The 144,179-nt window shown below is 41.2% G+C and overlaps 2 protein-coding genes across 4 annotated transcripts; one reads left to right on the top strand and one right to left on the bottom strand.

Moving 5' to 3' along the window:
• The first annotated feature begins 32,153 nt into the window (after positions 1-32,153).
• Positions 32,154-52,429, top strand: SIAH1 (siah E3 ubiquitin protein ligase 1). Of its 3 annotated transcripts, none has more exons than XM_063167740.1 (2): positions 32,154-32,257; positions 48,842-52,429. In XM_063167740.1, the coding sequence occupies exon 2, from the start codon at positions 48,844-48,846 to the stop codon at positions 49,690-49,692; it is 849 nt and encodes a 282-aa protein (XP_063023810.1). In that variant the 5' UTR covers positions 32,154-32,257; positions 48,842-48,843; the 3' UTR covers positions 49,693-52,429. The 3 variants fall into 3 exon arrangements, with proteins under 3 accessions (XP_063023810.1, XP_063023811.1, XP_063023809.1); XM_063167741.1 differs by lacking the exon at positions 32,154-32,257 and adding an exon at positions 32,826-32,956; XM_063167739.1 differs by lacking the exon at positions 32,154-32,257 and adding an exon at positions 45,662-45,801.
• Positions 52,430-53,361: 932 nt separating this feature from the next.
• Positions 53,362-90,330, bottom strand: LONP2 (lon peptidase 2, peroxisomal). Its single transcript, XM_063167738.1, has 15 exons — positions 90,083-90,330; positions 88,994-89,228; positions 88,180-88,311; positions 86,754-86,876; positions 85,874-86,034; positions 85,577-85,671; positions 84,125-84,383; positions 78,431-78,572; positions 72,524-72,674; positions 71,834-71,960; positions 70,683-70,816; positions 62,675-62,817; positions 57,724-57,931; positions 56,489-56,679; positions 53,362-54,849 (listed from the first exon to the last, which is right to left on the bottom strand). Exons 1-15 carry the CDS (start codon positions 90,313-90,315, stop codon positions 54,628-54,630), a joined length of 2,556 nt encoding a protein of 851 aa, XP_063023808.1. The 5' UTR covers positions 90,316-90,330; the 3' UTR covers positions 53,362-54,627.
• Between the last annotated feature and the right edge of the window lie 53,849 nt (positions 90,331-144,179).

The raw sequence follows: 144,179 nt of genomic DNA, 5'->3' as shown, positions 1-144,179 counted from the left end.
TGGTCTTGCTGAAAATAACTTTGGGGATGAAGATGTGGTACTGCTATTTCAGACAACAGCAATCAGAATGACTTACATGACATCCCATGAAATCTGTTATTAAGATGTCTGTAGCAGTCATTACTGGCTTTCCTTCCATGAAAGCAGATATGAAAGATGAAACTAAGAAAGGTGTTTATTTAAATATTACTAGTTTAAGTTCTTTGATGAAATCACTGAGAATTCTAAATCTGGTTGCTGAAGTCCTTATTGACCATAGAAGCAGTATGGACAGCAGAACTGGAGGCTTTATAACTATTGCACAAATATGAGTTGTCATGCATTTATGCATTTTTAACCCACTGTCCTCAGGAGCTGGACTCTGCCAGCAAGATTAGCAGGAAAAGGTTTTTACTGGAAAGCATTCACTGCAGGAAAATTGTTTCTCAACTCTCCATTGTTCCTCTGCTGCCACTACCGTTGTCACCATTATTCTGCTGTTTCATCACACAAACGAATTTCCTTTCCCAATATCTGGATTGTCCTCAGCGAGGTGGTAATCAGAGGGGCTGCTGGTTTTTGTCTAGTGGATTCTCTGACACCCAAGGAGATGATTGTTAGATCAATCACAGTACCAGGATATTTTCATTTATGTCTCTTGGATTCACTAAGCATGGTCAGTTTGGATGTGAATGGCAGGAAAATTATCCTTCAGTGCCCACTTCTTTCAACTCCCTAAGGGGCTGACAAAAATAACACTAAATCTCCAGCAGGAATTGTTCAGATACATATTTTGAAAAGTCATTTTAGTTGTAGCAAAAGAAATCCTCTGAGATGAGGCATGGGCAAGTTGAAGTAGATTCTGAAGTAGATTATTTTGGATTTTATTATTGAAATACATTTGTAATATCAGCTGCATATAAATCAGGAAGTATGTTTAGAGGTTATTCATGACAGTTAAATCTTTTATGAGGAACTGCACATTTATAATTTGGGGCTACCTAAAAGACAAAATATGAGTCCCTGCATGCAACCTGGCTGCTCTCCACTTATCAGTCCTAGAGTTTCATCTGTGAGAAACTGGAATCAAACATTCTGTTTATGCAATCTATGTTATTTAATTAGCTACTCACTCTGGAGTTATTTGATCTTTGGCAGTTTAGGGGTGGGGATGGGAGTAAAGTTGCATTCTCACTGGAAAAATCTGTATTAATTTCAGAGTTTTTAACTGAGAGAAATGTGAGGTCTACACTGTTGTATACCAACACATTCACTAAATTGTATATGATTGCTAGTCCAGTTCTTACAGTAAAAACAAGTAAAGTTATATGAATTAAATATATATTCAATTCAATTTTTATGTTCTGAAGGAGTCTGGAAAAGCTAATCATGAAACCAAAACCTATATCTGAAACTGTGAAATATCAAATAAGTTTCCATGGACAAGACTTACTGAACAAGGGAACTTTCAGTTTTTCTCCTTCAGCTCAGTTTGTCTGGCTTTTTAGGCACAAAATGAAAAAATTTCCACTCATCTCTCCTTGAAATTGTTCCATTGAGCTCAGGAGCCAAGCCAGAGGGGAAGAGAGAGTGTGCAGCTCTAGAATTACAGCTGTGAATTAAACTAGAATCATGTGATTGATATTACAATATTTATACTCTATGCCAGCATTTTTTATGGACACCAATATTAATAACTGCAAAAGAGGATTTTTTTTTTTCTTTAGCTATGGGGTAAAACCCTTTCTGTAGACTCAGTAAATATATCTGTGAGGGCAGTGTTAATCTAGAACAGCTCCAGCCTTACAAGGAGCTCACATCACGTCCCTGAGTGTTCAGCTGCCCAGCTGTCAGTGTGCCCTGTCTGTAGATTTGTCAGTGCAGCCCCCTGAGCACAAACACCTCCTCCTTTGCTACCTAAGATGTATTGCTGCTGCATAAAGCAGTCAAAAGCATAAACTATGTTTATTAAAAAAAATCACTTTATATTTGTCATGGTATGTAGTGGATGCTTTGAATGAAGGTTCCATGAAACAAACAAAATTTGTCTTATCAGGTTATCTAGTTATGTAGCAATCTGGGATAATTCATTGCAAGCAGAAAAGCAACATAATGGGGAAAGTTTTCTGTTTATTGGAAAAAAATCAAATTAGCAGCTTCAGAAATAGCCCTGAGTCAGACAGCTAGCTCTATTATTATGTTACTTAGAAGCTAATGTATTATGAACAAGTGCCAAATATTTCTGTGTAATGCAGAAGAGATTAAATGGAAGCTTCTATTTTTGAGATCTGCTTTGTAGCATACATGTAATCAACAGAAAGTCCTAGATAACAAGTAGTACACAGATAGCCCTGCTAATTATGAATAATTATGTAAATGGTTATAATCTCAGAATAGTACTTATCTGAGAGATTAACACATACCAATCAACAGAAAAGTTTTGAAAATTAGTTTGCCAAAAGTCAGTTATAAGTTTATTTTTAAATGGTGATGGGGGAGCACAACTCAGCTATGTAGTTTTGTTTAAAGTCACATTCCTAGCCTGAGGAAGGAGAAAACTCCGTGAGGGGGCTGGACTGCACAAGCACATCAGGTTCTGAGTCTGCTCAGTAACTTGCACAGTGTTGGTTGTCAGAGGTGACAGAAGTTGTGAGTTTCTGAATACACTTCTGTGCAACTTTGGTCACTCTGGTTTTCTGCTTTCTGTATTATTTCTCTGCTAGAAAGGTCACTGTGAAGGGTTGCAGAGTTGGACATGGTAAGAGCAGTTTCTCCAGTTAATACATTGCAGAGGCAACTCCAAAACAATTGTTCATGCAAATATTCTCATTTGTGAGACAAATGCCAAAAGTGATTTCAAAGATCTCTCTGTTCTAGGAAAGTTCAGATCTCACTGACACTGTGCACAGCATTGTCAGTTCAGGGGGTCAAACTGATCTGCTTCATTTTGAAACAGGATTTAGGATGCAGTTCTTACTGTTTAGAAATGTTTAGGACTCAACACAAGTGTCTAGAGTTGCACAGGAATGGGTTTATTTTTAAAATTCTCATCCAGAGCAAGTAGATGGCCTAGTTATGAATGAGAAAAAGCTGCAGCAGGAGTTGGCTCACTCAAAACTGACCCCCTGTCTTTCTAATTCTGGGCTTGTGGAGCCAGGGCAGAGAAAACATCAGGGAATTTTAGCAAGGACTTACAGGCTCTGAATATGTTTGTGTTCTCTGAATAGTTAGTGATGGTTTAGCTGTGGGTGTGTGGAACTGTTGCTGAATTTGCAGTGATGGTTTAAGCTTTTGTGCCAGCAGCAGTCACTGTCCTGCACAGCTCCGAGGGCCCAGGGAAGGCTCCCAAGCCCTCCCCAGCACAGCCAGGCACTCCAGGGGCTGTGTGCGGAGCAGGACCCGCCCTGCAGGGCTCCAGCGCAGATCACAGGGGCTGTGCCCACCCGAGGAAGCAATAATGAGAGAGGGAGGGATGCACTTCACAGCTTCCCGGCAGAGCAGCGAGCGTGGCAGCATACTGCTGATGTGCAGGGAGCCCCGAAGGCAATTACTGCTGCCTCATTAAAAGGATTAAAACCACCTTCTCTTCAGACTTAGAACCTTCTCCGTGTTGGCTCTGCAGGCTTTCTGAAAGTGGTTGAACAAGAAATCAAGTTGTGGTTTGGTTTAGCTTTTGTAAGAGTACTATTTAAAAAGGACCTACTTCTAAATCAGAAAAAAAACCTGTCTTTTCAATAGGTATTGTTGTTAATTGTGAAGTAAAATGTACAGAGACACCTTGTTCCTCTTGGCTTTCAAGTGTTTCCATGCTATTAAAAAAATACTTGTAAGCTGAAGCCAGTTCAATTAGGAAGCCTTTGAAAGAATCTTTCTCCAAGATGTATTAAATTTACTCAGATTTTTTTCCCCTTATGCAATCAAACACGTTATCCTTCATGGGTTAAATTCTAAAACTTACTTCTACCTGGGCAAATTCAGTTTTAGTTTTAATGATGAAGTAGCTGCAGTTCAGCTCCAAGTTTTGAAATTCAAAATACAACCTATTAAATGATGTGGTAGTAGCAAATACACATTGATAATTATGCTATTGCTAAACATTTTGATTTGGATAGATGAAAGTTCTGGAGTTTTTGCTTCTACCACACAATCTTGGTGTTAGGTATTAGTTTCCCCTCAATATGCATTTACACCATTTCCTCATTTGAGTAATCACTACCTCATTTGAATGAAACTTTAAAATTGCATAATTCTGTCTCTGAAATTCTGTAAAAGACAATATTCATTTGAATTTGACTCTCAAATTCTTACCAGATGGTTGGATAAAGTTTCTATTTATGAACAGTCTGTTCATGAGTAGGAAATCCTCATGTGATCACTATGGGGATGAGATTTTTGGGGTGTTTCAGGAGTGTGCCAGCACTGATCCACAGCAGCCCACTGGGAGCTAAACAGTGTGTGATAGGGACAGACCATGCCTTCAGGGAGCCTGACACAAAATTAACACTTGGAGAAGTGGTAACAGGCAGAAGAGGAGGTTCTGAGGAAAGTCTGAGGTCTTTCCTCACTAAAAAATGATACTCATAAAACTTTTATAGCCATTTCAAGTGCTTAGTTTAGGGAAACAGGGTGTTATTTATTGGCCCAGGTTTAGGGGGATTTTTTGTTTCCTCTCTGAAAAGAGAGGATGTAGAGTGTATGTTTTACTTGAGCTCTCACACTGATTGAGTCTCTGGTTTTGTTCATAAGGCTTTATATAAAGGACCACAAATAAGGATGCACACTGTGAAAATAATGTTTTTTCTGTATCTACCTGCTTCCTCTTTGTTTGTGGCACCAGGAGGAGTTCCAGTGCCTGTGTCTCCAGGAAGGCCCTGTCCTTATCCCAGCACATCTGCAAGAGGGTGAGCTGGTCCTTTCTGCACACTGATGGTATCTGACATGGAACTGGCCCAGGGAAATCCTCCAGGGGATTCCCACCATGCTGCCTTAGCTGCCCAGTGATCTGAACACCATGGCTGAGCCTTATCAGTGCTGTCACTGAGCAGCCACTGCCTGCCAGGCCGGGAGGGAGCATCTGGGAGAGCTGTGCAGGTGCCTCCAGTGCTTGGGTTAGGGACTGGGAGGAGCCTGCAGCGATGCTCTTTGTTCAGCACTCACTGGGCAGGGATAATTGCATCCGAGCTCATTTCCTCCTCTTTTTAACACACTCTGTTATTTGAAGTTCAAACTGGCTGTGACATTGATTCCTCCCTGGTGGCAGCTCTGCTCTTCACCAACAGGAAGTTTGCCTCTTGTGTGGTTGTTACCCACCAGCAGGATTTCCTTCTCAAGAGGGCTGTGCACACTAAAAATCTTCTCTGGATGTGTCTTCTGTCATCAGTCCTGTGCTTGAATTGTTCTTTATCGTGTCTCATGTAACTGATGGGGCTTTCAGAGTGTGTCTGAGCCAAGTCCAGAGCTCCATGTGTTGTGGGAGCCATGCTCAGTGAAATACAGCTTTCTCCTCTGGTAATGCTTGGCTAAATGGTCTTGCTGTTCCATGGATTAAATTTACATAACATCTTGTCTTCCGAGGTTTTTTCATTCATTTGGTGACAAGGCACAGTAGTTAATAGATCAAACCACAGCTACACTGAGGATGGAATTTCAGTCTCTGAAATGCTAAGACAACAGCTGTGCTCCCATGGGACAATGTAGATCACAAAGTCCTGGATAAAGTTTTTTTCATTTAAGTGGTTCTGGCTTAGAAACATGCTTCCAGGGCTGATTAAACCCAGACACTGAACATCTTTGGGAACTTCTGCAAATTATCTTTATGGAAAAACTCTTCTTACTGTTGGAATTACATCTGGATACCAGCTTTGTCCCAAGGAAACCCAGACAGCACCAAATAACTATTTTAAGGGAAAAAAATATGTATCTTTTTAAAGTAAAGGTGCCTCAAATATTTGATTTCTCAAGAAAGACACATGGCCAAGATTTTTATGGAATATGCTTTGGGCTTTACTAATTCTGACATAGAAAATATTCAGACAGTGCCATGGTAGATGAAATCAGGGCAAATACACTCAGAGGTCCTAAGAAAATCACAGCTGGTTGGTTGTTTCAGGATCTGACCCAGCAAAGATTGCAAACCATTCTGGAAATCAGAACTTTGGGTTTTACAGCCAAATCAATCTGATATTCTTTATTTTTTATCTAAGCCTAAGGGTCCTAGTGTTAAAGCTGATTTTCTGGTGGTATCAGCATTTTCATATTTAATTTGCCTGCAAGTGTGTGCCCAAATCTGCCATCTTTTTTTTTTTTTTTTTTTTTTTTTTTTTTTTTTTTTTTTTTTTTTTTAACATAAATGCTTTGCTTTCCCCCCCTAGTTTCTGTGTGGTAATGAGAACACTGCTAGATGGTCTAACCTCCAGATATTTTTCCTTAGTGACAGCTGGAAAATGTGCTCTCCAAGAAGTACTAGGCATAACAATAACCCAAAAGAGCTCCAGCTAAAAGGAATGTAGAAGCTTACAGCTACAAGCATGTTTTCAAGTGCAATCTAAGTAGGAGGCTACCAACTGTTGCTTTTTTTGTGAAGTAAATTTCCATGGCAGAAGGGAGGTGTCTGAGTGGACTGAAAATGTCCTAAAATATGTAAAAGAAAATATAGGCTACAGGAGGAAAGAAAATAGACTGGGTTTTAGTCTGCCCAAGCAAACTAAGGCAGAGCAGGCCCAGATTCAGGGGCTGGCCCTTGGTCACCCTTGCTGGTTAATTGTTGTGGCCTGAGCACAGAGTGAAGGGATGGCTGGGAATTCCTTTTTTCCTACTTGCACAGATCAAGAACCTCTGAAATGGCCAGGATTTTTGTTTAATGTCTGTTCCTTTAAAATTAATTTAAAATTACTGGGGCATTTACTGTTCTTGATCTGTCTACAGGCTGCAAGTGCTTATCTAGACTGAAAAGCTAAAATAAGCTCTCTTCTGTTGTCTCCCTCAGTATAAAAGGTACCAAGAATTAATGGTCAGGATAAGATATTTTGGTCTAAAAAGATTAAGCTCTTTTTCCTACTAAAGCACCTGCATAAATACAGCCAAATCCAGACTCAACAGATGATATAAATGTTACATGGTGTGACTCAGCAAAAGCACAGATGTCAGATCATAGGTGAATACTTTAATTCTAACTACTTTTGTCTGTCATATAGAAAAGTGTCATTACTAGCAAAGTCAGAAATTGTCAGTTTTGTCTTTTTTTACTATTTATTACATATTTTCAGTTCAGTTGTGAGTAGCTGTAAAAACTTCTCATGTGTGAAAGTGTGGGAATGTGTGTGCTACAATTCTGTTACTTTTATTCCGTACCACTTGCAGACTTTAAGTATAGTCAAGACCTTGTTTCTCTGCAATTCTCAGTCCATTATCTAAGTTCCAAAGTGAAACATTTCAAAGATGCTGTAAATTATTCTCTGGAACTAAATATGAATGAAAATTATCTAAACACCAAGGTTTGGCATGGCTACCTCGAGCTTTAAGCATCCTTTCTTTGATTGCTTTACAATGTGAAGCTATTGGGGAAAAAATGATAGGAAAGATCCTGTTGCTTTATTTAAGTGATAAGGCATTTGAAACCAGATTTGATAATTTGGAAGCAAGCAATAGCTGCAATTTAAAGGGAGTGGTATTATCTATTACTACAGTTTTGCAACAGATCTAAAATAACTAGAAGCTTCCATGGAAATACATTGGGAACCTGAGTGCATAACCCCCTTAAACTAATGGGCTAGGGTCCTCAGGGGAGGAGAGGGGCCTGGAGGGGGTGAACTGTAATCCAGTTTTTATAGATCTGTTACTGCAGTTCTCTCTGTAGTGTCAGAATACCCTCCTGCAAGCTGCTGCTTTTCTGTCAGCAGGGAGTGGCACAAGTCTGCCTTCAAAATAAAATGTGGGCCTAAATCTTGTTCTCCAAATGCAATAAAGGTGGAATATTTTGAGTGACTCCATCCATCAGTGGAGGGCAGGAAAGAATCCTCTGTGTGCCATCTCTTCCATGTGTTAGTCCAGCTCTGGACGTTTTTGTACTGACATGCTCAGGATCTCGTTTCAGTAACTGATATGAAATTCAAGGAGAAGGGAAGGGAGCAGCCATGTGTGTGTCTATGGGCCAGCAGGTCTGTCAGCCTCTTTCCCAGGGGAGTTCTGAGGAAAGTCCCTGGTAGCAAACCCAAAAGCAAGACTAGAAACTCTCCCTCTTTCATCAGTGCCTGTTTTAGAGTCAAGTGCTGCTGCAAAGGAGATCGAGGAATTTGGATTCCTCACGTACTTTCAGGCTGCAAAATTAATTTGATACCTTCTGCTGCCTTTGACACCAGATAGGGTCTGAAAAGGGCTTCACCATCTGTGTTTGTGTTGGCTTGGTCTTTGCATGTCTGGTGGGTTAGTCCCACAAGTATTTCTCTGTGGATTTTGCTTAAGAGCCTTAGCTGATGCATTTTTGCATGTTCCATTGTCTCTTCACATAGCAAATGCACTGAAAGCCTTTAACAAGTCCCAGACATTTCCATCTCTTGCTGTAGGGAGGTCTAAAACAGGATGGATGGTAAAACTCTCCAGTCTATCTGATGTTGCTGAGCATTCTTTGAACTTAGTAGTAACTCCACACTGCATTCATGGACAGACAAAATGCTCCAGAACCCTCTCTGCCTTATGTAGAATTTCAGCTTTTCTGTCTATATATTGCATTTTAACAGATATGTAGCATAAACAGCTTTCCTGGTCACAAAACTGTACAAAACCAGGTGTCCTGGTTACAAACTTGTCTTGAAGAAATCTCTTCAAGACTTCTCTTGAAGTCTTGGGACATGCTTCTATTCTATTATAAAGCCATATTTAACCATTTTTTATTTGGTAAGTATGCCTGGTAAATCAAGAGGCAGGAGATTCATTGCATGCAAAATGGTTGCAACAACTGAGACAGAGAAGGGACATGAGTTTTGTCAGAGAGAAGTTTTGAGGAAGAAAGAAATTTGTGCATGGAATCTTAGTAATGAAGCAGTTTTCCTCACTAAACACCCAGTGGCACTTCAGGATAAGACTTCTACCTAGGAGAGGAATGGGCATTCTCAGCCTTCAAAAACAGGAACCAGGCTGTATTTGGACCAGGGCAGATACAAGCTGGTAAGTGCATTTAAGAAATAGAAATAAAAAAGAATAAATATTTAACATACATTTTAAATCACCAAAATACTTTCTAATGCTGAAATGGACAATAAGTTTACTTTCTGCATGTGGCAAGTTCCTAATAAAGTAAATCAAGAAGGAAGCTGAAACCCAGGTGGGAATCTCACACTACCTTGTATGCTTGAATTTATTGAAAATTAATAGAGTTTCTTGACCTGCTGTTGAGTTCTCACAGGTCAACTTCACACTGATTTCTATGAAATCTAGAATTTAGATTTGGATGTGTACAAGCTGCAGACACAAGTAAACTCTGTTTAGACAGAGTCAGGTAATTTTCCCAAGAAATGTAAAGAAGAAATGCCTTTCCAGGAATTTCCTGTTAAATAGTAGCCTCTCTATGAATTTAAACTTCAAGAGCTGGTACCCTGTTGAATAGGGCTGTATTGTTATGGGGACAAAATGGTGGGCAACTGAAGCAGCTTTAAAATGTAAATGTAGCTTTTCTTTTATGTCCAGATATCTCTCTCAAAGATATCAGATTTATGTGTTGCAAAAATAAAACTACAACAACTAAGTTACATTTATGGGGGGACAAAGAGAAACAAAATTGGAACCATATGTTCAGAACTAAGTTATTACTCCTTTCACAAATGGTTTGTTGTACAGCTTTTTTCAGAATTATCCCAGATAAGTATTCTGTTGATGACAAGTTGGAATTAAATTAGGATAATACACCCTGCATTATTAAAAAAAAAAAAAAGTAAAATAAACAAAAGTATCTTTCTGGCTAAAGGTTAGTTGTCACCTTAAAGAATTTTTGGTTTAGGTTATTAAAGCACTCAATAATGATTGGCTGCCCCTGGGAGACATTTGTAATATTTTATTCCATGTAAACATATGGATTCAATTTAGTCAAAGGACATTGTGAGTGAAAGCTGGCCTCTCTCCAGTGCACTGCAATAGGTGTCTGGAGGTTTGAATACTTCGTTTGCATTACTCTTATGAGATAAAAATTACCATCAATCCAACTAATTGAGATCCAGTAAGTGCCCTTTAATACTAAGAGTCATAAGAAAAAATTGAAAATTAAATTCAAGTTCACATGCAGAATGCTGCTGCAGTGTAATAATCATAGGATTTACAGGAGAGGTGTACGAAACCTTTTCAGGAATCACTTTGCACAGATATGGCAATAAAATAATTTCTAATTCAGACTAGCGGAAGTTTTCACTCAGAATTGATTTTTGAGTTTTGCCATTTGATATCATAACAGAAATACTGTTAAGCTGCTTTGTTACCCTTTCACAAATGGCTGATTTATTTTCTTCAAGAGTAAATGAATTTGGGCCTTTATGACCAAGCCAAGGCAGTACCAAGCATCTCCTTTTGAGGTACCAAATACCGCATCAACACTGTCATGGATCCATGAAGAAAAACATCTCTTGATAACCATAATATTGATGGTTTTGGCTCTGAGCACCAGGCACCATGAAAGACATCAATATTGTTGATTAGTTAGTGAACAAATTTAATTCCTGAGCTATAGCTGTAACTTCAAAGTGATGGGCCTTCTTGATTGAATTTAAGTTTCATGGTCAAGTCACATTTATTTTGCAATTTATAACAACCTGGGAGGCTGTTCCCAGATGCAGTGAAAGCCTTTGGGGGAACAAGGAGCTGGGTGGGGAGAGCTTGAACTGAGCACATGCACTCCAGCCTGCATTCACATTCTCTGGCTTTCAGCAGAAATTTTCTGTCCTGGATTCCATGCAATTTTGCAGTACTTGGTATTAAGGAAATGAAATAATTGCATTTCAATTTGTAAAATTACCACATGCCAATATCTTACAGGTTATAAAGATTAACTCAGTAAATTTCCCACTTGTGGAAGGTGTTGCCTCAGGTTTGATTAAGCACTGTCACATCCTTGTAAGGTGTGCAGTTCCTACTGTGCAGCTGCTTTGGCTTGGGGCACCAATCCTGCATGCTCTCACCTACTTCCCCTGGGTTTTGGAACTGCATTTTTGGCATTAATCAGTTGTCAAAACATAACTGTCCACTACCATTGTGATGATTCAAGATTTCACTTCTGCTTTGGCTTCCCATTCATCACGCGCAGATATTCTCACAGATGTTCTCTGTTAGTTCGAAATAAATTTTTAAAATAATTTGAATCAGTATATGATCCACAATCTTGCTAAACACTAAATGCTGTAGGTGTGGTCCTAAGGCCAGGGAGATCCTTCAGAGCCAGCTGGTGGATCAGGCCAACCTCTGACACATTGGCTCAGATGTGCTCTCTGACTTTCACTTCAAAATTCCAACATTAGGGGGAATTGTAGAATATTTGCTAACTGGCAAGAAAGGGAAAATATAAAAATGCTCGGAAATCAAACAGTATATATGAATGCAAAGGACTCCATATTGGGGTTTTTTGCAATATCTTCTTAAATTTTATGGTATAGCAATTGGGATGTGCAGAACACGGATACAATATTCATTCCATGTGCATCAACTGTCTGAATATCCCTTGCCATGGACCTTATGAGGGGTTTTCCTTGAGATTCTGTTTACAAAAATGATCAGTCCAGAGTTTTGAAGCATAGAAATACACTCACTTTTTGACTGTCCCTCTGCAATTTTCCATGGCTTGATAGAAAACACAGCCATCAAAGCAAGTGAAAGGTTGTTCTTGGCCTCCTTCCCAGTTTGCAGTAGGTGAAGGTCCATGGAACTTTGGTATCCAGGTCCTTGGGGGGGATGTGGGTGCATACCTGGACTATATAAACCATAATAAATCACTTATTTTAAACATAGTTGGTCCTTTTTCTTGGCATCTAAATGACTGAGATTGTGCTGTATTTATTTTGTCTCTTCCTAAATGTTGTATTGAAAAGGAACAGATTCTTCCCTGCCCATTTCCTCCTATGAATTCATTTCAGTATTTTTATTTCTAAGCTTTTTTTCAGGTTATTCAGAGGTATAATGGGCTAAGTTTCCAAAGTAGTATAACCATTTTTTCACTGATTTTCCAATTATATGGTATAGAAGCTCCACCAATCATATTTATCAGCATCCATAGCAAAAGTGTGGAGTATTACATGTGCCACTAACATTTTATTCCCCAAAAGTTATGGGCAGAAAATAAGAATGCAAACAAGCACTAAATCTAAGCTAAAGGAAACAAGGCCAACTGCTATAATAGTGAGATTTGAATGTGACAGCTGCCTGGCAATACCATGGCAGAAAACTCTACAACATTACTGGTGACAAAGAAAATCAGGAGTGCTGGTTGTTCTTGAACCACTGCACAAAATGGTGGAAATTAAAACCTTTCTGATGTTTCCTTAAGTACAAATGGAAAAAGAACAAACAGTCAGAGATTCTTTGCAAGTCAAGTCATTTCCAGCTATAGTCTTGCTTCCCTGTATTTTGTAAAGGTACTTGAATTCCTCAGTTCAGGGGATTGCCCGAGTCATGCAAGTACTTGTTATGGAAAGACAACACTTGTGTTTACACTGCTTTGACTTTCAGCAAAGGTCAGCTGCTCCCACCAAGCTGTACCTTTTCATGCAAGGAGTTTGCAGGAGTTCTGTGAGCCTTGTCACTGTGAACTTGTAGCCTTGGTGCTCTGCCAGGGGCTGGGACTCTCATGTGTGAGCTTAAACCCTGTGCAGAACCTTGCAAAAATCAAACAAAGCATTTTGTTGCCTGCAGACATACCGAGGAGCTCAGTGGATTAGTTCTCACTTCCTTCTCACTCCACAAGCCACTGTCATTTTCAGGCCCTATGGAACTTCCTGATTGCAGCACTCCCTCCCTGACAGTGAATAAAACAGTATTTAGCACACCATGTCTGAATAGCTCAGTGTCTAATTTTAAATATGTTTTTCAATGCCATTTTTGTGTCTCTGTTTTTTTCAGTAGCTTAAATGAGGTCAAAGTCTTTGTGCCTTTTGTACAATGCAGGCTAATATATCTCAGTAATCCAGGCATCAATTTGATAAGGGATTTAGGAGAGGTCTTCAGTCCCCATTTTGCCTCCAGGTGTCCACTGGGTAAAGAAAAAAACAAAAAAACAGCAAAACAAAGAAAGCCACAAAACTGTTTGAAAGCTCTATTTCTGGCTGAGTGCACATTTTAGCAGGCTCCTGATTTATTTATTGTGTTTGACCTGGCTGGCTGCTGGAGCTATGGAGATACTCTGAGTGCTGCAGGAAATCAGCTGCAGAAAATGTCAGGCATTCTGCTGGTCTCAGACAGATGCAGGTGCAGGATTACACAGGGGTCTGTGCACTGTTTTCCTGGGATGGAGCAGTGCTTGCTCCAGCCACTGGCTCACCCCTCTGTTGGCACGTGCCTCTTTGGAACTGTGCTTTTCCAGGTTTGCTGGGAGCAGGGGAAAGTTTGGTTCATACGTCTTCTGTCAATATTAACCCAGAGAAGGCTGATCTTTGCACCAACTTTCTTTTTCAAGCACAGGATCCTCATTTATCCTCTATCCTCTGATGTATTTTTGGGGTGACGTAATCCCTATGCTGTTATTTTTCTATAAATGAACAGCACTTTGAAAGAATCATTGTTTCTAAAAGTGGGTTAAGGTATCACTTTAAGATCTTTGCAAGATCTCTCTGTTTGGAGGTTTAAATTTAGAAACCTGTGCTGTCATTAAAAAAAAAAAAAAAAAAGTTGCTTTTCATCTGCTTTCCCCCTGGCTCCCAGGAGCCAGTCTCGATGTAGCAGACACTTCACTGCTATTTCCTTTTCAAATCTAGGACAGTGAAGCTGTGACACTTTTCAAAGTCCCAATGTCCTTGTTAATATTTCTTTGTGCTGTGAGTGAAGGTAAAGCTTATGCAGGAAGTGTCCTAGTTTCCAGTTCCTAATTCCAGCAGAAAAACTTCAGAAAAACAGAAGTTTGACAGCTTCTGGTATTGCTGTATATTAAATCATATATATTGTGGTGTGTAAAAGCCTTGTGCAATATGGAGCAGATGAAATGCAAAACCATGATAGTTTATGATCACTTGTAAAATATTTTATGGCTACTTTTGTGAGAGTTTCAAACCTTCACAATAATTTAACTGAGATGCAACTGTCTGGTATGTGAGCACTTCTGAATGGCTCTCTAGCACCAGAAAGACATTTTCATACTGGAGTTAATTCAGCAAAAGACCACTAAGATAACCAGGGAATTGAAGTACATGGTACACAAAGAGAGGCTGAGAAAATCTGGTTATTTGAGCCTGAAGGAGAGAAAGTGAAGGGGAAACCTTATTGTTCTCTTCTTCTGTTTAATAGGAAAGTGCAGAGGGTGACTCCTCCCAGGGGTGCAGAGCTGTAGGATGAGAGACAAAGCATGTAAACTGGATCACAGTAAATTTCAGTCACACAGGAAATGTTCTCATTGTGAGGGTGCTCAAACACTGGAACAGGTGACCAGACAAGTCATGGGATCTTTGTCCGTGGAGAGCTGGATGGGATAAAACCCAGTTCCACCAGATCTAATTGCACCTGCTTTGAAAAGGGGGTTGGACCCAAGTTGTTTTCTTTCTGTGACTGAGCAAAGCATTTGGTGCTGGTTTTGTCACAAGAATAAGGCACCATGTCTTTCGAATAAAAGCTTAAACATTTTTAGAGTTGCTGGAAAATGGGGAGCTCCAGATGCACCAGCTCTGGTCACACTTTCTTGTGCTCTCCCTTCTCTGTACTCATGCAGCATTAACAGAGATTGGACAAATAATACAGGAACAATCAACAGGCTAATGCCACAATGCCTTTGCACAGGGTTTGACCTGGCCAGCAGAGCGTGTTAAAACCCTATTTGTGTGTGACTTTTGGTCCATGCTGAGGAACAGTGGGGTCATGAGTGACAGTGTTTTGAATTCAGCAGAGGAAAGCTCCAATGAGATTTGAGTTTTTAACCACCAATGATAGGAATGTGTGCCTCACACAGAAATTCCTACTTTCAGCTGTTTTATATTACCCTGTAAAAATTGCTCAGAAATATAAATACGCACATACACACTTATTTTGCTAAGTTTAATCTCAACAATGTTTTAAATTGTTGCTGGAGCAGAGACTTAATTCAAAAAATGAAAGTGAATACAAAGGAAATGAAATTCAACATTCTGATCCCTGTGCTCCTAGTTTTATCCACTCACCAGTCAAAATCAGTTATTTCCTCCTGTGAGAAGCAAAGCTGGGATACTGATGGTCCTCCCCACTGACTGCATTATGTTTTCAACTCATGCTAGAGGGAAAAAATTCTTCAAGTCTAAACCATTATAGCTTTTGCTTTCTGAAATGAAAGATTAATGGCTCCTACTTCCTTGCTATAAAGCACTCCTTTTAATTCTTCTCTGGTATAAGAATTTTCTTCACTTTTTCTACCACTTGGCAGGAGGCAAAGTTTTGTACAGTATCTGTAAGACTTCTGGACAATCAGCAAATCCTACTAAAGTTTATTTGAAGAAAACTGAGTGGCTTTTGTAAGAATAATTGATTATACATAGTGGGGACATTTCTGCTACGGGACAAATACTGTTTTCCTACATGTTCACTGACCTTGGTGGGACTGCCAGTGTGCTACTGAGCTCCTCAGGATAAGATATGACTGAATATTGGTGTTATCCAGAAGTGCTGAATATATAAAAGGCTGGATTCTAACACTTGTACTGTAATTATTCTCTGTCCTTATCTATGTAACTTAGGAAGTCAGTATGGGGTAGAAACAGAAGGAGGAGGAAAGGGTCATCACTTCTGAATAAGGCAGGTATTTAGAAGATGGCAGTAGTATTAAAAATGAGGGTACAAGAAATACATCCCTTTGAAGTGGTAGCATCTACATGGCATGCTGCAGGTTTTTGGTTTTAAAACTAACATCTCTGAGTACTGGGAGTGGGGAAAAAAGGAAACAAATCAAGTCTTGGGGGGTTTGTCTTTCTTCTGTACAATTTCAAAATAGAGATGAACACATCACTGAGTTCCATAAACCAAATACCCCTCTATGCAATCCCAGTAAATCAGCAGAATTGCATCATGATCTAGTTACCTCTGCAATTTGGACTACATGACATTGAGTTCAAGGTGCTCATATATCAGGGGAATAGATATGTCACCCTTGGAAGATATTGGCATGTCAACTAGTTTGCTTCAGGGTCATAAGTTGATGTGGAACACTATTTGGAAAGCCTTCCTTTGGGAAACTCCCTCCTGAGTATGTGAGTTCAAAAGGAAATATTAATAAATGTGAATACTGAGAGGGGAGGACATATTCTTTGCAGTTCTGCAAAATGAAAAGTAAAGGGAGATCTATCAGTTCCTGAGAAAGAATGTATTGGGAATAATGTTATAAGTCATTTATTAGGCATCCTATAAATGCCTCTTCTTTGAAGCAAACTGTACTGATATTCCCTGCCACAAATGCTGAGGAGAAGGAATGTGGCTGAAATAAACAATTTTTAAGTTCTGAAGGTATAATGTACAGAGCAGGATGTACTCAGACAAGATGGTAAGTGGGATGGACAGAGCTTTTGCTGCGATTTGGGACAATTTAGCTTAAAGCAGGAGGCAGCTGACACACAAGTGATCCCCATGCCCAGGGTCTCTCTGTTCCAGCACTGTGTTGCTCTTGAAAGCAAAGTGGAGGAAGAAAGCAGGTGTGGTTCCACCACCTTTAAACCAGTCCACTTCTTAGGGTCAGCCAAACCAATGGGAGGGACTTGTGCTGTGTGTGACCTTTCCCTGATACACAAACTGCAATTGCATCTTCATGTGCACAGTTCCATCCCCATGCATGGCACACCATTTCTGTGTCAGTGGGCTTTGACCCACCCACACTCTGCATCCTGACCTTTGCACGAGCTGGATGTAAAGAAATTAAACCAGGCTGTGTATTGAGCTTTTCTGGCCCTGGAATGGGTCAAGATCAGTTCAATGGCTGCAGCAGGCTAAGCTCAGGTTCTCTGAGGGGAGTGAAAGGCCAGCAGGGGAAGAATGGTGGAACATTTAAGCACAATTGGCATATACTTTTCAAGAGAAATTAAAGGTGCTCTGGCAACACCTGGAAGTCCTAAAATCTCTGAAAAATAAATCTAAGTAAACTCTAGGCTTTAAGCTCCCTCTGCAGTGGCCTGTAGAAGCACAGTGTGTTAAAGATAGCAGGCATTCTCATTTTTATCCTGTATCACATTATACAGCTGTCTGTAGTTGGTGATATGAGCAGAACATATTGAATACATTTATTTATGAAGCATTTAATGTTAAAATCTTCGATATTATCACTAACTTTTAGCTTATATTGTCTTCATACTTGCTAGAAGCATTTAATATCCAGATTGATACATATTGCTCTTCTTAAATCCTGATTCACAATACAAAATCTTGATGGCATAATAACTTACATTAGGACCTGATATTTATTTTGCTTCCCTTTACAGTTAAAGGGGTTTGATGAGATCCTGCCCTCTTTCACCAGCTGCTCAAATTGTCAGCTTTCTCACCACTGTCCAGTTTCTAGCAAAGTGGTGAGGGTAGGATGTTTTCTTATTGTATTTGTGGCATAAGTAATCAGATGGCACAAGTGCTTAAATTCCAATCCAGTCCAGAGGCTGGACCTGATTGGTTTCACTGCACACAGAGTTCATGTTTGTTGGTAATCGTGTTTTCTTGTCATACCACTGAAATAGCCAATCTTACTGCACTAAGTGTGGAAGTACAGCTAATATAAGTAGCTAATTACTATATGGTGTTACAGCTCAGCCTCTCTTTCTTAATGGACTTAGCCTTGCCAGGGCTAAATCTTCACTAATGATGTAATCTTTGCTCATGTGGCTTCAAAAATACCTAGCCAAATAGTGCAAGATCTTACATAAATAATAGTGAATAATCTGAGGTAGCTAGCAGTTCATTATGGTGTGGCAGGAGCTTGATGGAGTGCTGACAAATGGGTTGCAAAAATGACAGGCAGTGTTTCCAGAAAATGTGAAGTGGTGACATTGTTTTCCATTGTGGATTTGACTCAGAAGATTGGAACTTGACTTCTGGCCTTCATATCCAACAATTTTTGGCAGCATATCACTGTATAAATAAACCTGCTTAGTTCTTTTATTATGGTTAGTTTCCCAGATCATGTCAAAGTACATGAAATACATTTTAAAATTATATTACCTTTTATCTCGAACATTTTGATTGTTATTATTTCAATATTCTTCATTCTGACATGAAAAATATAGAAATATGTTTTTGATATTGTTATATTTGGGTTAATCAAGCCCTTGTACTTTCTGTGGGAAACAATGGGAAAGGTTATCTGTATCATAACACAGCTGAATATTTCTGCTTTGTCCAATGCTGTGAGATTAGGTGTTCCTGCATGGCAGACTTGAATCTATCCTGGCTCACAGTTTGAACCCTTGACACCCCCTGCCCCATTAGAAATGAATGCTGGAAAAATACAGGATATGTACAAGTTGTATTTTGGGGGGAAATCAGAACTATGAGAAGTGATCCAGAGATTCTGATGAGAGATGGGCACAGCAAGTTCACTTGTAGGCATTTTTGTACTCTGGATTGTAATACAAGCATGGGCAATCTTATAAATTTCTACTATGCAGCAGTTATATTAATTACAGGACATAAGATGTTCACATATCACTCAACTACTGAGAGAGAGAGAAGAATGTTGATTGTAACAAATCAATACAGACAGATAAATAAAGAGGACAGCAAGGAACATAGTGCTCACATAGTCTTTGTCAGGATAGATGCTGCCCCCATGTTCCCTTGAAGGCTTAAGAGAGGATTTCATTCTTGTACAGGAAAACTCTGACTTACATTTAAAGATTCATCTTATGGTCATTGTGTGTGGGATGAATTTGTTGGTATGACAGACATGTTCTTTGAAACATCACTGAGCTGCTACCCAAGAAGTTCCTCACTTGTATTGTGAGCTGTTCCATTGTTCCACAATGGAATCAGAAAGCTCTGGATCTGTTAAAATGGAGAATCTATTCACTAGAGTGGGAAGTTATTACATTTACCATAATCTCATCTTCCTGTGTGAGCTATATAAAAACATTCCCTCCATTCCCCATGATTAATTTGCAGATGTGCAGTGTATTTTATGTCTCTAATAATGAAATTATTTCAGATCTTACTGTGGATGAAATTAGATTGTGGTCACTGGAAAGAAGACCCCATTCTGGTCATATGAAGTCCAAAAGCTTATTATTTAATCATTTGCAAGTGTTTCAGTTGTGTTTTTAAGGGTATTACTTTCCTGTTTAAGTTATCCCCTAGGCAAGAGGTGCAGATGCTTTCACTGTTCTCTGTTCCTCAAGAGATCAACCTAATGCAGATTTGCATCACCTTGAACAGAGGCCTCAGACCAGGCACTCTCTCTGTTATGTTCTGTTCCATGTCTTGCTTCAGTTTAGAAAGTCCCTTCTGATTGTGTAGACTCTCATACACAATTCTCCAAACTGGAACTTGTCATATTAAGGTTAGTCAGGTAAAGTGAATAGCCGGATGTTGATGATGAATTCCAGTTCCTGCTGTGATATCCAGATATATGTGTTAATGGTCCTTTCTATTTCTTCACAAGTTCTCTTTGTTTGCCTTTTATTTAGTCAGGCTCTTCAGTAAAATGCTGAGGGAAAGAAAAGAAAAATATGATGGATTATGCAGTAACTGAGCGAGTTAATTCATAGCCACTTAAATGCATAGCTTTAAATTATATTATACCCTTTCTTATCCTTTACTTCATTCCTGTAGAGAATTAAGAGTATGTGCACAGTGAATCAATTAAATTACAGGTAGCAATCTCTTTCCAGCTGAGAAATTCGAAGGCTTGAGCAATTAGTCTGCCTGTTAGGCTCAAATCACTCAAGCTAGGGAGACACTAACACAGGCTTTGCTAGAAATTCTCCTGCAAATGGAAAAGGTTTGACGCAGTCACCTTGCCCATGTTTCTGAAGGAATACAATACAATTCAATTTTTCCTGAAGACTGTCAACAAGTACCAGGGGAGTTCCTTGAAGATCTGAGGCCTGGCAAATTGTACCTGTGTTGATGGAGGACAAACAGTGCCCAAAACTACTGAGGAAAATTGTAAAATAGCTTCACACTTTCAGCCCTCCTCTAGCAACTATTGAAACCTATGGGAGATTTTTCATGAATTATAGCTCAGAATGCTGGCAGATATGTGCAAATTAATTATGGCAGCATTTTCCACTCCCTCCATGAAACTATAAATAGGATGCAGAATATCCATGCAGTTTTTTCTCTACCAATGTACTACCATGAGAGGGACAAAACTATTAACTTTAAATGCATTGTATGCATTAGCCTGGGAGATCCAGCTAGCTATAGCTCAGCTCTTCATGCTCAGTCCCCAAATCTTTCTGCTTATGTGGTGTGTAGACAGTAAAGAGCTGTGCTCCCCCAGCACAAACAGGGTACAAATCTTTCCTGCCATTCACATAATTCTGATAGCATGGGGATTTGGGGCCTGTTATAAGTTTTATAAGCTTTTATAAGTTATATACATTCTTCATGCATTTAACTCTGTTTATAGAGAAGCATGAGGCACATGAAGTTCTGCTTCTTTGGAAGATGGAACTTGGCATAAGACACTCAGGGAATGGACAGGGCCTCACAGTTTCTCCATGAGACCAGAGATACACCAGAAGAAATGTCCTAATCTTTTCCCAAACCAGACAGAGATCTTCCTGATAAAACAGGCCTTTCTTAAGGAAGGTCTTTCAGACATCAAGCATGAAAATTACTCCTTTTCAGCAAAGGAATACAGCAAAGGCAGCAGATACTCTTCTGTGCCTATGGATAGAAAGTAACAGAGAGGAAGTGGTAGAACCCAGAGGAAACAGAAGCCTTATCTTAGTAAAAAACAGTGAATAAGATCCAGTAGGGTTTCTCTGTAAGAGATGTAATATGGCTGATGTGGGCACCTCATGAAAAATGGAGAGTTTGTAAGTGAATCTGTGTGTAAGCCGGTGGTGATGCCAAGGGATTCTTCTGTTTGAACTTGTAGCTGTCAAATGTGAAATGGTTTCCAAAACCACACTGAGGATTGACTCTTAGTACTGTAATTAGTGCAGACTTCTCAACAAATACACAAAGGAAGAGAAAGAGAAAAAAATAAAAGCTGTATTTCTAAGATTCTATATCTGTGCTTGATAGTAAATGAACATGTATGCACAGAGTAAATGTTCATATATATAAACATTCTGATACTTCCCTCTGCTGATGCCTGTCTTGCTAAAATTGGGATTTTCTCCCTAGACAGTGACTTGGAGAACATGATCCCTTTCTGAGATCATCTGCTTCTGTTCTGCACAATAAACCATGCTCCTTCTCAGATCCATTCACAGCCCCTCTGCCAATGTCTGTCAACTCTCAATGTTCCTGAATGGTTAAATCTTTTACCCAATAACCTCACCACAGTATGATCAATGCCTTTTAGTTACTTAATTCAAATGTTCATGTTTTTCTTATGCCTCTCCTCATGCTTTGAATAAGTTTTTGCAAATCCAAAAATCTGTTATTTTCATTCAAACACCAGCAAACATTTTGTCCCTCGTAATTTTTAGTCATACCTACAAACAAAAGATAAACATCAGGATGTCACATACTGTGCTACTTCCTATATTGCTTGCTTTTGTGGTCCTGCCACTTTCTTTTGTCTGTATTCTCTTTTCACTCTCCCATTTTATACAAAAGTGTGTGTGGGATAGGAGTGTCCTCCTAACTTTATATTCATTGAACAACTGGCACTGAAGCCCTGGCTTGTGATTAGGATTCATAGGCATGGTACATGTAAAAAAAAAAACAAAAAACAAAATAAATTAAAAAATATAAAAACCTATATAATTTAGGCTGGTGTGAAACTGGAATTGATACTGTTAAGGCTCTGTAAAGAGATCTATGACTAAAGACATCTGAATATCCAATTGCATATTTTACCTAATACATTTTTGTGTCTTGTAATTTGAAGAAGTGTCCAGTTGTAGTCTGGATAGTTGAAAGAATAAAATTGAGTCTTTCATCACAAAAACTGAAGGTGGTGTGGGCTTAGCATGTACGTCTTAGTCAGGGGGTTTGCTTGTAAGGAACGTCTGTGACATCAGAAGGGTAAGTGTCCATCAGCATTCTAATGTCCTGGTTGTTCAAAAGGGTTACTCCATAAATTATGGTCATGAGGACTTGGATTTTTCATAGGCCTTTTGTAGGAAATGCAAGGAGTGCACATCAAACAAACCAGTCTCTTTTTCTTATGCACACATGAAGGCAAAAATTGCAATTGGGAAGTGCAGTGGCTGTTCCAACATCCCCCAGGCCAACACAGAATCTGCTGATGGAAACAGAGACACAGGATTTCATGTCCTATTTTGCTTTTCTTGTTAACTGTCTGAATTTGGGCTATCCTAGAATATGGAAGACTGGTAATGTTTTATTAAATATGTGCAAAAGTAGATGTATCAGAGCATTCACAGATTATGTTTGTCTAGGTGAAACTTGGTTTATCAGACTGCTAAAACAGTGTAATGCATACATTACTCATAGTTTATGTTGTAGATAACATAATCCTTTTGATGTAGGAAATAACATCTGTCAGATCTCCAAAACAGCAAATGATATTTTTTTAGCTAAGCCTTGTAACTTGTCTGTATGAGTAATAATGTGTATTTCAGCACTTGGTCTAAGCTGGTCTCTGCTGGTGAACCAAAAAAACCCCATCACTCAGGAACTCATTTCAAAGGCACAGAAACAGCATTTCTTTGCCTACTGGCTGAAATTAGTTAGTTGTTTAGTGTTTTAACTGTGTTAAGACAGAACACATCTTTACATCTTGATGTCACTGCAATGGCAGTTCAGAACTCAAGGCAAAAACGTGAAAAACTGGGAATGGCTTAGCAAAGGGTCTCAGACCAAGAATTGGTTACTTTTTTCTCCATCAGCACAAGAGATGCAATTGATAACCTCTGTCCTTAATTTGTATTCATAACGTGCAGACATTTATCTCCTTCCTAGGATCAGTCCTGCCACCATCCTCTTTGGGGTAAGTGGCTTTTGGGGCAGTATTTTAAATATGGTTATGGGCTTGACACACAAGCTTAGGCTGCTGGGACCATGTATTTAGTGTTACTGACATAAAAAGGTACCTTCCTACCACCCTGTCCCTATTTGTGCTGGTTTTAGTTTATATTGTATAAAATCATGTTGGAAAAGGTTTTGCATAGTAAGAAGGGTTTTGTTATGGTTTCATTAAGCACCATGTTATAACAAAGTTACAGAACTAGAAAGCTCCAGAGATAAATGAAATTTAAAATACTTTGTGAGGATTTATGTGAGCATGTACACAGTTCAGAAGGCCTCTGGCACTAATAAACCCCAGTGTCTATCCTGTAACTAGATTAAATTCATTTCCATTAGAATTCAGCAGATGCAGCAGCCAGGGGTTGTTTTTCATTCCCAGGGGGTACCTTCTCCTTGATGGAAACTCCAGAGACCCTTTTGCTTTTCAGTGTCTAATTGGTAGACAGCAATCAGGGAGGTGACAATAAAACTGAGCTTATAGTAAACACCAGTTAAAAAAGGAGGAAAGAGTTGAAGTGGACACGGCTTAAAGTAGTTTCTTAATGGACTGCACAACTAAAATGAAAAAGGAAGATTTGAAACTGTGAAAAACACAATGCCCAATTCAAAAATTTGAACCTGGATAGTGGAATAAAACAATTGCAGAGAGAGCAGCCATTGTAAAAGATACTAAATTGTCAAAATGAAATCAGAAAGGAGAGGTGGCAGATTAAGGAGTTGGAATCAAGAAGTTCATTCCTGTTTTCCAGGAATATGCTGAAATTTATCTCTGCATCAAAAAAAAATTCACAACAAAACCCCAAAACTTTGAATGCAGCTCTGTAGGAACTCTACAGTCAACAATGACAAGAAATTTGATAGGTAAAATAGTTGGATTTTCTGAATGAACTCTAACTCCTTGCTAAAAGCAGTTTTACAGCTGCTTTGATGTGCAGCTGGAGAAGATTCTGCTGTGGTTAGTTACCAGGATAGGTCACATTCCAGACCTTCCCATTGTAATACTCTTCTAAGGACCATTTATTGGAAGCCCATGGATGAAATTTATTGATTGTGAAAATTATTGTCTGTAATGTGATGACTGAAGGGACATGTTTGCTGAAACTATTGGAGTCACTTTGTTTGAGATTTGTCCCTGAATAGTGTAGTTTAGAATACATACAGAGAGAATTATTTTATTGCCATTTATTTTATGGCAGTAGATTTCCCCACCACACATCCAAACTTTCTGAATGTGTAGGATGGCTAACAGTAAGAACAGCTCTGCAGCAAGAAATTCCCATGTCCTGGAGCTTAAGCTCTTCTAAACAAATCAGGGATTTTTGCATTAGCACTCTATTCAGAATTTTTAAGGTAGCATGTGTTACAATAATAAATTAAGAAATGGGAAGATTGAGACTGTGCAAACCTCTGCTTGATATGATACAGCTCCAGTGGCATATTATTCAAAATAAGGAGATGGTGTTACTGCAGGTTCCCAGGTGCTGTGCATCAGGCTGAGCAGGCAGCCAGGGCTGTAGTATTTTATCACGTCTCCAAGTGCCTCCCTGGGGTGGGCCTGCTGGAATGCAATCCTGTCTGCAGGATCCCTGTGGTAACAAATGCACTGAGCAATGCTTCTCCTTATCCCCACTGGGCCAGCCAGCACAGAGTTTGCTCCATAATTATGAAAAAGGATGTGTGTTTCACTGTGCAGATGTTCAAATGATGTACTTGCTTTCTTCCATTTAGAGAGAAAGAAACTTTTTAGCAGTATCACAGTGAACACAGGCACAGCTTGCAAAGGATTTCTGTTTAATATCTTATTGAATGTTGTTACCATGTCACCCAAAAATACTTTGGAAGATGATATCTTTCTGCAGCTGACAAGCTATAAATTTTCTCTCAGGCAGCTCTGCAAATGTGTGATCTTCCCAAGAGCTTTTCATTTTAAGCAAATGTGCAAAATAATCAAAAGAAGTATGGATTTATTTATAACTACCTAAGAGATTTTACATTCAATTTTGGGCTTACTTTGGTGTAAATGCCTAATTTTAAATGAATCAAGTCTAATAATTTTACAAAAGCCTTTCACTTCGGCCAGGGAGCTGTCCTCTCCATAGAACTGAGAGAAGAAAAAAACCCACCCTCAAAATCCAAACCAAAAAGCAGTAACAGGAATTAAAAACCCAACATTTAGTAGGGAAGACATTATTGATGGTTAATGTCACCATTCTAATTAGGATGGTGAACCTTTTCTTGTCATATGACATTTTTTTAATCATTCTGTTGCAAACCAGACTGTTTTAATTATTTTTCCCTTTTTCTTACAACACTGTTAAAATAGCCCTGTTGTATAAAAAGAAGCCTGTGCCTCAAAATCTTTCATGTGCAGCACCAGCAATCCATGGGGAGGCTGGAAACAGAGGTGCCACAATGGTAAATGATATGACAGTAGGCAGGAAAAAAGATGTGTGCAGTATGAATTAGGCATTTATATCAAAGAACATTATAATGCCTCGAGCTTCCTCTGTACTCAGGTGTGAAAAACAGAATGTTATCTCTTGTAATTTTCCCCCTTCTCTGGTAAATCAGAAGTGTCAGGGATAATGCATGTAATCAGATTTCTTTGAGGCTGACAGCTTCCTCAGTGCTTCACCCACACTGATTTTATAATCCTCATTACACTCTGTGGTGTCTGCTTGGACTATCTCCCAGTAAAATTAACAGGAATGTTGAATGACAAAGGATACCTGGCAATAAATATCCTTACCTTGCACTGTTCCCAAATCACCTCATGTAAAGTGTTATATTTATAACACTTATAAACTATAATTTGCTGGTGTATTTCTGGTGATAAGTCTTCATTGACATTGATAATGTTTTTAAAACCTATTTTAAACAGAAATGGGAATGGGAATAAAGTTGACCCTTACTGCACTGTATAATCTTGCTGCATTTGCACCTTGGTGACCATGAGAACTCTGCTGAAAAATTACTAACAAGAGGAAAATTCAGAACTCTCCAGTCACCCATCAATGAAAGCTGAAAGCAAACCTTTCTTCTTTGTCCAGGCTTCCCATGGTAGTGCTCCCATTCTTACTGATTCATGCAGAAAATGAAAACCAGGAGACTTTTTGTCCCTGTCTGTATGGACAGAGGAAGAAAAGAGGGAAAAAGAGTGGAAGCATGACCATTTTCTTTGGAGGTGTTCTGAAAATGCTCCTTTTCTGGCAAATGTTTGTGCCTGTGCTCAGTCACAGGCCTGAGTGCAGTCAATGAGTAAAGGCAGAACAGGAGAACAATGAAACATTTATGTGCACTGAGGGAGCTGGAACCAGCAGGAGCTGGTAGACGTGGCAGGATCTCAGCAAGGTGTTAATCATGTGCCTTGGGAGACTCCTTGCAAGTACAGAAATGGGGATTAGTGCCTGTTTTCTCATCAGCAGACTTGAAGAGAAGCCATTGGCCTCTGTCAGAGGCATTTCACAAAAGCAAAAATGGGATTTGCAAGCAAGGAAAGTGATGCCACTTTCTTTTTCTCTCTAACATGTTCATTGCATATTTCATAAATAGGCTTATGACAAAGACATACCTAAATCCTATACAGGTCTCTCATTTTGGGAAGGCTCAAAATGTTTGCTCTTTGCCTGAGCAACGAGCAACAGTATAATGAAACAACCTTTATGAATTTAGAGAAAAAGTACCTTTAATGTGCTTGGTATGGGACTATACCTCAGCAAATTAACTTATTTATGCCAGCTACAACTGTTTGTTGTTTGCTTCTGTATTAAAGTAAAGATTTGTTGAGTCTGGTGGAGGACTTTTTAAAATATAATGTTCAGCTTTAGCTGGCACCTGATTATTTGCATATAGAGATCATCTGTCAAAGTAATTTACATCTGGTAATAGTCCCAGATTTAAAACAAAACAACAAAAAATATCCACCAAAAAACCAACCTGTTTAATGGATGACTTATTACTTTCTATTGTTTCTAATTACATATGACTAGCCACTATTGTTGTTCTTCATGTCATGGTGCAATACTAATTTCTTCCATCCAGCCATAACCTCCTAAGAAGCTTACCAAAAGAAAATCCTCAAAAAACCCTTGTTCAGTCTTACAGACATGGAAATTTCAAAAGTGGAAAAGTTATGATATATGTTTTTCATTATTTTAAAATAAATTTTTTATCCTGTAGTTGGCTTAATGAATTGGCCTGTAGTTATGAACCAATTTCTACATTGGATCATGTGACCACAATTTCTCCAATACTATTTAATGCTTTATAATTACACATCTCATTTTTCACTCAGAAGAATTTAAATGAAGCCTGCATATTTACATAGTACGACCTGCATGACTCAGGAGATTTTGATTGGTTTTAAAGGCTTTTAAATTTAATTATTTGGAATGTAAAATAGGTCAGGGCTGATTGGAATTTTATTTTTTCTAATGACTAGTTATAGATTTTTGCAAAATAACTTGATGGTCCTCAGCCTCTCCTTGGATTCATACTGATCCTCAGGAGGGCTGGCTCTTTGTGTGGCTGAGAGTGTACTCCTGCTGCCTTGAAAATCAGAGCTTGTTTTAAAACATTATTTAGATTAATTATACAGGCACTCAGTCACTTGCTTCCCTCCTAAAACTGGAAGGTAATAATTGCCTAGAAATGAGCTGATCACAGATATTTCTGTGGAGCTCGATGACCTCAGCTGGTACATGAGGACCATCAAATCCAACAGTCTAACATAACATGAGCTTCCAAATGAAACATTTAAGATACTAAGAGTGGGATTCGATTTGCCTTCTGAAACTTTAGGTCTTCTCAAAGTTTTGTTTGTTCCCTTATTTTAGGGGAATCCAAATTTGAGGGAATTGCTTGCATACTGCAGATATTAGAGGCAGCCTTGCAGGAAAAAATCCCCAAGACTTCTGTCACATGAGTATTTACCAATAAAATTAATGCATGCCCAAGGCTGTGCAGGTCAAGAGTGGGATATCACTACCTTCTGACAAACTAGGTATTCAATGTATACAACATTGCTTTTTTGTAGAGTTCTTCTTAGCTCAGAATTTTATTGCTATGCAAAATGTGCAGTTCAAGGACACATATGAAAGAGCTATCAATGTCTCTCTGTAAAAATAAGTTTCTTTTTTAATTAGCTGCTTTAAGTAGTCATACCATTCTTTCACTTTCTTGCTGCCAGAAGGTCCTTAAATAAAGTGTTTGGGAATACTGATGTTTAGCAGGCAGGGCAGTGAAGAAAATAAATTAACACTCCCAAACTCATCCCACTGCAGAATGAAGAGATCAGTAGAGATCTTAGATGTCCTTTTGTAATATGTGTAAGCACTAATTTTTAATTAGTGTACTGTTGCCTTTGGGTACTTCAATTAGGCAAGCCTCAAAAATAAGGGTGTTTTGTTGGACACTCTGTACTCAGTTTTCTTAATGGCCCAATATTCTCATTTTGATATATAATAAAAAAATACTTAGGATAGGACACTGGGTAAAAATGAATTCATTACTTTTAGAGACTTTGATAAGCTGTCAGTAGAAAATCACTTAAGCATGTGTATATTTCCTCGCTTCAGTGTTGTTACAGACAGGCTTAGAAATGAGTTTATGTTTGGGTGCTTTGTTTAGGGTGGAGGCATTTAGCTCCCAGAACTGTGTTACTCTGACTGATCAGAAACAGTCTTTCTGCCTAAGAAATCAAATCCAGACAAGCATTTGAGTAGCCAATTTATCCTCTGATAATCATGTTTCATCTCAAGAGAAAGATGCTATATGTTGCTCTTACTTTCTTCATTTGTGAAGCAAAAATGGGTTTTAAAGAAACATAAAGTAATCACCAATCACTTTTCACATAAAAATTCATATATCCTATAATAATTTGTGAACTTAGTAAAATGGTACAGTAACTCATATTAGCAGTGTGAACAAGTTTATCCCTTTTACTCAATGGATGTGAAGTAACAGGGCTTTTCAGAATGAGGACACTGTCCAAAGTTTAAAGGAGAGAAAGTGTATTTTATTATATAAAATGAAATTAAGAATTACAGACATTTATTGTGAAATAAGAAGACACAGTAAGGCCATTCAACTATGGGACAGCATACCCCTAGAACTTCAAGGACAGTGGTATTATACACTTCCACACTGACAGCAGGTACATTTCTAGTAAACAATGCACACAAAAGTAATGTCAATACATTAGTAAAATTTGATGTTAAAACTACTGACTTCAGTTTGAAATTATTGTACTAACAGAAATTATTATATTAACTGCTAATTTAATGGCTTCCCCATAGAATCAGCCTTTATTACTCAGCATTTAGAAGGGCCTCAGATGGAGTGCTGTGCCCAGTTGCCAGAACTAAGGTCAAAAATAATGAAGGAAGCAGCTACAGAGTATGCAGAGAGCAAAACCAAGAATGATCAGAGGCCTTGCAGTGGTCATCTACAGATGGAAAGGAATTGATGTAATGTACTGGAGAGGAAAGTATTCAAAAACAGGAAAGTGAAAAAAAAGCTTCAGTGTTCACTGAAGTGTTTCAAGAATGAGCTGAAATTATAATGGGAGATTTAGATTATATATCACAGGGAGAACCAAGTAATGGTAAGGACAGGCAAACATCAGAAGAGGTTTAAACATTTCTGCTGTGGGAGGACTTTTATGAGCTGCTTAAACAAACACCTGGTAGGAACAACAAAGGCATGGCTGATCCTACCTGGCAGCAGCAGCATGGAGTGGATGATGCATCTTTGAGCCCTCATTTCCTACAGTGATGAAGGCTGTGCCACCTCGCCATGGGGTCTGTTCCAGCCTTCCCTCACTACTCACTCTGACCCTGTGGGCAACGACGGCCCAGTTCCAGGGAGGAATGAGTCCCAAACACTCTGAAGTTCCTGTAGCTTCCTTGCTAAATGTGGAGGGAAAGCTGAACTAACTGGTGGTGTTGCTGCTGCCTCTGGTGTGCTGGAAGGGCTGGGAGTGAGGGCTGGGTGAGGGAGCAGTGCTGGGACACAGCAGCTGCCTTGGCTGTCCCTCTGAGGCACCTGCAGCCACAGGCACCTGAGCCCTGCTGCCACCTGGGTTAGGGCAGGGGGGCAAGCTGGTGGCACTGCAGGAACATGGGAATGAATTGGGCAAGAAAAGAGAAGAAAATCCCATTAGAAACGGGGTTTAATTACTTTCACTGCTCAAGAAACGAGTTTCACTCAGGGAAAAGCAAGTGTTTGTTTGGATGCTGTTGTTTCATGGTGACCAACCAGCAACGCATCGATCTGGTACAGGACTTGTCTTTTTTTAGCAAAAGTGTGTGTTTCCAGGATCAGAGTGTTACCCACAGAGATACTTTGTACAAACCACACAGATTACCGGAACTGATAAGCATTGTGGTTGTCATCTCTAAAAATACCAATTGCTACTATAATAGCTGCTTTTTACCTTGCTCTCTATAGGATGGTACCTTTTTTAGAAGCTTCCACTGGTGAATAGACCTCCATATGTTTAAAAATACATCAAATGATTAGCCCTACTCTGTACTAAAATTGAAGGTGGGGAAAAAAACTTTGATATTGAAAATATGTTGCTTCAGGATTGTATCCTTTCTATTCAGGACAAAAATAATATTTTACTTCATCATATCTCTTTAAGTATTCAATAAGTCAGCCCAACTATGAGTTGGCAGTCATTGCCATGTGTATCACCCCTCATGAATACCTAAAGCAAAAGGCTTAATAACGACTGCATAGCTACAAGGTGTGCAGGGAGAAATTATGTGCAAAGAAGTTAAACTCTTGTAGTTGGCCATCCTTTGACAATAAATAATTGATATTATCTATACTTGTGAGGATTCTTAAATAGTGCATCTGGTACATACTGCACTGCATCGCTACAGTGATGTATTTCTGAGAATCTGCCTTAAAATTAATCACAAAATTCTCTGAATAGGAGCAGACTTGGCAGATTCAACACGGGAATGTTATACAAAAAGAAGTGCTTTACTGGTCATCAAAAGGAATGAGGATGATAGTGAGAACCATCTGGATAATCAAATAAACTGGCCAAGAAAATGCTTCAGTCATTCAGAAAATGGAAATAAGACAGCAAATACATATTTTTAAATATTTTACTGAAAATAAAACAAACAGTGGCTCTCCTCTGGCAAACCTCTGAATAGCTTCAGTAAATGAGCATGGTCCTAATCCAACAAAGCATATGCAAGCACAATGGTAACTACATTTACTTCATCCAGCTAACGTGTTGAAAGTTACATTTGTATTTAGGGCACTGCTGGATGGGGACCTAACCTGAATTATGCAGTCTTTGAACAGAGACTGAAGGAGGGGTTTGTTTTTAGCAGCGCATTAAAAGCACCAGAATGCCCCCGTGCCGGACGTTCCCGGCCTCTCTGCGAGAGGCCCCTCTGCGGGCTCTTTCATTTTCTACCACACAATCCCGAGCCCTTGTGACAGTCCCCGCGTGGTCCCGGCGGCGCGGAGCCCGCGGTGCCCGACCCTCGCTGCCCGGGCACGGCGGGGCCGCCACGACCGCGGGGCCGCGGCAGCGCCCGGGGCCCGTGGGGGCTGCGGGGGGCCCGAGCGGCCCCGGGGCGGCGCAGGTGAGGGGCGGCGGTGCCGGGCCGGGGCGGGCGGCGGTGCCGGGGGCGCGGAGGGCAGCGCGGCCTTTGTTCCCGGCCGGGCGCGGGGCAGAGCGCGGCCCGCGCGTGCGCGGGAGGGGGGGGGGCGCCGGCGGGAGCGCGCCCGTGGTGCGCGCGCGCGCGCGGAGGCGGCGGCGGCAGGATCGCTCGGGCGCAGCCGGCGCGTGCCCGCGGCGCAGGGAGCGAGCGAGCGAGGCAGGGAGGGAGGCGGGGAGCGCGCGGTGGGCTCGGGCCGCGCACGGAGCGTCTCGGCCGGAGCGGCGCAGCGCAGTCGGCCCGCACGGAGCCGCCATCGGGGGAGCCAAGGCCGCCTCAGCGGGTCCCGCCCTGCCCGGCGCCCACAGGTGAGCGGCGTGGGGAGAGCGAGGGGCAGCGGGAGCGGCCGGCCCCGCGCGGCCCTCAGCCCCCGCCCGGGCCCCGCCGCCGCCCGCGGGAGGCCCCGGCGCGGCCGCGGGGCTGCCTCGGGACGAGGCCCCTGCGCGGCCTAAGCGCGGCCCGGGCGGGCGGTGCTGTGTGGCGGCCGCGGCTCGGGGGAGCGGGGCGCGGCGAGGCCTGCCGGAGCGGCGGCCCCGAGCCCTTCCGCCGGGCCATTGTGTGCAGGCGGAGGCGGCGGGCCGGGCCGGGCCTGCGCCGCCCGGGCCGGGGCTGCCCCTTTGTGGGCTCGGCCTCGGCCCCGCCGCGCTTTGTGCTCGGGGAGCGCCGCGGGCTCGGCGCGGCCCGGGGAGGCGGCCTGGCCCCTGCGAGCTCCCGGCGGGCCCGGCCGCCGCAGGAACGGGCTGGCGGCCGGGGTAAATGTGCCGCTGGATGCCCCTCGCCGGCATCACCGACAGGGCTGCTCGCTCTTACCTAATCCCGTGAGGGCAACGAGGGAGGGAGATTTTTGCCCATCCTGCGGCTTCCCCTTAAAAGATGAAAAGGCCGAGGACCTTCGTGCCTTCCCCTTCTCCACGGTTTTAAAAGGACGGGAGAAAACAGCGTTTGTAGGGAAAGGCAAAGCATCTCACGTATTTCTTCAGGAGGAGAACCAAGTTTATTTTCCTGTGGTGAGCTGGTGGCACTTTTATTTTATGCTTACATTAATACAGTATTTCTCCAGTATTCTCCTTGCGCCCTCCTTTTCAGCCAGTCTGGGTGAATATTGCCTTGTCTTTATAATGAGCAGCCTACTCATAGTCTAAATAAATAGTTAAAATGATTTGATTTTTTTAAGGTGGCACATAGCTGTCTGTTAGGAAGCTCATGGCTAATTGGACTAGGTCGTGAAGGACACGGGATATTCCACGCTCGGGACATAGTTTCAGTTGTCTGTTTATCTCCCTTCTAAACTAAGACTAGCACGGTACATTCCAGAGGGGGAGGGAAATGGAAGGGACTCATCTCAACCCTGATTTAATCAAGCTGGTCTGCAAGAAGATTTGAGTTATTGGAGTGCAGGTACACTAATACAGAGGTTTTTAGGGTAAAGCTTGGATCTCTGGACTGTTCGTTGCACGAAATTACTTTGAGGAGTATACCTGAAGTAAAAATCGAGTGCTAGAAATTAGGTTCTTTTCAATGGAGACTAATGTTCTTAAGTAACCTTTGCTCTCTTCACAGCAGTGAAAAACATAGAGGAAAGCACAAGAATAAGACCTATCCGTCAGTGATACAGTTTTAGAAATCTGTTGTCACCTAAGAATTCTGAACCTGATGAAATGGTGGCGTTTTTGACCTGAAAGTGCATGTCCAGATGAAGTGGCTGAACTGTTACTGTGCCATTTCTATTGATAAGGTTTTAATGCCATAGTCCAGTTAGACTGTAGTAGAGGAGTTAGCTCAGAAATTCAGCAGCTCCAGCTAAGTAGGTGTGAACTAAGGAAAGTGAATACTTTAAATAACAAGAGTACTTTTCATACTTAGGCTTGAGTAGAGTTGCTGCTCTTTGCTTTGTGTGAATTGAGAAAGAAATCCTGCTCAAATGTCAGACACCTGCCTCTAATGTGGAAAAGGGGAGCATGTGCCCATATTCATGTGAGAAGCAAATCTTTGGTCAGAAAATTCAGAGAAATCCAATAGGACAGTTTTATGAACTGTGGTCTTCAGATGAAACATTCTGGAGGGCTGTGCATGCAGCTGCTATCAGAAATAGGATGTTCCTAATTTTAATTTAGAATCACTTTGCTTTATTTTTCATATGTAGTCGTGCTTTTAGTCTTGTAACTGTCAGCTCTAAAAGCTGGACTGAGTTTTGCCAAATGGATTTTTAGTGTCTTTTTTGCTTTAATACTTGTCTTATTTTCAGGAGCTAAACTGAAGCAGAATAGTCAAGGTAAATGAGTGATATTTGAAATTGTTGCCACATAAAGAACTCAGTTCTGCCGTTGTGGTGCATGTAGGCAGTGTGCAGCAGGCAGGGTGTGCTGTGTTTGCAGCTGCTGCCTGTGGTCACCTGAATTGCTGCTCAGGGCTGTCGGTGCTACCTGCTGCAGAAAGCACCGCGCCGGAGCGGGGATGTTGGCAGGCTCGAGTTCATCTCAGCCATCACGTGGTGCCCGAAGCTCAGGATCTCAGCTCCAGAGTTTGCAGTCTTAAATGTCATGAGCATTGTACATGCAGATTTCTTTTCTTTTCTGTTGCTTTGGTTTTTGAGTGGAAATCAGCATTTTAAAAAGGGAAAGGTAGTTGTGATTTAAAAAAAAATAGTAAGAGGTTTTGGGGGGTTTTTGTGGTTTTTTTTTTTTTTTTTTTTTTGGTTTACTTTGACAAAATACACAACAGAGACAAATTGTTGCCTTAATAAAATGCTTTCATTAATAAGAATTTTTCATTAGTAAGAAAGATTTGTTGTAAGCAGGTTACTCTTTTTGAAAGTGTACATACTCTTCCTTTCCTAAATGTTCAATGGCATGGTAAAAATGTAATTTTGATGTGTGTTTTCTGTGTACATTATCACATTGTGGGCTAGAAATTGGAAGATATGCATAAGTGCTGAGTTGTTATCATGAGGTGTTACTTCAGGTGTACCTGAGATTTTGCTGTTAGCACTTTATTGCATCTAAGCAAAAATCTTCCTGTGTCAGTGACCTGGGGGTGTTTGACATGCCAGGGTACATTCAGCTGTTAACTTTACAGTGGAGTTAGGGAACACAGAAGCCAGCATTAATGCCCCATTTAATTGAATTTAAGTTCTGTACCACTACAGAGAGAGATATTCTAATTCTGATCAAACTGCATGCCATGTTTCTGTGATGGCCAGCACAACTGTTATACATACATGCCTGTTTGAGTGACTGTATAAAATGATGATTCTTTGTGTTATCATAGGAATAATGAGAGATTTGGTTACTAATTCCACAATACTTTAATCAGATAAAGTGCTAGATAATTACAGCTAACCAAATGGTCCACTTCTGATTTTTACTTGTTCTTCTTTATAGAAGCTGAATATGAAAAGTGAGGTTGTCTGTGTGTTCAGGGAGGAAGTAAAATGCTACTTAAATTATAAAATCTGTATTTGTCCTCTTGCACCTGGAAAAAATAATTATAAAATTAGCATGGATATATTCCAGGACAATTGATGTAAGAAGAGCAGTAAATTGCTCTATAGACAGTTGATGACCTTTTCCCCTTTTTGGTCTGCCTTATCCAGAAACACATTTTTATCTCTTCTCGTACCAATAGATGACCTTGCTGGACGTGAAGAAAAACAAGGAGAGTGTAGTGATAACTTGGCTGCTTAAAAAATTACTCATCCACTCCTTAAAAGTGAAAGAGAAGTTCTTTGAAGTGTGGTTTGTGTGGCTGGGGTGGTTTAACCCCAGCTGGCAGCTCAGTACCACACTGCCTCTCTCTTCACTTCCCCACCTGCGGGATCAAGGAGAGAATTGCAAGAGTAAGAGCACAAAAACCTCCTGGATTGAGATAAAGACAGTATAATAGGTGAAGGAGGAGCTGCACACCCAAACAAAGCAAATCAAGGAGTTCCTTCAGCACTTCCCATGAGCAAGGCAGGTGTTCAGCCATCCCCAGCAGAGCAGGGATCCATCGTGCTGGTGGTTACCTGGGGGGACAAATGCCATCACTGCAGACATCCCCCCTTCCTCTCCTTCCCTCCAGCTTTATCTGCTGGCTGTGATGCAGATGGTGTGGAACATCCCTCTGCTCAGCTGGTCACCTGTCCTGCCTGTGTCCCCTCCCAGGGTGTTGTGCTCAGCCTCCCCACTGCTGGGCTGGTGTGAGAAGCAGGAAAGGCCTTGACTGTGTGCAGGAGCTGCTCAGCAATAGCAAACCCATCTCTATTTATCAGCTCTGCTTCCAGCACAAACCCAAAGCAGCCCTGTCCCAGCCACTGCAAAGAAAGTGAACTCTACCCAAAGCAAAAGTAGCACAGTGGCATGAAGTCCTTAAATATTCTAAAGTTCTTTCTGAAATTCTTGCGCATAGTATTGAACAGAGCAAAAAGTAATTTAGTCTTTGAAGAAAGACAACAGTCACTTTTCAAGATTTTTTTAATGCTGTCAAGGAGGAGCATTAGAATGCCACTGCTTGTAAGAGTTACTTTCAAATACATGTTCAGATGAAGTATGTTGAAGGAAAATTATTCTTAAAATTTTGCTAATGTATGGATTGTGTGAAGGTTTTAACTGGAGTAGGGGTATTTTAAAGCAATTTGGTGTTAAACTGCAAGAAGGAAAGCTTGAAAATAAATTGCATAAAAATTTCTAGAATTGGTGTCTAGCTTAGAAATGTGCATGTGTTAAAAGGCTTATCTTTGTTGTTTGCTCTGTGTTACAGATCTTTCATGAGGGAAAGTTACATGTCTTATATATTTTACAAGGGGATGACAACTGCAATACAAGGCATCAGTTTTGTAAATCTTGGTACAGGTTGCTTTATGCTGAAGTGTGATGCAGGTATTAGTTTGAAGTGGGGTTTAAAAGATTTTTTTTCCCTATGATTTTTTTCAAAAGTCTGTTAGTCCTAAAAACTGTGGTTAGTTGTTGTGAGGAGGAGAAATCACGGCAGGTGTAGCACCCACAGGCTGTGGCACAGCCAGGACAGTTCTGTTCTGCTGGGCTGCCAGCGGTGCCTTGCAGTGTGGCTGCTCCCATGGCAATGTGAAATGGAGCAGTTTCAGTGCCAAGTTCAGCTGAAAAGTGAACCTGTGAGGAGAGGGTGATGTTCCCAGTGCCCTTCCCAGGGCAGCTGGCACCGTGGGGCCTGAGTTTGTCCCTGCAGGAGGTGCCACCCTCTGTCACCGCGGCTGCGCTGCCAGGGCAGGCTCAGAGCTGGGCAAGGATGGCTGGGCCTCCATTGCCTCATGCTTTGGTGCTTCCTGGGCTGCCAGGGAACTGCTCAGGTGCTTGTGCAAGACTGGTCTTGTTCAACACATTACCTTAAAGAGAAAGAAAATCAGGGGGTAAAAAGCAGGCAGCACAACCACTCTGTTTGGTGGCAGCCTGCTTTTGTTTGTTGTGGAAATGGTGGAATTGCACTCCAGCATCCCCTGTGTGTGTGCCTGGTGTCATGGAGCCTGCATCTGGTGGGTCATTCTTCATGCTATAGATAAACCATTTTCTTGTAGTGCTGTGTGAAAGCTCTTAAGAAATGTTGTAACTGAGCAGTTATCTTAGAAGTGCTATTAAAATATTTAAGACCTTAAAATATGGCATGTTGCTACTTTGAAAGGTAGTGACTGTAACTCCTTTCTGTAAAAATGGACTCTTGATTTTTTTTTTGAAACCTCATTACCTTCTGTCTTTTTTTATTTACCAACAGGGGTCTGCTACAGTTTTTATATTTAATCTTCATTTAATGTTAAATTAATTAGCATTAATTAATGCTAATTAATTTAACATTAATTACCTAATGTTGTTTTGAAAATCATGTGGTAAACATGCTTTGATTGCATTTTGTGTGATACCTGTATGACCCCAGTTTAAGGTGTAAAAGAGAAACTTCTCAGTTTAAAGCTGATCACTTTTGCCTCTATTTGAGCCTTAAGTCTTGCTTCTTTCTGTCTCACAAGGTGCATGTGCAATTGTCTTCTTGTAAATGTTGTAAAAATGCTCTGCTCAACGAACATTTTGGTTTCTGAATGACTGTTTATTTTGAAATATATATGCACATGTATTTATATAGAAGTCTTTAGAGTCATAAAACTGCTTTCATTCACAGGAACTTTCCCCCTTTTTGTGCATGAAGGCATCAGCACAGTTGGGAGTTAATTTGTATAGGGTTCATCTCTCCATGGTCGATATCTGTGTGATTGCACAAGTGCCCTAAGGATGTAATTTGGAGACTGGTTGCACAGGTGTGACTAGGGAATCATTTGGCTGGCAGATGTTGATGGTGTACTATGAAATTTTAGTGTGGCTTTGTGCTGGGTCAAGTCAAATTATTTAGAAAGGAAATTTTACAGGTAAAAAAATATGCATTCTGTAATAGAAGCTAAGATGGACATTCTTCCAAAGCAGCACCTGTAAAACAAGTAATTTTAAGAGCACTTTTGCTCATATTGAAAACAGCTGCTGACCTAAACAGTTTTGTTTAAAAGTAATGTGTTCTGCTTAAACAAAAGTTGTTGTTCCTTGTACAGTCATAGTTCTCCCATGCATGCAAAGGTGCTCATGTAGTTATGGAGTTGAGTGTAGGGAAAAAGAGGATTTCATTGAAAGCTGTTTTATAATGTGCATGTGGGGAAGTAGATGTAAGGTTGTCTATGAAACTTTAATTTTTTTATTTCTCATTTTTTTGAATGCTTGATCTTCCAGCCTGTTCTGGTTTTAGACAGAATTTTCTATTCTGCTTTGGACAGTGATTCTTGGCTAAGAGTTGATGTTAGAGATTCAGCACTGCAACAGACTCAAGTTTTGATTTTGAATACATAACAGAAGAGAGGAAAGTTTTTTGCAGAGAAAGACAGTGATAGGTCTTGAATTTAGAAAGTGCAGATAAAGAGAACATGAAGTAGCAGAAAAATATGTCTACTCCTGTCATTTCCAAACCATTTATAATATCTTGTGTTTTAACTTCTGGTGCAGACTCAGGCCTGACTTCAGAGTGATTATGACAGAATTTTAATTTTGTATGCTATGAAGCAATTCCCAAGCAATACAAATAAGTGAGATAGTGTGTACATTTTACTTGACATTTGAGATGTACCTGATCAGAATTTAATGGCAATAAAAGAACATATAATTCTCTTGCCCAAGAGCTTTTTTTCCTTCTGAATTTAAATAACTTGCTTGACAATCTGGGTACTTGGAGCTTCACAAAAGACACTGAGGGAATTTTTTTGATAATTCAAGGATCCCTCCAAAGAAAGGTTACTTAACTTTTCATAAAATCAGGAGGGCCTTCAGATTAGATACAATAGAGGTGGTGAGAAGGGTGTTGCCAATGTTTTCATAATTTGTGTCTTTGATGTACAAAATACTGGAATGAGTAGAGAGCAGTTATCCATATGTGAGCAGGAGTTTGAAAGTAAACTGTGATTGAAGTCTGATGATGGTGGACTACAAAAACTGAGATGTTAAATAATTTAACAGTGTCTTTTAGTGTGTAATGGTATTCAGTTATTACTGAAGTAAATTTGAATAGGGTCTAACAGGGTTAACTTGGTATCCTTATCAAGTAATTTCAGTCTTTTTGCATTAATGTGTCAGACTCACAGCTACTTGTGGTAGTTTAAAACCTGTAAAAGGCAGGGAAGTACTTGTTGTGGTGACTCAGAAACTCGTGACAAAACAGGAACTAGCCCTAGGTCTGCCTTGCCACAGACTTGTGCTCTGCACCACTGATCGTGGGTTTGGGTGGCTTTTTTTTAAAGGTTTCAAGGAATGCTCAATGTTTCCATGCACCATGGTGGGCGGGGACATCAGCTGCTGCCCCCAGCTCTGCTCCTTGGACATTTCCTGGGACTGCTCTTCCTCGGGAGTTAAAGCTGCATTTCAGAGCTGAGGGTTTGATGAGAGAGAAGCTGTAGAGCTGTTGCTCTCTGCAGCAGTGTAACCAGCCTTGGCTGCAGAGCTGTCAGTAGCCGAGCGTGAGAATTTGATTAACATTTTAATAATGATTTAAAAAATATTAATTATTGCGGCAATTGAATTTTCATGCAATAATATTACAGGAAAAGTTGATTCAGAATTGAGGAGTGGGGAAAAGCTAAGTCACTGCAATAAAACAGAATTGGTTCTAATGGAGGCACATGGGCTTCAAAGAATAGGTTCCAGAAACACAAGGCAGGCAGAAAATGGGAGGTTAAAGAAATGAAGTACTGAAAAGTGTGGAACCATCAGAAATGCAAAAGTCCCACTGTAGTTTTGTACTACTTTTACTAAAGTCTTACATAGTCTAAGCTCAGTCCTTTCTGTTTTCTACCTGTGGTGTATCAACAAAGTACAAAAACCTGTGGCCCACCTTACGTTGCCACAGCTTTCATTTTGAATTAATATGCATAGTAGGAAAATTTTAGTTCCAAAATTTGGAAATGTCTGTTTTAAAAATACAGACTTGTTCCTTTACTTTTAAAAGTTGTGTGTTTTATTCTCCTTGTGGTGTGTGTCTCTGATAAATGAATGCATTTATCTTTATCAGACATTCTTCTAATAGTTCTTACTTTTGAAGATTATTTAAAAAAAACAGATTTGTAAAAAGTGTCACTCAGACTAGGGATTCTGTAGTTTAGTACCAGAGATTCTGAAAAATTAGTAATTTCTGAGGTGTTAAAAGCTAGGCTTCCAGTGCCACTAGAGTGTGTTCTGTGGTGCTGGATGTATTTGTGTAGGATCCATAGCTGACACACCTTGTGGCACCATGGTCTGTGCTCTGCAGTATCTTCATTCTCCAAGCCCTCCCCTACTCATTTGCCCTCCTGGGTTTAGATTGCCATACTTTACACAGGCTCCACTGTCACCAGGGCTGCATACAGCAATACAGAACAAGTGAAGCATCCCAAGAAGAAGTGATTATTTAAAGTGGAAGTATGTACAAACCTAAGGCATGAACAAGATGGAGGCATCTTTATAAAAGCAGTCAATGTATGTCATCCTGTCCTGGCTTCCTACAGAGGGGCTTTCTGTGTCATGGGTCAGTCTCCTGTAGGGCAGCCTCTATTTGTAGGTCTCTTTGATTAGGTCTAGTTATTTTGATAGTCTGCTCCCTGCTACTGTTGAGTTATGCAGGAAAAATATTGAGCATAAATAGGTCTTGAATTTGAGTTGGAATAGTTATCACAGAAGGCCTTGGTAAGTGAAGGCACATCAGAGTCCAGGTACTTCTTTTAGCTGAGCCTGACTGAATTCAGGTGAGAGCTCCCATGCCACACCCTCCTCCCTGTGTGTGCCCCAGACACAGCAGTGGTGATGCAATATTGCATGGCAATTACAGCATGCACTGAGGAGTGTAGGGTTTGCAAAATCAGACTGAGGGAAGAAACACAGCCCCCAAATTGTCACACATGGTAGGATTTGCTGTTACTGTTTATAGAGGGGGGTTGGTTATTTTTTTTTCTTTCCTTTTAAAAAAAATTCTAACAGAGTGTAATTGTATACAGAGCCCATCTATGATGCCTTGTAGAACAATTGAGTGCTTCCTGTTTAGAGACTTCTGAATGGCAGTATGTGTCAGAGCATGAAAAATACCTGGCTTTCCTCTTGTCTGTTGCTCTTACTAGTTCACTCTGTAGCTGATCCTTCTGTGTGCCTGCCTTACTTTCTATTGCAGCATTGTATGTCCAGAACTTTTAAAAAGGTAGCTGTCTCCCTGTGTTTATAGATAGTACTGGGCTGAACTGTTGAAGGATGATTCTGACACAGCTCAATTCAGTGTGTTCTGTGCACAGTGAACAGAAACTAGATACTACTAAAAATAAAATAAAAATCTTTTCCCTGTTACTTAGTTTGCATAGAGTTATCTGTATTTTTCATATGAAGTTTTCTTTAGTTTCTTAGATGCTCTGGTTTCTGCCATCCTTATTTTGAGACAGCAGGCTGCAGGCAGACACGCCCTGTTGGGTTTCTGAGCGGGCTCCGGGGGCACAGGTGCCAGGTTGGGTCCATCCCATGGTTATGGGGCTGTGGGGTCCCTGGGGGCAGCTCTGGCTGTCCTGTGGCAAGGAGAGCTCTGGCCACTGGCTGCACTGGGGATACAGAGCTGGGGAAGCAGGGAAGAGAGGGCTCTTGTCAGACAGCACCACCAGGTGCAGTGCAGGACACAGCCTGGAGCAGTGTTTCTCTATCACCAGCTCATACCTCTCTGCTCGGTGGGATTTGGCAGTGTCACAGCAAGACAAGTTATTTGCCTGTTTTTAAAAAGGAAAAATATGGTCAAGTCCAATATGGAAGTGGTCCATGATCTTTTTAATGCAGGCGTTTGGTTTTGATTTGTATTTAAAGAGTGGTTTTTCCCTGTATTTTTGTTTAGCTGTATATAGTTTCAGAATGAAATTTGGGGATTCATCAGGTTTTTTGGCAGAGTGTTGTTCCTCAGCTTTCCTTCCCTCACAAGATTGAGGTACCATAGCAGCGTGGGCTCCAGTGTTCTGTGCAAAGGTGCATGTTGAAGCTCTGTTTGAATGGAGAAGGTTATTCACTTGCTGGAATTGAAGTTCTTTGTTGCGTTTAAAATTGAACACTTCAGTCATAGTAGTTAGTTACTGTGATTTTGATGTGGTCATTCTATGTCTTCTACAGCATACAGTTCCTTCCTAATTTTACCTTATAAAGTTGTTGGAAAGAAAATGTTTAAGAGCTGGAGAAAAACCTCTCCTGGGCTGATGCTGAATATTGCAGCTTATCTCCACAGGAGAAATGGTGAGCAACAGCAGTGAGGCAGAAGTCAAACAGCACTGACCTAAGTCAGGTGTTTGCACTGAGTTAGAAATAGGTCACAGATTTGGAGGGTGTCACAATGCTGTTGGTGTTTCCATGGCTGTGTTTGTGTCTGCATCTGCCAGTGGGGTGTGCTGAGCTCGGAGAGGGGCAGGACAGGCACTGCCATGGCTCCATTGGGATCGTGAGGGAGCACGTGTGGGACACACCAGAAACGGGGGGTGTCAGGGACTGGGGAACAAAGACAATTCCATGGTTCTATAAATCTGTTGGGATTTCCCTTCCTGGTGGTTGGAAAATGGGGTTGGTAGGGAATGTCTTGAGATGCAAGGAAAAAGCTGCCTGCAGTTTCAGGCAGACTGGGTCACTGCAAGGTAGAGGGAAATGGTCTAATTGTGTATGAAAGAGAGATGAACTGGACAGATGATATTTTGGCAAAGGAAATCATCAAGTCTTGACTCAATTTTGTTTATTTTGGTCTCATTTTATAATTGTCAGTTACATTGGATTGATCTAGCTTTTACTTGTTATGCAGGAAAAGAGAAGCCCTGAGGTGTCTGAAATAACAAATAGCATAGTTAAGGGCACCAAAGAAAAAGAGTGTCTGCAAGGGTTGAAAAAAATTAGTCAAAACCATGTATAGAGACTAAATTGTATTATATAGTTGATTAATAATTTATGTCATGAACTGTCTTCTAAAAATTCTGAAGTAGGGCAGCAGGTCCAGAGGCTGGGTCTGAGCAGGGGTGCACGTCTGTCCTGCCTGTATTTGATCCTGACCATCCCAGGCCCTTGGGATCCAACATCTCCCAAGAGCTGGGAAAGAGAAACTGATACACTGCAAAAGGCAGAGCCCTGGGCCCTAAAATGTCTTTGAAATTAAATAAAATTAAAAATACTAGTTTCTTTAAAAATATTGGCAATATTTTCTCTGATATGTTTTATGTTTAATGAGTATTTTCAACCTTTCATTTAGCTTTTGGGTTTTGACATTCTTTGGCTTGTGTTATGTCTTGAAGAAAGTAACTTTGTGTTTTTCACAACTTCATCCTATTCTCATATCCAGTGCTCTCTAGCAGTATTGTGTGTTAAAAAGTCTTATTCTCAAATATGAATGTACTGTTGAAAAAGATGAAAGATTTTCTATCACTTTGTTGGTGGCTGTAATGCATTAAGGGTGCACTTTGAATGGGAGTTCCTGAATGGAGTTAGTTTTGAAATGTTATAGAAAAAATTATGTTGTTGCATCACATACAGACAATTGTGATTAATTTTTTTCTGTCCTTTTATTACTCTTATATGAGACTTTTTCCCTTCCAGCCATTAAGATGACTACACAGAACTTTGGTGTGTGTTTTTTTCCCCAAACTAATATTCAGTTACGCTTTCAAAAGCTAGCCAAAATGCTAAACTCAAGTCTAATCTAAGTGATATGGGTGAGGATATGAGAGAAGGTGTGCTATTTGATGTGAGAGAAGTGGATGATGCTAAGTTGAATTTGTCAGAGGTGCCCTGCATTCCAGTGAAGCACAGATGTGATTTTTAGAATGTGTCTGGAGCTAACACCTTGATAAGGTGAGAAGGTGGAAGAGTATCAGTCTGGTCCTGTTTATCATTGATAACTCCCTGGCACATGAGGCACACGATCTTTTTCAGCTTTTTCAAACTACTTTCTGTGCACCTATGTCTCAGCAGAGCTTTTTAACCAGTGGTTTGGTTGTGCTTCCCATTGCCCCGGGATTTTGGCTCTGTGTCCGGGTCCCAATGGCTTTGTCCCCAGGCACTGTGCAGCCGGTGGCGCTGCCACACGAGGGGTGGCACCTGGCCACATGCTCTTAGTTCCTCAAAAGCTGTTTCCGTGCAGTTTTGCTTCAGCTTTTCTGTTCTGCTTGTAAACTCTCTTGACTCTTACCCAGTGGGATGCTGTATATTGCAGGTTTGCGGGTGAGACTGAAGGAAGCCTTGTATTGAGTGGGCAGGTTTTCTTTGTAGCAATTGGCATTATTTGCAGTGCTGATAAAAGTCTTCTGGAAAAGGACTTGGATTTCAAATAGTAGGAAAGCATTTTTAAAGATAATTATCTTTACTCAGATTTTGTGGCCTTACTTTTTATGTGACCACAACAGTTTATCTCTGTGTTTGTTCTGTACCCTCCACTGAAATTTGTTACTTCTGTGACCTTACCATCATTACATCAGCGTTCCATAATGTCTAAGCTTTTCTGAGCAAAGTGTGTGTATCGCAAGTGTGTTGACTTGGCTTCCAACGGCTTTATCCTTGTACCTGCTCTAGTTTTTTTAATAGTCCAAGCTGATAATCAAATACACCACATTGTTTTAGTTCTGTTGGTCATCTTTTCCTTGAGATTATGCTTTTGCTTAATTAAGTAATATTTATACAGGTGGAGAAAATTCCTGTTGAACAGGACTTTACAGATCCATAGTGAAAGATGCTCATCTCAGGAATATCCTTGAAATAGTAGGAAGTGATTTTCATGTCTTAGCATAGTTTTGAATGGAAGCTGTAGCTTTTTCTAGCAGTTATTTGGGGGAGGCGGCGGGCTTTCTCCGTGCGCACGTGTGAGGCTGGGCCGGGCCTGCGGGGTGTGTGGGGCGGCCGGGCCGGGCCGGGCCGGATCTCGGCGCCACGGCGGGGCGGGGCCGGCTCCCGGTTCCGCGGGAAGGGCGGGGCCGGCTCCCGGTTCCGCGGGAAGGGCGGGGCCGAGCCGCGTCCTCCCCGGAGGCGGTGGCGGGCGGGGCGGGGCCGTCCCGGCCGGCAGTGCCGGGGGAAGCTCGGGGAACCATTTTGGGGCGCGGGGCCGGAGCGCGGCCGCGCATGGGGGCGCTGGGCCCCGCCCGGGGCGGTGACATCCGGGCGCCGCGCGGGGCCCCCCGGCTGCCGCGGGGTTTGGGGCGCCGCCACCGCCCGGCCCGCGGCCCCAGCCCGCCCGTGCTGCGCGGACGCGCCATGAGCTCCTCCGCGCCCCATGACGGGCAGATCCGCCTCCAGCGGGCCGTACTCCTGGAAGGGCGTCTGGTCTGCGTGCTTGCCGGGGAGTAAAGCCTGCAAGGGGAAAGGTAGCGCCGTTTGCATTGCCTTGTGCGCAGTATTTAACGCTGGGCTTGTAGGAGATGTGGAGTTACGTCCCGCGGGAGGTCTCGGTAGCCTGTGCATGTCACCTTTCCCAGAACAGTGTTGAGAATGCTTTTAGCAACAGGTCGGTGCTTTCTAGATGTTACCAGGAGCACCTTTCCTTGATTTAGAGCTAGGAGATCTTCAGATGCGTTTTTCCCTTTTCACTCTTACTGTTGTGTAAATCTTTTTGAATACGTGTAGTCCCTTTTGATAACTGGAGTTAAAGGACCTAATACTCTTGAAAATGACACCTTAGTGTTCCTTAGTTTGTCCCTGTTGCTTAGAAGCTTGTTCCTAACGTGTGCAAATAAAGATAATGAAATAGCAAATATTGCATATAAGTGTTTTTACCTGTACTAAGGGGTTTGTAACTAAAAATATATTTAAACTTTATCTCCAGTTCTGTAGTTGTTTTTCCTGGGTTTGTAATTGTATTGTTTTCATAGTTTGGTGGGTTAAATGTATTCCACTGTTAAAACTTCTCCTTGTGATTAACTTGTAACTTTTGAGATAGCCATAAAAGATGTATTATTCATCTTGTGTGTTAACAAGAGTGATGAAAATGTAGGCTTTGGGCAGGTTTAGGCTTGGTAAATTACAGTTTATAGCATTATGCCGTGTCTTTCCTGCATGCTAATCCCAGTGGTCTGGTTCAGAGATTGCTCCTCGCTTCCAATGCCGCTCCTGTGAGTGCTGTGGAAGGTGTGTGTGAAGGCTGCTCACACAGGAGCACTGCTGACACAGTTCTGTTCTCCAGTGCCTCTGTACCTTAGAAAGCTCGGGTGGGAAGTGCATCTGTGCACAAGGTCTTTCACAAAGTTTTAGGTTGCTTCATTGAACTGTTGCATGGGCTCAGCGAGGTGTAATTAAAGGCAGCAGAGCTCACCCAGCTTGTCAAGCTGCCCAGGGAACTGGTCTGACACAGTGGCTTTCACCAGCGTTATCTGCAGGTTATGGAGGATCCCTGCATCAGGATGTACAGGGTCAGGCAAGAGGAAGCACACACAGCTTTTCTGAAATGTGTGTGTTTGCAGTATTTGAAGGGAAGCTTCTCCCAGAACTTTGCATCTGAATATGCTTGTTATTTCTGAGCTCTTCCCGAGCGATCAGTGTGATCAGCACTGGTTGTCCCGTGTCCATGGCTTGTTCTGGAGCACAGAACTGCAGGGTGCCCCCACCTGCAGCTGCTGGGACACAGAGCAGGGCAGCTGGCAGGGCCTTGCTGCTCCATCCCCCGGCTGCTGCAGCATCACTGCCCCAGGACACATGCTGGATTTGTCACAGACATCCTAAACTTCTCATCTGAGCTGGAATGCCTCATAGTGGGAAGACACAGCCAAAAGACACAAACATCCTTGTCGTATCTCTACAGGATCAGCTATGGCCCAGCACTGAAAACTGCTGCATGGGTGTTTTTCCTAAGTATTTCTAGACCACCAAGACTGAGATGGAGGAAGAGTTTGGTGGGTTAGGAAGATGCTGTCAGTGGGACTTGTGAGACTCATAAAATCAGTGTCTGAGAATTGTATCTTAGACACTCATACTTCTCCAGCTCTGGGGAGAGGTACTTCTGTAGAGGAATTTGGACTTGTCTGTCTCTTGTTACTTTTTAAATGTCAAGGACTAAGTCATTTTGCAAGGAGGAATCTCTTAGTTCCTCTGCTTTGTGCCCTGAACAGTGCATGTCTTGCAAAAGCATGCACAGTATGCTGCTCTGAGCTGTCTGGTCCAAGTATGAGTAAGTTTGTGGGTGAAATGATGCTAAATATGGGAAGCTTGCCTATTGCCTAGTATTCCCATGTCAAATAGCAAGGAGATTAAAGATGAGGTTTATTTTGAGAGCTTTATACGTACGTGACAGATCCAGAGCTGGTTGTACTCACAGAGAGGCACTTAGGGTGGCTGAGAATTGTACTGTGTAACAGAAGCCAATTTTGGATAGCATTTTATTTAACTGCCCTTTACCTACAAAGGTATGGTTTATTTTTTCAAAACTGTGTTTATTTTTTCAGATAGTGCTAGTAATTTCTTTTCCACAAGAAGGAGGAGAGTTTGGAGTGCAGGAAAACATAAGATGTTAAGAAATGTGGTTGGTACTTGTTCCACATCTGTGGAATGCTTGAGCAAGCTGTTTGGTCAGACAGCTGTCACCTTTGTCTGGGGACATTGGAGAGGGCAGAAGTTCAGTAGGAGCTCCACTGAACATAGAACTTCATCAAGAGGGACTGAAAATGTCTGAGTATTTACATGGTACAATGAATTCTCAAATTTAGCAAGTTTGAATTTTTAATCTTATTTGGGAAATTAGATAAAGTAATTGCTTTGGGGTTTTTCTTTCTGGTATGCTCCCAAATGGTTTAGTAAAGGAAGCTGAAGCAGTGGCTGTGCTTTACAAGCTGTGGGCCTCTGTAGCAAAGTAATGAAAATGAAGAGTCACTGTCCTATCCTGGGGAAAAAAGTAGGGTAGTAATTGTCTGAGCTGTGTTTTTCAACTTTTTAAAAATAAATTACACTGTAAGCATGGTTACTGAGAAGTCACATCCAGAAGATAGATTTTTTCCATTAAAAATGCCTCATTTCTCATACACAACAGCTTAGAATTGTTCCATACACAGAGCTGATACGTACAAGTGATCTGGGTGAAGCATTTCATAAATGCAATATTAAAAAAACGAACCAACAATAACAAGCATTTTATTTTTAGCATGTTTTTACTCCCCTCCCTTGCAGCTTCCAGTAGGTAAATGCCACTTCAGAACAGTGAGCAGAACTTCTTCACTTGTTGTTTAGATGTCACGCGAGTGTCTGTGCCGTATGTGCACAGCTGATCTACACATACCGAGTGCAGTTTGTAGTACCTGGGAGGGGGTTGCTTTCATTGCTGTCTTACTGTCTCTTGAAGCTTTGTGAGTCAGGAAATGCTGTGTGCATGGCAGTGAAGTGTGCTGAGATCTGAACTGTGTGTTGTGTGCTCTGTTGCAGAAATGAGCCGTCAGACCGCCACAGCCCTACCCACAGGTACCTCCAAGTGCACGCCATCGCAGAGGGTGCCCGCGCTGACGGGCACCACCGCCTCCAACAATGACTTGGCCAGTCTCTTTGAGTGTCCCGTGTGCTTTGACTATGTGCTGCCACCCATCCTGCAGTGTCAGAGCGGCCACCTGGTCTGTAGCAACTGTCGGCCCAAGCTCACGTGCTGCCCCACCTGCCGCGGCCCGCTGGGCTCCATCCGGAACCTGGCCATGGAGAAAGTTGCCAATTCCGTACTATTCCCGTGTAAATACGCCTCCTCCGGCTGCGAGATAACTTTGCCACACACAGAGAAAGCAGACCACGAGGAGCTGTGTGAGTTTAGGCCTTACTCCTGTCCCTGTCCCGGTGCTTCGTGTAAATGGCAAGGCTCTCTGGATGCCGTCATGCCGCACCTGATGCATCAGCACAAGTCAATTACGACGCTGCAGGGAGAAGATATAGTGTTCCTGGCCACGGACATTAATCTTCCTGGTGCTGTTGACTGGGTTATGATGCAGTCTTGTTTTGGCTTTCATTTCATGCTAGTGTTGGAGAAACAGGAAAAGTATGATGGTCACCAGCAGTTCTTTGCAATTGTACAGCTGATAGGAACGCGCAAGCAAGCGGAAAACTTTGCTTATCGACTCGAGCTAAACGGGCATAGGCGGCGATTGACTTGGGAAGCAACTCCTCGATCCATTCATGAGGGCATTGCAACAGCCATTATGAATAGTGACTGTCTAGTCTTTGACACCAGCATTGCACAGCTCTTTGCAGAAAATGGCAATTTAGGCATCAACGTAACTATATCCATGTGTTGAAATGGCAATCGAACCTCTTCAGGCCAGTGTTTAAAACCGTTGCATTTAATTTAGCAGAAATAGGGTAACCATCTTTGACTGTCAGACAAATTATTTGGTAGATGGAGGGTAGACATAAATGAAGGTAAATAAAAGGAAAGGCTGTTAAATTACAGGAAGCAGTTGCATGTAGTAACTAATATATTTAAAATAAGTCAACAGTAAACCACTGAAAATATATATACACCCAAAATGGGCATCTTTTGTATTAAGAATTGATTCTACAGGAAATGTTGTAAAATAATTCTAAAACTTGTTTGTAGATTGATTGTACTGTTGAAAAGGATACTGTTTCGTGTTTTTGTTTGTGTTTTTTCCTCCCCCTTTGACTGACAAGCCATGTTGAGCGGTCTGGTCCTGGCCGCTGCTTCCCCTCCTCCTCCCCACCCCCCCTTTGTAAGTCACTACATAGTATTGCTGCTGTTTGTGTATATTTTTTGTGTATTTGCTAATTTTTATTAACTTCTAGTTTTTCATTAAATAAATATGACTTTCTTTTCTGTAATTCAGGTTTTTCTCTTTTTTGTATCTTTTTAAGATTAATTACAGGTGTCATCTTTTGATATGCATAATTGCTATGGTAAAACTTATATTTCTGTATGTTTGGTAAATTTTGTCTCTTTCCAGTAGTCAATTCATTGGTGATACTGTTCTTAATTGAGCTATTTGTGAATGTACTGAACTCGAAAGGAGTGCTTATGTTCAAAGATGTGTCAGGAAAGACAGCTCCTTTAAAAACAGGTCTAGATGTTGTTGTACTTTGAGTTATCTTCTAACAAAAATGAAACAATTATTAAGAACTTTCCGAATTTGAAAAAAAAAAAAAAGCAATTCACATTTCAAATTTAGAGATGCTTAGAAAATTGATTGCATCCTCGTATTTGTTGGTTTGCGGTACAAAGGAAGTACTGTATTACACACTATTGTAATTATAAAAGCAGACCATTTGTCTAAAAAAAAAAGGCAGTCAGAGTGAGATGTTTTCAGTCTTTTTATATTTGTCATTAAAAGATTACCTGGCAAATGAAAAAAAAACACAGCCAACTTCTGCTTTTTGCTTTAGCTCAAAGTTTGACACATTGATGCTCTTGCTCAGTTTCTTGTCTTCATGTCTTTTGGTTGTTACTAAAGCAACTGTCTGGAACTGACTTTTGTATCTCATTTTGGTGACATGATCCACATGACAATGCAGATAAATCTCTTCCAGGTGTGACTGACCAGCCCTAAAGGCTTTGGAAGGATACTGGGCTTTGTGCAGACTGCCTGTATGTGCAAACCTGAACCACGAATGTAAATGGGATTTGTGTTACAAAGCAGACCCGGACAGGAGCAGGGAAAGCTGTTCCACCTCAGCAGGAAGGAAACCTTTGTCAGAGTGAGAGGTGGCAGCCGTGTCGGGGAGCTGGTCTGGCTGTTGGCTACTTTTGTAACACATTAAAATACAGTTTTACTGTGCACTGTCTTAACTTTCTTATCAGAAGTTGATCTGTTAGGACAACTCTTGTTCTTACTGTTTTTGATGCATGATGAGGTAAGTAGTTCTACAGGTAAGGAACATAAAATCCATTGGGTTGGATTAATAAAATACTACAGAAATAGTTGGCTTCATGTAGTAAGGTTTCACTCTGAAAATTTGATACTTAAGACTGTTTGAACTGTGCACAGATGTAATTTAAAAGATGTACTGGTACCTTGTGACAGTAGATAAATGCTTCCAAAACTCCTGCAATCTAGCATTTTTTTTCTTTTTGAATATACAGCCAACTGTTTGCAGTTTTCTAAATTCAGTCATTATTCTCACCTAAGTAAGCTTGTCTATATTTACCTCCAGTGTGTCTTCAGCAGAAAGTTGGCTAAATACTCTTTAGAGGAGCCCCCATCTGTCTCCCTTGCCTCCCTGGTGCCTGCCTGGCTGTGCTGAGGGAGCGTGGTGGGAACGTGTGTGGGCCCTGAGAGGCCAGGGCTGTGCAGGGCTGGTCACTGCTGAGCTGGGGAGGCCTCAGCTGGGGCTGTGTCACCCCTGAGCCCTTGTGCTGAGCCACGGCAGGCTGAAGGTCAGGGCTGTGCCCTGGAAGGGGCCTTCAGGAATGGCCTTTGCAGTGAGCTTTAGCTGTGCTCAGACAGGTTTGTTCATGTTTCACAGAGGACAAGAGCTATAGCATAACTACTGTATGCTGACTTACTGTAATGTAAATTAGTATTGCTCCATTTGGTGTTAAATAATTGTGTAAAACCTTTAATATCCATCATCAGATGGAATTATGAAATCACCCTTGGGCCCAGATCCTCAACAGTATTAAAAGCCTAAAGAGTGAGGATCTGGTAAGTCAACTACACTGTTATATATGAAAAAAAGAAACCATACTAGAAGTCTGTACAGTTTACTACCTTATCTAAAATAAATGGTGTATTAAAGCCTGGCATTGTCTTAACATTAGCTGTTTATTTTAGAAAGTGCTGTTTTACTTTGCTGTATTGGGAGGAGTATTCAAATTTGTCTCTAAAAGATGAAACACAGTAAATCTTGCATTTGTCTGCTAGCACTACCTCCATGGTTTTTCATTGCCCTTTTGGAAAAAAAAAGGCCTTAAAATGTTTGACAAATGTGGATGTAAATGTTTTGATTCTGTTGTGACAGTTCCTGCTAGTTCTTGTTTGCAGTAGTGGTTTAAAATTAAAGCAGGTGAATGGTTTTGTATTGCTGCCTGTCCTGTTGTTTTACCCAGAATCTTTTCCAAGCTGCTGTGATAAAGCAGGAAGTGTTCCAGTGGGATAGTTACTGTCTGTAGCTGTTTACAGTGTGGATAGAGGAAAGGACTTTGATAAGCTTCAGCTGTTTTGGGGTATTTTTCTGAGGGACACAAGTTGAATCTCTGCTCCATCTAACTGTTCTAAGCAGATACTCCCCAGGGTATTGGCATCCCTTCACTCTGCACTGCTCTGGCTCACTGCTGCACGGCATTACTGTGCTCAGTGCTCAGTGGAAGCAAAACAAAAGGCTCCAAAGTGAGGCTGTAGTGGCTGCTGTAATGGGTCCTGCTTATGCTGGCTCAAAGGAATCTCAGCTCAGTAACAGAACCTCCCCAGCTCTGGCAGCAGGGACAGGAAGAGCTGGCACTGAATGCCTGGCATTGTCCTCAGGGTGCCATTACACCCCTCACCTTCAGGTGGAGTCCATGGGGATGAGGCTTAGGAATTGGGGTGATGTGTCAGACTTAAAGTCATCCTTTAACTTTCTGGGGAGCAGCTCCCTGTTGACCATGCTGGAAACTTTTTTTTTTTGTTGTCCTTATTCTCTTCTAAAAAAATGCAGATTTGTTTTGTCCATGTGTAAACAGACTGTGCTGGAATTCCAAGCATGTCATTGCTCTCACAGTGCAGAGCAGTGCAGGATTGCTTCTCCATCTGTTTGGTAAAGGATTTTTCCCTCCTGGTTTGATCAAAAACAAAGCAGCAGCACAGAGTTACCAGGCTGGGGTCTTACCCAGGGGAAAATGTCTTTGCACTTCTTCCCTGCCCATTTCTCATGAGGCAGAACATGTCCTGAGGCTGGGGCTGTTGGCTGTAGTCTCAGAACATACTTGTGAGTGACTAAGGGTGCAGCTCTTAAAATACTGACACAGAAGCAGGTTTTATTTTTATCATTTTATTAGATTAGGTCTTTTGTCAAAGTTGTAAAATCTTTTGTAAAATAGGTGTTGAAATTCCCACTGAATTGATTTCAATCAGTGCTGTTCTATTCCAGGTAAATCAGCTTTGTTATCTACAAAAATGAAAGCAAAGCAAACTCTTTACTTTTGATTTTTAGGCAGCTTCTAGAATAGGCTGTTGTGACCAGTACAGCTTGTGTTTCATAAGCACTTTGGGGGTTGTTTCAGAACCAGTGAGCAAGAGAAGGATGTAACAACACCCAGGATTTGCTTGTGGGGCTGCCCCTGGAATAAAGAATCACTCACTGAAGCACATTCCTCACTGAGGTTCAAGGGGAGATAAGAGACAAAGCTATCACAGGACAGGGAGGCTGCCAGACTTCTTGAACCTTAATTACTCACACTGAATAAAGATTCAGAATTTTCTTGGCATTGTTCAAATGGATTTAATTTCCATAGGTGAACCTCCAAGCATGGGGATCCCAGAACCAAGTGGGTTTGTGGTGGGTAGGAATGAAGGACATGCACTGTGCCCCCCAACATTCCTGGGTTTTCATTAAGGCCTCATGCACACTCCACCCCCCCTGCTGCTGCTGCAGGGACAGCTGTGCAGATGGAACTGATGTGTTCTCTCCCTTCCTACACAACAATTCCTACACTTCAGTTCTGGCATTGCTTCCTGCATTTGAAAAATAGAACAAACTAGAACCAAGTGCTAAAAGAACTTCCTAACTTCATTTATTAGGCCACAGTGCTTCTCTTCAGGTGCGTTAAGCATATTTTTTTTAGATTTCAAAAACCTTATTTTCCCCAGATACTGCTGCTCCTTAGCACATCATTATTCATTATGATTACAGATATTTTGTAAATAAGTAAACCTGCACTAAATCAGTTTGCTTTTTGTAACAACCCCACCTATGACCCCCCTCCTGCTGCACATTATTCCCTCTTCAAGGATGTGACCAGCTGCTGCCATGTACACACCTAGGTGCCAGACAGGCTAAGGAATTCTTTCTCATGCTCAAATCCATCAGGAAATGAGATTCAAGATTCTTTGCTGATAAAAAGCAGCAAATGCCCCTAAAGTGCAATTCCAGGTTCATAACTGCAGCAGCATCTCCCTTTTGATGGCACCTACACCCCCATTCAAAGCCATTTAGCTCATAGTTGTACCTGATACCTAAATGTAGCTGAAAGAGATCAAGGACTGTGGAACTGGAGAGAGCAGTGCCCCCAGCCTGGCTGCCTAGAGCTTGGAGTTGAGGTGCTCCAGGCTGGCCTTGACCGCGAAGCCGCCGTCGAAGGCGGCGTTGAGCACCTGGTCCAGGCAGGAGGCCAGCACGAAGCTCAGCTCCTGCCGCACGGGCGCCGCGATCTCCTCCAGGTCCTTCTCGTTCCTCTGCGGCAGGATAATTCTCTTCAGGCCAGCGCGGTGTGCTGCCAGCACTTTGTCTTTGATGCCCCCCACCTAAGGAGGAGAAGAGACAGATGTATAAAAACTGAACTAATTGAATCAAATAATTATTGTAGCAGCACGTCAGGAGTTAAATTTTGAGGAAAGGTTCTGCCTCCCTCAGTCATTTAGGAAAGCAATTAAAATGCAGTCAGAGTTGTAGCTCATCATGTGCTTAATGAGGGAAGTATGTTAATATGCTACAGTATTCTTTCTGTAACAGCTAATAACCAGAGAAAAATACATTTAGGAGTGAGGTACGAGAGAATCAATATTGCTTTTCAGGAATTTCTATAACAAAAGTGGCGTTCACTCTGTTTTTTTTAATATCACGTGCTGAAATCCAGCACCTTCATTAGAACAGAAGGTTTTTCAGATAAAGGCAGTGTTAGATTTAGAGGGAAAAGAGTCCTAAGGCAGCAATGTCCCATGAAAAATAACTTGAGCTGTACAACAAAATATGCACAGCAAAGCAAACCTGTGTTCAGGAGTGGAGAGGCTCCACCGAGCCTCCTGGTTGAGTTGCTAATGAGATGCAAACAGGGGTTAAATTACATTTTTCTTACAGCTGCAGCTTCTTCCCCCAAACTCCTTCCTATTCCTAAAGACCATCTTAGAGCAGAAACTTGTAATTTTACAAGGCTTTAGAGAGAGGAAGGGCCTGTATTGCAGTACAAAGGGCAAAGCCTGGCTGCTGTGACAGGGGCAGAGGTGACCCCAGAGCTCCGGGCCGTGCTGCACACCCAGCAGCAAGGGCAGCCCCTGGCACAGCCCTGGCACCTCAGTCACTGGGAACAGCAAGATTGCACACTGCCTTGGGGAAGGAGGGTTAATATTTACAGGTCCCTTATCTCTGCACACAGCTTTAGCAGCAGGCACAGTCAGGACAGGGTGGCTGCAGGGCTAAGCTGGCTCCCACCTGTCACTGCAGGGTGCTGTGGCCTGTCCTGTCACTCTGTCCCCACAGCCTCCCAGGCCTGCCATGGCACCTCTGCTTCTGTCTCCTCTGCAGGAAACAAAAGCCTGCCCCTGATTTCCAGCTTCATCCTCCTCCTCTCCATCATTTGGAGAGATGGTAACTCCCATATTGGCTTCAGCCCCCATGGCAGGCCCCACTGACACTTTGAACTGAACTCTGTTTGTCTGAATGCCTTCTCTGCCTTCATGCTTTGACAAAGCTTTATGGAAACCCCATCTGGCTCAGCTACAGCCAAGGATCAACATTCAAGAGAAACCTAAAAGGAGCTCCATGGATTGAGGAGTAACCTGTATGCAGTCACTGTGAGAGCTCTAAGTCACAACTTTTCAAAGACACCAGAACCAACAGTCTGAGGAAGCACATTTAGAAACTGCACTGCAGGCTCAGAGCCACCTTGCATTTTAAGACTCTGAGGTTTTGTTTCTAAGTAGACATTTAATGTATGTTCCCAAAAAGCCAGACCAAGGCTGGCTTTAGCTTGAAAGGCAAAGCAGGAGTGGGGCAGTCCTGCAGCAGCCTGGCCTCCTGCAACTGCACCAGCAGAGACCACATTGCTGCAAAGGAATGATCCAGCAAGGCTCTGGATCCACGCTTTTCTGAGTGGCTATAAACAGATTTTATACCCAAAATAGGGAGCATGAATAGAACTTAGCTCTTTTCTCCAATGATGCTTACTGGAAGAACAAGGCCTCTCAGTGTAATTTCTCCTGTCATGGCTACATCTGAGCACACCAGCCGCCCACTGAAGAGTGAAGCAAGGCAGGTTACTATGGTAACACCAGCAGATGGTCCATCTTTTGTGACAGCTCCAGCTGGGAAGTGCAGATGGATGTCAGTGTTGTCAAGGAGATCAAAACTTCCAGAAGCTTAAGGAAAAAAAGAATGATTTGAATGTTAAAAATCTAAACCCATTTTGTTCCTGGTCTTTATTCTAAAAGCCCACCAAGAACTAAAAGCCTTGGCACTATTTACTAACAGTAGGCTGGAAAAAAAAAACAATATTGCAGGAAAAAACAACAAAGAAATCCCAATGAGCTTTCCTACATCCAGATTCCTAGAAAAAACTGTAACATGATAACCAATAAGCTTGGCATTTGCATTTGCATGCATTGGGAAATTGAGAATAGGGATTAATGTGGAAACCAAGGACTTTCCACATAGAATTTTTATGTCCCAAACCATCACTGTCAATGTTCAGAGAACACTTCACAGAAACTCACATTTATAATCAAGTGGAACTCTTATTTATGTCCTTTCACCTGTGATGGAGTACATGGAGTGTAAACCATAAAGGTAAACATGCACACAGGTAATCCCTGCAGCATTTCATACATTAATTACATTTTGGTTTTTAATCTATCTAACTTACACAAATAGTGGAAGATACTGGTCAATTATTTGCCTGATCAGCAGATGATCAATCTAGAAAGCACTTTTCTACAAGTCCTGGGAGGTTCAGACAAAAAATAGTTAAAATGTTCTTGTCCTATTGCACTGCAGTTCCACAGCTGCCATACAAACCCAACACTCTCAAAATACTAAAACTTAGACTAAAAAACCTTTTAACAGAACCTGTCAGAGAAAAGCTACAGACTTCCATATCTGTCTCCATCATGACAATCCTGCTGGAAAGCTTGAGTGTAAAAACGAGTCACAGGCAGTGTCTGCCACAAGCAAGGAGAAGCAGCGTGGCACTGAGGCTGCCCACAGCACTCCAGGCTGGGCAGGGAGACACAGCTCATGTTCTGCCAGGCCACAGCCACCCTGGCTTGGCAGCAGCTGGGAAAGAACAGCACAAAGGCCCTGTGGGGCTGATGTCATCTCCAGGGCAGCACTGCTGGCTGGAAGCCTTTGTCTGTTGCTGTGCCCAGCCCAGGGTGGCAGGGCAGGTGGCACAGCAGGTCCCTCACCGTTGGTGAGCTGGTATCTCTTGGCGTTGCTGCGCAGCCAGCTGATGGCCAGGTGAGCCGACTCCTTCATGACGTCCCCCAGCTGCCCGGTGAGTGTCAGCTGCCCCTCCCCCTCCATCCTGCTGGCCTCCACAAACATGATCTCCCCTCCCAGGGGCGTCCAGGCCAGCCCTATGGCCACCCCGGGCTGGTTCAGGCGCTCAGACACCTGAAGGGAAACACAGGAAGCGGTTTAGGAAACGGCCATAAAAAAATTGCAAAAACAATTCAATAGTTGGCTTTGAAACAACTGTGCCCATCAAAACACTGCAGTTAAGCCAAGTGTCTGATCTGTTATATTTTAATTTATTATTTAATGCAGCAGTAGTTCTGGATATGTGTAAACAGTAATTACACAAGAGGAGCTGTATGTGGCAGCTTAGCTTAAGGCCATGGCAAACATCTAGGTGTGTCGTTCTTGAAACTTTCCCTGCCCCCAAAAACACCCTAAGAATCTTTTTCCTCAAAGGACTTCAAGTATTCAGTCAATCCTGACAATGTTTATGTGACTTAACCCATCTACTGGAGTGTGTTTGCCCTGTTATTCCTGTGACAAAGCCACTTTTGCTCCCCTGTGTTCCCCACAAGCCCTTTTGAAGGTGGTGGCACTGACTGAGCTGTGGCCAGCCAAGCCCCTGATGTTGTTCCCTGCAGACTTTTACAAACACTTTGGAACAGCAGAACTGTGACTGTGTTCCCAGGCCAGGTGAGGGGACACCTGACAGAGCCTTTAGGGGTTACAGCAGCCAAGCAATCAATCAGCAGCTCCACTGGCAGCCACAGGCAAGGAACCCACACAGCCCCTCCTCCTCCTCCCCTGGGCTCTCCTTACCTGAGCACTGGCAGCAGCACCCTGCCCTCTGCTTCCATTATTAGCATCATTTGGCTAAGAAGGCTCTTTCTTTTCCTAGCATTAGAACTGTGTGTTTCACTTCTATGGTATCAAAATACCTCACCAAGCTTTTTCATCCCTGATAACATCAGCTCCTATATCCATTCCCTGTGTGTTGTTAGTTACAGTGATTTTCTCTGATTATTGCAGTCACTGCTCAGTAGCTCAGGTTAACAAAGTCAGCTCATCCTGGTCACACTGCAGTCCAACAAGGCTGGAACATTCCCCTTTGCACTGCACACTGCTATTCTGGCAAACCATTCAAGGTGAGATGAACACAATCAACTGTCCACAGCCTCTCTCAGCCCAAAGCAGCCAGCAACAAGGTTTATTGATCTGGGGGTTTTGTTTCAGTTCTTTTAGACTGTGCTCTGCATCAACTGGCAACAGTTTAGAGACTTTGAGAGCTCAGGGGCAGAACACAGCAAATGGAAGAACAAATTAAACCCAAATGGTTCTAACAGACTCAGCACAGGCTCCCTCCTCTATCCTCAGACTAAGGCAGGTCCCTCCTCGTCCTTTCACAGGTCAGTTGAGATCTGCTAAGAGAAACTGCCTGTGCAGTAGGTGTTGATCACCTTTGGACCATTGTTCCGTGCATTACCTGGTGCCTCCAGAGCCAAGCAACCCCTCCTGCTGTCCTGGAGAGAGACTGGAGCACCCCTGCTGCAAGCTGAGCCTTTCTGAGCCTGCTGGCAGGCACACGTGGCAAATGCCCTGGCAGCCTGGAGATGTGGCTGCAGAAAAGCCCCCTGGAAACCCCCACACACAGCCAGAGCCACAGAACCCCAACACTCAGGGGAAAGCACCCTGGACCACATGAGAGACCCACAAGACTGAATCACTCCTGGCACCTCTGAATAATTTCTTCTCACCCTAAGTCAGATGAATTTAAATTAGAATAAACCCTTTCTTACACTTTCTAATCAGCTAAATTAAAAATGACCATTTGAATCAGCTGATGGCTGCTGATGTCTGTCAGGTGATGAAGATGCCACTGAGCAATGGAGTCTTGAGATCTGAAAATGTTTGTAGATGAGACCAACCCAGCTGTACCCTGAGTACATGAACATACTGTCAGATGCATTTTAGCTGCCTGGATACTGCAAAATTTAAGTCTTAACATTCAGCACAGTGATTTATTTTAGAGTATTTCAGGCTAACAGCTGCAGTTTTGGAGCTACACCAAGTCAGTGCAATGGACAGAAGCTGGGAAGTCCCTGATTCCCAATGGGAGATGAGAACCAGTTCAGTCACTTGCTGGCCTTGAGCACATTTGTTTTCCTTCCACAGGTTCTCCCAGCCCGACTGTACCAACATTTTTTCTTCTCCTCTGATTCATTCCCTGGCAAATCACTGCTGGCAAAGCACATTAACAGTGGCTTCCCTCTGAGGGAGGAGGATTTCCCAGAAATATCACCACAAGACTGACAGTTCTTAGACAAATATGCCAATCTAAACCTGTACTTTGGACAGGTTTTGCTTCTGAAAGACACCCTGCTGTTTTTCCCTGATTAAATTGTGCATGGCCCTTGAAACAGAGCCATTCTTTTATGGCATCTGCACTTCCATTTCCTAGAACAGGCCACCTCCCTGACCTGCAGCTTCTGTCCCTTCAACTTCACTCAAGTTATGGGGATATAAACCAATCCTGATGGGCCTTCCTGTGGTGCCAACAACCTTTGTTACTCAAGCAGAATTAAGGCTTGAAAGAAAAAAAAAAAAAGCTAAAAAATTTCCTCATACATCAACTAAAATCCAAGCCAAAAATACAAATAGTTTGTTATAAACCCACTGGATATTTTAGAAACCCTTTCCCCCAAAAGTGTGCTGTGCTGAAACATTTCATTAAATCTTCTGCACTTTAAACTGATGAGATTATTCTTTCAAAGCCTCACTATGTGATTAATTCCAGCATTTGTTCTGTAGGGAGACACATAAGATTATTTATTTGTGATAAATGAATTAATCCAGCAAGCAGGAGCTGAATATTCTGTCCCATCTTCCTGCTGGGAGAGCTGTGCAGACAAGAGCCAAGTAATGCCCTGGAAAGGTGAAAGATGAATCCCTGGCTCAGGAATTCCCTGGAGGACAACAGATCAATGAAGTCATGTCATGTTTTCAGTTCCATTTGCTCAGCCTCATGCAGGTACTGACACAGTGGCTGCCTCATTGTGTCTTTGTTTCAGCTGCTGAGAAATGGCAAAATGCAGGCCCAGGGTGAAGCTCTCAGGCCAGACCCAGAGAGGAGACCCAGCCTGACCCTACAGAGCAGCCAAGCTCAGAGCAGAAACTCTGCTCCTCCAAAGAACCTTGGGGGGACTTGAGAAAATTCTAAGGAGTAGCTGGGAAATTTCCTTAAAATAGGAGTTATGTTGTTATTGAGCAATTTACATGGAAAAAACCAAAGTGTGTACTGAAAAATATTCACTCAGTCAACACAGCAAATAGTACATGAAAAGAAATCCTGGGCTTGGGGAACTGATCTGTGTGGATTCTCTTCTTCTTCTATTAATGCACTAAATTTGCCTTCTAAATATAGAAATGTTAAAAAAACCTTTTGAAACAGAAGTCACAAGCTTCAACCAATCTTATTTCAGTTTAGAGGCCAGCAGATCCATGAAATGCTTATCTGCAAATTTATGGCATCTATTGTGGACCCCACAAGAAATAAACAAAAACCCACCAAAGATAACTCCCAGCTAGCACTCCTGTGTTTGTACACTTGAAATTAAGAACCACACTTTAATTACTTAATCCTACAGAAAAGACAAAATAGCAGAAATTCTTTTCCAACACAGCCACATTACCAAATTTAAATGAATGATCAACTCCAGAAACAAAAGTGACACCAGGTGGGACACCTAAGAAAAGTCCCATATTAGCACTGAATTCCTACATTTGTGTCATCTTCCTGCAGGGTACAGAGACTTCTGAGAGTTGGAAAGAACAAATGTAAGCTGCTGACCATTCAGTCATTTGCCTAAAGAGTAAATTCTTCTAATTTCTGAAAGTAAAATACCAGATCACCAAAGAACCCCTGGGAATGCCCTCAGCCCAGAGCCACCAGTCCCTTGGTCATTTATCCTCCCTGCCACTGTCCCATGCTGCCACCCCATCTGGCACACCCACTGGCACTGCCTCCTGCCAGTCTGTCTCCTCATCTCTGCCCCTTCCTTAACAATCTCTGCCATGATAAAATCTTCATATCCAAAAGAATCAGTTCAGGTCTAAAAGCTGATCCATTGCTTAACAATCATTCATTTTCTCCTGCTATCCCAATCACCTTGCCCCCTTTTTGTTCTTTAAGTCCCACTGGAAGTCTGGTCCTCTGATTTAGGAGAAAATAATTGTAAGAGGAAAGTTCTCAGGAACAGAGAATAACTGTCAGTGTCACTGTCACTGAAATGAGAATCCCAAACTAACAAACTACTTTAACTGATGGCATTTCCAGAGAAAGGAGCAAAATACAGATGGGGGAAAGCAAAAAATGTGAAATATGCCTATTGAGGAGCAGAGCTGGGTGCCTGACTGATCATAAAACATTTTAATAGCTAAGAGTCACATTAACCTAAAGAATGTCTGAGAACTTCTGGTGCAAACTGAAGTGGTTTTAATACCCAACAATGCTGCCTGGCTTTAAGGAGGTATGAGGAGCAGTCCTTAGCACAGCTGCTGCAGAGACAGGATTCCTGGGCTCTACTTTTGGCTTCTTTCCCAAGACCACCAAACATCCCCCACACAAAAGCAAAATTGTTTCAAACTGAAACAACACTACCACATTCTTCAGCACTGCTGCAGGAACCTTTGCTAACAGAAAAGTCAGGGCATTATGTCATTTATGTACCCTGAATTAAAAGAAAAGAAAAGCTTTAGGTGAAAACACACTTTGTGCAACATAAAGAAACACAGTGCTGTTACTGACATATTTTGAAGTTATTACCATTGTACAGGCTCAGTCAATAGCAATAATCCTATCAGCCACAAACAGCATCAAACAGAAACAAATGAGCATGTTACCTCCATGTCATACATGGGGGGCCCCAGGATATCCTTCAGAGCATGGAAATCAATTAAAATTGGCATTTCAGGTGGCAGAGCCAGGTCAGCTGTGTCACTGATGGATTCTGGTTTGGCATCTTCTGTGACATGTTCTTTGCAATCTAAGGGAAGAAAATCTAATTTAGCATTTGTAATAGTCTTTCCTAGACAGAGGAATTTTTTTAAAAATGGTGACAGAGAAAAATAAAACATGCAATGAAATGCTCAGTAAGTTCAGGAAAATGTGCTCAAACCATCTCTCACAAAACCTTGTCAAATTAAAGATAATATAGCATGAAATGTAATTATTAAGCCTAAATATGTTCTAAGTGTTCATCAAAGATAAAATTAAATCTAGAGCACTGACAGAGATGCAACTCATCAGCTTAAGTGCATTTTAAACTAATTCAAATAGCAAAACACATTAGGCTCATTTAAGACTTTACATTTTTCAGTAGATTTGTGCAGAAAAGCAGTATTTCACAGAATCACAACAGTTTGGGCTGTAAAGGACCTTAAAGCTGATCTTGCTTTAGGGTCTTGCAGGGCACCTTCCACCATGCCAGGCTGCTCAGAGCCCTGTCCAAGCTGGCCTTGGACACTGCCAGGGATGGGGCAGCCTCAGCCTCTCTGGGAGCCCGTGCAGGGCCTGCCCACCCTCCCAGGGAAGGGTTAATTCCTGCAGGAGGGATCAGGTGCAGGTGGTGTAACAGAGAATGTGCAGCTGAACAGTTCTGGGGGCAGCTCTGGCAGGGCAGGAACTCCTGTCCTTTCCTGAGTGCTTCCAGCTGTGCCCCAGCACAGAGCCCCTGCAGCACAGGCTCTGATGTGACATTTCCCACATTGGTTTTTGTCTCCTAGGACTTTTAAGGCTTTCTCAGTCATAGAAGGGTTTGGGTTGGAAGGGACCCCTAGAGATCATCAGCCCAAGTCCCCACCACACACAGGGACACCTTCCACCTACTCAGGCTGCTTAACTCACAAAACTGACATCTCCTGTCTGTTCAACACCAGCTCAGAACACAACACCTACAGGCCTTGTGCAGTGAAAAAATCTCCAGTTTGGTGTAATGGCCTGTGGCTTTTGTCTTGAAATACTGCACACACTGAGGGCTCTGTTCTTTCCTTTGTTGAAGGAGATATTGCTAAGGTGCCATGCTCAATAACCAGCAGCAGCAAAAAATTCCTCCAAGGTCCAATTACCAGACATTTTCAGCAACACCTCCAGGCATGACATACTCTTGAGGAAGGGCTATAAACCCCCAGCAGCCTGACACTTCTGAATGCAATATACTCAAGTGTCACCCAGGAGGGACCAACAATTACAGCAGCAGTTATGGGTTCAGCAAGGGGCTCCTCCCTTCCTTCACTCACAGCAGGAGTGGATCTCTTACCTGTACAGTGGCTTCCTTAGCAGAATTGCCTTCAAATCTCTGTCTTCTCTTTTTATACAGAAATGAACTATAGTGTTCACAGGGAATGCCCCATGGAAGGGAGGAATGATGAGGACTCTATTGGTATCAGAAGGCTAATTAATTACTTAATTGTACTATATTATTCTATACTGTATTACATTGCATCTAAACTGAATCTGCCAAGCACTCAACTCTGCACACACTGCACAGCATCTTGTGACTGTCAGCCCACAGTCCTCACACACACACACACCTGGCCCTGACAGGCCAAGGAAACAAAACACCATCACTGTGGGTAAACAATCTCCATATTGCATTCTACTTTGGCACAAACACAGGCACAGCAAATGAGATAAGAATTGTGTTTTCTTTCTCTCAGGTTCAGAGAATGTGAAATCCAGAAATATTCTTGGGAAGAACTGTGCCTTGCTTTTCTCTGGGAAGAGAAATGTGGTGCCAGTGAACTGCAATGGGAACCACGTGAATGCCAGAGCCTCACCCAGCCTGCAGAGGAGCTGTTTGCAAGGCTGAGCTCCAGAATGGCAGCCCCTGGCAGGGCCTGACACTGCACAGTCCCCAGGAACTGGGAGCAGAGGCACAATGCAAGCAGGGAATCATCTCCCCACACATCTGATCCAGGTGCAAGAGGCTTACCATTTCTCAAGAGCCCTGAGCAGTGTTTCAGTGAAACATGTCAGAGAAATGAAGAATGCTTGGACAATGCAGCTGTTGCTGAGGCTCTGTGGCTCTCTCAGGGCAGTGCTCCCTGCCTGGGGCTGTCCTGCACACACAGAGTGAGGACTGTTGTTCCCAGCCCAACACACAGCTGAAGTCTGCATTACACAGCAGTGTACACTGAGCTTCAGGACTCCTGCACCAGATTCTGGATCCAAATATGGGTTGTTTACTTTCTTTGACTCTTTCTAATTTTAGTTTGAAAAGGAGCTTTCTGGTTCTTCCTCTGCACATCAATGCATGCACAGTAACTGAAGATCCAAGAGTCCAAACAAGTAGAGAAAACCACAAATCACTGATCTGATCTATTTACCATAACATGAAGAGGTGGTCAGTGGTGCAGCAGCAATTCTCAGAACAGATGAATGAGGCTGTCTCCTTTCACAAGATCCAAACTTTCCTGTTATTAATCCTGTACATAGAGACCTTTTCACAGATAATTTTGTGACTGTGCAATTCTCACTAATGCCTTAACAGAGCATCAAGGGAAACACTGCACATCACCATTAACATGAGAGCACCTCAGCTTTCATTCAGGACTCCCATCTAACAGTTCTTACCCAACAGCCACTAATCTTCATGGTCCAACTCACTGCTCCATGGCTGAATCCCATTCCTCTGCTGCAAACACTGCCCCAGTCACATGCCTCCTGTTGTTCCAGCATGTCTCTCTGCTTTTGTTAAACTGCTATTTTTGTACATAATAAATTCAAAGACATAAATACTGGCAAGTCTAGGAAGCTTGACCCTGCATGCTATTCTTGCAATTCAGACTGCAATTTCAACTCTATTTGATAATCTGAGATGCAATCCATATTTCAAAACAAAACTGAGTTTAAAACCAGCTGCTTTTGTTTTATACCAAGATTTTACTGCCTAACAAACACAAATGTATTTATTTCACCTAGTTCTGTATTACAGCAGAAGAGACAAACTCCTCATAAACAAATCAGGGAAGTTGAGGCCACCTGATTAAAGAAATCAAACTCTTTTCTTTATCTGATCAAATGAGTAGATCCCATTTTATGATCTGTAACAGTAACAAACTCCAGACTTTTTAGAGAAATGTTAAACTAAATTCTGTCACTATCTAATTTTCTGTAAAAGCAGTGATGTCTAAAATGTAATTACAAACTCTAATTTTTTCTTTGAAGGAAAAAGCCATCTCCCTTTATCATCTTTACACAGGTGCTGACTATGAGGAATCTATGCAGACAAAGTAATTAAGATTTCCACTAACAATGACAAATTGTGTTCCTTACCTTCCCCAGACTAACAGCCATAAACCACAGCACAAGCTAAATGGCATATTTATCTAAAACAAGACACTTAAATTCAGCTTTCCAGAAACAGAACTTCTCATTAGGACAGCAGCTTAATCATCTTACAGTCTGAGACAAGTTGGCAAAATAAACTGAAAGGTCAAAAAGTGCCCTCAGCAGAGCTCCAAAGTGCACTGGAGGAACCACCTGCTGCTCTGCTGTTACATGGCTGCTTACACAAAAGCAGCATGGTATTGAGTTGTTTTACCATTTAAAATTGTAATACTAAAAATAAACAACACATAACCCTCCCCAAGTAACCAAAAATAAGTTCAAAAAACAACCAACCAAAAAAAAGATTGTTTGTAAAATTTTCCAAGCAGAATCTGCAGCTACTCAAAGATCACAATGTTCTTCAGGAATCTGTCTTTGCAAGGTCCCAAAATAAAACAAAGTCCCACATGTAAATAACAGATTTGTAAGAAAATGGACTCCTAAAAAAACATACTGACAATGAACTACTAAATGTAATTAAAGATTTAATGTTAATAGACATTTCATGGCACAAAGATTTAAAAAAATAAGACTGCTACCTTCTACAGATGTAATGAAAATGAGAGAATACACAAGTCTAAAACCTCCTCAACATGTAGGAATTTCTCATCTCCTCACAGAACAGATTTAAATTAAGCACTGGCAACACAAGTCTTAAACCCAAAGACTTCTAGCCACACTTACTGACCAAGATAGAAAAAGAGAAGTCTAACATTTTAAAGTAGTTTTTAACACAACACTGATTTGCTGGATTGCTACAGAGATATAAAAAAGAGCATCACCATGATGGACAAGGTTTCAAGTCTGTGGGCAATTAAAAGGATAATAACATTCTTTCTGTCTCATCTGACTTAGCAGCAGATGCTTCAGCACACAACAGACTCAGAATTCTTTTAGCCCCTCCAAAGTAAAAACCCCCCAAAACTGCATTCAGGTAGAGAAGGATGGGATTGCCTCTGCTGACATTCAACAGTTCACATTCAAAGCCAGCCATAACATGAAACTGCTCCCTAAAAGCAACATTCCACTGTCAAACTTCAATCTTATGCACCAAACTTTTAGGAACTGTTTCTTTAGGAAGGGAACAATTTCCTGGGACCCTAATCCTGTTTGCAGTTACTTACATGCTTAAATTTAATGCTATGTGCATTTCTCCCCACAGCACCAGAAAAGTTCTCTTTCCACAAAATAATTGCATTCCACCATTAGTGACCTACAATAACAATGTGTACTTGAAACACTTGAAGGTGAGGTGCTCATGCAGGAATATTTAGATAAATTAACATGGAAAAAATAACACTTTAAAAACTAATTTGTATTGAAGCCAAACTTCTCAGGACACTTTTTGTCTTTTTGACTTCCTACAGAGAAGTCATTCCAAGCCATTTTCAGAAATTTCAGAAAAAGGCCCTCACTGCAGAGCTGGAAGCTCTGCAAGGTCAGCAGAGCTCAGACCTGAGTACCTGCAGTCACTCCACCCTGGACTGAGGCTCAGCAGATTCCATGTGGCAGTTCACATTGACCACTACAGTCAAACTTGCATTTCATTTCAAACCAAGTGTTTCATCCACAAGGAGTGTAACAAACTGCTCTGTATTGCTGGGTTATGGAAATATTTGAGTACGTTTAAAGCCTTGGATTCAACATAAATACAATCCTCATGTCATCTCTTTTAGTTATGAAATATTACCTGTCCTAAATCTCCCTCTGGGTCTGAATTAGACAAATTGTTTTTTACTCTGGGTTTCAAATGCTGTATCATGATCTGATGCCTTAGTGCACAGTTGCTGCGTTGTATTCTCAAGGCAGTTGCACTAAAATAGGAAAGAGAGTTTCACATATTTTTGTGACTTCTAGAATTTCTACTAGTGTCAAAAGACTCAAGGAGTGTCCCATAAATCTGAGCTGGTGTTTCAGTGAAATTTCAGCCAGCACTGCTGTGCACAGGGACAACTCCCCAGAGAGCTCTGAAAAACACTGCAGTTCCCTGTGCACACTCAACAACTGACACAAACCAACATCCCTGCACTCACCAACCTCTCCAGAAAGCTCAGGAGTCACAGGAGCAAGGGAGGCACTCCAAGCTGCCCCTGCATTTCAGGGGTGCATTTCTGGAAGTGCTGAACCCAGGCTGAGAGAGCCCCCAGCTGTGCAGGGCAGTGCCCTCCCTTCCCAGAGCCCACTGCCACACAGGGGCAGAACCCTCACCTTTACACAGCCCTGACGGCAGCTGCTCTCCCTGCAGCTAACACCCTGACTGAATCAATGCAACGCTGCAAAGCCTGGGATTCTACCACCTAGTGTCCTGAACGCTAACTACAACCCCCGGCAGAGGCACTCAGCTGAACAAACACAACACACCATGGGAGGATTTGGCCGTGCTCTGGCTCAGGAATAAATTCTGTTTAGCAGGCAAAGCAAGCCTGCATCTGCCCTCTTCTAGTCACAGCTCAAGGCACACCAATGCACTAACTGCAGAGTGTCAGTCTCACATCAGCAACACACAAACGCAGGAAGCAAAAATGACTTCTAGGAATTTTTAGAGAGATAAAGAAAAAAAATTCCAGAAATTATTCTAAATGAAACTATTAAGGGATGAGAACTTGATTAACTAATCTTCCAGAGTCATTCATTATATGAAATAAAAATTCATCATCATGATGCAGAACTGCACAAATGTCCACTAATCAACAGGAGGAAAAAAGGCCAAAGAAATCAATTTAGACTACAAGTCCCATTATTTGCATCAACTTGCAAGTATCTGGAGATATTTACAAGCTTTGTTTTGAACACTTAGTTGTTTCCAACCTACGGAATGAAAATAAAAATATTTTTTAAAAGGCTCCTACTCTCATATACTCCCAGCAAATGACACACTGTAAAAACACACCAGGGTGTAAGCACAGTGTGAGTACAAAATAAAACCCACTCTGCAGATTGCACCATTCTGTACAAAGTTTCACTGCAGAGATACCTGTCCCTCAGACTGCCTTTTATTAATACAGCTTTTTCTTATGGACAGTTTTCACTTCAGAAGTACAAGGCAACTCTTCACAGCTCATTTCTTTCTTAACTCCAAACTGGGTCAACCAAAAATGCCAGCATTTTGCTCCCTTCTGAAGCACTGGGGCTGCTATTTTCACTTAGCTTTGGTAAGTTGCAAGTCCAGAACTAATTTTAACAGTGTATAATTTTAACAGTGTAAATACCTCAGTTGCAAGCACAGTGCTAATTTTAACATGGTAAATAACTCTCTCACTGGATTGAGATGTCTAATACAGTTCCTTTTTGTTACTTGCCTTAATAATAAAGTGTTTCTTCTTACAGTACCATGAGTTGTGCTCTAAACTTACCTCTTGTCTATTTTACCAGAATACCTGAAGAGCAGAACATCTCTTTTTATTCAGCAGCTGCATTAGACTCTGAAGCACATTTCAGACACAGCTACCTACTTTGCAAATATGACTTGTCAAAGTTACCACCCAGAAGGTGCAGCAGCCAGGACACCTGGCACTGCCTGGTGCTGCTGAGCTGGGCCAGCACAGCCCAAGGCTCAGCACTCACAATCACAGAAACATCAACAAATCAGTGTTTGACTTCAAAGTCCATCAGAGCACAGAAGGTACAGAACACACACACAATACTGAAAGGAAAGCATTGGTAGATGTCTTAAAAGCTCTGCCTTTTAGTGTAGATGGGATGATTTAAACTGCAGGATGGCTCATGGATTCAGTACTGCTGCTGTGAGAGCTCACTGCCTTCAAGCCAAACACTCAGAGAAAACCAAGCTGAACCTGCTTCAGCAAACACTGCAAAACTGCAAAACTCAACGTTCTTATATTACAGTTGTCACAGACATTACAGTGATCCTAGAACACTCAACTCACTTCATCCTTCCCTCTCCTATTTCCAGACTAGAAAGAGACCTGCCTTTACTGGTGAAGCAGTTACCTGGGTATTTTTGCTGTTTGAGAGTTTTGTGTTTAGTTTTCTTTCAGTCTGTTTGATGACTGGAAATGAAAAAACACTGCCTGTACACATGGGAAACAAGAGCAGACTAACTGTGGCTGAGAAGTTACCAAAGCTTTGAGAGACTTTGAATAAGCATGGTCTTAACTGGCACATAAAACAATTCTAATTTCAGAACCCTTCATGTAGACAATTTTTTTAGTGTACAACCAAATAACCAGATTGAGTTCTGAGCTAGTAGGAACTACAGCCATGCTTAGAGAAGAAGTGAAAGATTTGCATTAAAAAACCTAGGAAGACATACACAAATCATAGCTGCATCCCTAAGACATAAAACAGATGCACTGAACTCATCAATCACCTAACTCAGCAGGCTGAAACTACTGAAATTATGTCCTAAGTCATAATTCAGCACTAAAGCTGTACATAATAATATTGTCACACTATCTGCCAGGCTTTTGAAAACAAGAGTCCTTAAAGAAGAATAAAACAGGAGAAAAAGCTGCTACATTAGAAGTTCCCTTTTTAACAAAACATGCCAAAGATACACACCTTCTCCTTCCCCCAGCTCAGCACGATCTGGCTTTGCCTCTTTGTGCTGCCCTTCTGCCACCTTCACAGCCACAGCCCTGCAGATGGCTCCCAGCTTCCGATCCAGGGCCCGCACTCCCGCCTCGCGCGTGTACCTGGGGGAGAGAACAGCTGGGCTGGGCTCTGCAGGACACAGCTCTGCAAGGAACACTCTCCTCACCAAACACACAGCCACACAAATGGATGGCAAATGGACCAAAACCTTGGGCTACTCCAGTACAGAGGAAAAAAAGAATTTGTTTTTATCAAAATAATTGCGGTTGCTGATAAAGTTGTAGATAAATTACTGAGCGGGAAGACATGACTAACAGCTGGTGCCAAACATTCATGAAATGCTAACCAAAGAGCTCTTCCTGATGCACAAAAATTAAAAGGAAGAATTATTTTAAAACTTAAAATATACAGCTCACTGGAAGTTGAGGAGCTGGCCATGAAAAAACATTTTGTTTTAGTCTATGAACTAAAAGGAAGCACCAGGCAGTAACACTACACAAAACAGCCAAAATACTGCTCATAAAATACTTCAATTCATTGAATCAGTACACTTTTTCCATTGGAAATGAGCTGGTTTCAAGTTCCAAAGATGTTTTGATCAATACATTTGCTGTCATGTCTAACAAAAACCCCAGTTCTAATGAATAGAAGCTATTTAAAAACCCTGTATTTTATTTTTTTAAACCTAATTCAAAATCTAAACAAATGTACCCATCAAGTCACAAGGGAAAAAAGGAAGCCTAATTTCCATTTTTTGTATGAAAATGATAGAAATATAACATGGTTCTTTAAACTACATGTTATCTGCTGCCAGGGCCATGGCTTCACACAGTGCAGCCACACCAGCCTCAGGGGTCCCTGTTTATTCAGGGCCTTGGCAATTGTGTCAGCACAAGTGACTGTGAGCCACACCTGGAGAGCAGGAGCAAGGAATTCTCTACAGAAAGGATGTTCTCTAGAGGAGGCAAGAGCTGGGGAAAGAGCAATTCCATAAGCTACCAACTCTTGAACTGCTGAAGCTATTAAGGACAATACATATTAAGATATATTTGTATTACCACTTTATAAACTGGTTTATAAAAGAAGGTATTTACACTGAAAGCAATGAACAGATTTACCTGGTAATTATGCCCAAAGTGGTTACTTGGGGAATCTGTATTTGCTGTGGAGTCAGCCCATGTAGTTCAAGCTGTTTAGGAATTAAGTGTCTATGTGCAATTTCAATTTTTTCTTCTTGTGTGTATCCTTCAAAAAAAAAAGGCATTTATTTATTAATGATCTTTTTGCTTACATACTACAATATAATCAAATCTCTTATCTTTTACAAATCTTTTACAATGATTGAATTTAAGAAAAAACCTCCCCCAGCTATAATTTACAAGGCTGTTGGTATGATCCTTTGTGGCTATTCATAACTTCATGCAAACAAGAAGAGAATTTTAGTTTTTCAAAGACGTTTTTCTCCACTGGAATCTTAAAAAGATGCATCAGCCAAGTGACCATCAGAATACAAACTAATCAATGAAGGAAAATATCATTACAGAATGTATCCATGTATCACCACAGACCTGGAACTGAATTTTCCTGAGTGCTAAATGCTTTAAAATCATTTTCTTGAGTGCTAATGCAATGGTAAATACTATTCTTGGGACAGAGGCATCCTGCCTTGTCCCTTTTAATGACCTCAGCCATGCACTCCAGATTCCTGGCAGGCTTTCCTTAAGGAGCTGCCTTTCATTTCAGCAAGAACACCCCCAACTTGTTTAAGGACCTGCAGCAGCCATGCAGTGAAGGCACTGCAGTGTTACCTGGCACCTGGATAACCTCCATTCTGTCCAGCAGGGCAGGTGGGATTGTGGCTGTGGTGTTGGCTGTGGCTATGAAAAGCACTTGGGACAGGTCAAAGGCTACATTTAGGTAGTGATCAGTGAAACTGTGATTTTGTTCTGGATCCAAGACCTTAACAAGAGTGAACACAAAAAAGTCACACGATTGTTTATTCAGAAGTAAATAAAATATGCACATGTTTATTATATTCCATTTGGATCTGTCCCATCTGACTTTACAGTAATGAAATACATTATGGATATCACTAAACCCTGGCCTTGCCTGGATTACCCTGTGACTACATGTCACATCACAGGTACAGCTCAAAAAGCCACTTCCCTGAGTTGTGGCTGCCCTTTTCTAGAGGTGCTGCAGCGTTTCCCCAGCCATCAAGCACCTCCATGACCCTTCTCACATGGCAGAGTGTCCCTTGAAGGACTCACAGCAACCTTGGAAAAGCAGCCCACGTGGTCCCACAGAACAAGGAGAATTCTCCCAAGTAATCCCTGACTCCAGCCCTCACCTGCTGCTGGCAGCTCTTACTCTAAGCTTACCTCTTACTCCTACACCAGCCCATGAGATCTCCCTTGTGAGACCAAGGGGGAGAACACAATCCCAGCCTTAGCTGCTGTCACAAAATCACCTGCCCCACTCTTTCTGCTTTGTCCAGGTTTATTACTAAAGGAGCAGTACAAGTTCTTACTGCCCACAACATGCCAGGCAAGCTCTGACCCTTGGTGAGCCTTGGCCTTCACAACACAATTGTTTTTCTTTTTGTTCCAAAACAACTGAGACAAAACTGAACAAAGCACTGCAGACCAAAAACACAGTCTGACCAAGCTCAAAAATCTACTGATTACAAGTAGAGCTTCAATAACTGTGTTGTCTTCCTATTGGTTTTAGTAGAACTTATGTGTGCTAATGCAACACTTGCCTGAATTTAAGATTAGGTGATAAATATTCAATCCGTATGTGGAACACAAGGGTGTTAAGATGCTGTCTTGTAGATTTTTTAACAGTGCCACAAATGGGAAGTTCACTGTACACAGCAATGTACTCCTGGCTCCTGTATCACCTGAGAACCACCTTTGCCTCACACCCCCTTGAAGTGCAGCCACACTCTTCCTTCCCACATGATGAATGATCAATGCTACAGCCACACAAATAATTCTCATGTCACAAATAATGGGACCCATGCATCTCCTGAGAAACAGCACTCCACTGTCAAAATAACTTCTCTGCCTACACCCAAATGAATGCACACAACCTGAATTATAGCCAAGAACAGTGGTGATAATTAAAAAAAACAACTGAATTTGGGGACTTGTTTGATAGTTATAAAATAAACAATTCTGAATTTTCATTACTCTTCAATTCTCCTCAGGCTTTGAAAAATTAAAAATCTTTTCAAAAAATTAATGATCAGAACAAACTTAAAAAATTCTTCTATTACAGAATGCCAGATTCACAGCTGACTTTCCCAAAAAACAGAATAAATTTGGATTCTATTTTGAAGTGCTGCAAAGATTTAAGAGCAGTTACACATTCCCCTTAATAGTGAAATCTTAAAACATACTGAAGCATATGCTCCAATTCTGAGCCTAGGGCTGAACTCAGTGAATGCCATTGTGCACTGGCTCTAAGCTACTCAAAATCTTCTCTTCAGCAAGAAGCTGCTGTCATTTACTCCCTTCTTTACAAACCAAGGCAAAGGCCTTGAAGAATCCTGACAAGCCAAGTCCACTGATACATAATTCAGAGCTGTGCCTCACCTCAGCCCAGCCCTGAACCACAGGGAGACACAACAACAGGCAGGGAATGCAAGCACAGCAGCTACAAACTGGCTTCAAAACAAGCAGGTCTATACCAAATATTAGCTTCCCACACAAAGTCTACTCTTGCAAATTTTTCTAAACTGTTTTAAATAGCTAATCCTAATTCAACTTACTTCTTTTTTTTTAATACCAGTATCTCCACAGAATTCTAGTCTATCTGCTGAAGTGTTTGCAATTCCAAAGCTGCTGAAAAACAATGTATTCTAACAGACCAAATTGGCATTTTGACACTTTTATTTACATGCATGTTTCTCTCTCCTTCTAGTCTGCAACTAGAAATCCTTATGAACCTGCTAAGTGCCAAGCTGGTGATGAGAATGTTATTTATGAAGATATATAAAATATTGATGCAAAAAATACCATCCAATAAAGATAATGGAAACGGTAATCCAAACCAACTCGGATTATATCTAAAAATGTGAATTATCTGAGAGTTTTTTACAAGGGCTGGAGATCCTCTGGACTCATAATTCCTTGTCATGGTAACTGTTTTTTAGAATAAGATACAAAGCAATGTCCTGCCTCTGTATTTCAAACAGACTTTCCAAAGCAAATAGAACTGTTCTTCAGTGAGGTATCTGTGCTGAAGTTCAAGCTCAAAAGTTTTCCAAGATACTCAACTAATACAGAAATATGAAGTACAAAAAGAACATTCAGTGCACAAAATATCTTGGCTAATTTATGACAGATAGCTCACATGCATACAAAGGCTTCTCTGTAACAGCCTTTTATTACCACAAAATCCAGAATAAATTCCACGAACATTTAATTGCCTGGCTATGCTCCTGGTCTAATTTCCCTGCATACAAATAGTCAGTATCAGGCACTTGGATCCATTTCTGTTTTCTTCTGGTTTTAACAGAGGTCATCTAAATTTAGACTAAAATATTCCTTTGTTAATGAACAGTAACTGGAAATGAAGACATTCTGTCTTGCTGAAGCAACAGCTCTGCAGAAGCATTAGAACTAGGCACATATGCAGCAATTAGAAAGCACCAAGCTTTGCTCCCAAGCTCACAGGGATGGCAATTTTCTTCCTGAACGTGCCTGTTGTGGACAGCAAGAATTTAACACACCTACACATTAAGGAATAAAGGATGTGCCTTTCACACTTAATGGTGGCACTTAGCAGACAGGCAGCAGTGTGAACAGCAGATGCAGCAGTTAGGTGACCACTGACTACTGTTTGCTCTCCAGCATAACCCCACCTCTGCTCCCTCCAGATGGACCTTCCAACCACACAAACCACGAGAAGCAGAAGAAAACGAAGCTGTTATGTCCAGCCGTGAGACATCTGTCCATTAGAAGAGGTAAAGCACCTGCTTCAGGATGTTTAGCCAGCAGCAGTGAGATACAGAGATCTCACAGGGGAGCAGCCCAGCCATGGTTAATAGAGCAATTACTTCTCCAGATGCAACTAATGGGCAATTAGCAGGGCTTACATAAACCCTGCAGCCCAGGCAGGCAGTGGGAAGTGAACCTTATGAGGTTTAGCTGGAAAAATCCATGACAGGAGCAGAGCTGAATATCCCTGAGAATATGGTTTTAAAAGATGGAAAACAGAAACATCTCAAAGCAGTAACAAAGTACCAGAATTCCAACACAACCAATTAAACAGGTATTCATTAAATTTGTTTGCCTTCAAAAATGACACAAGAGAAAACCACAATTGTTCTCTAGTGAAGGGCAGGGAATGAAAAAAAAATTATAAACCCAGCAAAGTTTGAATAAAATTACCAATATTAATATACAGATCTAGATTCATGATTGGAACACTCTTTCCAAGAAATCCCAAATCATTGTGTCTGCATAGCAAACAACAGCCAGCTAAATAGAAAAATTTGATTTTCAGGTATTTTTATCCATTCATTGACTAGAATTAGGACAGCTTAGTTCAAGTATCTAAAAGACAAATGACAGGAGCAGTATCAGCAAACTCAGAAACAGAAAGCATTACACTTTCAGCAAAGTGTAAATAAAATCCCTCAGAGGAATAGCACAAGGAACAATGTATTTATTACACTTCTCTGCTTGTTTTCTTCGCACTTTGAGGCCCTTCATGCACCCTAAAAAAGTGTACTACACTCTTGGTAAATGCACAGGTAAAGGACCATAACTGTCATTTTTAAAAGCCAAAGAAGTGAAGCCACGCTATTTTCTAGTACATTTAAATTACTACTAGTTCGTGTTAACATGCAAAGATCAAAACAGAGCTCTCAAACCACAGCCTGTTCATACACTGATTTTCAAAGAACTCCTTGGCCTTGTCAAAACAGTAATTTTCCACTATCTAGCAGGAAGAAAATAATGACGTTTGTAGGAAGTCAATTGACACTTCATTTGCAGAATGTCATACAGCATCCAGATGAGCTCATGACACCTTAATTTAAGTAGCATTTTTCATATTTAAATCACTGCATTAAGCACTGTCAGTCAAGAGAGTCATTAGAATGACTCTGTAGGCAAATACTATCAGAACCACTTTCACCCCCACCTACTAAAGCTACCACACCTCAGGTCTGACAAGTGAGATGCTGCTGGGATTATCCCTCAGTCACTTCTGTGACAGCAAGCCAGGCTAGCTCAAATAACGTGGGTATTCTTTACTAATGCCTCTCCTTTAGGCTGAAACAGGTACAGAGCCATGCCAGAAGCAGTGCAGCTGCAACAGAGGGAACATGGCAGCCCCTGGGGCAGAGAGAACACAAAAGAGAAGGCAGAGTGTAAAACTACAGCAGTACAAGGAATCTCTAAGCATGCACAATACTAAAACCATCACATGCATCAGTGCTGCATCTGCCCTGGCAGCCTCAACAATTCAGCCTGGCCCAGCCCCTCTGTGCCAGCACCTCCCTCATTCTCTCCTCTGCCATCCCTGCTGGCACAGGAAGATGGACACAGCCTTCTTCTGCCCAGGGAAAGGCAATGCTTTGTCTCTTCCCCACACCTGAGGACATGCTCCTTCCTCTCTCCTGCAAACTGCCAGAATAAAAGCACTGAACGTGCATGAAGCAGTGGAGAAGGGAATTGTAATAGGATATCACGTCACACTCCAGAAAATGGAAACTGGGATGAAGGTTCTGACAACTCCTTACTGTTGTCTGCTACAGGATGAATGAAGCTTGCAAGGCACAGGTCTCAATTTATCTTCCTCATGATCACTCCAGTTTTGGCCTCCTGAAAGCCCAACTAACCTAATTAATAATATCTCAACACTTGATGAGATTTACAAAATATTCCAACAGTATCTCATTCACCAAAGTCATCAATTGAATCTCTGGAATGTTCTGTCTTTAGGCAATCAACTTTGACAACTCTAAAACCTTAGTGATAAAATAACTGTAATATGTGCTTCAAAAATCAGGAGAATTCATATCTGAGTGCCAGAAGTTCAGAAAAAATGCACTCATGGAAAACCTGACTCTCATAGAAAGCTAACACTCATCACACCATAATCAGCCAAACACTCATCACACTATAATCAGTCAAGGAGTGGGAACCTGTGACTTACATGAAAAATCCAAGTTCAGAAAGTTAATTGCAACACTAATTAAAGAAATGCTCCTAAAAGAACATGCATCTAGTCCATATTATGCACTGGGTAAACTGCTTAGCTCCAATATAAGCTGGTACCATCAAAAGCTTCAAAAATATATTGAAGTTGTTCCAATAAAGAAAGGGAAAACTTGAAGAAGTCTAGTCTAGGTCCTCTACAGGTCTTTCTTAGCTAACAATATAGATTATTAAAAATCAATGTCTTGAAGACCCCAAATAAGTGATGGTCAGGGCTTGAACACTATTTAAATACAGAAACCACCCCAAAATCTATCCTTGTGTTCCAGTACAGCTCACTAAGATTTCTATTAATTAGCCACAGCATCTGCACTGTGCCCAAGGAACTGACAGAAAGCCACCCATGTCAGAACTCAGCAGCTGATATTGGAATAACAGAGCTGGCACACTCAGACCTTCTTTTGTCCAGCGAATCTTCTGAGTCCAGTTTAATTCTTTTAAAATCAAATGAAACAATGCTTGCAGTTTAACACCTCTTACCTCAAGCAAGGCTGCTGCAGGATCCCCCTGCAAGCTCTTTGCCAGCTTATCCACCTCATCCAAGAGGAAAACAGGATTGTTCACCCCCACAGTCTTCAGCCCATTGATGATCCTGCCAGGCATGCTGCCCACGTAGGTGCGCCTGGAAAGGAAAGGGGATGGGGAACAGGGGTGACACAGGGAACAGGAGCAGCAACATCAAAGATATCACAAATAAAACTCCAGGCAAAACAGAAGAACAAGGAGCACTTCAACAATTCTTGCTTTTTTTGCAAAAATTTGCAGAATACTTGATAAAAACATGGGATATACAACAGTGCTATACAAGCAATTGTAATAGCAGATGAAAATTTGAGTTCCATGGTGAACGAGCTGCTTTGCAAAGATAATAATTTGAATTAAAGTGTATCCAATCTTTATAGCTTGTGGACATCTTAACAAGCTCCAGGACCAGCATCATTGTACTGTAAGAACAAGCAGAAGCAGATTTGGGAACCTTATTAATAAAAACATTTTCATAATTACAATGCTGGGATTTTGTTATCACAACAAAGTTCACACAGCATGTTACAAAAGAGAGCAAAATTCCAATTATGCTGAACTGTCAATGTCCCCTTAACAGCATGGTTTAATACACACCCACCAAAAAGAACAGTATTTACTGTCATTTCAATATGAAATGAAAAGCTGAACACTGCAATGGAACAAAAAATGACGAGTTTGAATTTATTTAGCAAATCAGTAACATTTTTTTCCCATAACACACACAGAGCACAACTACATTTCACAGATGTATATAACCCCTGTTTGCTGCATTTATACACTCATTTCTGCCTGTGCCATTACTACTCAAAGCACTATAATTAAGAGCATGTAATTCTGAGAAGAAAGAGATACACTAAGTGCTGAATTACAGATCTGGCTCATGACCCTCCCAAAGCAGACAAGCAGAACAGGCCTGCTTTGCCATACGATCTGGTTCACTACTGTCCAAAATAAATAGGATGACATTTACAAACATTAAACCAAAAATACCGCAGGACTAATTTCAAAAAATACTAGAGATGACTTTAAATATATAAAAAACCCCAAAACCCAACAAAAACAGAACCCAAACCACACAGCAATGATGTCAGTTCCATGTAATATTTAACCACTGAGGAAACAAATTGCAGTAAATAAAATTTAATTTTAATTTAATTCTAGATATGACAAAAAATAAAAGGTTTTAAGATCTTCTAAACAGCCAGCAGTGCAGGAGAAATTCAGTTTGCCTGTTACCCCTTCCTGAGGCAGCTGCTAAAGACTGAAGCAGCCAGCAGGCAAGAGTTCCTCCCTTCAGTGCTTTTGTGCAGTCTCAGTGTGCAGAAAGGAGGGGATTCTCTCAGGAGGCTGAGCTGTGGAACGTTCATTACAGATCAGCACTCTGCATGGGGAGCTCTCACACAGCCAGCCTCCTCCTCCTCCTCCATCTGCACACCCACAGCCCTGCCAGGACAGGGAAAGCATCCCACAGAGTGCATTCTGAATGAGGAGACTCAGTCACAGCTGCAGGTCACACAAGTGAATCACTTACCAGTGTAAATAAATGTGTCGCTGTAGCAGTTTGGGAATTCCTTTGGTTTTTGGGGGGATTTGGGTTTTTTTCAGTTATGGGTTTGGGTTCTTTTCTTTTTGTGGTTTTGGTTTTGTTTGGTGGTGGTAATTTTGTTCTCCTCCGGATTGTTTTTACCACAAGATACTCCCTGCACTTGAGAATAATTTTATATGCTTCAGAGACAATGCAGCCCAACTGTTTCAGTATTTTGCTTATGGTAGTAATAGGGTAACATAATTAGGTAAACATCAAACATTCTTTGCTCTTGCTTGCTAAATTATTCTCAAGTGCATGCTTTAAAACATTACACTTTTTGAATGCATGTTTGTGTTTTTAGATACACAGTTTCACTTGGTCCTTTGAATCCCATAAAGATTTGAGCTATCCATGTTCCACTGAGTTTTATGGAAGAGGCTGGTTTGTAAACTAAATGAAGGCAAACAGATGCAGTAGTCTAAATCTGTAGTACCTCTTCATTTACTAGACATGGACCAATAGCTACTTTATTATACTAATAATCAAATGCTTGAGCTCTCCAAAGTTATTAGGGGAACACATCTCAACAAAAGAATCCTTGGTAAGGCAGGCCCTGCAGGTATTTACATATAAAACCAGCCAGAATATATTAGAAGCAGATATGGTCATTTATCTGTCTGGCTGTTAACCTTTGCCTTCTAAGATGTGAAACTAAATGCTAATGTTTAGGAACACTATCACTGAATGTGATGCTGATTTCATTATTTTTGCTGGGGTTGAAAGGAGGTTAAACAATATCCTACATTGCTTTGCTCATTTTTTGATGCAGTTTCTTTCCCTGCATTAAACCCAGATGACAGTCAGCTTTCCCCACTCAAAACAGGAAGCACAAAGCAGGTTTCCTACTTACCTCACTGTGTAGCAACACTTAAAAAACCCAACCCCTTGAGAGCTCCAGGCAGAGGTCTGCAACTTAGTATCTTTTATATACAGTGAAAAAGTGCCTTTAAACAAAACACTAGAGTGGTATAGTATATCATCAGGCACTGTGTATCCTAGAAAATGTAAAAAAACAGGTGGGGAATCCAACCTTCTTGGTTCTCCCAAAGTAAACTGGGAAAGCCTAGGAAATAGAAGCCTTAAAGCAGTGGTAGATTTATTCAAAGAAATAAAGAAGACTCACTTTCTTCAGAGTGATCTCAAGACAAGTAGTTTTAAATAATTTTTAACTGCAGGGCTAGAAAAGGATAACAAAGGTAACACCACTGTTTCTGAAAGTCCTTGCACAAGGTCACAGCCTTTTTGGTTTTTTTTGTGCAAGGCCAGAGATTGCATCCACTCAAGGGCTTCACAAATCTATCTCTGCTTTGTACTTGTCTAACAAAGCCCATTCCTCTCCCCGGTGAAGCTGTTTGAAGTTTGTTTCTCTCTGGTGCAAGAAGGGCTGTGAGGGAAGTTCTGCCAGCACAGCTGTCCTGGTGAGGAATCCATCTGTGCTCAAACAGCTGCACCTGAACAAGGCTTCAGCAAAGGCAGAAGTGAACTGTCCAAGCTTCTGAAACTGCAAAGCAGTGGTAAAACAGGAAGGAGTGCTTCACATGAAGGTGAGAAACAGAGCTTCACACTTACCTCACCAGCACCACTATAAATAAATGGCACAATTACATCTTTCCTTTTCAGAAATAGAAAAAACACACAACAGAGAAGATCATACATTTCCTGTGTGATACAAAATATCAATACCCAGGAGATTTTAAAAGCAATGAGCTTCTTGGAAGAAAGTTCTATGTCATTCTTCAGAGGAGAGTGGTTTGTGGGGTTTTTTTCTTTTTTCTTTTTTTTTTAATACAAGTAAATGACAAATGTAAACCAACATACTTTAACACATGATATAGATGAGGGGTAAATGCAGACAACAGCTGAAAGATGTCTGATCAAGGAGTTCTGGTTTGGTACCAAGAGGATGATTTCATTCTGGGAATGCAGAGCAATGCCTGCCCACTCTTCACTCAATCACTGAAGGATTCCCGAGCTGGATCCCACAGGATCCCCAGTGAAATGGCCAAACCTGGGCAGCTCCAAGTGCCACACTGCCACACCAGGTGGGACAGCACAGTCACTGGTACAGCACAGCCCAGCCTGCTGCTCTCCCACAGCCTGGTCTGCTCAATCTCTCACTCTGCACCTTTCCCCAAAGTGAACAAGTGAAAGCTATTCCAGGCACTGTTTGCTTGCCAGTCAAGCTGCAGCAGTTCCTTTTGAATGTTCCAGTACATTTGGTACATTTTTCTACATGTTCAGTACATCAGTAGGCACATACAGTACTGTTCTCCTGCAATGTTAATGGAATCCTTAACTTAAGCCCCAAAGCCCAATAAGGAGCTTTTAGAAGAAAAAAATCTAAGTCTTTAAGGTGTAATATTAGAAAATCAGCCTGCTCAACAGTGAAACTCAGAAAACAGCAGTCTGTGTCTGCTGCACCTCCAGACCACCTCCCTCTGACTGCCAACGTGGATTCACCTGACTGGGAGTAACTTGAAGGATTTATTCACACAAAAGGACACTACAGAGCTCTACAGAAAAGCTGTAGTTCTAATCTGATTAAATCTTACTCTGAGAAAGAGGAAAACTAACCAAAGGAGAATTTAAAATCCAGTATGCAACAGGTGGGTTTGATGTTAGTTATGAAAAAACTGGAAAAAGCAGTTGGCTACAAAGGACTCTTGGTACCAACTGCTCTGAAGTTCATCTTTAAACTATACACTTGCTTGTTGAACAGTAACCACACAGTATTCTTGCTAATTCTAGATTACATTTTCCTTTGCTGGTGAAAAATAAAATCTCTTAGCAAATATTTCGCACTGGCTAATTTAATACATTTTTAATATGAAATTTATAAGTTAGCCTCTAACATGAATTAATAACTTAATCATGCCCTCAAAAATGTGTGACAGCCACAAACACCAGAATTAAAAAGTTTTTTAGAGGCTCTCTCATATGACTCTCCCTGTCTTTACTCTTTATGAGGTCTAAGCACAAGATAGGAAATTTGACTTCAAGCTCAAGATGTGGTTTCCCTGTCACAAAGGATTGAGTCCTGCTCTGCTCTGGAAAAGTTACTTTCCATAATGCTGAGTATTCCACAGCCTCTAGTGGCTTCACTTCGAATAGCACATGTTGTTGAGTCACATTTTAAGTTGTTTTTAGGACATTCTATTTTAGGTGTATCCTACTGAGAGTAGCTGCATAGCCACTGGGCAAAATTAACTCTTAGACAGCATCAAAAAAATAACTGATAGCTTTTAATTCACAGTATTCACCTACTGCTGTAAGGAGAAATTTTATTCAATAACACGACTTAAAGAAAACATGACTAAAATTCATTATTCCAGATTTTCTACACTGAATGCAATAAGCATAAAATATGTGTAATGGAAACAAAAATGCTGCAGTGAGGTTTGGCAGTTACTTGTCTACTACCCATTCATTATGCCTCCAGGTGCAAGGATGGAGGAATGGACTAATACAAATTTAAAAGACTAAACAGTAGATACATAAAGAGCCCAATATCAAAAACAGTCCTAAGGAATGTCATCCAAAAAATCTCCTTTGAAACCTGCCAGCTTTGGTGTTCTTGCATAAATATACTTTTGATATAGGAAAACAGTGCAAAAACAAGTCCATTGCTATCCTCTAGTAACTTGCATGTATCACTCCAAGTTTCCTCTTGACTTTTAGCAGCAAACATGGTTATGAAGGAACGTATTGCTACCACAGGTAACACTGGATAATTAAATCTTTACATCTGTCTTAAAAAGCAAAAAAATCAAGACTTTACATTAAATTTCCTACAGAATTTTACTTCAAAGTGCTAAAATAACTGGAGATGAAATCCATTCCCTAAGAAAATAGAAAGCAGCAGCAGGAGGAAAGAATAAAGGCTGTACAACAGTACTAAACATCCATTCTCTCCTAAGTAACACCACTGAATACCAGGGAAAATCAATAAATACCTACCATTGTTTCATAGAAGCAAAAATTCTCTGTATTGGCTGAACAGTGAAAACAATCAATACATTCTGCAAAGAAAAAATGCAATTAGGAAAAGAAGAAGTAATTACCTGTGGCCTCGAATATCAGACTGATCACAGACTCCTCCTAAAGCAATCCTGTGGAATTCTCGACCCAGAGTCTTTGCAATTGATCTTCCAACACTGGTTTTACCAACTCCTGGGGGCCCCACAAAACAAAGAATGGGTCCCTTGAGGTTGTTTTTAAGCTGTCGCACAGCCAAGTACTCCAACACTCTCTTCTTCAGTTTCTCCATGGCGTAATGGTCGTTGTCCAGGACGATGCGAGCGGCGCGGATCTCCAGGCGGTCTGGGACGGACACAGCACGGGGATCAATCAGCACATCTGCCTTGGAAATGGGGACAACTGATCCCACAGAGGAACAGATCCCCTCAGCAGGGCAACCCCCCAGCTCACACACAGTGCTTCTCTAAAACAAGGTACTAAAGTCTTCTTTAATCTCCTTTTTAGCTTGGATGTCATTATCACGATTTTCTATTTCTGTATTCATGTGTGTTTTTATTCACTGTTGCTACAGAGTTCAAAGTAGCAATCACATGGGTCACACTCACAAACTTTGCTTAAAGTAAAACCACCAAACTTCACATGACACAGCATAATTTTAAAAGATCAAAGAGCAACTTCCACCAAAAAACATTCTGCTAGGACATGGCTGTCAACAAACATTTTACTCATTTGGGGATTCGTTGAATAATACTGCAAAGTAAATGTAGGCAGATCTTTTTACAGTTTCATGATTAAAGAAAATATTTACAAGATTTGTAAACAGCCAGAGCTCTATTTCAAACCAGCAACAACTCATCACTACAAGTACCACCGGAAGGGTAGAGAGGGACATGCAGATGTGCTAAGTCCACCTTGTGCAAAGTAATTTTGCCCATTTAATCTACTTGTGCTGGTCAGATGTCTGTTGGTCATGTTTGGTTTCCTACTCTTCCCTCACTCTCCATTTTTGCACACTCTATCTGTATTAACAGTATCACCCTCTACTCACAACTCCAAAAATTATGGTATGAAGCAGACAATGTTTTTTACTACTCCCCAAGCTGTAATTATTAAAATTAACTACAGTTGTGCTTTTTTATCCTTTGGTTTCTTACCACACTTGCTTAAGATAAACCAGAATCTTCTTCAGAAAGATCAATGTTACAGAAATTCCCAAAGGGGCTTTTTGTCTGACATATAAAAAATAATTAGATGCTCATTTCTTTGATACATACTGGCACAAATTGTAATTAGTAACACCTTCATTTTTTAATGAAACTATTTTTAACACTTTTAAAATCCTCATTCTTAGACATACAACTGCACTACACAGGCTACTCAGTGTACAGCTCTCACTGAAGTCTAATGGTTTACCTGGCTTACAGTAACTTACCAACAATGTTTTTACAAGACTGAACTAATTCACAGTGTTTACGTGATATTTACTTGTCCTAAAACATTTGTGCACAAGAATCACCACTAAGAGAAGGGTTTACCTTTTGTACTCTTGTTCCATGGCAATTCTACCATCAGTTCCAAGTAATTTCTTGTCAAAGCATATTCTGGCATTGACTGAGGCATCTTCTTTAATCTGGAAATGTAAGTACAGAATTCAAAAGGCCAACCAGAAATTAAATGCAAAGGAAGCCTATACTGCACTGCAAAGCAGCAACTGCTGCCTGAGGTTTAAAATCACTTCAAGAACACAACCAACATAAACATATATCAAACAGGAAAAGGTCTGCAAGATTTGTTCTAAATTTTAAAGAAACCACCATTTAAAAGCCTCCTACCTTTTTATTTCTTTAAGACAAACTTTAAGAGCTTGTTCTGACATACTGGATGTTCTAATCTTTTTTTCTAGCATGACAACATCATCATGATCTTCTTCTTCCTCTTCATCTTCTGTAATGCTCCCATGACTGATTCTTCTATTAGGACGAATGGCTACAACCTGTGCAATGGAAACAGAGCCACAGAATTGCACCAGTCTTGGGTTTTAAATAAGCTGTGGACTTTGGCTCTGAATGAAAATCATGGCAAAAACAGGTAAGGTACACAGAAGAATTCAGAAATCCAGAAAGTGTTAACTCCAGAAATTAACTTCAAAAAGTGTTATTGGTGCTTCTTTAAAAAGTTACAGTTCTTTATAAATTTTCTAAGTAAGTTTATTGTATAGCCTAAACTCTCAAACAGCACAAAACAAGAACAAAACTGAAAGGAGCTATTTGTGATATTTCAAGCACTGCAGCCCATCATATTAAGCAGAAAAATAGGTAAATCTCTCTTGCTCCATTTTACAACACCCATTCTTTATCTGTAGTTCAAAAGCTGCCACTCATCTGCAATGCCCTCAGTAAACAATACACCTTTCACTGCACAGGCCAGAACTCACTGGCTGCATACCATGCACATGAACTGAGGAATCTGAGCATTCATTTCATGTCACAAAGCACTCAAATTAAAAAAAAATTAAATTTAAAAAACATTAAAATAAAGCCCAGGCAGTTTTAAACAAATATTTTGTATTTTGTGTATCTTCAGAGCCAAAGTTGCCAGCTGTGGCTACACATTAAAAATACACAGATTAAAATTAAGCATTCATTAGCCTATTTAAAAAGTGCATCTTACTTATTTAGATTGTTTAAGTATTCCACATTTAAAGCTCCATACCCTTTTATCATCATCCTGTTTGGACTTTCTTGTTTTCTGAAGCAGCTTCAGGCCTTCAATCTGTCTAACAAGCAATGGTATGGTCATCTTGAACCGCTCTTCCAGCCTAACAGCATCTAAAATCTGAGAGCAGGGAATTGTAAGCAACCAACAAGTTCACAGTGATGGATCCTCACTCTGGGGAAAGGGAGGCACTGCTACTGTCTTTTGGCCAGAGGTACAGAATAGATGGATGGAGGAAAACAGGTAGCAAGAAAAGCAAGGAGAATACAGCACACAAAATCTAGCCCTCAAGGGTATGGATGCCTGAACTACAAAGTACTTCAAACTAGAGAAAATTCTCTTACCCTGCCTAGTTTTAAAACACCTCAATATTTCAGTTGTATTTTCTGTAGCAAGCATCTATCAATGTTCTATTTTTCAATTACTGGGCCTCAGCAAAGAGATGGCCCTGCTAAAAAAGTTACAGCATCATCTCCTTGGGTAACCCAGGGGAAAAAATCACCTTGTGCCTTAAGGTTTTCATTCAGAGATTTTTTGTTTATTTTGTCTTTCTAATACTTTGCACACAATTTCATTTTCATATGAAATTAAGTTAATGTGTGGAAATGGGTAGAATTCTGTTCCTCTGTATTTCCACAGCTTCCACCAGCTGCTCTTTTCTTTAGAACTTCTAAAAATTAAAAAGTGACACACAAATACCTAACATAGCTTCCTCCAGCAGGATATTCAACTATAGTACACACCTTCCCTTCACATTATACTGCATTAATTTCTACTTGTGGTGCTTTGAAAGAACCTAACACACTTTCAATTCCAGGTGCAGCACAAGCAGTTAGAGAAGAAAAGGAACAACTTCCAAAACACAGCAAGCAAATACAGAAATCAGATGAATAAGCACCAAGGTCATAAAGATAATTTTTGCACAGATTTACTTTGATATATGATAGAAATGAAATTTAACCACTGTCTCAGTGTTTAAAGAAACCCAGACTTCAAGATGTTTTTTAAAATATTTAAATCTAATACTAAAAGTATTTTAATTCTGAAGTTATTAGTAATACTGATCAGTCAGCTGGGATAAATAAGAAAAGTTTCAACACAACCTGAAGAAAGATTTATCATCTTTACTATGAGAACTCCATGCTCTACTTAATTAAGTTTAATAAAGTGAACCATTTCCAAGATTTCCCAACTAGATCTATTTACCTTAAGAGAGCTCTCCCACATGCATATAAACACTTTAACAACACCATCAAACCATTTTGCAAGCACTCATGCTCAGTTGTAACACAAAACCCTGCTGGCATAATGTTATCACTGTACAGTCACAAGTGTAAGCAATTCCAAAATTACCTAAAAGTGAGTGACTCTAAAAGGCAGCACACCTAACTAGCAGTGAAAGTGCTGAAGCAGAAGACAATACCTGCAGCTTCTCCTGGTTGGTAGTTCGGATGATGGAGGTCAGGATATCTGGCAGAGCTTCCCTGGGCAGATTGTCCAGGAGGCGCCGGAGCTTTGCCACTGCAGGCACGGACATGTCCAGCATCTCCACCAGCTACAACACACAAGGAACAACACTGATGGCTGCTGGGCTCCTTCTGGAACGATCTCAGTGCCTCTCTGACCTAAACACAACTGTGTCTTTCAGTGTGAAGCATGTCCAGGTGGTTTGCCAAAAAGCTACTGAAAGAAGTTCACCAAAGGTTCACAGATGAGGCACTAACTCAGCATAGAGCGCCAAGACTTTGAGCTTTCTGCTTGTTTCAGAAGTTCAAAAGTATCATTGTTGTTTGCAGCATTTTTTTCAATATATAGATCTCCTATTTCCCCCACATACCCAGATTAAAAACTTCCCCGTCACTCTTTTACAATACATCCTTTAAATTCTGATTCACTATACTTCTATCATATATATTTTCTTATCTCTCTGTAAAAATTGATTAAATCTTTTACTAGAATGTATCTATGGTGTTGCTATATACGAAACACCAACTTATCATAGCACCAACACAAGCAGTTGCACAAGATTCAGCTGCAATGAGCTGGGCAGACACCCTGGAACTTGGCACAGAAACCTCAAGCTGTAACAGCAGCATTTATTTTGTAGCAGAAATACTGAAACTCTACTAGTTGCTGAAAAATATAGGAACTAGAGATACAGAAGGGCAGATAGGAAACAAATAAAGAGCCCAAGTACACCCACAGGTTATGTGACACACAAGAATGAAACAAATTACCTGTACTGCATACTTGTAGAATTGCTCTGACAGCTCTCCAAGCTCCTCCTCAGATTTATGGCCATTAGTGAACTGCTCCAGTCGATCCAACTGCTGCACCTCAGCAACGGGATAGGGCTTCTCCTTCAGCAGCTGCAGGACCTGGAACCGGCACAGGCCTGTCACCAGCAACGTGTAATGGGGCTTGGGCCAGTTGCTACCAACCACCTGAACTGCCAGGGCAGCAGTGCCAATCCTAGAAACAGATCACATCTTGTATTATCTGCCACCTTCCACAGAACATTTTGAGTGCCCCCTATCAGAAGCAACCAAGCTGTAGTTTGCAAGACCTTGATGGGGCATAGTTCCTATTGTGAAACAAAATCAAATTATCCAATTCCCTTTGTAACACAGACTACAAAACCAAACCCTAAAACCTGAACCCAAATGAGTTAAAAATGAAATAAGGTACTGTAATATCAGTTACACAATTTAGAAACATATGTAAGTTTTTCATAATGGATCTGGCTGTGGACAGGCACACTGACATTTCTGCTGAAGCAATATACAAGGGGAAAAGGGAGTGTCTGTAAATGACAGCTCTTCCCAGCCTTGAACTGAATCAATATTTTAGATCATCGGACCTACTGAAGCATATTTACAACAGAAGTTATCTTCTTTCAACATCTGCCTAAGTCCATGATATGATAAAGTTCGAAGAGTAAGGGTTACATCATGTTAGTTCCACCAGACAGAAATATAATTGTTTTTATTTTATGTGAACTAAGCCAATAGCTGTGTTACCTATTAGGTGAAAAATCCTATGGTTAACAGCTGCGACAGCCCTAGAGCTGCGTTCTTTCGTCTTATTTTGCCCGGCCACCTCAGCCTCTTTTCAAAGTTCCCCTCCGGCCAGCCCGTCCCCGGCACCTCGCCCGCTGGGTCGGTTGTGTGACCGGGTTTCGGGGAGGGCAGAGGCGTCTCCCGGGGCCGGCGGAGCGGGGCGGCCCCGCGGGAGGACCCCACGGCGAGCCCCGGCCGGGGAGGCCGGGCCGGGCTCCGGGGTCCCGCAGGCCGCGAGGGCGGCAGGAGAGCCGGGCCGAGGCGCACCTGTGCAGGTTGGGCAGGTCGTCGCAGTCGGACGTGGGGTCGCTGGTGTTGGGGATGACGCCGATGATGGTGCTCCGCAGCGAGGTGCCCTTCAGCAGCCGGCTGCGCACCAGCTGCATGTTGCGCGGCGAGTCCACGCTGGTGCGCATGGTGGAGCCGGGCAGCAGCACGCTCTCGTGCGTGAGCAGCAGCGGCAGCCGGCTGGGGATCTGGATAGCGCTGCCCGCCGCCATGGCGGCTCGCCACTCTCACCCTGCCTGCGCCCCTCACGCCGGCCCCGCCGCCATGGCAGCCCGGCCCCTCACGCGCCGCGGCCCCGCCCCCTACGGGCGCCGGCAGGGACCGGCCGCTCCCGCCCCGCCCGCTGCGCCCTCTGGTGGCGGCGGCCGTGCTGCCCCCGGGCCTGGCCTCGAATCGCCCCCATCGCTCCAGAATCGGTCCGGCCGCTCCCGAGGCGCTCCCGCCGCTCCTACTGCCGCTCTCGGGGCCTCTCGGGTCCGGTCTCCTTGCAAACAGCGAACCGAACAGGTCCCCTTCAGTCCCGCCGAGGCCGCTGGGCCGCCGGCAGGTGTCAGGCTGGCACTGGCAATGGCTGTGGGCTGAGCGCTCTGAGGAGTGCTAAGGGCTCCGACACTGGAGAGGGAGCGTGTGACAAATCGGTTTTTAAGTGGGACGGCTACGAGGTGAAATCCCCCTTTTTGTCGGTTTTTACACACATCTGCTCTCCTGCATCCGCGCTCCGGGTCGAAGGGCTCAGCATCCTGGATCCGGCTGGAAGGAGCTCCGGAGATCACCCAGTCGCAGCCCCTGCCAAGGCAGGCTCACCTGGCGCAGCTGGCACAGGAACGCCCCCGGTGGGTTTGACGTGCGCAGGTGAAAGGGCTCCAAGCACTGAGGCCCTATGGAGAGTTCAGACAAAAATGTAGGGTTTAGAAACTTTCTTTTTTTATTTTCCCCCCGTTGGTAAATGAGGTGCAATATCAAAATTGCATAACGCAGTGAACTAGGTTAGTCAATCTCTTGTTAATCACTGCCTTGCATGACTCCTGCTGAACAAAGGTAATCCTGTACAGAGGGGAAATCACAGCAGCAGCAAACTGACAATTTGAAATGCAAAAGGATAGCTGCAGTTAAAACCTTGCTTATAATCATGGGGTTTATTAAAACCTTCATCTGTTGTTTCACTGGAAAATACACAGTAATATGGAAATACCACCAATATATTTAAATGCAAGAAGTTATTACAGCTGAGAAAAATATCTTCTAAAGCTACCACCTCAGGTACCTTAGAAAGAAGCTGGAATTTAATGTACTATTCAACATGACATTTAGAAAACATTAATATAAAAGGGCACATAACACATGTGGAAAGTGTTTTGTGAATTTCCCAATGTTAAATATAATTACTCTGTAAACATATATTCAACACTTACAAATGTTTAAGCATCTCTAACTATATTTGTTTGGAATACAAACACAAACTAAACCTAAAGGTTAAATATTTGCTCATCATGTTTATTGAGTAATTTTCTCAGTTTGAGTATTTTGATTAAAAAGAATCTACAAATGGTATAATGTTTATTCTGCAGACTACCGTTTTCTACTTCCTTCAGAGATGACTGGTTTCTGTTGTCATTAACAATAGTTTCTTAATTAATTCCGGAGCTATATCAAAAAGTCTCAATTATTATAATTAATTTTAAATTCCTTTCCGTTTCTCCTGAGCAACTCTTAAACCCAGGGCTGTGTTTTACTGTGTGTACTAAGAAATACTAGAGGGTCACATCCTGATTATGATGTCGAGATAGTACTGGATCCCTCAAATTGTATTTTGCTTAAATACAAATAGATCACATTTGAGCAACAACCTTTCAGAATGTTTTTCTAGGCTAGCTGAACATTTCTTGACACCTGAAGCAGTGTAGCAGTAAGTATTAAGTTAAGCCTCCAACTTGGGGAATATAAGATTAAAAGGGACAATTGCCACGGGGTCTGACCTCCTCTAACTCTCACCAGCAACTTCTGCATCAAGTCCATGGTTTTTGACTTCCACAGTGTCTCAAAGGCATTCAGCCTTGGTTATGAGTGACTGCAAGAGAGCACCTGTCACCTCTGTGGGTGTGCTGTTCAGTAGTTGATTACCTGGTTAAAATTGGCACCTTGCAAATTTTACTTGTACTCCTGGCTTCCAGAGACTGGCTTCTGTTGTACCCAACAGACTGAAGAGTTGCCTCCTATAATAAATATCATTCCTCAGTGACCACAACCAGTGCTCCATGATTGAGTCATGGCTTAACTTTGAGCTTCTCTTTCTCAGTTTTTAAATAAAGTCTCATCCTCCTTAAAATGTGGGTAGCCTATAACTGCAGCAATCATCTTGCAGATGTTATATAAATGCCATATAATACCCTCTTAGTGTTTGCATTCAATGTTCCCTGCCTGTGAAATCCTGTGTGAAGGTTGTTTGGCTGCAGCCCCATTTCACACAGCTCAGGTGGTCCTGCTTTGGTCTGGGTGCAGCACAAGCCTGGCTGAAGGAGATGGGTGACAGGGACCACTCTAGCAGATGCTGCAGGGCACCTGTGCTCCCCAGTTCATAAATCTGTGTCCTGCAGGGTCCCCTGCTTCCTCTCTCTGAAGCTGGGCTGACACAACAGCTGGAGCCCACAGAATTTTCATTGGTAGAACAGCTGGGCTCTGGTTTAGGTCCCAGTTAAGCATGTAACTAGTGGTATTCATTTCATGTGCTCCAGAGACTGACAGCACAGCCATGCTCTTCCTGAGCTCCTTGGAACACCATACTAAGGATTTTGCAAAAATGATCTTCTCAAGACCTAGTTCTTTAAAAAGGATTGCAATTCCAGATATCTATAATTTATGCCTGTAAAACTCATATACATTTTCCTCTCCCCCCAGCTCTGCATTATTTCTTCTGTTTACAGAAACAGAAAAGAGAGCTCAGTATTTCCAAAATCCAAGACCAAGCTACCTCACAGGGAAGACTTGAGGTTAATATGTTTGAGATTAAAGCTCAGTAATTTTCTCCTAAGATGTGCACACACTTCTCTTCTGCCCCCTCACTGGCACTCTTTAAAGCTCTCAAGCCCTCTGCAGCTATTTTATAAAACAAGATTCTCAGTCTGTCATCAGACTTTCCCTTTCTCATACTGCTTCTATTTCATTCTCACAGATTGTTTGATGCAGTGATGTTCTTTAGGAACTACTTCTCTTCAGTCTCAACTGCTATATCTATAAATCAAAAAGTTTTCCCATTTTCTTTTCAAATTCTTTCTCTATACTGTGTGAAAACTTAAGAGCCTCTCTTAACAATTACATAATCTGGCTCTAAATCCAACAAAACAATATTTCTTAAAGATGCTGTGAAAATATGCTTTGAAGTGACTCAGGGTCTGTTTCTATACATCAGTTAATAAGAGATATCCAATAAGAACTATACAAGCTTGGTGCAATATGAAGAATTTACTGTCAGGGTTTTGAAATGCTTGTTATAATAAAACATGCATTTTGTGAATTCTGAGGTGAGGGTTATATGGATGCATGGTCTGTGCACAGGTGGACTTCATAACTTCTCTGTTCTTTAGAGTATTTTCCTCAATAATATTTCCTCCAACCCAGATGCTTCCTACCATCTTGGCCTGCATCACAAATACTTCAAATATCTTTAAAATAACATAATTAGGAAGGAGGTTTATGTAAGGTTATTGAAATGATGTAATAATATAACTGAACTGCATTTTAAAGTGCATTTATTTTAATGTCCAACTTTTCTACTCTGTGTAAGGTCAAAGTGCAAGTTTTAAAATCTGTTTTTAAATGTAGTCTTTGTTATTATTTGTACCCTCAATCATTCCTCCTTTGCACAAAAGAATTTGGTTTTTTTCAGATCCTGATTGATTAAAAAGCTCCAGTTGGTTATGTAAGAACAGCACATGGAGCACACACCAGGAGCTGCTGGCAGCACTTTACTGACTAACAGAGTGAGAGACCTTTCAGGCATTGCTGGAGCTCTGTGGAGGATTCTTTATGGCAACTGTAAAATGTGTTTGGAGTAAGTGCTAACAGACCTCACCAGAGCAGCTGAACTTAAAGGCTTAATCTTTTATTCAAAAGTATGAGTGAACTCCAAGAAAGGGACAGGGGGAGGTACACAGGAAGAGGAATTCAAATTACTGTTAAAAATTGAAATTTGAGCTAGAATAGCATGGGGCAGAGAGAGTTCTCACCTGCCTTGCCTAACCAGATTTTCACACCGGATATATCCATACCACAAAAAAATAAGGAATCAGAGGAACTTCTAAAGGACAGAAAATATCCATGGGAAATTAAAGCAATGCCATCAGTAGAGCTGTGCTGGTGAGGATACAGCTGAAGGAATTGAAAAGAAATTTCATTCACACTTAGTTTTGCTGCACACAATACCATACTACCTGGAATATATTTTTTTTTTCTCTTTAATCTGCATACTGCCAAATCAGCCTTTTTAGAGAACTGCTAGTAAGAGATAAAAATATGTTCCCTTAGTATAATGCAACTGAATGAAAGAGGTGAAAACGCTACATTTGAGGCTCAGACATATTTGGTAAGGTTTCGTAAGCCTAACCCTCTGGTTTTTTAACCTCATAAAGTGGAAAAAATTTTGCCACCAAAGATGAGAAATATGGAAAATAGTGGAGTTACTGCCACAGCTTATTGAAATAAATACTCTTCCAAGTCAAACTCAGTCATATTTGTAGTCAATATTTTAGTGAAGCAACAGTTTGAAGGAGCTGCAGAATCACATTTTTATGTCTTTCTTACCCAAGGGAGCATTTTCTTTCCCATTGTTCCAAAGAAATTTGCTGACTGACATCTAAAAATGCATGCAAATGTTCTGAAGTAATTTTAGGGTTTGACCTTACAGAAAGTCCACATAGACTGTGGGATGGAGCCCAGAATTATTCCATAGACATAAGCACAGTAAAGTTTGGGAAATAGGCTGCCTGGTCTGAATTTAGTTACTCTTCTGAGTTTCCAACAGTTTGAGAGGATATTAACTGCAGGCTGTAGGTCAATCAATTCAAGGATGTTTTCCTACCTGATCCCTTTCAAATCTGCAGGATAATGATTCTCTACATGAACCACAACCTGCTCTGATTTCAGTTATTCAAACAAATTTTATCAACGTTATTCAATTGTTCAGAGGTGAAACCCTTAAAAATTGAAGTTAATAGAAGCAATTATCTATGTCTGAATTAGCAAAATAATCCTTCTCATTCTTTGCTGTTGTACCTGCACTCTGCCTTTTGGCAGGGCTGTGTTACACAGTCACCCAACCCCTCAGTGCCAGTTTGACCACAATACAAATGAGGGGAGTCATTAGTCAAAATGCTATCCATCATTTCATCTTCACAAATATTGTTAAGATGCCAAATGTTATAAATATTGTTCCAGCCACTGCATTGATTTAAAGCCACTAAGTAATCATAACTGTGTACTCCCTGAGGATGTTCCAGGAAATTATGTACTAGAACCAATTTCCTCTCTAATATAGTTGTGGAAATTCAGGTCAGGTAGCCACTGACCTCATTGTCTGAAATTCTGAAATCTCCACAGCACAAACATTTAATGTGTACATGGCAACAACATTGCTGCTCTGTGCTGGTTCCTCTAATGTACATAAATCAAGTTAAACTAACCACATTCCATATTTTTCATAGAAATTATTGCATTAGCTAAGCACAAGAGCATCCACAGTTCAACATTTTTCCCCTGTTGACCCTCTTGTAGAATATTGTGATACAGAAAATACAAAACATGGCAGATAAAGGTACATCTGTTTTTACCTATTGCCTCTTTGTAAAACTTTCACGTGTACAAACTTATTTTCAGTACATAGTATAAAAACTAAAAATCCTTACCAGTTCCAAAAATCCCGGGAGTCTTGCCAAAAACTGCTGTAAATAAAAATAGATAAAAAAGAAAGACAGGAATCTTCAACATTATAAAGTCTATAATAAATAGCTGAGAATGTTTTGTGATTTATAAATATGAGATTTACTGAGTCACTGTGATCTGTATAATTTTCTTAAACTGGACAGATATTGCAGCTTCATGATGATGCATGAAGCACACTTCAGAACTGGCCTCAGTGAAGAGCCTTCCATTTAATTAGCAGTTTCTCTGGTACCATCCGAGACAGCAAGACATGTTACCAACATGACTTCTGTCTCTAATTCAATCATTTATTTTGGGATTATTTCTTCATGCTAGGAAGAAGAAAACAAAATCCTAGATGCATTTCAAAATGGACTACAAATTAGGAGATGAAAAAACAATCTTGATTTCCCCTCACCTCTGCATAAAACTTGACATTTTACTCCACTTTGTTCTCCTCACAGTAATTTGCTTTTATGGCCACTTTTGCCAGAGAGACAAACAATCTCTGTTGATTTATCTAGTCACCTCTGGAAAGCATTAATATTGATAGAGTGAAAATATGTCAAGCAGGTTCCTTTCCACTTAAGGAATTTTCCCCTGAATTATGGAAATGCAGAAGAAAAGAAAGAGCAATGCTGGGCTTTTTGTGTTCATTTAGAAGCTGTTTGAGAAGGGAGGAGCACATTTCTGTCCACTGCACTGAAGAAAGCCCAGCAGCTTCAGTTCTGGCATGCAAATAGGAATGGCAGCAATGGCTTTGTTCTCATGCACCCAGTCCATAGCAGCAGGAATGGCGGTGCCATGCACATTCCAGAGCAATGCAGGGGCACAGCACTGAGAACTCACCCAGCACTGCCTGCCTTGCAGCAGCCACTGAGAACCAAGACATTGCTGCTAAATAAAAATGTCGAATAATGGACATATAGCTAATTTTTTAAAATTTAGACACAGATTAATATCTCAGTTTCCTACCAACACTTGTTTATTGTTTGTAGTTTTTGTATAAAACGTCTAGAATTTACAATAGATTTTTTTAAAGTAGCTTGCACATAGAAATAGAAGAAAAGCCTGACTGTTTTATTGCAAATACAGGGAATATTGTCTTCAACCTCATCTGCTTCAAGAGTTGCTGAACCCTGCCGGGCTGCCCAGCACCCTGAGGAACAAAGGCGGCGCCGAAGCCCTCCCAAAATGGCGCCCGCGTGTGGGGAGGCAGAGGGGCAATGGCGGACAAACCCCCCCTGGGCTCAGCCTTGGCCCGAACACAAAACCGGGCAGCTGCCGGAGCTGCTGCAGCACTTGTGGAGCAGCAGGCGGGAATCTGTGGCACAGCCTGGGAGCTGCGGCCCCTCGGCGAGAGGCTCGCCCGGAGCCACGGCGCTGTCTGTGCGGGGTCGGTGCTGCCGCCCGCTGCCCTCTGCAGCCCCGCGCGGGCTCCATCGCTGCCGCTGCGGCCGTTCCCGGGCCCTTGGGCTGCGGGGGGAAGAAGGGCTCTCAGCAGGCACCCAAAGGGCCCCGACACCTCGGGCCCCGTCCTGCCCACAGGCCTTGTGAAATTCAGCCGGCAGTGCCGCTGCTCGGCCGCCGCTGCTGCCACCCAAAGCACGCCCAGAGCGAGCCCCGGCCCGGGGGAAGCCGGGGAAGCGCGTGGCCCGCGCGGCCACAGCTCTGCCGCCACCAGGCAAAGGTGGCAGGGCGCAGCCTGGGGCCTGAGAGAGCATGGGCACTCACTGCATAACGTGCGGCTCGGGGAAAATGTGCTCTCCGTGTTACTGCTAAAGATGGCCTCCAATAAACTAGCTGACAGTGCAAGCAATACATTTTATTTCTTCATTTCTTTCCTACAAAAATGTCTTACACCGTTTGGGTATTGGACAAAAGTCCATCAAGTCCGTTACATTTGAAACAAGGGAAAATTTTTTTATTGATTTATTTACAGATTCTAGTATCCTAAAAAACTAACAGCTTGCAAACATTGAAACACTATTTTAAACAAGGTTTAATTGAGTAAAGTACTATGGAGATTACAAAGAACAAGACCTTTAGTGGATATCATATCACATTTAGATAGCATTACATTTTCTACTTTCATTGCTCCACGTTCTACATGCTATTGATGAACAACTTTACTAATATTCTTATTTCATTAAGATATTCTTTACAATATTCTTTACAATATTCTTATATTCTATTCTTAAAAAGAAATCTGCTTAAACATCTAGATACAATCTGCATTTGGAAAGGTAAAATATCTAGTCTAACAATGAATACTACTCTATGGCCTAGAATAAACCTGTGCACCTTGACACAGCATTACATTTGCTACGTTTACTGAACTTCTTCCTATTTACGAAAAATTTTACTTCTATTCCTGTACTATTTTTCTTATATTCCTAATCTCTATACATAAAATAAAAACTTCCTAAACGTCTAAAATACAATCTGGTTCTGGGAAGGTAAAAACATCCAGCCTGGGAATGAATACATCCAGTGCATTCCCTGGGTGCACTTCTGTCCCAAAGTGTCTTGTGGGAAGGGCTTGGCAGATGCATTGACCGTCCCTTCAATCCCGTGTCCTCTGAATTCTGCGTCTCCTTCAGAACGAGACACGGATCCGGAGGCCTAACGTCAGCCAGCCTGTCACCGTAGGGTGCATCCTCCTCCTCCTTCTCCTCCTCCTCCTCTTCCTCTTCCTCCTCCTCCTTCTCTTCCTTCCGGGCTCTGGTGGAGTTTCTCCGCCATCAGAGCCGTCATCGTAGCCAGGGTCGCCGTGCCTGGGCAGCCAGTAGGCGGCAAAGAGCACGAGCAGCATCTCTGCAGAGACCCAGAACCACCAGTGCTGGCAGGCCGAGAGCCACAGGCTCCCCTGGGCGCTTTCGGGCTCCTCCTGGCTGCGCTGCAGCATCTCCAGCCGCAGGGCCATCTCCTGGCTGCGCTGCTCCTCGCGGTGCAGCATCTCCAGCACCAGGGCCATCTCCCGGCTGTGCTGCTCCTCTTGCTGCCGCAGGAGCTCCAGCACCAGGGACATCTCCTGTCTGTGCTGCACCTCGTGCTGCTGCAGGAGCTCCACGGTCACCTGCACGCTCGGGTCATTCATCTGCACCAGGAAGTGCAACACGCTCAGCAGCGCCGTGATTTGGGTGAAGATCCCAGCCATGGTCTGCAGGGATGAGGGACAGAAGGGGCTCAGCAGGGCTGCCAGGGACACGGCTCCTGGGCTAGTGGGGCAGGACATGCAGGGCCCTGGCAATGGATGGCAGAGGGAGCTCAAGGGAAAGCTCGGGCCACATCCCTGCGGCCCCGCTGCTGCTGGCACCCGCTCTGCCCAAGGTGGCCCCTGCACCCTCAGCCCAGCCCCAAAGCCCCCCATGGCAGCCACTGCTGCCGGCCCAGGCCTTGTCCAGCAGAGCCTTCCCCCTGCTGCCGCACTCACCGCTGCCTCGAGACGCACTGACAGTCAGCACTGCCGGCCCTGTCCTGGAGCTCCCGGCGACGGTTCCATGGCTTGGCCTCCGTGATGTCACAGGCCATGGAAGCCAACGGCACAGCCCGGCCATGGAGCCCAAGGGCACAGCCTGGCCATGGCCGTTGGCCCTGCCTCTGCTGCAGGCAGGGCACCCAGCACCTGCCATCCACGGACCTGAGAGTCCTGCAGGCACCTCTAGTGCCTCTATTGCTGCCGTCCCTAACAACTCATAAGATGTAGCATAAAATCCCCAGGATATTTTATGTTCCAAACTACTCAAAGACCATGATCCAGACCCAGCAGCCTTTGAACTGCAGAGTAAGCTCAGCTTTGAGCTGAATAATTCCATGCTCCTGTGCTACAATCATCGTTCTTCAAACCAGAAATCTCTAGAAACATTCCCTCTACTGTGGCCTTGTCATTCTCCAAAACAGAAATCTCTAGAAACATTCCCTTTACTGCGGCCTTGTCATTCTCCAAACCAGAAATCTCTAGAAACATTCCCTTTACTGTGGCCTCTCACCCCCTGATGTAAGCCAAGGTGCAATGAATATACACACACATGCTTATATTCTGTTGGAACATTTTCTGTATTTATCTCCAAAGATAACATTTTGTCATGGCAGGAAAAAATCCCTCTAGAGGTACTTCTAAAGTTTTTTCCATTTTTGCCTCAAAGAATAATCTTAACAAGAAGCTCTGGAAATGGAATATTAACAGAATGACTAATTCAGCACCACGTAAGGCAGATGGACAAGTGAGGGCTCTCCCCTTCAGAAATACGAACCTAGTTTAATAATGATGACGCCTAGCCCCAGCAAAGCAAACTAAGTTGCACGAGTAAGTGAAAAATTAAATGCAGAAACAAACAGATGAAATGTCATTAGCTGCAATATTATGAAAGTGTCTTAGCTTGTTTTTAAGTGGGTCATCGTGTTGCCAAGATAATGTTTAGGCCCCACCGCAAGAGGCAAAAAAATAACTGATGATGAGGAGCTACAAAGTTGCTGAACCCTGCCGGGCTGCCCAGCACCCTGAGGAACAAAAGCGGCGCGGAAGCCCTCCCAAAATGGCGCCCGCGTGTGGGGAGGCAGAGGGGCAATGGCGGACAAACCCCCCCTGGGCTCAACCTTGGCCCGAACACAAAACCGGGCAGCTGCCGGAGCTGCTGCAGCACTTGTGGAGCAGCAGGCGGGAATCTGTGGCACAGGCTGGGAGCTGCGGCCCCTCGGCGAGAGGCTCGCCCGGAGCCACGGCGCTGTCTGTGCGGGGTCGGTGCTGCCGCCCGCTGCCCTCTGCAGCCCCGCGCGGGCTCCATCGCTGCCGCTGCGGCCGTTCCCGGGCCCTTGGGCTGCGGGGGGAAGAAGGGCTCTCAGCAGGCACCCAAAGGGCCCCGACACCTCGGGCCCCGTCCTGCCCACAGGCCTTGTGAAATTCAGCCGGCAGTGCCGCTGCTCGGCCGCCGCTGCTGCCACCCAAAGCACGCCCAGAGCGAGCCCCGGCCCGGGGGAAGCCGGGGAAGCGCGCGGCCCGCGCGGCCACAGCTCTGCCGCCACCAGGCAAAGGTGGCAGGGCGCAGCCTGGGGCCTGAGAGAGCATGGGCACTCACTGCATAACGTGCAGCTCGGGGAAAATGTGCTCTCCGTGTTACTGCTAAAGACGGCTTCCAATAAACTAGCTGACAGTTCAAGAAATACATTTTATTTCTTCATTTCTTTCCTACAAAAATGTTTTACACCGGAAAGTCCATCAAGTATATTACTTTTGAAACAAGGGAATTTTTTTTTATTGATTTATTAACAGATTCTAGCATCTTAAAAAAGTACAGCTTGCAAACATTGAAACAAAACAAAGGTTTAATTGAGTAAAAACATTTTAATTGAGTAAATACTATGGAGATTACAAAGAACAAGACCTTTAGTGGATATCATATCACATTTAGATTGCATTACATTTTCTACTTTCATAGATCCAAGTTCTACATGCTATTGCTGAACAACTTTACTAATATTCTTATTTCATGAAGATATTCTTTACAATATTCTTATATTCTATTCTTAAAAGGAAAACTTCTTAAACATCTAGATACAATCTGCATTTGGAAAGGTAAAATATCTAGTCTAACAATGAATACTACTCTATGGCCTAGAATAAACCTGTGCACCTTGACACAGCATTACATTTGCTACTTTTACTGAACTTCCTATTTACGAAAAATTTTACTTCTATTCCTGTACTATTTTTCTTATATTCCTAATCTCTATACATAAAATAAAAACTTCCTAAACGTCTAAAATACAATCTGGTTCTGGGAAGGTAAAAACATCCAGCCTGGGAATGAATACATCCAGTGCATTCCCTGGGTGCACTTCTGTCCCAAAGTGTCTTGTGGGAAGGGCTTGGCAGATGCATTGACCGTCCCTTCAATCCCGTGTCCTCTGAATTCTGCGTCTCCTTCAGAACGAGACACGGATCCGGAGGCCTAACGTCAGCCAGCCTGTCACCGTAGGGTGCATCCTCCTCCTCCTTCTCCTCCTCCTCCTCTTCCTCTTCCTCCTCCTCCTTCTCTTCCTTCCGGGCTCTGGTGGAGTTTCTCCGCCATCAGAGCCGTCATCGTAGCCAGGGTCGCCGTGCCTGGGCAGCCAGTAGGCGGCAAAGAGCACGAGCAGCATCTCTGCAGAGACCCAGAACCACCAGTGCTGGCAGGCCGAGAGCCACAGGCTCCCCTGGGCGCTTTCGGGCTCCTCCTGGCTGCGCTGCAGCATCTCCAGCCGCAGGGCCATCTCCTGGCTGCGCTGCTCCTCGCGGTGCAGCATCTCCAGCACCAGGGCCATCTCCCGGCTTTGCTGCTCCTCTTGCTGCCGCAGGAGCTCCAGCACCAGGGACATCTCCTGTCTGTGCTGCACCTCGTGCTGCTGCAGGAGCTCCACGGTCACCTGCACGCTCGGGTCATTCATCTGCACCAGGAAGTGCAACACGCTCAGCAGCGCCGAGATTTGGGTGAAGATCCCAGCCATGGTCTGCAGGGAGAGGGACAGAAAGGGCTCAGCAGGGCTGCCAGGGACACGGCTCCTGGGCTAGTGGGGCAGGACATGCAGGGCCCTGGCAATGGATGGCAGAGGGAGCTCAAGGGAAAGCTCGGGCCACATCCCTGCGGCCCCACTGCAGCTGGCACCCGCTCTGCCCAAGGTGGCCCCTGCACCCTCAGCCCAGCCCCAAAGCCCCCCATGGCAGCCGCTGCTGCCGGCCCAGGCCTTGTCCAGCAGAGCCTTCCCCCTGCTGCCGCACTCACCGCTGCCTCGAGCCGCACTGACAGTCAGCACTGCCGGCCCTGTCCTGGAGCTCCCGGCGACGGTTCCATGGCTTGGCCTCCGTGATGTCACAGGCCATGGAAGCCAACGGCACAGCCCGGCCATGGAGCCCAAGGGCACAGCCTGGCCATGGCCGTTGGCCCTGCCTCTGCTGCAGGCAGGGCACCCAGCACCTGCCATCCACGGACCTGAGAGTCCTGCAGGCACCTCTAGTGCCTCTATTGCTGCCGTCCCTAACAACTCATAAGATGTAGCATAAAATCCCCAGGATATTTTATGTTCCAAACTACTCAAAGACCATGATCCAGACCCAGCAGCCTTTGAACTGCAGAGTAAGCTCAGCTTTGAGCTGAATAATTCCATGCTCCTGTGCTACAATCATCGTTCTCCAAACCAGAAATCTCTAGAAACATTCCCTTTACTGTGGCCTTGTCATTCTCCAAACCAGAAATCTCTAGAAACATTCCCTTTACTGTGGCCTCTCACCCCCTGATGTATGCAAAGGTGCAATGAATATACACACACATGCATATATTCCGTTGGAACATTTTCTGTATTTATCTCCAAAGATAACATTTTTGCATGGCAGGAAAAAATCCCTCTAGAGGTACTTCTAAAGTTTTTTTCCATTTTTGCACCAAAGAATAATCTTAACAAGAAGCTCTGGAAATGGAATATTAACAGAATGACTAATTCAGCACCATGTAAGGCAGATGGACAAGTGAGGGCTCTCCTCTTCAGAAATATGAACCTAGTTTAAAAATTATGACGCCTAGCCCCACCAAAACAAACTAAGTTGCATCAGGAAGTGAAAAATTAAATGCAGAAACAAACAGATTAAATGTCATTAGCTGCAGTACTATGAAAGTGTCTTAGCTTGTTTTTAAGTGGGTCAGCGTGTTGCCAAGACAATGTTTAGGCCCCACCGCAAGAGGCAAAAAAATAACTGATGATGAGGAGCTACAAAGTTGCTGAACCCTGCCGGGCTGCCCAGCACCCTGAGGAACAAAGGCGGCGCGGAAGCCCTCCCAAAATGGCGCCCGCGTGTGGGGAGGCAGAGGGGCAATGGCGGACAAACCCCCCCTGGGCTCAGCCTTGGCCCGAACACAAAACCGGGCAGCTGCCGGAGCTGCTGCAGCACTTGTGGAGCAGCAGGCGGGAATCTGTGGCACAGCCTGAGAGCTGCGGCCCCTCGGCGAGAGGCTCGCCCGGAGCCACGGCGCTGTCTGTGCGGGGTCGGTGCTGCCGCCCGCTGCCCTCTGCAGCCCCGCGCGGGCTCCATCGCTGCCGCTGCGGCCGTTCCCGGGCCCTTGGGCTGCGGGGGGAAGAAGGGCTCTCAGCAGGCACCCAAAGGGCCCCGACACCTCGGGCCCCGTCCTGCCCACAGGCCTTGTGAAATTCAGCCGGCAGTGCCGCTGCTCGGCCGCCGCTGCTGCCACCCAAAGCACGCCCAGAGCGAGCCCCGGCCCGGGGGAAGCCAGGGAAGCGCGTGGCCCGCGCGGCCACAGCTCTGCCGCCACCAGGCAAAGGTGGCAGGGCGCAGCCTGGGGCCTGAGAGAGCATGGGCACTCACTGCATAACGTGCGGCTCGGGGAAAATGTGCTCTCCGTGTTACTGCTAAAGACGGCTTCCAATAAACTAGCTGACAGTTCAAGAAATACATTTTATTTTTTCATTTCTTTCCTACAAAAATGTTTTACACCGGAAAGTCCATCAAGTATATTACTTTTGAAACAAGGGAATTTTTTTATTGATTTATTAACAGATTCTAGCATCTTAAAAAAGTACAGCTTGCAAACATTGAAACAAAACAAAGGTTTAATTGAGTAAAAACATTTTAATTGAGTAAAGCACTATGGAGATTACAAAGAACAAGACCTTTAGTGGATATCATAGCACATTTAGATTGCATTACATTTTCTACTTTCATAGATCCAAGTTCTACATGCTATTGCTGAACAACTTTACTAATATTCTTATTTCATGAAGATATTCTTTACAATATTCTTATATTCTACTCTTAAAAGGAAAACTTCTTAAACATCTAGATACAATCTGCATTTGGAAAGGTAAAATATCTAGTCTAACAATGAATACTACTCTATGGCCTAGAATAAACCTGTGCACCTTGACACAGCATTACATTTGCTACTTTTACTGAACTTCTTCCTATTTACGAAAAATTTTACTTCTATTCCTGTACTATTTTTCTTATATTCCTATTCTCTATACATAAAATAAAAACTTCCTAAACGTCTAAAATACAATCTGGTTCTGGGAAGGTAAAAACATCCAGCCTGGGAATGAATACATCCAGTGCATTCCCTGGGTGCACTTCTGTCCCAAAGTGTCTTGTGGGAAGGGCTTGGCAGATGCATTGACCGTCCCTTCAATCCCGTGTCCTCTGAATTCTGCGTCTCCTTCAGAACGGGACACGGATCCGGAGGCCTGACGTCATCCAGCCTGTCACCGCAGTCTGCATCCTCTTCCTCCTCCTCCTCCTCCTCCTCCTTCCGGGCTCTGGTGGAGTTTCTCCGCCATCAGAGCCGTCATCGTCGTAGCCAGGGTCGCCGTGCCTGGGCAGCCAGTAGGCGGCAAAGAGCACGAGCAGCATCTCTGCAGAGACCCAGAACCACCAGTGCTGGCAGGCCGAGAGCCACAGGCTCTCCTGGGCGCTTTCGGGCTCCTCCTGGCTGCGCTGCAGCATCTCCAGCCGCAGGGCCATCTCCTGGCTGCGCTGCTCCTCGCGGTGCAGCCTCTCCAGCACCAGGGCCATCTCCCGGCTGTGCTGCTCCTCGTTCCGCCACAGGAGCTCCAGCACCAGGGACATCTCCTGTCTGTGCTGCACCTCGTGCTGCTGCAGGAGCTCCACGGTCACCTGCACGCCCTGGTTATTCGTCTGCACCAGCAACTGGAACACGCTCAGCAGCGCCGTGATTTGGGTGAAGATCCCAGCCATGGTCTGCAGGGAGAGGGACAGAAGGGGCTCAGCAGGGCTGCCAGGGACACGGCTCCTGGGCTAGTGGGGCAGGACATGCAGGGCCCTGGCAATGGATGGCAGAGGGAGCTCAAGGGAAAGCTCGGGCCACATCCCTGCGGCCCCGCTGCAGCTGGCACCCGCTCTGCCCAAGGTGGCCCCTGCACCCTCAGCCCAGCCCCAAAGCCCCCCATGGCAGCCGCTGCTGCCGGCCCAGGCCTTGTCCAGCAGAGCCTTCCCCCTGCTGCCGCACTCACCGCTGCCTCGAGCCGCACTGACAGTCAGCACTGCCGGCCCTGTCCTGGAGCTCCCGGCGACGGTTCCATGGCTTGGCCTCCGTGATGTCACAGGCCATGGAAGCCAACGGCACAGCCCGGCCATGGAGCCCAAGGGCACAGCCTGGCCATGGCCGTTGGCCCTGCCTCTGCTGCAGGCAGGGCACCCAGCACCTGCCATCCACGGACCTGAGAGTCCTGCAGGCACCTCTAGTGCCTCTATTGCTGCCGTCCCTAACAACTCATAAGATGTAGCATAAAATCCCCAGGAAATCCTAGAACATACAGCAGACCTTTTATTGGAAATAATCCCTTCATATTTCAGTAGTTCTCTTTCTGTAGGTTTATATATATCTATATCTATATATCTAAGGAATGATTAATATATTTCATAAATATATAAATTACATTTATATTCCTCATCAAGTAGTTATTAACATGCAGCTCTGTCATTACACAAGACTTTTTAGGTCCTAAAGCTTTTCTCCCCACCTTCCTTCACTTACATACTGCAATGATTACAAAAAGGGAAACTTGACATTTCTTAGTGAGCAAAAGTGACCTGTAAGAAAAAATAAAATGTAATAGAAGTCACAGTAGCAATCAAATATTCAGTGGTTAAATTTGGAGCATATATGCTTGGAAAAATATGCATAAAATGAGGTATCACAAATACCACTTTTCAAAGTGTGACACAAGGTTCATTACATTTCTACTTTGTAACACTTATGACCTATTATCTTTTTATGTTAATTTTTTCTCAGATATTTTAGTATAAGGATATAAGGCTTTTACAGCTTGATTGCAGATGAAGATGGCTAAATTCACAATTGAATTTCAATGAGTGGCAATTTCATTAACTGCTAAGTGTACCCAAATAAAGAATGAGATTTTAACATGCATTAAATTGATTACAATGTACTATTGGGAAACAGCTTTTGAAACAACCACCTAAGGCATAAAAAACTGTGATTCAAATAGTGAACACAACTATAATTGTGGGTTGTTTCCAATATCAGTTCACAAAAACAAGGTGAATTAATGTAGTTTCTGAAACATTTTATAAAGAAGGATCTTTATATATTCCTCTTCTGAGATCTTTTTCCTAATAAAAGACAAAGACAACAAAACATCAGAAATAATCTCAAGAGGGTAGTATTTTTTTTGCTCCATCCCAGTGGAACAGAAGGCCTCTGTAACATATCTGGAGATTCAGATTTCTTTTCACAGTCCTATTCCTCCAAATTTAGTTTTCCTAAATTGTCGGTTTCTATGTTTCTCTTGCTGGCTGTTTTAGGTTGATTTATGCCCGGAGATAGCTCAGGGATGCCACTTGCTCGGTTTCTCGGCTGTTTAGGTGTTCTGGAAAGGCCCGGGGTGGCCTTGGACAGCCCGGCGCTTCAAAGGACGAGGAGAGACTTCAGATCTTGTTTCGGTCTCGGTCTTTATTAATTGTTTATCTAAAAGATTTTCTTTCAGCCCGACAGAGGTCTGCACAGCAAGTCAGCCATGGGCACACTCCGCAGCCCCCGGGGCGGTCACTTATCTTTATACCCGAAGTTACGTGTACAATATTTATAATTTTTCCCCAATACCTTCTACTCTTATTAACCGGTGCACTTCTAGTAAAGACCAATCCCAAAGTGCCACCATCACCACAGAAGATGGAGGCCAAGAAGAAGAAGAAGAAGGACAGGACACGCCCCAATTCCTCCATCTTACTTCTTTAGACCCCCCTGTACAGAAATCCTAAACCTTGTGTTTTATACTCTAACTTATCCCTTCACCATTCACCCAGTAAAATCCTCCCATCCTCATACACGTGTCGTCTCCTGTGTAGGATCAAAGTCCTGGCACCAGACACTTCTGGCAACACTCCAGGACTCCCGAGCCCCCCAAGGGTGGTCTCGGCCACTCTGCACCTTCATCCTGAGGTGCTGAGATCCCACACTAAATCACTGGGGGCCTTTTAAAATCTGTTACAGTTTTGTAACAAAATGAAACCAAACAATACCTAAAAAGAAAACCAAGTTTTGCTAATGCTTTCTCAATGCATGCTTTTCCCTGACATCTGGTACCTGATTCACATCCAGTTCAAATGTTCCAAGCACCTAAACTCTTTATATTCATAATTCCAACCATTTTAAAATCCAGACTCTGTCTTAACAACCATGACACACAAATAATAGTCTCAAAATCACATGGTTCTTCAGAGACTTTGAATTTTGTAACTGATCTTGGAGCATACTAAAGGTGCTGACCTTTAAAGCCTGTAAAGACTTTTATTATTTGTACCATTATTTTCTCTCTGATTTTGAGATACTTATAAAACTCCCAAATCTGCTCCTTTTCCTTATTCTAATCAAGTGACTGATAGTGCCTTAATAATTCTACTCACAATCTCTTTGCTGTTAAAGATATGTAGACCTCCATGAAAAACTCAGATCTTTCTTTAAGTCACACGTATTTAACTCAATCTTTTCTCATAAATTATTCCCTTATTCTCCAAGTAACTTTTCGTGCAGTTTTTTAAACTCATTTCAATTTCCCTAATAAGCATCAATCTTGAAATGCTGATAGAAAGACAGATAAGGAGAACCAGTTTTATGGGACATATAGAACTGGCTGCCATGCCCATGTTGGCTTAAGATAACTATTAAAGGCAACAGTGACTGTGAAAATGGGATGAAAAAGGCAAATAATCCACCTGATAAATCTGTAACCCCACTGTTAGGGCAAACTGGCTTATTAAGGAAAAAAAATCCTGTACCTTGTATATACTAAGTAAAAGCTTATGTCAAGTCTATAACTTGCTGGTTTGTAAATGCTCAAAATTTCAAAGAGTGCTGCTTGTCCAAAATGTAAGCTAGAAAGTGTAACAATTTATCTCTTCTCATACAATCTGTAATTTTAGAACTAAAGAGAATACCACAGGTCTCACAGTAGGAAACAGCTGCAATTTTACAAAAAACACATCAAAGCAAGATGAAGGACTGAACCTCAGTCATGGAGCTGTATGGTTCAGAGCACACATACTACAATTAAAAATGCACTAAATTTTATTCAGATGGGGAAAAATAAGAAATACTGAAGTCATACTTTCTGATACAATTATGTGGTCTATATACAACCTAGAGTTAGGTATGGAAATTCTTCCTCATGGAGCTAAAACTGAAATATTACAATTCATACTAAAATGCATCCAATTATGCTGCCATTTAAGAAGGGAGAAAAAATAAAAGAGAAAGACTAGATTTCAAAATGCTTATAATTTTTTAAGTGAAGAGAACCAAAACTGTGTTGTAGGAACAATCTTTTTGTAGCAATTTATTAATAAAATTAACCCTAAGAAGAAAAGTCTTCAAACATAGCCTACTTTGTGTCTCAGGATTTCTTTCACACACTTATGTTTCTTAAAAATTCTGCAGAGCAGCACATGTTTAGCTGCAGTCAAGTCTGTTTCAGATGTGAGTTTGTAGCCTGTCAGAATCCTGTCAGAGGTGGAGGCCTGAGGATCCAACATGCCCTTGGTTGTATCCATGTGCTCTCCTAAGCACAATCATCTTTGGGATGTATTTTCCTTCTACTGCTGGATTTGCCTCTAATAACCTGAAATAAACTGTGCAATATGTACTCCTCATGGAAGTACTACTACTTATAAATAGCTCTGTGTTTTACCATCTTTTAATATTTTTCTTCTACTGCTAATAAAGTTACATCACATCCTGTCAGATTTAGCAATCAAGCTGGTAAAGCAATGAAACAGAGAGAGGTCCACTGAGCATCTTCATAAGGAAATTCTCATTAACAGGCTCAGGAGAATGATTGTGTTCCCTTCTGCCATTTCAGTGTGATGACTGCCTGAGAGTCATTTACAGTCCATTAACAAGGGCCAGTGTCTCAGCTGGGGTGGATTGAAGAGAATGAAGCTCTATTATATTATAGCTGCTAAGCATCTGTTACTGAATGTTACAGGCAGTTTCCAAATGGTGAATTAAGTGCAGAATTTTGCCTGTTTTTTTCTCTGATCGTGCATTTAAGAGCAAACATTCTGAAATGTTTTGAAATTAAGCATATTTTTTTAAGTGACTAATCCGTGATCTGCATTAAGGGATTCAAAATGCAAATGAAAAATTATGCTATGACTGATTAAACTAATCCAGCTACTCCAGAGGCATGCATTTCAAATTATATAGTTGCTGCTAATAATCAGAGCAAATGCTAATGTGATCAGTCACAAAAGTGATATAATCAGGGCAGCCTGGTACACAGCTACTTTGCTCCCCTTAAGATTTCATCCTTCTCTTGTAAAAAACTTGGAATGAGAATGACCCACTTCCAAACTGCACAAGAGGAGAGCTCTGTATGCCAGTTTATAATAGATCAGTTATTCCCTGACCTGACCTGTGCTGAGAAAGGTCTTTTCCTTGGCTGGAGAAGTAGCTGTCAGAAGGATACATTTAAACAGAAGTTTTCTATATTTATATTCCTCTCAACTCACACTGAAGATCGTATATTAATTTCTCCAAGTGTACATTTTGGCTAAACAATTGATAACTGCAACTTTTATTTCAGGTTTGGGAAAGATGGGATTACAGCCTTCAGAAAGATTTGGAATCAAATGCTGTAGCCCAAAAAAATTGTTAAATCTGGGGGGCAGCTGAAATCATAAAGGACCTTTCTACCCATTTTCCATCTGCCCCTTTTACTACCTGCTGATCATCTCTGAAAAGTACTGATTAGCTAACCCATTTTGAAAACTAAGAAAAATCTCATGTGATTTATCTGAGTCAGATAAAGAACAATATGCAGAATTTTAGGAAATATACAGCACTTTGCCTGAGCAATAGCCATTTTGTCAAATGCTATGAAGTAATTTTGAATGCAAGTTACTAATGCCCACAAGATTGAATGCTATCTTTTCTTTTTTTCCTTCCCTTCAGCAGCTTTAAACAGCCACAATCCATTTTTTTTCCAGAATTCCCTGCACTAATATGTCTTTTTCTGTTAAAAATTGTAATTTTAGTGACTCTTGGACTGAAGATGGAACAACTGAAGTAGCAAATGACATAAAATTGAAATCTAAATTTCCTGCAAATGTCCCTAAATTTTGGGATTATGTCTATGAGGTTATGCCTAACTCTTTGTGGGAATAGTTTCTTATATTATTAGCAAAATCAGCAAAGATCACGAGACAGGTGCCAATGCTCTTTTATGAAGATGTGAAACATGAAAATCAGTAACTGAAACACTAACAGCAAAAAAAAAAAAAAAAAAAAAAAAAAAAAAGAAACAAAAAAAAGAAACAAAAGCACAGAATAAAGCTTCACAAAATTTGTGTGGGGTTTAATGATTACGCTCCATGGAATGCTAAAACTATATCAGGTAAGTAAACCCTGATCTGATTATGAGCACAGCCTTATACTCATGGATCAGTTGTAATTTTGCTGTAACAGTGTTTTGTCTAGGTATCCATCCTCTAATTTGTGTAGTTTGCTCTTCCCCCTGCATAGATGAAAGAGGTCTGGTGATCAGCAAAAAGGAATCATCTTTGTGCTTGTTGTTTATGCCAGAAGAGATATTTATTTGTTGGATGATCCCCTACCAGCAGTTAATGCACATGTTGGAAAGCTTATTTTGGAACAAGGCATGAAAGCTGCTCTTAAATAAAAAAATATCAATAAATAAAAACAATACTGTTGGCACTGATTTGACTACAGGAGGTAAATAGGGGTCTTTTTATTTCACTTATGAATGCTGTGGTATAAAATATGCATATCTATTTTCGTAAAATAGTAACAATTCTTCAAAAAGTGTATGCAAATAAGTATCAGAGAGACACCACTTTCCCTTTAGAAATGGAGCAGAAAGCAAACAATACATCTGAAGGTTGCTGTAGTGCAGGCAGAAGAGAGGGAGTAGCAGGTAAATACAAAGCATTTGAGTTTTCAAGGGGAGAGAGATTTTTGTGACAAATTCACTATGAAGATCAGTAACAAGATAATATTAACATTAAAAACTGATTTTAACTTCATGGCTATTACCTGTTGAAATGAACTGAGCTTATTAGTTCTGTCAGTCTCATCTCAAGAAAAGACCAATCTACATGGCTTCACATTTGTTTCTTTTGATTTTGAGTATTTTTCATGGCCTTTGTTTGTTTGCAAAGAGTAAGTACCTTTCAGAAAGTAAAAAAATTGTCCCTAAAAAAAAATTAGCTGATGTACAAATGTCCAAGTTCCCAACTGTTTAAAAATATAAATCATTAAATTAAAATAACATTTCCTTTTTTGTGTGTGTGGGGTTGGTTTTTTTTTTTTTTTTTTTGGCAAGCTAACTAATTGTCTTGGATCCCCAAGGTAAAATAAGGACACTAAACGAGAGCTAATATTTACCAGTTGTGTCACCTCTGTGTGTTCTGCCCACTGATCATTCCAGAACAGTTTAAACAAAAGCTTAAGCTGTCTGTCTTCACTGACAACTCATTTCTTTGAACTTGTACACTGGCTTGACCTGATTCCTGGTTTGCCCCAACACAATCCTGGAACTTGATATTCCTGCAGTTTCAATAAACAGGCAGAAGCACACTTCTACTTCATCATCTCCCATGGCAAAAAAACCCCTCACCAGTCTTTGAGATCAAAGATATTGTAGCATTCCACCTATGACACTGGTTATGGTAGTGAGTTTAGCTATTTGAAGGCCATATTAAGCAATTCCTTAACTAACTGTAGTTTCTGAGTATTCAGTAATCTATGAAATCTATAGATTTCTTCCTCTTGAACTTGCCCAGTCTGCCTTTGGAACTACATAAAGCACAGACAGTAAATTCCAGAGATTTATTGCCTATGCTATAAAGAATCCATCAGCTTTGGCTCAGAAAAGTTTTGGGCATCCCAATTATCACTGACCATCTAGTTCCTACCCATCTTGCTTGGTTTGTTCTCATCTTTTCAGATCTCTCTTACATCATCCCTTAGCAATTTTCTTTATAGCTTGAAGGTTCATTTCAAGATGACAAATCACTTTTTAATCTATAAAAATTCTGCCCTGCCAGTTCAATTCAGAAAAATAGAAAAGGGGAAGGCAGAGGGGGAAATGAATCTATAACTACTTGTCTATGGAACAAAATTTGGCTTTTGCATTTCTTCTTATTGACATTTTGTTTTGTCAAGGATGAGAAGGGGAAAATGGAATATCAATGCAGTTCTCTATGCAGACCTACTCATCATTCCAAGTAAGTACATATAATTTATTATAATTTGTTAGACAGTCAATAAGTGCTACAAAATGGAAGGAGTAGTCACATACAGCAGCACTTACCAAAGGCAAGGACTCTGTGTATGAATAAGTACATTTCAAAAAAAGTTCCTGCGAAATAGCTACCACAAAGGCACTTTTATGTGGTTATTGTGCTAAAGTTTGCTTGATATTGGCAGACATTAGCACAAAAACAACCACATTTTGTTCTACAAAGCATTTTGGATTGCAGCTCCTGCGAACCACCTGGAGCTCTGCATCCAGCTCCTGGCTCCTCAGCACAAGGAAGTCATGGGCCTGTTGGAACTGGTCCAGAAGGGTCAAAAAACAGTTCAGAGGGATGGAACACCTCTCCTATAGGCAAGAGTTGAGAAAATTGGGGTTTTCTCTTTTTTTTTTTGCCTGGAAAGGAGAAGACTCCAGGGAGACTTTATTGTAGTCTTGCAAGACTTGAAGGAGGCCTATAGGAAAGCAGTTCCTGTAGCAAGGGGCAATGGTGTCAAACTAAAGGAGAGTAAATTCAGAGTAAATGAGCAAGGAAGAGGATTTTTATGATGAGGGTTGTAAAACACTGGCATAGGATGCCCAGAGAGGTGGGAGATGCCCTATCCCTTGAACCATTCAAGGTCAGGTTGGGTGGAGCTCTGACAAACCTGATCTAGTTGAAGATGTCCCTACTCATTCATAAGAGTTGGATTGGAAGAGCTTTAAATGTCCCTTCCAACCCTAAACTACTCCATGATTCTGTGTAACTTGACAAATGCATAGGGGCCATGTGAAACTAAAGGAAAGGAAGGAAGAGATGTAGCAACAGGGCTGACAACTGCAGACACCTACATTATGGATACCTGAAGCAGATTATATGAGTTACAGCCTTTTGCATCAGATTTGCTATTACAATACAAAAAGTACCACCTATAAAAGCTCTTACTCAGTTAATCTTCATAAAATGTCAAAAAGCCTCTAACAGGGTGTCTCAGTGAAGCCATCACTCTGTGTAACCTCAGTCTGCAACAGCCTCTCTAATCTGCTTTCACTGATGTTGCTGTTATTTGTGTACAAGACACAGAGCTAAGTGGAGTAGTAGATTTTGCTATGAAATCATCACATCCTTGATATCCTGACTCTAATGCTTTTCTTTATTTTTCCTTACCTATGAAAGCAACAGGAAGACTTTCAGACTTGAAGAAATTTATTTTCCTTTCAAAAGCATTACTTAAGAATGTGCTTTATAAATGTTCATATTGTAAAAGCTGTAATAAAATTGTGTGCTTCTCCTATAATTTTAAACTCTACCATCTGATTCTGTTCTTTCCCATTATCCACAGAATTTACAGAGTCCAGTGAGTTTCTGTGGTACAATTCCCACTGGCAGCCTAATGAACCATTTTTGCTAATAATACACAAGAATTGGATGTGAGCCCTCCATCTCACACTGAGAATTTTTTGCAGCAGTTTGAAATCTCCTTTATTCTAGTCAAAATAGCTCTTGTTTTTCTTTTTCTGCTAATTGCAGTTGCTATCATAGATATCAGTCTGGGGTTTGTTTATACTGTTTAAGTAAGTCAATGTACTATTCCTTCAAGATATTTTTAGTGGTTTCAATTGTCCTTTTTGTTTGACCAAGAGAAATTTATAGCACATCCTTTTGATTTTTAGCCTTAATCTTCAATTCTTTTGTAAAGGGTTATCAGAAGCTGAGAACAGTAGAACCAAGTATCCTATATAGTAGGCACATTCAGCAGGGCAAGCTGTCAATTATTGTCTGCTTTTTGCACAAAGGGCTCTGGTTAAACCATTTTTTCTGATGTAGTCAAGTGTCTCCATGTGTGCAGAGTGTGATTACAAAGGTTGCTGTCCAGCACTGCTGCCTGTTCACCCAGAGTCCTGCAGCCATCCACAAAGATCAGAAATAGGCCGGGTTAGAATGGCAGACTGAAGTGGCTGGAAATTCTCTGCTGTAGCACATGGTAGAGAGCACCCAGCAATGCAAGAATTTAGAAATTTCAAAGCTCATTTCTCCCCTTCAGTCATCACTCCAGAGAACACAGGTGTCCCCTTTTGAAGAGTGTATTCTTGATTAGGTGTGCTGCTATTCTTCAAGTATCTCTCCCCTTCTGACAATACCTATTAAAGCATTTTCACTTTTTCTTGTATGTTTTGCCACACTTCAATATTCCCAAAACAGCAGTAATGAAAGGACACAAAATAATGTAAGAGAGGTTTTGCAAGGGAAAAGATCTTGCATTATTTTGTTATTAGTGTATTATGAGTACTGAAACACAACAGGAGATTATGAATACAAAAAAGGTATCAGTAACATTCTCTATGCTAAAAGCTTCAGGGAAGAGATGGGGACAAAGGAGACAGAAGTAGCAAGTGCAGAAAGAGTTTTCAACTGACCTGAGATAACCTGAAGGGAACCAATTCAAGTGCTGGTAACTACTCCCTCAAACAGGTTTTTGAAGGCATCCTAAGATAGATGTGTTAAAACTGCAAGTTGTAAGGCTGTCCTAACTCTCTACATGCCAAACCTACATAAAATTGTCACTCTGCTCAGTGACAGGGGACTACCTTCTTTCTTCTTGCAGATTTCTGAGGGTGCAGGGTATTTTAAAACTCAATTTTACACTAAATTGAAAGCAGAACTCAGCTGATAAGAAAAATCAAAGCAGAGGCCAGAAGAACATGTAGAGTTCTGCATTCTTGGGATATTCAGGCAAAATTACAGAGCACAAATGAGCAGAGGGCTGTCACTGTGCACACACTGCAACATTTCAGTTCAGATCACTGCATGAGACAGCATCATTAACATTAACAAATGATCAGCTGTGGTTTACAGCCAGGGCTTTTACAGCTAGTAAAACTGCTAGTACAGTTTGCATTTCTACTGTTTCAGGTTTTTTCCTGAGAATTATCTAAGAACTAAGCAGAATGAAGACCAGCAGATCTCCACTGCTGTCTCATACAGACTCCTCTGTGCAAGGTCTCACTGTAATTCATGCTATGAAAAAAAGACAACTCTATCAATCAGTAAGACAAATACAGTTGAACATTCTGTATTTAATTTTTGCTCTAATTTAGATAGGCAATGCTGCCTTTAAATTCTGCTGGTTGTGGACACTCTAGGCTGATAACCCCATTCAACAGAGTGATAAAACACAGTTTTTTCATCAGTGTTACCGAGCTACACAAGCTGCAACAATCCTGGAGCTTTCTCAATTTACAAATCAAGCAGTAACATGAATGCCACCCATTTCCACTACAGACCTTCTGTAGAATTCAGCACCATGAAATCCAGTCTCACTTTGCCAATCTTTAAACATAGCATATATTTTTACCCTTGAGTTTTAAGCAGCCTTTTGAAATGTTTCAAAGAGAGAAGGCTGGGGATCATTAGAGGGTTCAGATGCTGCTAACATGTATCCTCACCAAAGCTCTCCCGAGGTTTGAGCAGACCCAGCAGGCACAGGAGAATTCACTGCAGTTCACTGGTAGCCAGTGATCCATCAGGCCAATTAAAACAGGCTGATCTAGCAGGGTTCCAAACAGGGACATAGCAATATGGTGGAGACCAGAGGTGCTCTCATTGTCAGACAGAAATTGGAAATGGGATGGCTCCCACCACATAGAGGTTTGATTCTCAGAAACACACAATTTCAGCAAGACAGGATCATTCTCCTCAAACTTCCCATCTCCAGAGTTCCTTGACTAATCTTTTGTCTAATCTGTAGACAAAGACATACATATAAAACTTAATGCATAATTGTCTTTTCTACGTTTGAGCAGAATTTAGCTTCAATTTCCATGCTTGCAGAGAATTTTTCACTGAATTTACTGAAGTAATTTTACACATCAATCTGTCTGCCAGACTTAGTAAAAAACCGGTAATACTACCATATTAAATGTTAGTCCTTTATATTCAGTAAATAGAAAAAAAAAAACAAGGAAGTCTCAAGAAAACGCTTCTCAAAGTGATAAACATTCCATTGGCAATACAGGGCATCTTTCTGTGCCTTGGAAAAGGATGTTTGTTGTTCAGCACAGTTCTGCATGTAGCTCATCTGCGTGTCACTATTACTGAATATGGATTTCATCTCAAATTAATGTCCTCTATAACATATCAAACTTGCTTTTAATATCTTCTTAAAATGAGCTTGGAACTATTTCATTAAAGGCAAAGCATGGGCTGTATTTTCTTTCAGTACCTGTATCCTATTCAGTAAAGTAAGTCCCAAATCTGATTACTTTCCTTGAGTGCTGGTAAAAAAAATCAACAAAAATCCCAAAAACTCTGGGTGTTTAGGATGCATAAACATAACTCAATTTTTTTAGAATGCATGAGAGAAAATTATTTTCAGTTTGATTCATTTCATAAAAGGAATTAGAATGGCTTTCTTCATTATAAGTAGAAATGTGTTACTATTGTCTTATCATCATTGTGCAATCTCAGGTTAGTGCCTCAGGTGGAGGGAGAGATGTTCAGTTTTGGGGGATTTTTATTCTTAAATAGTGTTTCAGCCTGCAAAAATTTCAAATAGGACCCTAACATGCAATAAGTATCTTTTTTCCATCTTAGCCTTTTTCAACTCAGTCTTTATTTAAGTTTAAAAGTTAGATATCTACTAAAAATGAACTTAGAGAAACAAACTCACTTTAGTAGCATTTACTATTTGATTGTTAGTGTTGCTACTATATGTATTTAGTTTTAAAATTCATGCTAAATGTTCTGTTTATTGGCTTTTAATAACTACATGAAATGTCCTTAAAGCAAGAAGGGAGGCCAGGAAAACACAAGATTTCATATCAAACTGAAAATTATTTTTCTAGCTACTGCAGTTTGGCAGTCTCCACAGGCAGTTCTAATAGCCTGGAAATTGCCCTGGGCTCTGTTGTTAAATTTTGTTGTTGATGAGCTTTTGTATTGCTTCACTCTTAAGCAGCCTTTTTCTTAGATTAGTCACTTTTCTTTCCTCAGCAAAGCTATTACAGCTAAAATGAAGAAAGAGTGATTTTCCAATAATTGTATCAGATTTTTTTCTCCTTAAATTATAGCTGAGTTGTCTCCTCCAGGTGTGTGTGAAAACAGGAACTGAAACAAACAAACAAAATCTACCTCACTTGAGAGATAATGGATTATGCCTTGCTAAGACCTACCTGTAAATATGGCAGCAAGACTCCAGTTTACACAGACACTTTAAATTCTGTTAAAAAGTGATAGCAGTGTTAAAGGCACCGTGCATGCATTACATGATAGACTTTTCTCCACTGTTTCTGAGACATATCCCTGACACCCCAAAACACTGAGTCACTGAACTCTCCCAAAGGCTGGCCAAGTCAACTAGAAAATACACTTAAAGATTATCAAATGGAATACAGAGAAAACAGTTCTGGGATTCTGCTAGTATACATATAAAAATGTAGGTTTTTCTTTAAAAATCTAGCCAGTGGTTATGGTTCCCAAAATGTTAATATTTAGACACTGGGAGAACATGTCCTTTTATCCCCTAGTAGGTTCTGTATTTGGGTGCAGAAAAATAGGAAGATGTTATTGAAAATACTGTATTATTGAAGTGAAGTGCATGGTTATTATTTTAAAATAATTGGTAATAATCTGATTTTACTACCTTGCATTTTGTCTTTTTAAAGGTTATCTCTTTGTCTTTCAGCTACAAACTAGATACTTTCTGCAGCTGTAGAGATGATCAGGTCTGGTAAGCACTTGAAACAACTTTTATGAAAGACACAGAATGTACTTTGAGGTTTCAGTCTGTTTTCTGATAAAAGCACTAAAATGAATTATGGCATATAATTATCATGAAGGCTATCACAGCAATGCTAAATGACTGCTCTCAGGAGTGCCAGTGTGCTACAAGCAGAACGTGCCCTGCTCCTCTCACCTTTGTGTGTGTGTACAATACAGCCAGAGACCCCTGACACAACTAGAAAATCAGACAAATGCACAGCGGAGCACAGTCAGTATAAAGAATATAAGAAAAGCACTGCTTTATATTTTTTTCACCACCCTCCAGATGTTAAAACTGCCAGGAAACCTTTAAGCAGCTAGAGAAAATGGATGGGCACAGCAGCTACCCTGCATGGCAGGAGCACTGCCTCAAAATACAGAGCTAATTGAAATTAATGTAGTTGAGTAAGAAATATGATCACTGTAATTATCTGAAACTTCAAATCAAATTCCAAATCAATGTGGCATATAATTCCACAGGTTAATGACACTAAGAGGTGTGAAGTGTTGCATTACTGGTCATACCTCATATATAGTATTTTTCTTATACTCTGTTAATTATGTAGGATTGAAATTATACTGCACAAGCTGTTTAAATACAGAAATTATTTAATCAAAGTGAAATTCACTGTTGATAGCTCAAAATTCAATTATTGCTTCCAGATGCCAATATTTGCCCAGCCTCCTTTACAGAAGGAATCCATGGATTACCAGCCAAGCCCCATCAGCTGCACAGGCAGTCAGTCATACTCTGAGCAGCTAGCAAGAGAGTTCACAGGAGGACCAGGTTTAGCAAAGGCTCTCTAGGGTTTCTCATTTATTTGCAGGACATTTGTTCAACCAAACAGGCACACACAGACCAGCAAAGCCTCCAACTATCCTCCCTCCCTGCAGCTGTGCAGCCTTTAAACTCCATGCAAACAGAACCATTATTACATTTCTTCTCCTGACTTTTGCTTATCCTCCCTCAGGGCTACTCAGACCCTTCTCAAGTTTTGAGCCTGAGCAGACAGCTAGAAAGAGGATCAGGGAGGCCTCTTCCATTGAAAAGCTGAAATCTTCTGACATTTAGTACTTCAGCCCAAAACACAGCTTCTCCCAGTGGGGCTGGCTGGCAAACACTGCTTGGTGCAGCCACTCCAGACACCAGCCAGGGCTCATTTTCTCACTCAGCAGCCCCATTTCCAGCCTCACAGCAAATCTGTGTTGCTGGATACTGAGCAGCAGGTGGTGTGCAAGGAATAGAGATTTTTATTTCATTTTTTATTTAAGATTTAATATTTTTTAATTTTGTCTCTGAACTATAATAAGGCTGTGGAGGCAATCTTTTTAGGTGTCCAATGTACCTTCTAAATCTCAAAAGCCAGAAGTATTGTTTTAATGGAGATATGGAAGAGAAGTCCAACTTCAGCAAAATGAACATTCCTCAATTAAAAACCAAAGCCCCAAAGATGTGAACATAAATGCTCCTGCTGTCTGTATCTAGACTGAAGAGGCCAGACTGCACACAGTAATATGTCAGATATTACTGACAATCCTTGCCATTTATAGGCTTGAATCCTGCTCACCCACAGAGATGCATTTCTCTACCAATTTTACAACAGCCAGACCAGTTCTCTGTCTTAGTTTATGTATGTCTAGAATTTGACAAATAGCACAGACCAGATTTATATAATTCCATTCCCAAATATCCAGAATGCAGAGTCCTTTGCTTTCCCATGGATGGTCATTCTCCTCATTTCAGATTCTAAGCAGTTCCTGTGGGCAGAGATTCTCAATGTCTCACAACAAAACACTGGCACAGCCACTCTGAACATCCAACTCCTACTGTTCACAGTGCTCTCTGGTTTTCCTCTGCTTACATTCAAAATGGACAGCTTCACCTATTCCATACTCCCAGCAACACAAAGCCAGCTAACCAAAAGCCATTAAAAAATCTGCTCCAATTAATTTTTAAGGCAAGTTTGTTGCCTTATCCCTGATTTCCCCAAGATCTCAGATATGTAAAAGTCAGTTACTGTATGAGCTCTGTGTTTGTAATCAGTATTATATTACAAATAAAAAGGGGCTGGAACAGTGTGCAGCCTTTTCTTTTACAAATAAACAAACACCCATTCCTTTATGAGGTAGAGTCTTTCATTCACTAACCCTACTTGACCAGAATAATTGGCATAAAAATTACACATCTCTGTGTTTAGCTCCATTTGAATAAATGTGAGCAATGTCAGTGTTAATTAAGTGTAGATCAAGAGCTATCGTTCCACTATTCAAAATGTAAATTCCCTCCCAAAGAGCTGTAAATAAGCAGTCACTGCTTTACACTGCACAAAACTGCAACTGAGCAAACCTGGAGAGCCACAGAGCCAATGTCAAAGAGCCTTTGACAAATCAGTTGGGCTGAAGATGGAAATAGCTTTGTAGATTCAGATATGCTCATTTTTTCCTTATTAACAGTCCTTCCTTACTAAATTAATTTCAGAGAGGCATCTAATGCAGCCCCCAAACCTTGTCTTGATTCTAGTTTTTCACGAGTGTCCAGATTTTCAGAATTGCTCATACCTATGTTCATGTATATACAACTGGAAAGGACTGGGAGGCAAATCCCTCAGTTCCAGCTTTAACATTTAAATGAAGCTAAACTTTCACAACTCATCAGCTGCCATTGTGATAGTCAATGCCAGTTTTTAACAGTTCTGAATATGATTTTTCTGAGGTTTTTCTTCTAAATAAAGGAAGTCTATTCTTAGCCCTGTATCCTGCTGAAATGCTAGAAGCTTCCAAACAGACTGAAATGGCCTTGCTTTCTGCTTTTACAAGTTTTTACACTAAAATCTACAGGGCTCTCTGCAGCCTTAAGCAAGGTAAAAGCTCTGCCATCTAAGATAAAAGTAGAAAATAGTGGAATAGGATACAAATGACATTTTCTAGCTCTTCCCCCAGTATAGCTACCTGAATTCATCCTAAGTTCATGACAGATACACAATGACTGAATCCCAGTGCAGAAACTATGTGCAACAGCTCACAAGATGTTTCTCTTCAATGCAAAGAAGAATAATATCCAGAGAGACAGACAAACTTCTAGATTTTAATGTCATTGTAACCAAATGAGAGAAGATTACTCCAGGTTTGGAGTGAATACTGGTTTCTAATTAGAAACATAGTTGTTGTATAAATAATATTTAATACTTAAACATCCAATCTCTTTTTTCTACATAAGACAGTTATAAATCTTAAACTATATTCAGCATCCTGCTGAGCATCAGCAACTTTTTATTCATTTTTTAGTTTCACAGATTTCAAAGTGCTTCCCAGCTGCATCAGGTCTGCTCCCACTGAGATTCTGAGCTGAAGATTCCATGGGACTTATTTTGGTGTTTGCAATCAAATTGCATTTAAGGTACTTCAGCAGAAGATATTATGTAAATTACTGTAGCATTTAACTGAGTCATAGTAATTGTGCAGTCATTGCTATGGAATTATGCCATGCATGATCAGAAAGTCTCTCTCTCCTACTTTCCAAACACCCAGACCCTGCTCCTTTTCCAGAGCTGGAAGTTTTTCAGCCACTGGGTGCTGCTCTCGTTAGAGAAAACAGAACATTGAAAAGAAAGCTCAGAGATCATTTCATGCCATGAACGTGCAGTTCCACCAGTCTCTGTCAAATCAGCTTTCTCCTTTGTAAAATAGTTTTTAAGAAAACTTTACCCCAGGTTTAGCACAGGGCTTGCTCCACTTGTTTCCTTTAGTCTGGGCTGTGACAGATCTTCCTTGAGATGCTAAGAATGGTAACAAGAAACCTGATTGTGCTCTAACACTTTCTTGCTTTCTTACATTGCAACATGTAAAACCAGGCTAAAAAAATCTTTATCTTTGGATTGAATGTACACATATTAAATGACTCAGCAATTTCTTATATTTTTACCCCCCAAAATTTGCTTGATTTTCAGCATTTTCATAGATATAACTTTATTTTTTTAAAGAAAGTAAGTACTGTAAAGTAGTTTCTTATCTCCTACCAGTTTCAATCTTTATGTAAATTCAATGGAAGTCTTATAATGTCATTCCAGCTTTTTCATTTTCTCATCACAAAATCTTCCCTGCTAGAATTCAGTGTACATAGAAAGAATTGTTTCTTTGCTAAATCAGAAGACTTAAGGAATGTACAGAAAAATGACAGATTTAATAATTTGCAGAGAGCATAGGTAATGCAACATTTGTTTCTGGGATAAAACCACTATATAACGAAAAAAGAAACAGATAAATATCTCTTACTGTCTTCCTGATATGGCCAAATAAAATGAATTCGCTCTTCAGTAGAAGACTCTTCACACACCTGTCCCACTCAAAAAGTACAGTATAAAGCCAGCTAAAGTTTTTTTTCCCCATATGCAATTATCAGTCAGCATTCCTATCTCAAAAAACAGACTCCAAACTTGTAATTGAGAGGAAAATCACCTATCCAAATAAACATTTCAGAGAAAGCATTTACTTCTGTTTAAGAAAAAAAATACTTTAATAGAGTAAAACATGCAAAATAAACCTAGGACTCTGTCCTGGACCCAAAATGCACGATTTCTGCTTTTTATGAACACAAATAATATTATACCTCTGTGGGATTGGTGAGACTTCTCCCGTTTATAGACAAAACTGAGCTCTACCATTACAGATTTAAATTACTGGTCATAACAAATCTGACACCCAAATGGGGTGCAGCAGTACAAACATATGAGTACATCTATCTGCACAGACCCCTATAATAATGTGTACACCTATAAATAGGTAGATCACATGTGTATCAGAAGAGACACGTCAGGTATATGAACAAAGAAGAGAATTTGAATTTCACAGCCTCTGCACTGGAAATAAGTGTTCCTTGGGGCTTAGACTGCATCTTGCTCTGTATACATTTTGTGTGGGGAAAAAAACTCAAAAATATACTATAAAAAGAGGAAATTCCAATTAATATTTGGTTAATAGCACTCTGAATCCAGACTGTAATACAGTCATCTGTAGGCTGCTCCATCTCCTCTAAATCTACTCTTCATTTGAACAAAATGGAAGAACTTGTTTCTAGACTGAAGTGACACTGCATGGCAGGACTTGGCAAGAGCAAGGGGACTGTTCCTGCCCAAAGGGCTACAGTCTGAACCAGCAGAGAAAAGGGTAAGACAAAATAAAACACAGAGTTAAAGTAACTGGCCAAAAACCACCTTAAAATCAAATTCTTTTTGCAATTTTTTATTTCTGTGTTTTTCTACTGCTTATTGCCCCACCTTGCATTTTCCCAGGAGTTAAACACACAGATATTTTTTGCTGATTATGTAGGTATGCCCACATTGTCATATTATAGGATAACAGAGCTGGAAATACAGTAACTTTCTCCACTGCCACTCAATGTAAAACCATACTATGGTTTGTTTGTTCCAGAAGAGTTTGTGCATGTCACCAGGGAAAGCCTGACTTTGGGGTTTAGGAGTAGAAAATGTCACTGTGCAGCCAGCCAAGCGTGAGGGGTAACAGTGAATGAGGACACAGTGTAAGTCAGTGTGCATGGAAACTACAGTGAGTGTCCTTGTTACTCCATGGAAGCAAAGGGAGGACTTGGGACACAAACCCAGGACACAGCAAGGATACACTGCTGTGTCAGATACACTGCTCCCAGATTTTTGTCTCATTTCAAGCTGCTAAAATGAATTAACATTTGGTAACGCCCGAGCAGCTCTTTGATATACAACAGAAGTAAAACATGTCTCTCTAATTCACTTTTGATTGATGTTGCTGAGCCTATGGGAATAGGAACTGTACAGCTGTGGTTGCAGACAGCTTTATTACTTTATTTATCCCTGTTCATTATGTTGAAGTGACAGAGAGAAAACGGGAAAGAGCTGTTTGGGATTCCTTTAAGTGTTTCCTTTCCTAACCCCCATGTCCCTCCCTGCAAAGGGCTCCTCAGAGGGGTCTGTCCTGATCTCATATCCATACAGTAATAAACCTGTTTAAGAGCATGACAATAAAATAAATGAGCATGTCAAAGCTCCATTGGGAAAAAGCCTCACTCTTCTCCTGGCTGCTTCACCAAATACAGAACAATGTGGAGTTTGAGATTTAATCCCATCACTTCCTTGGGGCTTTTGTTTGTTTGCTTTTAAAATACCAGAACTCCAGAAGAATGGCCTTCTTTACATCTCATACTCTATCCCCAAGCCCCTGGGCCCATCTTATTTGAAGGAAGTTCATTCCACACTGAATCTTTGAAAGAACCATTTGCTGCTTCCAGGATTCTTTATGTAAAATCATAAAAGGCCACAAAAACCTGAAAGCAAGAGCTTTTGTCATGACTGACCTCATGCATTTTACAGACTTCATTAGTGCCTACATTGGAATTGGTCAGTATTTCCCTGTCTCCAGTTCCTGCCACCTGAGCTTTATGAGCTGGATTGAAATACATGGTCTGATTTGACTTTAGGGATTTTTGCTGTTGCTGCTTTTGAGTGCAAAAACATTATGAGAAAAAATGAAGCAACAATGAGCTGATTTGTGGGCTCTTCAAAGGCTCAATAACAAATAAGAAAGCCTAGAAACATCACTGGAAGGGATCTGTAACTGCTGATGTCCACTTGTAACTCAAGAGTTTCACCTCACCTATCCACAGCTTCACCTCACCCATCCAGGTTTTCCAGCATTTGCATATGAAGAGCACGCACAAAAAACATGGAAGAGCACAGGCAGCAGAGACACAGAAGATTTTTTTGAACAGTGATACCATTCACAGACATGAGTGAAGTAACTTAATCTAAATGTAGGTGGCTCTGATTATCAAATTAAATGTTACAAGCTATTATAAAGCTTTCATAAATAGTAATCTAACAAATGAATATTTGTACATCTAAGATACATAAATCCTACAACTTCAGAATTTTCTTTACTCTCTGCTCTTTTGTGCAAATTGCAAGAACTAGGAAACATTTAGAGTATTAAAGATTCATTCTGTATCCCTTAAATGTAGAATTAGCTCCTCAGCCACACTGTGTTGGTAACAGTCCATGAAACATAAAAAGGTGATTTTCTTGCGCTTCAGTGGGAAAGAAAAGGTCAGGCAAAGAGGAAGAAAGGTGTTTTACACTTCTTTCTTGCAGAGTAGACTAGCACACAAACAGAGCACAATCTCACTATTATTTCTCAGAGGTTAAAGCATTGGAAGATGCAGATTGTCAGCAGCTGAGCTTTTTCTGAGCAGCTGGTATCCCTACAAATGCCTTACCTGGGGTGGTGAGGGTGTTGACACGAGAATCTCTGTGCCCTGGACATTAATACCAGATGAATTTATTATGACCACGTTATGTCAGTGAAAACAGTGCATCCAAATGAATTAGTGTTGCCATGGATAACTCAAAATGTCCAGTCAACTCCAATGCTGTTTATTTCAGATGGGAAGGGTCAATACTTCTGCACTCCAGAATGCTGCTTTTAATTCAAGTTAAATTATATACTCAGACTTTCTTGTTATAATGATTTCTTCCTTTTAAACTACTTTGACCTCCATAAAGTCTGTGCACATCTCAGGATGCTGAGTAGCTGGAGGCAGCAGCAAGAGCATCGTTCGGAAAATGTAAAAAGAGAAGCAATTTAAAGAAGATATTTCGCCTAATCTCCCATACTCTGTTGAAAAGATCCAATGAGTTACCAATAAGCCTGAGATTAGTTTCAAGTGAAGTGTCCCACATCACTGTTGCCAGTGGAATTGCTGAGTTACTTTTCTTTATCACACAAAGAAAATTCAAATCCTCCCAGACTTTCCTCACATTTATCCTGAGCCATAGAAAAATAATTTACCCACCACATAGCTCATTACACTTTTGGAGATAACGTAAAAATCTCTTTTAAAATTCTACATAATGTTGAAAGCATCACATTAAAACACTACTGGAGAACTCCATTCCAAACACCAATTTGCTTTGATGTTAGGAACAGTTAAGCTAAATCATGAGCTTCCAATGTGTTCCCAGATCTCTTGTCCTCATTGTGTTTGCCAGACTTTGAAGTCTGGGTGTGTGACTGTTTGGAAGGTAAAGCTCTGCTTAGTGGTAGGATTTATAGCAGAATCCATTTTGGGGTGAATCAAACTACACAGTGATTCATTTCTAAACCAGCCATGCAAAGTAATGAGACATCACAATCCATTCCACACCCTGAGACAGGCAAAGAGTGAACAGAGAATCACAGGATCATTAAGGCTGGAAAAGACCTCCAAGGTCACCGAGCCCAGCTGTCAACCCAGCACCACCATGTTCACCACTAAACCAAAAGCCACATCCACACATCTTCTGGACATTTCCAAGGACAGTGATTCAGCCACTTCCCTGGGCAGCCTGCTCCACTCTACAAACAAGCAGAGAGAGCTGCTGTGTGATGTGTTCAAGGTATCAGGCACAAGCATGATCCAAGATAAATACATCTTTAAATATTTGTATTTCTATTTCTTCCTGATGTTCCTTTATAGTTTAGAAATATAGCATCACTGAAAATGTATTCAAAACACTTCACTGAGCATGTGCATCTGTTTTTCCTGCTGGATTTAATTTAACATCACAACAGGCTAAGTATTACAGTAAAGGAATAAAATATGTTTTTCCAGGATTATTTATGCAAGCTGCACATAGGAAATGTAGGAAATTCACACTCAGTGTAATGGCACAATTAATGATCCCCTAAAAGTCCCCTCCAAGTGCAGCTGGACTGACCTGCAGCTATAGAAATTTCTGATACCTGCAACAGCCAGCTGAAATCACTGTTAACTATTCAACATCTGCATCCTTCAGTAGCTGGAATGGTAGGTGGTACCAGAAACCAGGCTTTGGAGAACAAAAAAGGTGGCCTAGCTCTTTATTTGATGCTGGTCCCAAATTAGACTTATAAGAGCAACTACCTGACAGAAACAGTCCCCTAAAATACATCATAAATACTCACTGGCTTTAATTTGCATCAGGCTGCCATTTACATACTTCATACACTGCTTGAACAGCTTTCTTTGGTCTTCAGGGAACACAAACCCAAGAGGTAAAAACAACACAGCCCACAACAGAGCCATTCATTTGCAACATCCCTGAAATACATCAGAGAAATGAGAAAAACATAAGTCCAGATTTCGCCTTGGAGTGTGTGCACAAACTTCCTATAAAGCCATTTAAAGTCAGATGCAAGCAAGCAGAAACAACTAGGAGAAATTATAATTAAGAATTCATATTCCATTTTATATCACTGAAGCTTCATCTTAATTGGCAGAATCCCAGATCTCCTACCCAGGGAACACCAATCCCTCTGTCTCTGGTGCAGTGTCCTCTCATCCAGAGTCACTGCACAGCAGGATAGAGCAAATTAAAAAAAACAAACCAACAACACTATTTCAACCTGCCTTTGCACATGCCCACAGGCATTTTGGAGAGTAAAGGAAAAAATCTGGGACTGAGTTCCTTGTATTTAGATATATTGTATTATCAGGAGGGGCCTTCTGTGGCTCTAAAAATAGAGAGGTTGGAGTAGACTGTACCCATTTTATCTCCAGCACCTCATCTGCCAGTTCCTGTGCCAGAAACTTCTGTCTTCCTCCTCTATCCCTGTCTTGTCCCTCAGCAAGGAGCCCTGCAGCCCCAGGGCAGGAACACAAAAATCCAAGGCACAGAAAAGTCAATGCTCTGTGCTCTGAGAACTGCACAGCCCTTTCAGGTCAGACAAAGAGGCTGGACAGTGGAAAAAATGTGAAGAGCTGGTCAGATAAAGAACACGGAGAGCCACTTGGTGGAGAAAGGATTCTAGACACATACACAACCTAAAACATGGCCCTTTGCCATCAGTTTTCACTTTTAAATGTTGAGGGGGGTGGGGGGTAGGTGGGGACAGCACACAAGCTTGAGTGAACCTGAAAGCTGTGAAGGGCAAAACTGAACCCAAGTTCATTTGCTAAACAAAGGCCTGATTGGATTTTCTGGTTATTTGCAGAAAAAAAAATGACACATCTGCATGTGTGTATTTCAACACACTGTCTCACAAATAACTATTTCTTCAGTTCTGTGTTCAAAAAGAAGAATGACAGATGTATTCTGAAAATAAGATGTGGTCCCCACATGAAGAAAAAGGAGAGAAAGGATGAATCACAATCATGAAATAGGATCCTACAGTGAGAGTCAAAGAGTTTTTAGCTGTGTTCTTGAAAAGAAAAGGCATGAAAGCAGTGAAACCATTAACAATTACTTCTACATACCCACTGCAAAGCCAGTATAAATGAAAAGTTAACAGGGAGGCACACATAACTTGATTTAAAATGCAGTTCCAGGAAAGAGACTTTTGTAAAAAAATAGCTTTTTAGAAATACTGAGGATAATAGGAACTGTAGGTGGATTCACAATATTATGTTCAATCACATTTCTGAAAAGCCTAAGATGAATTACAAAAAGTTATCTTAAACACCAAAGACCTTTCAAATCAAAATGAAGGAAAAAGTTAATTTTCAGGGAACTTCTCAAAATAGATCACTACCAATGGATGAGATTGTTAACAACTGAAGAATTTTTTCATGATCTGGATTTTTCCATTTGTTATTACAATTATTAAAAACTCATTGATAAAGAAATTAATTTCTTTAGTGTCATTCCCAACTCCTATATTTCCAAATTGCCTCTTTTACAGGACACCACTTGGCAATAAAATTGAATATGTAACAGTACACGAGGAGGACTGGAGTTCACCATCTAGATCTTAATAAACAACTGAAATATCCCATAATTTACATTTAACACCCACCAGTCAGTCCATTCTGGAAAATTCATGACAAGCTTTACTGATTGTATCAATAAAAACCGCCATTCCCAGCTTTCCATCATGCAAAACTGACATCTCTCAGCTTCTGTAGGAATTAAGGTAGCAAGTCAGGATTGGAAAGCACATTTTACCTTTGGAAATAATCTGTTCTAAAACACCAGAGTGATCTAAAATTCAAAAGGAGCAATACAGAGTTCTTTTTCTTAATGCTCTTAACAGCAGCAAGGAAATTGCATAAAGTTTCTATCATTTTACTGCAATGTTTGACATCAAACATCAACTCAATGAGAAAGAGATCTCAAATCAAATGTTTTCATCCCTTGTATTTTTCCCTACATTGCTCTTCCTCTCTCATTTTTCTTTCCTTTCCTTGCATTTCCTAGTGGTTTTTAGCACCTATATTCTCCATATATATTCTATATATATATTCTCCATACTCTCCACCCATTCCTCATGTTATCTCCTCCACCTTGTTTCAGTTTATCTTTCCCCCAATACAGATCCAGCTCTTGTGTGGTACCCTGTGGCCACACTACTGCTGATCCAACAGAAATTATATTTTGGCCCAAATATATGATGCTTATAAGAATATATCTCTTGTGGGAGAAAAGAAAAAATGCAGTGCATATGTCTTAATACAGGCAGTCAAAAGTTTTTTAAAACATCCATATGGTTCTTTTACAGCAGAAAGGAGAATGTTTTCTACATTTTATGCAATGTAAATTGGGGATAATTTAATCCCTTTTAGACTTTAACACCTTAGATTTCTACAAGTCCAAAGTATATTCGTGCATCTTCTGAAGAGGAGGATTTTACTGCAAAGCATCTGGGTTTGACTATTAGACATATTTAAATCTAGAATTCTGTGAATGAATCTTTTATCTCCAAGATTTTTACTATTTTTTGACATTTCTCTCTTTGACAGCTACACACTTTATGAAAAACAGTGCATCAGAAAAAAATGCAAATTCAGAAGCTCTCGCTCTCAAGCATTGTTTCACATATACATTTATTTCAATTTTATATATATTCTTAAAAATTAATATTATTAGAAGCTTTGCTATTTTGCTTCCCTTCATGATGGGACTGATCATGTCCTTGTCCAAAGCAGGGGGGCTTGAATTGGGTGATCCTTAAAAGTCCCTTTCAACCATCCTATGATTAAGCAAACCAAACAAGGATACTTGATTTAATATGACATGGCAGGACAGATCTAATATTTTTCAAGTGCAAAACCAATATTTAGTGTAATAGAAAGCTAATAGAAATCCTAAGTAAGATGCAAGGATAAATAAGATGCTAAGGAAATATCTTACTGTTTTACCTAAGTACATTTCAATACCTGATGAAATCCTACTACCTGGTGAATTCCTTTTGCAGCTGTTCTCAAGCTGAACAACAGAATAACAGATGAACACACAAAATGCTGAAGTCTCAAAAACTGTGATTTTCCCATAGGTGTAGTAGAGGTCAAATAAAAACTCTGAGTGTGCATTAATTACTTTGCAATAAAGCAAATACCAGTCAGAGAAAATGGTACATTTCAAAAGCAAAAAAAAAATGCAAAAACTAGCAAATACTTAATTAGCCACTGGCAATACTTTTAATGTAGCCAACAACAGAAATTTATGGAACATCTATTGCAATTGTTTTTACCTTATAGACTATACAGTTTCCATCAATTTAGACTGGAGATATATTCTGAGGATGAGATTTTTCAAAAATGTGATGTGCCATTTTAAGAACCAACCATAAATAACACCTATTTGAATAAAACACTGCAATTACATGAAATTATTCTGCCAGTTTTCCAGTCACTATAATTTTAAATGCAAAGTACAAGTTAGAACTAAAAAAAAATAAACAAAAAAGCCTTCAGTCAATTCATGCTTCTGTTCATGCTCAGGGAAAAAGAGCTCTGTGAAAGTAAAGTCAATCACATATAAATCAAAACAAAATTGAAAGTCAATAGTGAAATTTGATATGGCAGTTGAACACATGTATTGTCTTTGTAATAATGAACAGTTTCAGGTACAAGGCATGGAAACAGGAGAAGGTCAAACTGTCAATAGGTCCAACATGTATGGGCTGACAACAAAACTGTAAATATTTATGAATTCACAAGAAAATGAATTATTTGGAAGACAGCAGAAGGACCCAGATCTATGGATATTCAAGCCCACTACAGTGAGATCAGATCAGAGTAAGAGAACAGAATGCAGCACTTTCAGCCAGTGCTGCCCAGCCACAAATGGTGTTTCCAGTTTAGCCAAGTCCTAAACCCCAGCTCAGCAAGGCTCCACATAAAACTCAGGGCCAGCATTTTCCTAAGCATAGTTCCAGTTTGCACCTGGAGAGCTGGAAGGTCAGACAGAACAGCCAGCATCTACCTTCAAATATCACATACACTTACACCTGGATTAACATAATTCATCATGGTTAGGTCTGCAGTCAAACTAGAACAAGCTGATAGCCAAAGTCCAGCCTTAACTCTAGTCTGGACTAGGAAAAAATTCTTGTAGACTCTTAATAATAGTCAGGCCTGTTAATATTGAATGCTTTATATTATAGTGACTGTCTTCATGGGAAAACAGCTACTGCAGAAGCAGACTAAATTAGATAAAAGATTCAAGTTCAAAAATAGGTTACCTACAAAGTGTTTGCTCTTCCAATTAGCAACCCCCCTCCCACACACACTGATTTCATAGCAGTTTGCTGTAGGCTGGAATGGGACATGCTTGACTCATTATCATGGGATTTAAAAATTAGGTTTATATTCGATAACCCTTAAAAGAGTAAGAGAGAAGGAAACAGAGTCTTAACAGACTGACTAAATAGAATACACATCCTTTATTCTGGCATAAGAAATCACATCTACAATTTGTCATGAAAAAATCCATTAAGAATACCCCACAGCTAGAAAAAAACTCAAGCTGGTGCTAGGTTTTGATTACAGAGGAATAGAGCAGCTGTTCGTAGAAGGAAAATGAGAATACTTTGCCATTCTGCTCTTTTTCATTTTGCCAATAATATAGCTGCATTTTCACCTCCAGATTGGTAAATTTCAACACCAACAAGCAGGTCAGTAATTACATTTTTGTAATCTTTTTTTTTTATTTAACAGAAAAGCCTACTGAGATTCTGCCCAGTCACCTCAAACTCTCCTTTGTCCCTGTTCCAATGTACTTGATCCACTCAAATGTCACGTTTTCATCTCCAAAGCACACAGAGAACATTTTAAATTGGGTCTTTGAGCAAAACAAACCAAGGTGTCTATACTTGTTTCTTTCTTGCCCTTCCTTCCTAAAACCATAGGAATTGCCTTAAGAGGAAAAACAAAAGCATGTATCCTAGCTTCCCAAACCAGCCACTTTCCTCAATTTGATTAATTTCATTTCGGTACTTCTCAATACCGTGAAGTCTGATTTTCCCAAATCCAAGAATAAGAAATGGCTGGAGGGTTGGCAGGGAGCACTGAAGAGAAAAACACTTCCAGATGTTAATAAAGACTATGGTTGGGATATTCTTGTCACAAATTCCCACCTTTTTCCAGAGAACTCAGCTCTTCTAGTGAGTGCTGCATGGTTCTCCATATTCACATACCCTCTCAAATTTGCTGTGTGCTGCATGCCCTGCTTCTCCTGTTGGTTTCACCCCTTGTTTTCACAAATTTCTACTTTCTTCCATCCACCCTGGCTTAGCCAGGATATTTTTGGGGATAGCTATCTTCACTGTTATTCAATTCTTTTCTGTGTGCAGATGTATTTACTGTCAGAAAGCTGGGTTCTAGCAAGTGAAATGAAGACTGTGAGGAATTTGTTTTGTCACATTTTGAAACAGAGCACAAACAGCCCTTCTTCTGTGGCCTCTAAACACATGCCAAAATCTCCTAGTTCTTAAAGAATAGGAGCAGCAAAAAGTGCTCCTGGCTTGGTCAGCAGTTTGCTGGGTTACTTTTGTAACCTTTTTCTCCTTTGGTTTTTTCCCTGCAAAATGCAGAGGCAGTTCGGCACTCACAGCTGTCATGGTTATTATAAAAATGAAGTTTAAAATGCTCTGTGCCTTTTAGATTAAAGGTGCTAATGAGATGAGAAGTGCAATCATCATCTCAAGCCCAGCCTGTTGCACTTAAGCTGTTCATCCTTTGCTTTGATTACACAAAGCTTTATCAATGAGGTTTCTCTCTGGCTGCAGCAGCAGTAAGAGAGCACTGGCACATGCAGAGAAGCACACTGCACATCAAGTATCTGATTTTTAAAATGCATGTCTAATTTTCACAGGCCAAAGCCTTCCCATGAACTACAATTCAGCTGCCTGAATAATGCATACAAATGAGACAGGACTGCAAGCCTAACGATTTTTAAATGGGGTGTTATATGCAGAACATGTAAAAACTTTCCCATCTTAGATTGTAAAGCTGTCAAGGCACAGCTTTAGTCACTCTCAGTATAACAATATGAGTGTACCCAGCTGAAAACCTGAAACTCTCTGGAAACTTTTCTAAAATCATCAAATGATCAATGAGAACAGACTGCTACTCTTGACTTGATCATTCTCTCTCTGCTTGTCACATTCTTGCCATGACTGAATTCCAGGACACGTTCTCTGGCATGCAGCCCCTTCTTGTCTGCATTCAATTTCAACCCACTCCCAGCCAGATTATTTTAGATGATTATCATAGAATAGTTTGGGCTGGAAAGAACCTCAAAGGTCATCTAATTCCAACCCCTCTGCCAGGACCAGGGACACTTTAAACAAGTTATCCCAAAACTCCAGTGCTGATCACTTATTTGGGCTGCAATATTAATTTCTTATTCTATTAATAATAATTCCTAGTCATGAAGGGATGTAGGCTATGCTGTCCCATGGAAAGACTGGGTTCTCTACCTTTGTTTTCCCTTGTCACTCATTCCTTCTTTTAACTCTGGAAAACTGTGGTATTCTACAAAATTTTCCTTACCATGGGTACATGGGAGAAACACTTTCTATTACTGGGTCTGACCTGACCTTTTGGGACACTTGCAATCATTTATTTTATATGTACTTCAACTTATTCACATAAAATAAAAATAAAAAATGTAATATGCTTAAATATTTATGCATATCAGAATCTGTTACTGCTCTTGTAATTTCTATCTGTAAATCTCTGAAAAGACAACCTATCAAATCAAAACTTCTTTTTTTTTTTAATTAAACTGTATTTTCCTTACTGCTATTTTCTAACATAAAATTTAAGGACAGTTACTGATTCAACATCAGCGTGGCATCTTTTTTTCTCTACAGACATAAAGGACCACCAATTGGGACAGTATCCTAAAACAAGATATATAACTAGCCCAAATGGAACTGGCACATAATTATGATGATTTTATGACCTTCTGTGACTTGCCCTGAAAACCCTCTCTATGATGCTTTTACAAACTGATCTCATCCTTGTCAGTCACAGCCAGACTGTGAGTCTTTAATCAGTGCAGTCCTGCAGTCAGTGAGAGAAATGAACTCATACTCTGTGACAGATTATCAGTAGAATTTCAAAAAGAAGATTAATGAAAAAGTGTAAAAATAGAATAAGCAGTTGCCAAAAATGCAAAGGAATAAGGAGATGACCTTAAGTGGCCAAACCCAAAACCTTAGTGTAGAAGGCAAAACATCAGGATCACATGGCTTAACATTAAACAGTGGTGATCTTCCAATCTTCAAATGGTCACTAATCTACAGACATTAATATTAATGTATAAATACATTAATATATTAACCTATACAATCTACAGACACTCATCTGCATCATCCACAGAAAAGCCATACACTCCCATAATGACAAAGGCAAAGAGTTACATTCATGTGCAAGAAGAATTTCCATGCTTACAATTCCAGAGCTGCCCTCTAAATGCAGGTAACATTCTTTTCACAGTCAATACATAATTGCTCAAAATTATCAATGCTAACTAAAAATCAGCACCTCTGGATAGACTTGAGTTAAACAGTGGCTGTTTGTTGCAACTTTCAGGACACATATTTGGTGGGGCTTGAGTTTTGCTTGGCTTTTTAAAATATAAAACATACAAAGCTTCTTCCTAACTGTTCTACCATGCAAAGCCTGCATTTCCCACAGGCAGAGTATGCCTTAGCATTCATTAGATGGACAACATTGAACTTACTTAAAAATAGGCAAGCAGTGTCATAGCTCATTTGCTCTGATGCAATTGTGAGAAGATAGAGCCTGTATGCTCAACCACAGGGAACATCTGGCATAAAAACACTCAGCAGGAACCAAGTTTTGTATAAAACTAAGCACAGTGGTTTGGCAGGTGGGGGTTTTCATGCTGTAGGCAAATGGTAACCTACACCCCTTTTGTTTCTTGCATTGAAGCCTTGGCTGGAATTCAGATGTGGCACTTGGTGAGTTTTAGGAGTTTTCATGGAGACAGTCATGCAACGCATGCTTGCTTTTAACTAGCAAAAAACATCCTACATGAGATGGTATAAACTTAAACCAGCCCCAGCAGTGCTGAGAAGTGTGCTGAGTTATTTCAAGTGCCTCAACAAATCCATAGGAAAGCACTACCCACATAGACCCAGAAAACAGTAGCAGAGTAACGAGGGAAACATTAGAATTTGACATGGTTTTGAGTCACGTCTATAATAACATGTACAGCATTTTCTCCTCCTGTTTTTCATACCACTCTTCATTGTTTTCTTTATCATATTATGTTGTGCAGAACTGACACCATCATGCACCAAAATCATATATCTGAAGGGTGCTTGCCACAAAAAGTTTGATGTGTACAGTAACAGAATGCACACAAGTGAAGCTCCCCAGTATGAAACACTGCAGCAAAGCAGGTTTGATGAGAAACCTTCCTTGGCAGCCATCACAGCAGGTTCCCTTGAAGTATCTCAACTTCTATGAACCTTTAATAGAACCATGACAGACTCCTGTCAGAGATACAACAACTTTGTCCTGGAACTGGATTATTTGGGAAGATGCAGAGTCCACCTTCTGTGGGTAGACACAGACAGAAGACCTTGGCCACAGATCACCACCAAGATCACTGGAGCTGCTGAGCTAGAAATGACAACAACAACAATAATAATAACAATGTAATGAATCAAATAGTGTGTTTTCCAGGGTTACAAGTCTTCTTTTCGGGACCATGAGCAGAATCACTTCCTAAAACACCTCAGGAAATCTCTCTCTGGAGCAGTATCTATGATTTTCTTTTTGTTAGCTTGTAAAGTAATTAAGTGTGTGGAAAACCCTGATTTAATTCATATCCAGTAACACCTGGGTCTTTTCTATATATTAGACACTTGCTGTGATATATATGTGACACTTGCACATGATAGGAATGCTGGTCTGCAATTTCTGCTGTTCTAGAAACATCAAAAAGCATTTTGTTACCTAGAAACACACTAACCAACCTGTAATTTGCTGCATTATTTTCTGAAAGCTTATCTCTTTTTTTTCATGTTCAAATCATGGGGCAATCACATCTCTAAACAATCTATGAAAATACCCACATATAATGGATGATTATATATGTAAGTATATATAAAATAAGCATAGGATGCAGGTAAATTAATAATACCTTTTTCACTGTGTCATTGTGCAGAAATATTTCACAATAAACTAACATCAAACTCCTTAGAGCAGCTGGCTTTCAGCCTCATGAAATACCTTTGCACTGCCTCAGACATTTGTTTTTTAAACTGATCAATGTATGGGTTAGCTCCTTGATTCTGAAATGAGCATAAAGAGTTTGTTCAGAGGGGAAAAACAGTCAGTGGGGAATGTTCAGAGAGGAAGTATTACAAGAGCTTAGTAAACAGATATAAAAGTACAGCTTGAGGTAAGATTTTAGACAGCCACAGCAATAATAATGCTCTAAAAGGAAGCAAAACAAGATTTAGAGATACTGTGAATATAGATTTTAGAGCAAAGAAAATACAGACAAAAATGGAAGGAAGCCTTATGAAATGCAGAATGCTGGAACCCCAGAGGTCACACAATATAAGAGAGCCATGGGAACTGTGTGAATGGCAGGAGGAAATGAGAGTGAGCAGTGATGACAGCTGTGAGTCAGTAATGCCTTTAGCCACAAGGGTAATGCAGGGAAGGCATTTTTAATCAATAGCTCCAAGATCTTGGAAGGAGCTCTCTAATCCTAGGCCAGCAAAAGGAAAACATTAACAAGGTTCTCAAAATAAGCAGAAGGTGTGTTATTCAGTCAAAACCCTAAAACACACTCTTTCTGAAACACAGGTTCTCTTTACTCCCCTGTAACACCCAAGAATTTTCCTGCCTTAAAAGAATTTATGGATGAAACCTTGATAGCTCATACAAAGCATTGGGAAAATTTGTGTTGATTAACAGTCAGGAAGAACTGAAGAGTACCTGCTTTTGTTCCACTCTTGACACATATATGTGTAAAGATATATCCCTAGCAAGTGTCTGGCTTCTGCAACTCCAAATATCTTCAGTTGTTCTCTGATAGTCTGTAAATTCATCTTGGGACATTAAAACCTCCAAGACTGCAATCTTCATAATTCTCTTAACAAAATATTGCTGGTGGATTATTTCTCAGCCCTGTCTTGTTAAGCAAGGATGGAGAGCAGCTTCTCAAATCCACACTTATGTATTCATTGTCTTCTCTTGTTCTTTCAAAGCTTGTTTTGTACCTAATCTGCATTTAGATATCCCTGTACACATGTGGCTTTTATAAGTAATAGAAATCTGAGACAGCACCAAGAATTTCCTTTGCCTAAATGACACAGTAAGTGGGGGCAAAAAACCTCCACACCCAAAAGAGTTACCAAAAGACAAATAGATAAAGCAAAATTTTGAAATGATAGCATGTTTTAATAACTGTGAGTGTTTTGCTTCAATTTTTTCATTATTGGTAGAGACAAGTCATCAAATAAAATTATCTCAGGAGTGAAGAAAAAAAATCCAACATTTTCCCCTGGACATTGCAAATCAGTACAAATCTGTTTTCTTAGAATCTTTCAGGTCAGAGGGAGCCTTAGAAGGGGATCTAAGTCCAACATTTTTTCTTGAAACAGGAGAAGCATTGAATTCTGACAAGGTTGCTTAGATCTGTGTGTAAACAGGCCAGAAAAATTCCCAAGACACAGATTCCACAACCTTTCAGGGCAACATGTTCCCACCTCTCCCAGTCTCCAACTTTCACAATAGCTACAGCTTGGCAAATCTAACAGAGAAAAGCTTTGCAATGACATCTGCCAGTTCTCTCAGCTCTTTCAAACCCATCCCTTTTGGTTCTAGAGACACATGTAGCTCAAGTTCAACAAATCCCCACCGAGTCCCTGAAAGGTAATTACATTTGTCAGGAAAAAGCAGTCCTGGGTGATACAGTGACCTGATGGAGCAAAGAATCACATTAAAAATTAATTTTCTCTCACTAAAATATAAAAACCTTTTGGGCAGAGGGAGAAACCTTTTAGCCCCTTTGTAGCTAACAAAACAGCATCCCATCAACAGGTGGTCAAAACAAAGGACATGAGCTATTTCAGCAAGGCAGAAACTTATACATCTATCTGTGAGTTCAAGACTACATGCATTTGTAAAGCATTTTTAGGCTGATATTTCTAACACTAGGTGCTGATTTTGAAGATCAAGTTTGTTCTTAATAAATACTGTTATTTGGAGTTAATGCTTAAAGCCCACATTTGCAGATGAAACATCTACTTTAACTGTAGCTGAAACAACAGTAAAGAAAGGACAGCCCTAAGAATTGTACTAAGTTCAGTATTTAATAAAACATGAAATAACAGAAATTAGATACTGAGAAGCACTAATAATGATGATGATGACCCACATAAGTTATGGCAGTTTTATATCAACATAATTGCAGACAAATGCAACTATCAAATGAGAGTCAATTGATTTCAGCATCCCTTCAAATGTTATCAGTCTAATAAAGCTGGAGCCATTCTCAGTATCTGAAGTGTTTAAAATATCCCATATATTCTGACATTTCTTTTGTGCAGCAGGATCTTCTGTTTTGTCAACTAAAAGAATAAAACCAGTATCCATAACCACTTCTGTGGATACATTCATTTCAGAGAGCAGCCGGCCATGACAAGCTTCATTTATCATTTTTACCCAAACAAAGATAGGATTAAACACAGAAAGTTTAGGGTTTGCACCTCTGATTTGACTGTTACAAGATGTACTTATATACATACAAAAATTTTACAGATTCTCTAAATGACCACATTATTTTGCCTACCCTATCTGTCTTGTTATTGTAACCTCTTCAAAACACTGCAAAATGAAGGCTTTCACAAAAGCCATGCTAAAGGTACAGCTGATAGCAGACTCCAGGATGGAGGGATGAAGAAAACTCCCCAGAGCACATCTTAAACTGAATCACTTTTCTTTAGTAAAATCACCTACAAAGGAAACTCTCAAGGGTGTAAGCAGGAGATGGAATGCATAGACCTAAATTTTGATGACAAGACTTAGGCTTGTCCTCATAGAGTTTTAGTACAAAGTTTCAGTTTGGGTAGAACCCAAGACAGAGGTTATTGATTTTGTTATTAGCATATATCACTAAAGCCCACTACACAGGCTAAGGTGCCTCCATGTGTTAAATGTTTAATGCAGTTAGTTTAACTATAAACTATATCTGTCAGGAGGCAAGCAACCTCTCTTTGTGGCAGTCATGGCCTATTTTGTTTTGTTGATCTAAAAATAGTTGAAACTATTTATTACCATGTTCAGACAATAAATTGCATCCACATTTTACGTCTACAAATTCACTTCTCTGAAGGCAGTGTGAAGTCAATGTCAACAGCAAGAGATCCTGACTAAATTCCTGCAGCAGCCAATACTTCATATCTGCTGCAATAGAAAAATAACCCATCCAGAACCACAAGCTGCTATTTGTCTTACAGCTAGAACTTAAAATAGTGTCTTTAAATTGAAGCTGACGCACAAGCAAAAAACCCGCAGAGAAACAAAGCCCCGAACATGAGCACTGGGAGTGACAGCACCAGAGCACCACCCAGGCCTGATGGGATAAAGATGTCTGGAGATCTGCTGGCAAAGTGAAAAGCACTAGGAAAATATTACCAAACCACATAGCTCAGAGAGGTAATATATCTTTGACTTTTGCTCTTAACTGCTTCCTCAGGAAAAAAAAATCATCCAAAAAATGTAAATACCATGCAGGACAAATGTTAGATTTTTTTTTTTCATGTTATAACTGCCTCCAAGACCAGTAATTGGCATGTGAGCCACAGTATCAAATGCTGTAAAAGAACATAGCAAAATGTACCTCCTTTATGAATTTGCTTACTAGTCCACATGGAAAGCAGAGATATAAAAAGGGAAAGAAAAAAGAAAAGACTGTACCATAAGCTACAAGGGTAAAGGTCTCCTACTGCCATGTTAGTGCTGCAGGTCACTGCTCACTTACTATGCTGATGTGCTTCATATTTTCAATGGAGCTCTGACAGGGGATGCTGGAAAGCAAAGAAAACACAAGACAAAGATTAGATGGACAAAAAAACTTGACCATGAACAGAGAATTAAACCATCTCCTAAGCTGCCATTGAGGTGCAGTTGTGATTTTCCCTCTCTTCCCCTTCCAATGCGCTCTGAGGTGATTGCACAGCCTGCAGCACTTCCACAGGCAGGGCCAAAACCTCCTGCCCAGCCCCTGAGCACAGAGACAACTCCTCACACACAGACAGGGCCAGGCTGCAAAGTCAGTGACCAACTCCAGGGGGGAGTTTGTGTAAAACAATAAAGGACCGTGCAAAAAAGGCAAAACTGAGGGATACAAAAACCATACCTGCACCTATTAGGCTTAGAAAATCTTCTTCTTTTGGTATCCAAAAATAACATTTAAAGCAGCTAATTTTTTATTTAATGGCTATTCACTTTTTTCTCTTTCTCCTCACATTTCTTCCCTTTCAGCAAGCCCACCACCTCAGTATGTGTAAGTGTCCTTAGGAGGCATTTTCAGTGGGGAAGGCCAAGCAATAACATATGAAAGGGAACAGATCTCAGTGTATTACAAGTACAAACAAAGCAAAACAGAACTCTCAAGTGATGAAGCTAAAGCAAACAAATTCCTGGGGTTTACCACACTCACTTACATGCACATTAACTCATCTCTAACGTCACTTTGTTTTTTCAGGAGATTCCTAGAGGCTGACCTACAAGACACAATATGGGAAAATTAAGCTGTCTTGGACCTTTAAGAAATCAAACATCAGTAACTGAAATAAAGAACAAATTTCTAGATAGCAAGCACTACAGTAAACCTACAATAAAACAATTCATAATGTAAGAAGCCTTACAGATGGCATGAAGATAATTTTGACATGTAATCCAACATAGCATAAAACTAAATTAGATCTGTGGGACTTGGAAATTATAGTTCCATATGGCTGCCGTTACACTGAACCACAAGAGATTACTACCAAGTTTGTCAAGCTACTTAAAATAAAAATTTATTTTCTAAACAAGTAGGTTATAATAATTCTTCAGAAAAGACCCTAGTAAAGAAGTTGAAATTGAATGTTTAACATTTGTTGTGTTACTAAGAATATATGACTGACACTTTTATAAGTCAACATCATTAAAAGATTATGTACAAACTGATAAAAACACCGGAATCACATAAAATGGGTGTTGTGCATCAGCATTGCATGAACAGGGACAAAGGAGCAAAAGATGCTAAAATTAGCACGCAGAGGCACTCATGTGTTCTGTGTACCAACAAACTGTGGGCACCTGCTCCCTCACAAATGCATTCCAGGCCTAAGCATGTGAAGATTTTTCCACAACAGGAATTACTATCAGATCCATGTGCTAATAAAAACATTTGACATTGCTTTCCCTTGATCAGTAAATTGGCCTTAAAAATCCCAGAAGCCAGAAAAGGGGAGATGATTTCAGGGTGTCTGTGTTGCCCAAGCCTTCAGGGAGAGGAGACCCAAGCAGATACTTCTGACAGCACTGACACTGAGAAAAGATTGCAGGCAACTGCTTTTCTCTGGAAGATGCAAGTAGATGACAGGCTATAAAGTCTGCTGTGAGAACAGCAGATGGAAAACTGTTACATTTTTTAAAGTGCATTCTAGAGTATGTGTTAAATGGAAGCAGCAGGTCACCAACAAGATGTGCAAACAAAACCCAGCCAAGTGATTCGGTCTGACCTAGAAAGTGAAAATTCACAGTAAATTTGTCACATTTCAGCGCCATGTGCTGAATCAGCAATAGGATTTCCTACTCCCTATCTTTCCTTTCTTTCCTCTTCTAAAGAGATCACCTTCTAGCTGGTCTTGCTATCTAAATGACCACGTATTTTAACCAGCAAATGTTTTTCTTTTGATCCATTCAGCCACCTCTAGCAATTTATCAACAGCAACTTTGGCCTTTCTTCCTTTTAAATTTCCCTTTTTTACAAAATTGAAACATTAAAAATGCTTTATATGCCCAGTCTCACCCAAGTCCTTTAAAAATACAGCTACACAAACTCTGTAAAGGAGGAGCCACATGTTAATTGTCTTGGCTTTCCATATTGCCAAACAAAAGTGGCATTACATAACACATTTTCTCTCAACAGCTACATTGTCATCTTGCTTTTTTAACTACAGGCTGAAGTAACAGGAATAGTATGATGTGGTCTAAAATACACAGTAGCTATAAAATGCCACCTTGATTATTTACTACAGCATTTTCAGGCATTTGGGTGTGTTTACACAAAGAGTAACTAAAAATTCACCTGTATCAAACCAACAGCTTGAGAAACACATGGAGGACATGAGGAAGCAATTGTAAAATGCAACTCCTGAGCACTGAGGAACACAATCCTCCAGTCAGACAACCTGAATATGCATTCAGAGGAGCAGTCATAATTATGTCAAAAAAACAAGGGAGAATCCTATAAATGATTCACCACCAGCTATTTCCCCAGCCAGCCCTCGTGTTTCACACCTCTTTCCTTTCAGCAGAGGGAGCTGAAATGCAGCTCTGAGACCATCTGTACAGCCAAAGAGAGGTTTGAAGATGCTTTCAGGTCTAATATGCAGTAAAGGAGGAAAATATTCTCACAGCACTATTTTGGCTCTTCATATGGCTTGCCAATCTCCCCAGACTCCTGCAGCATTCATGGAAAATGAGGATCATCTAGAGAGGAAGCCTGAATCAGGGTCTTAATCACCATTCACATCCTCTCTGTCTTCAACACTGGCTGCAAAGCAAGCCTGTGAAAGCTACCTCGCTAACTTAAAGCCAAACAGCTGGACAGCAGAACAACTTTCCAAAATCTC

Source organism: Melospiza melodia, chromosome 13 (assembly GCF_035770615.1).
Source record: "Melospiza melodia melodia isolate bMelMel2 chromosome 13, bMelMel2.pri, whole genome shotgun sequence".
In the NCBI taxonomy this organism is placed as follows: domain Eukaryota; kingdom Metazoa; phylum Chordata; class Aves; order Passeriformes; family Passerellidae; genus Melospiza; species Melospiza melodia.
This window is presented reverse-complemented; position numbering and strand designations above follow the sequence as displayed.

What these genes read in the sequence shown, in the direction of transcription:
- SIAH1 (XM_063167739.1), top strand. Translation starts at nt 45,711, where the DNA reads ATGACGGGCAGATCCGCCTCCAGCGGGCCGTACTCCTGGAAGGGCGTC. An exon ending in TAAAGCCTGCAAGGGGAAAG is followed by an intron (nt 45,802 to 48,841) that starts GTAGCGCCGTTT and finishes GCTCTGTTGCAG; the next exon opens with AAATGAGCCGTCAGACCGCC.
- LONP2 (XM_063167738.1), bottom strand. Translation starts at nt 90,315, where the DNA reads ATGGCGGCGGGCAGCGCTATCCAGATCCCCAGCCGGCTGCCGCTGCTG. An exon ending in CCAACCAGGAGAAGCTGCAG is followed by an intron (nt 86,877 to 88,179) that starts GTATTGTCTTCT and finishes CCCTGCTCTCAG; the next exon opens with ATTTTAGATGCTGTTAGGCT. An exon ending in CCCCCATGTATGACATGGAG is followed by an intron (nt 57,932 to 62,674) that starts GTAACATGCTCA and finishes GTTTCCCTTCAG; the next exon opens with GTGTCTGAGCGCCTGAACCA.